We start from the raw sequence: 144,179 nt of genomic DNA on the forward strand, positions 1-144,179 counted from the left end.
AGTCATTTTGAGAAATGTGAAAAGTCAAATACTTATGTTTTATACAACAAGAAATTGATTACTCTCATACTGAAACTAATAGCCCGTTGTGAACAGGCAATTGGTTTTATGTATTATTTCTTATTTTATTCTTATGTGTTTGTGCAGTGTGTGTCCATGCGAGTGTATGTGTAGCATGTGTACATATGTGTTTGTGAGTACAGTATGTGCAGTGTGAGTGTGTGTGTGTGTCAGTGTGTTTACTATGTGTGTCTGTGTCTATGTGCAGCGTGTGTGTGTGTGTGTGTGTGTGTGTGTGTGTGTGTGTGTGTGTGTGTGTGTGTGTATTCCTGCTGCCGTGTTCACGCTAGCATTTTATTTAATGTCAAACTCTAGTGAGTGATTGATAAAACCTGTTGTTTTCAAATAGACAGGGAGCCAGCGTGTCACATCTTGTGGTGGGAGCAAGATAAATCTCCTGACAGAGCAGATAGATGGACAGGTATATCAAACCTGAGGGAAGAGAGAGACAGAGAGAGACAGAGACAGAGAGAGGGAGACAGAGAGAGAGAGAGAGAGAGAGAAAGAGAGAGAGGGGGAGAGAGAGAGAGGACCAGGCACAGTGGGCAGAGAACTGAAAGCAGAGGGGCTGTGACGAACACATTTGATGAGTATTGATCTTCAGAAACATTCAGACACCTGTGGGTGGGGATGACAGTACTGGCTACAGATGTTTTCAAGAGCTGTGAGTGTGGAATGGATGCTGATAGATAGACAGATAGATAGATAGATAGATAGATAGATAGATAAAGAAGAGCCCTATAAACAACTACCTACTATCTTTTAGCAACTACACCTGTCCACTGAAGTAATTCAATTTCACATCTCGTCTTCAGCGTAACGCACTAATCCTCCTGCAACTGTTGCTTAGCGATGACTCAGGCCTGCCGATTTTAAGCTAATCTGCCGCCATGAGCCACCACTCTCCGCGGAGCTGCAGGGGACAGTCTCTATGGTATGCGTCTCTGATTACCTGTGGGAGTACATTTCTCCAGAGAGGAGGAGGAGGAGGAGGAGGAGGAGGAGGAGGAACAGGAGGAGGAGGAGAAATAAAGGCATCCTATATGCTTTCTTCCCTTTCTCTCTTCTTTTTTTTGAAAAACAGAATGTGCTTAAGAAGCAGTGTCTGATGAATGAGTACGCATGACAAATGTGTTTATAAATATAGCACCCTGATAAAGGGCACAGCACAGCACACAACAAGACCTACATTTGCATTGGTGTGGACAAAAAAAATCGGCTGACACAAGCATATCCTCTCTTTGGTCTGGTGTTCTCTATATTCCTCTGTTTCACTTCTCAGGCCACCATGTATAAAACAACACAATCTGCCCGAAAGGGCTAATGGAAAAAACTCTGAGTTGTTGAAATGTAATAATTCCTAAGCTGATTATATATCAACTAACTTTATAAAAAGAAAAAGCAGTCTCACTGGGCTGACCTTCTGTCTCGGCTCAGGGTGGATCGGCTCTTTATAGGAGTGGCAAAGAGAGTTCACTGATCTCTTAAATATACGCTATGTGATCTTTTCTTTGACATGCACTGTAATGTTAGACCAGGCGAGCACTGGGAAAATATGTGAACATAAAGTGACCTTTGCTCTGTACAATTCTCGACTATGTGGCTGTATGCTCCAACAGCGCAGGTCTCCAGCTGTGTCCTATACACTATAGCTATACATACTGCTAAGACCATATGATATGTATACATACTGCTAAGACCATATGATCCGCTCATTCTGTTGGCAGACACGTGACAAAATCTGCTGGAAAAACGCCACAATAATTAGCATGTGTCAAAACACAACTGATAAGTGGGGGAGTGTGGCTTATCACAAACCCCCAGTCTCATTGATTGCAAGTGGTTTAATAATACCCTCTACTAATAATCTTTATTATGGACTCGAAGGAGAGGTCCACTCACATACACATACACACTTAACAAACAAGACAAAACCAAGTAGACAGACAGCCACACAAAATACAGTAATTTGTCACTGTTAGTTTAAAAGAAACGGTGCAAACGATTGTGCCAGTGCTTACGAAGCCTGGATGTGAGCCGATATCCCATCATGGGGCAGGTTAAGGCCTTGATAATACAGTCATCAGATAAGTCCAAACGACACATGAAATTGAACACCAGCTTGCACAACAATGCCAGACAAGTTGGTACATTAGACAACACAAACAGCTGGCTGGCACTGTGCCACCTAGGGACACGCAGCCACAACCTCATGGCGTCATTATAAGCCACCTTTAGCGACCACTGAGTGGGAACACAAAATGGTCTTAATTACATGTGAGTAAAAGAGGAACACACAGAGGCTCACAGGATGTTGTGTGTGTGTGTGTGTGTGTGTGAGGGGGGGGGGGGGGGGGTTACAAAAATATTATGCAACAAGGGTGGGAAAGAAGCACTGTGACCCTTTTCACTGAACATAGAAGTCTTCTGTTACATCCCAGTTCCAAGATCATGGGAGGGTCCATATTTGGAGAGTTATAGGACTGGTATAGTGAAACAGGTTCTCTTCCTAATTTGCATACATGTCTAATTATTCTTTTCTTTTGTGATCAACTGTTTATTGAGTTTCATAAACAAGGGGGGGGGGGGGCAAGACGGTTACATTTACAGCTAGATATTAAAGCATACACAAGGTAAAAGAGTGGAATAGAAAATACAAGATTATATTAAAAAAAATGGGATTTTTACAGAAAGAAAGAGCACTCAACAGCAATATGTATTTCACACATAAAGGCAACTCATTACACAAGGGGCATGAGATCTTGGACCCTGCATATTACTGTAATGCCTCCCATTTTTGCAGAGTGGATAACTGGGCCTTGTTCAACCGGGCAGTATGATATTCTAAATTTGTATACGCGATTTTCTTAAATTTCCCCTTGGGGATCAATAAAGTGTCTATCTATCTATCTATCTATCTATCTATCTATCTATCTATCTATCCAAATAGAGAGAACGGGAGACGGGTGGGGTGAGAGTCAGACAGGCTAAATGGCAAAACGTTTGTGCAATTGCTTGGACCTCATTAGCATGCTTTGCCTCCACACACATTCCTCTGACGTTCTCAGGACGTCATCACGTCACACCAGTGTTCTGGGACCTTTTAACTTTTCCTGAGTGACATAACCTACGCGTCATAATGCAACTAAAGGACAAAGAGATAGTGAGCGAAGAATCTGGAACAAAAGAACGAGGAGGTCGAATGACGGATGGAGACAATGAAAGATGACCTCTGTTTAATTTTAAAGATAATTACTGGCAGGAAGGAGAACATATGCTGGTGAGATATCTGGACCATATGTATGGGGAAACATTAATCTAAACAAGAAAAAAGATACAGTCTTTTAGGCCCCCACCATCAACTTTGAGGCAGCACTGTTTGGAAGGCGTTAGTCAAGGGTTAGGGTTAAGTGCCTTGAAGTCAACGGTGGGGGCAGAAAAAAAAAATCAAGCTTAAAAACCCCACAAGAACAACGATCAACTCAAGAGCTCCTGCAATTTCATGTGAGCCAGAGGAAATTAACTTAATTGCCAAACAACTTCAAATTGGGTGTTGTGCATACTATTCCATGTTTTTAATCTAGAATCTCTGCCATTATAGGGCACATGGGTGTAAGCCTGGGTGTTATTTCTGTGTTGTGATTCATGGAGGGATGTATTCTTTATTTACTGGGGAAACCTGTCCATCCAATTAGGTGTTACGAATTCCCAAGTGCAAAAGCAGACATGGTTGAAGAATACGCAATATACTGTGAGAACATATCCATAAAAAGAGGTACATGAAAACAAACTGAGAGGACAAAACACTGGAGATTTGAAACACGCCTTGTGAAGCCAAACAGATGCAAGTTAATCAGGGGTATGACCAGTTGAGGCTTTGTATTTATAAGAAGGAGAGAGTGAAGCAAAGCCTTAGAAACAGTTACAGAACATTATCCAAATGCAGGGCATTATCTAAATCTGGTTTAAGTGGTCCAGGGCAAGTGGTATTTACTAAAGCAGACGTGGTTTTGCCATGTGATTTTCTCTTGGCTGTTAGGACTTCTTCAGGCATTCGTACAGGAATTTTGTGGGCCAAAAACATGACAATGCCCAATATAAATTAAAATGGTTTACCCTGAAGCCACCGAATATGCACTCAAAAACTGAATCATACACTTTGCAAAAATAATGTAAGTATTGTTCAGGAAGAAGTTTACAGTGTTCTGCCTGTGATGTCTGGGTGGGTTTTCCAGGTCTGAGGGTTTTTATTTATCCTTGCTCGTGGCATTCCTGATTATATGAGAGGATTGTGATGGGAGTTGGATACGGTTACGTTCATCTCTTCACAGCTTGATCTCATTTCTACAGAATGTCTCTGGCTCAAAATGGCCAATAAATCTCAGCACTTCTATCTAATCTCAGGGACTGGTCCACGAAATTTATAAGTAACTGACCTGGACATGCCATGGATTTAACATGAAAATGCTGAAGATTAGGTTGCATAAAGGGCGCAATATCATGCGGATACAGGTTAAACAACTGGTTTGAGGGCATTTCAACTCAATGCACTGTCTACACGGCTGAAAATAAATAAATAAATAAATAAAACATCCAGTGAATCACAAGCGTGATGAAATAATTGAGACAATGCATGCATGTGCATGTCCTGTTTCCTATATTAAATTCTATGAGCAGTAATGCAATTGTATTGGATTTAGGCAAGGTCCAGGCAGATGCACTCAACAGACAGAGCCCATGGGCCCTGCTTCATACTACATTCTATGTTTGCACAGCAGGATTCAATATTATTCTAGGAGATTTCAATCACTTTCATTACACCCACTGGTGAGTGTGTAGGCTATGGCCGATTCTTTCAAGTTCCAACCTGTTGACAAGGGAAACACAAAGGCTTGCACAGAGCTACCCATTTTCTATGCTTTGCATGCTTCCAAAAGAGTTTTCATAGATCTTCCCTGTAATATCCACAACTATTTCCGCTGGCTTAAATTCTGCAATATCTCCTGAGCAATACAGTTGTGTCCTGGCTAACGCAATCAAGGCATGACGCGCCATGAAACGAAAGCTCTTAATTTCCAGGGAATGTTTTCAAATAGTAGGCTATGCCTACTAAATAGATTTGAGCATGAATTCAGAGCCTATTAAGGGCTTGGATGCAAACATGCCAGCAAATTAACGTTCCAAATTAAGACCCAGTTCAAACACAGTGAGAGGTTGTTTGTTGCTTGTGAGTGCTTATGAGTTTGATAGTAGGCTATAGCATGTAACTAATTTTCTGATTAAAGCTTTAGGCTACTGGTTTGCGTTTGGAAAACGAAAACTGTTCTTTCATCTATGAACAGCCCTATTCGTTCATTTCGTATCAGTGATTGTGCCCAGACCAGAGTCTGTGCCCCGCTGAAGTGATGTAGCCTGTTTGAGCACGCGACATCCATCTCTCTGCAATGTTGTGCTGTAAGTGGCAATTTAAGGACATAAGAAGCATATACTCACCGAAACACGAGTTGATGAAGCCATACCAACTACAGCCGTGTTTCCCGAGAAACCACCTTCCTCTGATACTGGACGCAAAGCTGAGGGTAGTCCCGCATAGGCAAACCATCATGTCACTAACACTGATATTCAGGAGAAGCATATTCACTGGAGTCCGCAGTGTCTTGAACTTGCAGAAAAGGATCAACACTACAAAGTTGTTGATGAACCCAAAGGTCATGATAAACCCCAGTATCACTGAAATGACGATGAATCCCGCTCGGGGAAGTGTATGGGTAGTTGCGTTCCAGTGGTCCAGAAATGAGTCCTCGTCACTCACATTAAAGCTGTAATTTAAGTCAGGCAAGTCAGAAAACATTTTGGACAATGTTCTTTAATTTGGCTCTTGATTTGCATCAAACCAAGTCGCTCGTTATCCTTCAAAGAGTCCATTAAAAACCTGTTGATTCTCCGTCGATGTAGTTTGCAATAGACCGACACTTACATGATGTAAACGAACATTATACGTCCTGACATTTCAAAGGATGCGACTTTGGACAGGCTAATTACGAAAAAGCCTTCAATGTGGAACTTCTAGTAGACACTGTTTGAATCCGGTCAAAAGAGTTCGCCTTGATATCCCATCCGCGCACGTTACAGTTGATAAGAAGCGGGGGAAATAGTGTCCATGTATTGAGCAGTCCCGTGACTTCTGTGTAGGTGTCCCGTTATGTTTGACAAGCCTATTAACGGTCTTTTGTATGTTTATATAGATATTCTTGCGGGTTGATATAGTTAGACCTATTGTTGTCCTTTACAGCACTCATCAACCAACACGTTGTTAGTACCGTCATTATCATTTCAACTACAACTACTAGCGTAGGCTACTTAGTTTAGTTTAGTCTAAGACAGCACTTGACAAACCAAACCTTTGGCCAACAAGTTTAGTCAGCCGACGAATTAGAAAATAATTTCTTGGTCAGTTGAAGTAGGCTATAAAAAATGTCAACAACAGTCCATCTGATGCTGCCAAGAAACGTCTTGAAGTTCAAGCGCATCCACCTGTGCATAGCGTAGGCTACCCAAGCACAGAGATGTGCGACTGTTAGAGGCGGGCAGACTATAAAGGCACGTCTGACGTCATGAGGGACCAAATACAGGGGGAGCTGATCGCTGGCTGCGTATTGGAAGACCTCATTTTACTCGTTTTGATCTCTCTCACACACTCTCTCTCTCTCTCTCTCTCTCTCTGTCTCTCTCTGTGACATAATGTTTCTGCAGTAATACTGCACACCAGCGAGGGAGGACAGAACATAAATAATTAGCTGATATGCTCTGAAGTTTGAAAGGCAGACTCTCTGTGTCGGCCTGGGGACACCCAGACCTTCTCAATTGGGAGTGAGTCTGGAAAGAAATGGGTTCATTGGCTAGCAGCGGCATATCAGTGGATTTGAAACATTAAACACCGAATCGTTTCAAAAAAGTGTAGCAATCTTGTAGATGAAGGTTTTAAATGTAGGCTAGTTGTTTACTCAGATCCAGAGAAATACACGAGTAGCGACTGCCCATGTGTTAGGGACATTGGAAACGGGCTTCAGTGTCCTCTTGGCCAAACGGACCTGCAGAGCAAATCCCAGTTTTTTCGAAAGGTCGTAGGCTATCGTATGGGTATTCCCAGGTTATCTGTGTGAGCTAGTGTTACAATAATCTTTCACCCTAGCCCATGGAATATAGGCTGAATATATTGATAGCAAGATGACAAGGGTAGCCATATGATCTCCCTCTAAATTCTGTGTTGAAACATCACTCACTAATGCACTGGCATGTGCCAGAGTGTAAACAATTAATACCAGTCTGAATGGTATTATTTGTGTTTCCCTTGTGTTCATGTCCATGAGTATTTATGATTATGGTATTTAAACAATGCCATTGCCGTCATGTGCAAAATGATTAATTGAGTAATTAGTCATATGAAATTCTGATTATTGTATTTAGCAGACACTTTTGTTCAAAGCGACTTACAGAATAGCATTACAATAGCCAAAACAGTTACAACAAATAAATAAATAAAAGCCAACATTAAGCAAAATAGTAATAATAGTAATAATTTAACTAAAAGATCAAACATCAATAATGAAAATAAACAAATAACATAAATATACATACCAACACTCTAAGAATTGATTAAGTGTAAACTGTACAGATAAGTCTTTAGACACCTCTTGAAAGATCCAAAACTATCACAGGAATGCAGAACACACAACTCATTCCACCAACAAGGAACAACTGAGGGAAAGTCTTGAATTTGACATTTATGGCCGGTTGACACACCAGACGCTCATCGGAGGACCGCAGTGGGTGATTGGGGATGCAGAGATGGATCATGGAATTGAAATAGCAAGGACTCAGAGAACATTGTTGAGTAGCCTAATAAGCAACATGAAAAGATATTCAGGAAACAATATGAAATGCCTTAGCTGTTTATAAACACACAGAGATTCAGTCAAACTGATACAGATAGGGAGGAGAGTAAGATAGTGCAGGCACAGCACAACAACAACAAAGTTATTCCAGGGCCAATCATTCCAATAGTATGGGCAAAGACTTTTTCCTGGGGGCCTAAATTGTATAGCCTACATTTGTAATCTTCCCATAACCACCAGACACCAGAGATGAAAACCCACTCTTTGAGACGATCAAAAAGGACAAAGTGTGAGTTTCACAAGTTCAAAACCTCTGAAAAGCGTGTTAAAGGTGAACTATGCACGTTTTTTTAGCTTTATTTGCCTTGACTGACCAGTTCCAGAGTCATTGGAATGGTTATTTGACTTATTGGGTTGAATGATGGCTGTCTCGCTTTCCCCTAGCGCCTGTGAGCAGAAAAAAACACACTGGCAAGTTTGTGCCACCGGGTCGGTCGGCCAAGCAGAATGTTTAGCAGCCTCGCGATCATGCTCATGAAAAGGCAGACTGACCACTGGAGTAGTGTTGTAAAATAGACAGGGGAAGCTCTGCAGAGAAACATGCAAGCGTAAAGCGAGATAACAGTGAGGCCATTGCCAAACCTGCACAGTTTCTCTTTAAAAAAATGCACAATCTTTCATGCTAATCTACTGTATATCAAAATGCTTAAACATGAAGGGGAGAAATGGTTGAATGAAATGGAATCACCAGAGGACCTTTTGAGCGCAGCTGCAGGAACATAAGCACTCTTGTGTGCGGTGTTATTGTGCCAATTGGCAGACTCCACTGTATAAAAGCATTATTTAATGATGTTAAAGCTGAACAGACACTTTGAACTTTGCAGTGATCCGAGTATCTTTGATTTGACTCCACCCACCTAGCATCTCTGTTCATTTTCATTTCACCAAGATACATGTCTGCCTCCTGGCGAGCCAATCAGTCATGAGAGGGGATGATGCTACAGTCAAAGTCGAACATCAAAAAAGTCTGAAGAATGTGTACATTTTCAAAGTAAATACATTGCAGTAAGTTCTATTTATTTCAACGGTTACATCATCCAACATGGAACCATTGTTTTTCATTTTGATTCGCCGCCCCCGAAAGGAGAGTAGGCCGAACACAATTTTCTGTGAATATCTCGAGAACCATATAGGGCCCAGGATGACCCAAATTGTTTTTGTATGTTGGTCTCCAGGGGGCATGTCAATACATGCCTCATGTGAGGTATAGCACCACTAGTTAAAAATGAAAAGGCAAAAACAAGGTATTGTAATCACTGGTATCTTTGGCTGACAGGTTCACACACACACACACACACACACACACACACACACACACACACACACACACACACACACACACACACACAATATGCATACAATTATTTACACACAAAAGTATGGGATGGAGTACTGCTCTGCAAACCATCTAGTTTGACTGATTGTCTATCAGTCAAACTAGATGTTTATCTGGTTATGTTGCTGATTACAAGCCATTACCAAATACTTTTCTGGTACTTGTTGGTGCTCTGACTGCCCTTATCAAGGGTTTTGTTTAGGTTTGTCAACTTTGACGCATCTGGCGTGACTCTCACGCTTTCAGCATCAATCTCATGCTCTCACGCAAACGTGAGAAATGCGACAGGAGACCAAATTAAGGCATGGATCTTTAGACCAACAGCTAGTCTAATTCTCTAGGTCTAAAACTCGCGGCCCGCGGAACGATATTTTGTGCCCCCAGCCTGAAATCGACGCTTAGTGTTAGTGCGGCCCGCGCATATGCATCTGGACGTCTTATATTTTTGTAACACTCGTGAGCTTCTAGGCCGGTAGATCGAACTACGGTGACAAATATCATATGTAGCCTACGCTCCACCTGCTACACATCCAGTGTTTCGATCCAAATGCCTTTTGGAGATCATGATCGATCATCTATTGACAGATCACTGTGCGTCTGTGAATGGAGGTGCGTCTGTTGCGTGAACGACAGTGTTTACAGCATAACATGCTTATTTCGACCCTCTGCCCAACATAACTGGAGGTGCCAGTGGTAATCGAAACGATTGTGTCTGTAATGGACTTGGTACAGTAGGATACAGACAGCTGAAAAGGGCACTCGCGATTGGCACTGATTTGTATACAAAGGCTTTGTTGCCTATCAGTTTACTGTTGTTGGTTTACATTTGACTGTTTTCCTGTTAATTCCTTATGGGTGAAATGACAAAAAAAGCAAAGAGCATGTGGTGTGTCAAAATCTAAACTTGTGCTATGTTGTATAAGCCTATTTCACAAGTAGCGAAGAATAGGCGTGACTGATGTAAAGCCTAATAAGGCTAATATGATCATACATCTTGCAACAAACATGAAAACGGTGCAACAATTTAGGCTAATCTTAGATAATTACTATGTACTGTATGTCTCTGTGTGGTATATACTGTATACTGTATCATGTAGCCTAGACATTGTTATCGGGGAACATGCAGGGCCTTGTTCTGTTGACCTTGTTGCTACTTGGCATGAAGAACAGGCCAATTATGAGTTCTGTCAAACATTGGTGGTAGGTTTAGAAAAAAAAAAGTCAGCCCATTTTAATTGCAATAATAACAATAACCGTGGTCATTTTGGTCATGATATCACATTTTATCTCACAGTGGCCGGTAAAAAAGTTGAGTGACCGAAGAAAATAGTTCAGACGCTATACAAAATATTGACAGAAGAACTTTTTTTTTTTTTTTTTTAGTTTGTTCTCTTAGCTCAGTGTTGTGTTGTGCCACCGGACATGTCTTAGGAATGCACCTGTTTATTTATGCAGTTTCAGGGTCTATATAAGGATGCAGGCCCCTCCATTAAGTCCACTATCCTGTGCTCATGTGCTGCTATCTTTCTGTAGAGGACAAACTATGGCCTGTGCCATTATTTATGCCACTTGGAGTGGTACTCAGCTGTTTGCAATTCAGAAACCTCACCATGAGAGACTGCACTGTAGCGTTAAGGAGCCAAAGCAATCACTATGTGGCCATTCTGATGGGGTTTGGTTCAATTTCAAATAGGTGTCCTTGCGCTAAACTCAAAAAGGGCTGCTGGATATCATTATTGTGTCTATGGGTTTGAAGGATTGAGTGTGCAAGGGTTGAAAGTGTGGAAGACTCTTTCAGTGCAATGAGGAGTCAAAACATTTGTTGATCACATGAATGCAGCTTAATTCATTAAACCTATACGCAGTGCATTACCTTGGCTGGTCAGTAGATAAGAGCTGATGAAAAAGAAACAAATCAATAATCAATAATTGATAGAATCTCTTGCTGCCTGCTAGAGCCGAGGGGCTCGGAATGTGAACTACTGTATGACCCCCAGTTACATCTAACATGAGGAGGAAAACAAGTTGCTGAAAACATGGTGCATTTGACTGCCCTGCTCTGCACTGATGTGAATTGCAAAGACAATCGTACGCCTGAGCTCACGTAAACACCTCCCAGTAGTGAGCGTACTGCGGTCTGTGGTGGATCCTCATGCTGTGCATGTGTGTGACCTTTGACCTGCCTCTGGTTATCTCGAGTGCATCCTGTGAGAGGGATGCTGTGTGTGTCACTTGACACTAATTGTCCATTCACAAAAGGGATGTCAGGATCAACATCTTTTGCAGCAAACAGAAAAATGATATTTATTCTGTATGAAACGCAATTGAATATAATATGTTGAAGACATCTCAGTGCCATAGCGCTGGTCAATTGCCATACCACTCTCACAGTGCATTTATGAGAGGTATAGTTATTCCCAAAACACATTTTCTTTATTGAGGGTTTGCAGCTTCTGAAGTGCAAAAGAGTAGATTTCTGACATGAAGTCCTGAAAAATGTCTGGAGAGTACACATCACACTGAAGAGGCATCCTTTGCATGGACTAGTATGTGTCCCATGGCCATGCTTAAGACATCATTGGTGTCCTTGTGAGTTTTCTAGTTTCTCCTACATGTCAGGGGCGTGCTGGACCTCGTACAGGCAAGCCTTTCTAGTACATGTAAGATTGATGTTGTATGTGATTTATGTGACAGGTATTCAAAGGTTAAACAAGCCCTGTTATGGTGACTCAGTCCCCTCACCAGGACAGTATGACCTCCATTTGACTCAGCTACTGAGATCAGTACATTTGTACACTACCTTGGAAATGTATGCGTGATTTGGATACAGCAACTACCAGTGAATAATGTCTTTAACCAGGACTTCCATGCCAATGTCACATAAACAAGAGTTCTATGCTGCAGTTTTTAGCCCAATGATTCCAACTCTCTTTTATACAACTGTAGCTATGGCAACCCAAACAACTACGTTCAATAAGTCAATAAGTAGCATAACATTATGGTAGAGTGTTGATGTATAACTTACAAAAAGTAAATACACATCTGAGACGCTATACCAAGCTGCCAAAAAAGGTGTTGCAGACTCGTAGTACACTCGTCGAAATGTTGGTTGTAATACAATTGAGCATCGATTGGAGGAAGGAGTTTTTATTTATAGAAAACCCAGATGAAAATGTAAAATGAAGACATCCCACCTCCATCACATTTCTGGAGTGGGTGGAGAGAAGATGTCATCAGATCAGAGAAAATGTCATCAGACAGAGAGTCTTCTGGCCACCTCTCACACACTACATAACACTGTGATGTTGCTACTGTTGGGCATGTTCTCTGACTGCCCCACATACAAACAAGTTAATGTTCAGAAATGGCATACAGCCACATGTAGCCTACATGCACCCACATATAGACACACATAGAAGTGCATCACACACGCACACACACTACTGTACATGCAGTAACAGGCTGAACAGGCTGGTATAGGAAAGCTGGCTCTGTCGTTGGCATTGAGCAGGAGTCTCTCGCTGCAGAGAAACGGAGCACGAGTAGGATGCTGGTGATGGTGAACAATGACCGCCTCCCACTACACAGCAGCACATTCATAAACAGAGAGCACGTTAAGTGGCAGACTCCTGTCACTGTCATGCTCAACAGACAGGTTGAGGAGGTCTTTTATCCCCAGGGCCATCCAACTCTTCAATAGCACACAAAAGGGGAGGTGAGAAATGCTCTCTCAGCCCCCACCATTATATCACTTTGTCTGCTACACACCTGACTTACAGGCTGTATTAGCTCCCCTACACAATCTAGACCGTGATTACAACATCTGATAACTTATTCCCTGCTATAAATCGTTCCTAAAGTATATATATTTTTTCTTCTGGTATGTCAAGCAATTGTATTATGTTTATTCTCGTCTTTTCTTAGTCATAGTTCATATATAATAACAAGCAAAGCAAATATCAATCCCTACATTGTTCATGTTTGCACTATACCACCATGGCACCATTGCACACTCGCTACCATATCACCTTATAGTCATTGCACCACATGGTCAGTCTATACCAGACCTTTGTAATCACTTCGCAAATATTCAACTCATTAGTAGTAACATTTTTACTTTTCTGTAATTGATCTTTATGTATGTGAGATAGATGTGTGTGTGTGTGTGTGTGTGTGTGTGTTTGTGTGACGTTATGGTTGTATAAGCTACTGTAGTGCCTATAATTTCCCTTGGAATGACTGAAATGTATGTATCTGTCTGTCTGTCTATCTATCTATCTACAGTATCTATCTATCTATCTATCTATCTATCTATCTATCCATCTATCACACACACTGTACAAATGCACACAGTATATAAATATAAAAAGCTGGGAACAGTGTCCTCAAACAAACTCCACTGAGTGGGATGTTGGTGGTTTACTTTATGATTGTGGAAACTCACCCGCTCTCAAGGTCAAATTCAATCTGCTCTACAGTATGTTGTGAGGGCCTGAAACTGCTATCATAACACCTGCAGATTTTGTGTGAAGTGTGAAATGTAAGTGATGTCTCATCATCACAGGTGGGAGTGATGTGTCACCCACACTAATTAGACAAATCATTTCTTCGTATTATCTTTGATCCTTTAGTTTAGAGACCATCATCATAACTAAGAATAATAAAGATTAGAATAGTATCAGCTAGATGGCATCAAAGGGCAACCGACTGGTGGAATAGGTCATATTCTGATGTGGTTCATTTAGTTAGACACAGTATGGTAAAATATGCTCACTGGATGACATTTTACAAGACTTTTTTTCATGTTTTTTTTTTTTATCTTGCAGTGTCTGTAGTTTTCAGCACAGTGAAGACATTAGAGGCATAGTTTCACTCACATCTAAAGTTTTAGATCATTACCTGAATGATTCAGCGGGACAAAAGTTTTTAGGAAAATTAAATAGCCTATAAAAAAGTCTTTAAGTCACCAAGATAACATTTGTACACACAGCACTATGACACTTCACAAGTAAATCACTGTTATCTCTCCTGCTCATTTTGGAGATACCTGAGGAAATTAAAGCAATGTGTCAGACTCTGGTGCAGTGGTGCAACCTTGACACCATCCTTCCACAAAGAGATCCACTATGTGTCCTCTTTCATATTTTTTATCTTGGAGTGGCTTTTTAACTTTGACTTTCACAACATTTACTTTCGCCTCAGTTTGCCTGCACACGTGAGCTTACTGATAATGCAGTCATAATGATTGCTCACACTGCATAAACACATGGCCCAATGTGTTTTTTCATTAGAGTGTGTTCCCAATACTGTAATACTGCTCACCTTAGGAGCTCAGAAAAGACAAGCTGGGGTGGATTAAGGTATGTAGCCTAAGACAGGCAGTGAGCTGTGCTGCAAGATGTATGCTTTCACATTCTTGTCGGCAGAGTTAGTTCAGAGTGCCATGTCCGTTGATCTGTGACAGCTGTTCAATGTCAATGTGTTAGAATAGAATGCCTTGTCATTGTCATTGCACAAATACAAATACACTTGTTCTGTAGCCCCTGAGATGGTATATATAAGCTATATGCGAAATAAAATATAATAAAATAGATAAATAATTATCAGTATGGTTGTATATGACATTTTTGTCTAAATTGAGATACTGGCATTTTCACATTCTGTGACATCTTGGTGAGGTGTTTCTTGGTGGTGAGGTGAGGGGAGGTTTCTTGTAGTTTCTTGTGCATTTTTGTCTTATATCTTAAGAGGTTTGTTCCACTTATCAGTATAACCCTATGGAATTCTAAAACTTTGAAGTTCAATATCTCTCGATAGAACCTCACAATTCCAAGGGGACGATGTGCATCTTACTTAATATCATTGTTGAGTGTTCTTGTATTCTTCGTCTGCACTGTGATAGGGATGACAGTCTCTTTTTTATGCTATGAGAGAAATGAAAGCTTGTGTTGTAAATGTCGTGGGCAGTGAGATTTTAAAAGAGTGAGAAAGCATGCACTTCCTCTGCATAGGAGGCGTGTCATTGACGTATTCATGGTCATTGACGTATTCATGGGTTTCATGCGATTCGGGTTCCAGGAAGTGGCTTCTCATGAAGTATCTTGGCTCCGCCCTTAACTATCTTTGGCATGGCCTTAGAGATGCCTGGCCTTGGTGTTCAGGAAGTGGGGCAGCAGCATAAGGGTTTGGGGACTCTACTTTGCCCTTGAGTACGCTGTACCCTCAAACAGATGCAGACTGCCTCATTAACAAATGGCGAGCCTCCACCAGACCAGTTTACACCAGATGGGTTGTACAACACACCTACCATGATTAATGTGTGCAAACAATGCCTAATGGAGCTGCTTGATCCTTGGAGATTCGTGAACATGTAAACTCCTTTTTCTCCTTCGACATCGTTAACCATTTGTACCTTTGGGTTGGACAGACCTTCACAGTCCTCCAGAATGTCGCTGTCAATACCTTGCACACATTTTCTCACTTATTTGTCAATGGCAAGGCCTCAGCGCAGCACAACCCATTAATTGGCTATATATCACAACTGCCCTGTCTGCCCATGATATGACAGGACCTGACATGTTTGATGTCTGGCATAGGCCCTGATAAATTCTCTCTTTTTCCATTGAGAGCTGCATGGCGATCATTATATGCACTTTTGGGTATACCATATTATATTTCTGACTTTTTTGATATTCTGTTGCAAAATATAAGCAATCTAAAATCTTGGTCTGGATATTTGCTAACCAGGTGAATCCCACTGACTTCATTGCTACAACTGGTTGCCACAACCACATGCCATATCTTTATTCTCCTGCATGTCCATTACTGTAAAGGTGCTGCAGTCAGCAATTGCACAGGAAGTCATTCTTGTTTATATATGGTATGTGTATATTTATGAAATGATTAGCAGACACTATTGTCCAAAACAATGTCCATTATATTTCAACCAAGTACCACACGAATCACACCAGAGTTCATCCTCCCCTTTAGTATTATATTCCCAGAGAAGCTCCTAATTTTGGTTTGAAGGACAAGCTGCCATGTATTTGTTTGTTTCCAGTTTTCAGAGCCTGAGCTGTCAACAGAGACCGGGTTGTTTCTACAGTGTACTCGTGTGTGCTACAGTGAGATTGTACAGAGATGATTGATGAATGTGACAAAAAAAAATGTATGGGCTTCAAACTGCGTAACATTGCTGATTACACCTTTAATCTTTGCATAGGCGTTAAAACTTGTGTTGTTCACACACCTGTGAAGCTGTTATAGAAACCCTGGCGCTTGCTGGGGTTTCAAGCTTTAATTACCGTGGTACGTGGCCCCAGGAAGCTAAAGGTGTTAAAACTGTTTGCTGTCATAATTTACCATCTCATTAAAAACTACCTGAACGGATCCATTATGCACACAACTGGACGACAATAGCAACCATTTGGTGACCAATGACTTTCAAATCTCAAGACCAAAAATATGGACAGAAAATGATGAAATGAGAATCACAGCCTTTTCTTCCTATCCAGACTTCAATCTTAACTGAACCCTGCCCACATCTCTCCAATATCTCATACTGTTTGCTTGCAATTCAATGCATGCACACACACACACAGACACACAGACACACACACACACACACACACACACACACACACACACACACACACACACACACACACACACACACACACACACACACACACACACACACACACACACACACACACACACACACACGTGCGTGCACATACTGTAGATGGAAGGTGCTGAATTTCTTGCAATGTTCCAATGTTTACAGTTGATGATTCAGGTGAATGATTTGTTAAAAGACATTTAATAGTAACAATATTACGACTGACTCCTGATGATGTGTGATGATATGTCATGATATCATCTACAAACACATTGGAAAAAACATTGGAGATGAACAATAAAGTAACTGACGTCAGTGAGCCATTCTCTTACGTTAGACTGGTAAGTGCTCAAACAGAAAGAAATGGCAGTTTTTTCTATCACAGAAATATCCACTGAAACATTATGAAAGCCCACATATCTCCACCCACAGTGAGAAGTCTTTGAGCTGGATGCTTAACTGATTTAGCATGCCAAAGTGATTTATGAGCGAGAGTTTTTTTCATATTTCACATTTCTATAATGCTTCGCCTTTCAGGGACATATAGTCAATCTGTCACCAGGGGTAGGGATTTGACTAAACATGTTTCAAATATTGATTTGCAGACCTCAATCAATGTCCGTTTAGGCAAGTCCCTCCACTCAGCAGCCATATTGCAAAGCATTTTGGGCACTTATTGGGCATCTATATCGGGTAGAACTGTGCGTGTGTGAGACTTCTCGACACCAACCTCCCTCCAACTGCGAGGTCACAACACATGATTGGCACAATGTATTCACAACATACCATATGATTGACACAATGAATTCACATGTCAACTTTAAGCGGCGGAAAGGGGCGGAATATGTGTAGATGACTGGCATGTTTGCGTTACGAACTACTAGCCCCCAATACATCTCTGTGGGAGATTCCTTTAGTGCTGTGTCTCCTCCTTAGGAAGTCTCTGCTAAATCCTTGGTAAGTTGGCGTTACAACATTGCAAAAATCAAGAACTGCGACAGAGGGTGGTTACAAATGTCTGTCACCAGTGAAAAGAGGCTTTACAGAATATCTGGCATGACATTGGGGAAGAAATACGAAGGATTTCAGCAAGCAAGCATCTCAATCATCAGTAAAGGGCTCCTCTGCTTTAAGATAAATCCTTATGAATGTTTTAAATAGACACGGGTATGGAAAACAGGTGCATTGATTATGATAGCCCATTTCATTCACAATAATGTGGCTTGGGTAGGCTCTTATTCAGGGATGAGCCTGAGTTTGCCTCTGCGTGTCACCTCCCTTAGTGCCTGCAACGCCAAACAGTGTGATGTAATCAATATTCTGGCCCAATCAGATGTGATTTTCATGAATGAGGTGACAATTGGGTGAAACACTATACACTCTGCCAGGGGATTTGTAATCATGTGATGGAGACAACTTCCTATATAGCCCCTCACAAACGTGGCCCACTTTCTGTTAAACACCATTTATTTTACACTGCTGGGATTTGGGGTTCGCTGTCTTGTTCATCCCTTAGTTACAGTATATGTCATGTTGGCAGCAAAATGATATGTCACTTTGACAGACAGCACAATGATGTTATTCCCAGCACACAATGTGGCATCAGTTTATTTTTAACAGCAAAGTCAGAGTCGTAAGGACAAAATGTCTGTACACCGCCGGAGAACTTGTCTCTCAAAATAAACATACTAAGGTGAAATGAATCTGTTTCACCCCATCAAACCTCTCCCACAGCTTCTCCACAGTGAAATTCCTTCACTGTTTTTAAACATGTTTTTAGATTGAAATGGTCTAAACTCTGTGCTCAATCTCCACATCATCTGGTCACTTGTGTATAAATACAATTCCTCATTATTTCATTATTTCTACTGTGACAGAACAGAATTTTATTGAATTTTCATAGTTTTTTTTTTCAGGTAAATTCAATGTACCTGTCAGTGGGTTATTGGGGGCCAAGCAGCGAAGCTGCGAGGCAACCCATAGTGATTGTACCTTTTCCTATTATTATTCTTCTCCAGTGGAAGTCTATGGCAGCCCATAGATCCATACAGTAAAAAGTTCTGAAATTTGGCACACTTATTCTACTCACAAATCTAACAATTTTCACCAAATTACAGACTCCAGACCTCAAACCTCTAGCGCCACCAACAGGTCAAAATTCATCAATTTCTCAACAACATTAATGCAAAATATAGCTGCAAGCAGCAATGTGGGGGCCAAGCTTTGGAAATTTGGAAAGACAACCCCTTCCCCTCCCCCCCTCCCCCCGTGACCACCATAGAGGAGTATTTGTGTGCTTGTGTCTGGGTTTGAGAGAGAGAGAGATGAAAGCATTACTGAAAAATGAGCTGACTTCCTGTGATTATAGCGCCCCCTAGTGGTCAAAAGACATGACATGGTAGAGTGGGCGTGTGCAAATGGAACTCCCCCCCACGACCACCATAGAGGAGGGTTTGTGTGCTTGTGTCTGGGTTTGAGAGAGAGAGAGATGAAAGAATTATTGAAAAATGAGCTGACTTCCTGTGATTATAGCGCCCCCCTAGTGGTCAAAAGACATGACATGTGTTGTGCGTCCTCAGGATGGTGTCTTGAGTCTATATACCAAGTTTGGTTTTGATACTTGAAACCGTTGCTGAGATATGAGCCTACTTCCTGTGATTATAGCGCCCCCCTAGTAGTCAAAAGACATGACATGGGAGAGTGGGCGGGTGCAAATGGAACCCCCCCCCCCCCCCCACGACCACCATAGAGGAGGATGTGTTTGTTTGTGTTACATTAATGTTGAAATATGAGCCTACTTTCTTTGAATACAGCACCACATAGTGGTCAAAATTTGCCAAATTTATTGAGACTCCTCTTCATTGGGTCCTTATGGTGCATTCCAGACAGCATTTAAACTAGTGGGATGTGGGATTTATCCAATCTCCAACTACGAAAGATGCACTGGAACGCCTGTCGAAGTGGGAGCTCCTACTAGCGAACTCGTAGGAGCTCAACCTGCCCCGACCTCAACAAAATGAAGTGGGAGGATTATGGCGGCGCCCATGGAGACATGCTCCGTGAGAGGCAACTTCAAGGAATACGCTATAAACTTTAGGGTAGGGTTGTTTTAGACACGGTAATTAACTTGTTCTTTATATTATGACTTAAAATTGTGTCAACAAAGAATACAACGTATTGTGAAAGTAACGTTATAACGTTATACAGTTAGCCTAGCCTAATATGCTAACGTTACGACGGTATGCTAACGTTACGGCGGTCACCCATGTTTTCTAAACCTCCCACTCCAAAATGCTTGGAACGCTTTGAAGTGGGAGGTAGAACCTTTCAGGTAGGGTAGATCCCACCTCCCACTCATTTGGATGAGGTCTGGAATGCAGCATTAGCCCATGTACTAAGTTTGGTCTTGATACGTGAAAGCCTTCCTGAGATATAGGTTCTCTTCTTGTGTGGCGGCTTCCCATGTCATGTCTTTTGACCGCTAGGGGGGCGCTATAATCACAGGAAGTCAGCTAATTTTTCAGTAATGTTTTCATCTCTCTCTCTCTCAAACCCAGACACAAGCACACACACCCTCCTCTATGGTGGTCGTGTGTGGGGGGGGGGGGGGGGGGTTCCATTTGCACACGCCCACTCTCCCATGTCATGTCTTTTGACCGCTAGGGGGGCGCTATAATCACAGGAAGTCAGCTCATTTTTCAGTAATGCTTTCATCTCTCTCTCAAACCCAGACACAAGCACACAAATACTCCTCTATGGTGGTCACGGGGGGGGGGGGGGGGGGGGGGGGGGGAAGGGGTCCAAATTTCCAAAGCTTGGCCCCCACATTGCTGCTTGCAGCTATATTTGTTATTTATCTTTTCTTAATCAAAACAACACAACTGCAATTCTATGACATATGCAATTAAAGGACATGACTTACAGTATCTATGTTGTTTAAAATGGATATACTGTACACTATATAGCATTTTGGAGCCCGAAATCTTCATATTTTCCATCCCAATAGTGTAGGCTACCCGATCTTTATTATCATTATTATTATAATTATTATTATTAATAATAATAATGTGATCAGTATAATTAATATTAATAATAATAATAATTATGATGATGATGATGATTATTATTATTATTATAACATTTATTTGATATGGACATAGCAATTTCATTGGACAAACCAGATGCATTGTTTGAGTGTTTTAACACAGCCTGAGGTGCTAAGATACTTCAGTATTGCCGACTTTTTTCACACTAGCTGATTTGACCCTTTGTCAGTAGCCTCTAAACAGAATAGTTAAAGGTCAAGGAAGGCGATCTTGGACAATTTTTCACCATAGGGACTCCTATACACTTACAGACTTCCTTGACCTGATGTCAAGGGCACAGCTAGTCCCACAAGGCACCCACTCAAAGAACCTGGCAGTAGCTCCACTGCTTTAGAACCCATGCCAATGAGCAAGATTGCAAGCTGGCAACACGTCTGTGCCATGAAAATGTCTGTATACTTTTATGGAAAGACAAGGCCACACTTACATGTCATTATAGGTAGCCATTGCACTAGGAGTTGAATCCACAACTGTGATTTGGTTGTGAGCATGATCACACGCATGTTAAAGGGAAATGGAATCTAAAAGGCAAAGGACATCTAAAAATAGCCTGTGGTTGTCTAGTCTAGAAAATAATGACAATAAGTCACATTTAGGCTTAAATGCCATGCTTCTCTGATTTCCCTATGAGTTAGACCAACATTCCCTATATACAGTATGGTGCCAAAGGCAGGGTCACAAGTCAAGCTCATTTTCTTTTTCTCTGTTTTACTGAATGAATAAGCTCCATATCTCATCCTCTGATTCTATCAAGGCGACCTTGGTGTTTGGAGATGAGGCACATGCATGGTTTCACAATAAAGGGCATTTATCTAGCCAATGACAAGAAGACCTTTGAAAGCCATCACAGAGAGTGTTAGCAACAAGGACATCTAATCTATGTCAATTAGGTAAAATTCTACTCTGTCCCATAGTCTCATTCCTATCTAAGAATTTGATAGGAATTTGAGTAGAATTCTGCCACTGACAAAATATTGGTATGCCCTCGCCTCTGCAATCCGTGCTTGTAATCCAAGGTCCATGAAAAAAGCTTTTTCTGGGAAGACCTTTCAGAGTCTGCCAAATAATAACAAGCCTTTCGGACCCAGTCCAAGAGGAGTGGTCCATCCCATCCAACACATGCCCTGGCACTTTTTTTTTCATGCAAGACTGCTTCTAGATTGCTTCGACCAGCACATAACACAGATAGCCAATAATGAAGACAGGACCAGGCACTTCCCCTGATTATTCTGGCCTCTGCCGTTATTTTCAAATTGTCTTTTGGATAAGACTGGGATTAGTTCTGTATTGACTTTTTCCTAAGTTTTCTTTCTGATATTATAAGACCTGCATAATAAGAACTGCCATAAGTTCAAAATCACCTTCTATTTATATATCGGCGAAGATAATATCTCCCACACTAGAATAGCAAGCCCATCTGAAAAATATCTCTGGGCTGCTCATGTGTGTGGCTGGTGAGTAAATATTATGAACGGAGTTCTCCACTTCTAACACATTTTTAGAAACCGAATGCATTCTCAGCATAAAACAACCCACGAAAGCAGACAGAAGCTGAATCTGTGCACTTGACATACATTGCAGTGTTGAGTGCATATGAAAGTATGCAGCAAATCAGCACTGCCACCCAAAAATGCAAAAAAAACAACTTAGTTCTCCGAAATAAGTGTCTCCCTGAGTCAAGGAGAAAAAGAAATCCTCTCTTTCTCATTCAAAGACCAATTCAATTCAATGGCCAACCACTCTTCCATGTCATCTCCCCATGATTATTATAATTCGATTTACAAAGGAATGAGTCACTCGACCCTCTCTCACTTGCAGCCGTGCCTGGACAGACCTTAAACTCCAAAGACATGTATACCTGAGTTGCATATAAAGCAAAGGAATGAAAAGTCAATATCTTTCATGCTAATCCACAGAATTTACCTGTCAAGTTCTGGAACGGCTTTTAAAGTTTTTTTTTTTTTTGTCTTCCAAAAAAATGTGTTTATAAAAGGTAGCTCATCACGTTTCAGACGTGCTCTGTCCCCATCTTACCTGCTGGGCTTGTGGTTTCCCACACACCTGCATCATTTCACTGGCAGGGTTATGCTGATCTCTGACATTTCTCTCTGACTCCTTCCCTCCATCTTAATGGTATCGTTTTTACATTTACATTTGAATGATTTTACATGTATGTATTTTTAGACGTGAGTACCTGTGTTTGTCATATGATATGGGCACATCACCTTTACAAAAACATGTCAGTCGCAGTGAGTACTTTTTCTTTAAAAGACATGTTATTCAGAAGTCATGACATGGCAAGAAAAGCACAGGTGTATGGGCTAGGCTGGTTTATTACTGAGCTGACAGTGACACAATAACAAAGACACTGTTGACAACTCAGTGACTACTTGGCAACATGCCTCAGTCACTGTTTTGGCATGAGTTTGACAAGCAGACACATGTAAGGGAGGCTTACTGGAGCCACCACTTGCAAACCAAAAGCACACTTGGAGCTTCTCTGGTCTGGAAAAATACGATGCAGATTAAACAGAAATATTTGTAATACTAGTACACTTTCTGGCCTCATTTCATCACTGGATGTAGTATGGGAATACGATTCAGTTATCTTCAAGGCTGGTACAGGCAAATGGTGCATATACCTTATCTAAAATGAAGCAATCATCCAGGGGAAGGTGTAACCCTAAAATATCTCTGTTGCACTAATCAAGTGATCTGGTATCATATCCTCTCCAACAAGGTGCCTTTTGGACATCTGCCCATCCTGATCATTTTCACAGCATTAACATTGATCTTGAAACTCTTCATGAAAGTTACTTTGAAATTGTCTGGCTCCTCCTGCAACATTAAACAAACAAAGCAGATAAGAATGTCTCCTTAGCATACAGTTATACTGTATGTGCTTACATGAGGCCTACCTGTCTGTCATTTGGGAGTTCATGTCACACAGTTGACGAACTGAATGATGGAGGATGGATGAACTGAAAAGTACCATTTTTTCTATCAGAGGACCAATGTACCTGCAAAAGAGTGAAAGATAAGACATGTGAAGGCAGAGGCATTGTGTCGCTAATGTTATTTCCATGTTGAAAAGATTTATTTCTTGAAAGCTCATGTGAAAATCTAATGAACACTCATCTTGGGTTCCCTTGACATGAATGGGATTTCATTTTGTGAGAAATCTCCGTAAGAGGAGAGATTGTTAGCTTTTCTATGTAGCTATGCCACCTTTCAGCCAGACAATTATTTTCAAAGGCATGTGAAACGTCAGAGGCTGAATAAATGCAGATGGATACATTTACACAGGCTTTCCCCCACCTCACAAAATCATTTCCACTCTCCATTAACCACTGTCAACCAAATCACCTGATGGCTGAAAAAAAAAGCCATTAGAAATGGAGGATTACTTTGAAAGAAGACACTTTTGGGAGGCTCTTATGTCCCATAATGACATCACTAACCTTGCTTCAGTAAGCCATGACTACAGCGAAGACACTACTGTAGCTTCATGCAGTGGTCCATGTCTCTTCCTGACACAGGAAGTACTGGTTGCATCTATTCAGATCTGCCTTTGAGCCTTGACCGATGAAAGACAGTGTTGTTTGTAAACTTGTTTGTAAACTGCCTCAGCAAGTACGGTTGAAATCGTCCAGTGTCTTTCTTTGCCTGAGCAGTTGGATCATTGTCATTCAGCTACACAGATTAATTGACTTGTCTTTATTGATCTCTGTTTGTACTGGATGTATTTGAATTGCTTTGGTTCTTTGTGTGCATATGAAGACATAGGCTTTGATTCTCTTTGATCAGGCCTCATCAACTGTTCATTGGTTCCAGACGCTGAGCACCTTGCTGTGATTTGACAAAACAATATTTGGCGAACTTGACAGAAACAAAACACACAATCCAGAGTGGACTCAACAAAATTGCATCAATGGAATTTATGAGTCTGTGACATCTTATTTCTCTCGGTTGTTGTTCCCCCCCCCTTTTTGTCCTTGTCTTTTAATGTTATTGCTACGTTATGTCAACCGTGTGAGGGTTTTCTGACAATTTATTGTTGAAGAAGTACTTCTGCATTCAAGTGAACAAACAAAGAGCACACAGCTCTGAATGCAAATTATCCAATATTCCAGTGCTGCTGTTGGCGCATCCATAACAATAATGCCTTTAAGGCAGAATTGGGTCTCTGATATGCTAATAATGTTTTTGGTACAATGCAGTTATTACATCACAGAGCTAACTCATGTTAATACTGTAAATAAAACCCTTCAATGTCTATTCCCTCCTCTTTTGTCATAGAAATGTCATCGGGTCAAAAAGGGTGGTGTCTTACAATAGGCTGTGTAGCACTGATTGTGTGTATAATTAGAGATTCAACACATTTCAGTGGATTTTCATCACCCTTGCGTACATGTGTGTGTGAGTGTGCATGTGTAGAATATGTGAGGAATCCTTTCCCCCTTACAGAGGGAAATTATCGAAATAACTTGATAATGATACATAATGACAATTGCAAGAAATTGTCATTTCTTGAAATTAAGAAAAAAGAGAGTCAGAATATGACTAGTAATTATACAATTATCAGAGAGACAGTAATGGAAACAAGTCAATATTCTGGAACACTAATATGCCTTGACTCTTTAGCATCTATTAGGGAATGTTCACAATGTCATCTCTGAATTGTAAGAATAGATAATGAAACTTACTGTATTAATTACGAGATATCAGCATTAACTCGGAGCACTGATTACAACATTATTTGCTGGCTGACAAAGAACCAGATTTCCATCCTATTTCACTGACACTGTCAAAATTGCTGTGTTAATTAACAAATCGGAAGTCTGTCTTGTGCCTTCCTAAAAAAACCCTAATAACCTCCTCAATTTACTTCCCTAAAACATCTAGATGATGAATGTGCCTATTATACTATTCTGAAGAAGGCTGGCTATTAGGTTTAAGGCTCAAAGACCAGCAGACACTAATTCACATGTATGTTAAAGTATCCCATTTGTCAGGATATACCTCAAGTCATTAACAATATAGTTGTGATCAAAATAACTCTTAAGAACTCAAGGTCTTAACTTCAGGTGACTTAGCCAATTGTATTGACCTATACCCATCGGCAGGTCCTTTTCTGATAGAGTTCTAAAGCATTTCAGCAGGTTTTAGAAATTATCACAGATGACAGACCTTATCAAAGTTGCTGATTACTTTATTTTTTCTTTTGCATTTGATAGTGGGTGTAGGCCTATCTCAATTCTTGCTTGTTCGTTTTGATCTTATTCTTTGAGCCACAAGTCAGCAGTTTCTGCAGCTTAGACTCAGACATGCTGAGGGAACCGCAGGCAATAGGCTGGCTACAGTGCTGCCGGGGAGGGATTACTGATCCGTCCATGAGTGCAAAGTGATCTTCCCACAACATATTTCTGTCTCCTAGACTCTCCTCACACCTGGTGGATGACCTTGGCTTGTGATATACACAGTTTGGACCTTGGACGAAACAAAACGCACCTGCTTTGAGATATAGTTCAAACTGACCCTATAACATGAACATGAAAAGTATCTGAGGACCTAAAGAAGCAAATGTATCATATCCTCAACTGTATTAAGATTATATTACTGCTAATATGCCTAAACAGGACTATAAGTAATGGTGTGCATAAATGTTCTTGTGTACACAATGGTATTTTATCTCTGAAATTGCCTCATCAGTAGCCTATTTATTCACTAGCTTGACAAATACGTAGTTTGAGTTTGTGTACACTTACAGCTATGCTTTCATTTCCTTCCCACTCTGCCAAGAAGAGTTTAGCTGTAGCAGCAGTTTAGGAAATGGAAACATGGGGCAATTTTCAGCAATCACCTGCCTTGTTCTGTGTGAATTTGAATCTGCATTTATTTAGTAGTAAGAAGATATTGGAAAGTGTTACTACATTACTCTATTGAGCAGGAAGGTATGCTGAGATTTCACTTTAGGAAACAGTGAATTCTTTAGAGCAGGACAATGCTGAATAAAAATTTAAATATAAAATGTGTGTGTGTGTGTGTGTGTGTGTGTGTGTGTGTGTGTGTGTGTGTGTGTGTGTGTGTGTGTGTGTGTGTGTGGCCAGGCTGCTGTTGTGTTTATAATGCATGCCTCTTAACATACAAAGGGAGTATATGATAATAGGGAGTATAATAATCCATATTTTTGATAGCTGTAATATCAACATCATATAGTGATAATTGATAACAACATGCAATTATATAAAAATGTTATCAAAGAATGAATCATTTGAGCAAGTTCTTGTTCATGGAGACAATTCAAATGTTTCTTCATGCCAATTTAGCTATATGCCATTAGTCTCTCTAAAGAAATCATAAACATGTCTTTATAATGAACCTAGCTCAACAGCAAAAGAGATAGTGGTCCTCCTAGAATATTTCAGGATTACCTCTTCAAGGCAAATCCCCACTTTATATTTTCTTTAGCCCCCGAAATCACTCCTTTGTTGTTGTGTTGGCTGAGAGTCAGTGAAGAATGCAGCATCGGGGTCTCTGCACATGCCAAGATGGCATCCATTTTTTATTACTTTGGCGGCATAACTGAAGCTGTCTACAGAGGATCAGAGTTAAGAGGTGCGAGGGCACTCCCTACATTTTTAAAAGATTTCAAGTTCTGAGTTGATTTTTTTTTAGTATTCGAGTATCCATTAGGAGTAATCCCTTTAGGTTCTCTAAAGAGCACTGCCTGCAGAGACCGTGGCTTTCGGAAGAAATTGCCTTCACTGATAATCCCTGGTGTCCCTACCTGTTACAAAGAAATATTTTCTGAAAGATTTTTCACTGGCTGATAAGTTGCTTATTAAAAAACTGAGTCATTCATACTGTCTGACACGGCATCATACCAGATTGTTAGTAACACATGGACGAGTACTATGAGTTGTTCATCTTTCACAGACATGGGCCCTTTGTTTGAGAGTTATACTGTAAATCCTGGTGAAACATGTTTTTCCACTGGGTGGGTTAGGCAGCATACCATACTAATCTCTGACACATTCAGTTTATCGATTGACAATGCAGTTGGTCTGCTTTAACGAAAGCTTTCATTAACTTTCCTATAACGCTGATGAAAGCTTTTCACTAACGAAAGCTTTCACAACAGCAGCCTGGCTCTGCCTTTGATCACACCTTGCTTTACTATTTGGGCAACACTATGCATGCACTCACTTAACACCTTGACATCTGATTCTCAAACTTGGTTCCTCTGTTAGGGGGAAAGTCTTCAGCACTGTGCTCTAGATAAAAAAATACAGAATATCAACATGTGAAGTATACTTTCATGAAGGATCCCTGAGGAACCCCTGTGAGCTGAAAAGGTTCCCCCACAGTGGCAATGGTGAGGGGCAAAATGTTCCTCAAGGCTCTTCTAATTCTTAGAGTGTACATTCTTATTCTTCTACCTCCACAAGCTACTATCTACATTTCTCTCACAGTCTCACATTGACCAAACTATTGACCAAAGAATAAGGAATTTACTTTGATAATTACATTTTATGATTCATGTCAATTTGTTCTGTCTAACCACTAATGCTTAACAAATCAAGGAGGTAATAAAAGCATGATACAATGTATCATGAACAACATTGTTTGTATATTTCTCTAGTCTGGATGGCAAGACATGAGAACTAGGTTAATTTCATAGCCATGCTTGGCTTCAAGAAGAATTATTGATTCTAATAATATGATAGAACTTAGTAAACATAAAATCTGTCTTACGATAAATAAATTATTACCACTGACTTTATCAAAGAGAGTGTCCGTCAAAGTTCAGATCAGAGGCAGACGGGGCAAGTTTCAGTGATATTACATCACATTTTCAAAGGACATGCTAGTCAACAACTGCACATACCAACAAAAACACACCTTATGACCATCTGTTTGTCAAACACCGCATGTTTTAGCTAATTAACAGGCAACATCTCAATCATTTTGAAGCAGTGTTATTAAGACTTCAAAAAGAATCACAAATGTATGCTGGTGCTTTTCTGATTTGGAGAACTTTCTCTTTGGTGGGTAAAAGTATCATGTGTGATATGTACTGTAAGTGGACATGACATGTTGCCATCAGTCATTTTTTCTCCTATGCTATACACAACACATGAATAATTCTCTTCAGTAAACAAACAAATATGCAGTGCAGCCTATCTCACAAAAATGGCCACTAAACAAGAAGATTTTTGACGTTTTCCAGAATAACACCAACACATAATTTTCTGTTGTGAATAACCATGGAGCCTGGCTATCACCAGACCAAGCTCAATCATTTAAGACTGCACATCTGAGTAGTCTGCTCTGTATTTTCCACTGCACTAGAGGCATGGCCAACGGGCATCGTTCAAATGACTGTCAGAAATCAAATGACATCTTACAGAATCTGAAACATTAACGTTCATGTGCTCTGAGGAAACAATATCAAAACTCAACACTGAAGTTACTCCACACTCCTTGATTGCTGTATGTTGACATTAGATATTTGACAATGTATTCTTCCCTTTGTATACTGAATGTCAAATGATTATTCTTCTGATTAAAATCTACATGGAACAGAGATATTACTTGATGGGCAGTCATGAATAATGATTATAAATGAGAAAAAGAAGTGATGAGAAAACTGTCCAAATAGGGGCTTGGTGAATTCCTGAAGCTATGAATTATGAGTTAAGACTACTCAGAGGACACACTGCCCTGGCACTGTCATCCTGAGTTTCACCGGACTTTACCGACAGGCTCATCTCGTTATAGCTTGACTGGCAAATGCAGCATTAAAACCAACAGTGGTGCTGCTCTTTCAATGAATGGCATGGCATCAGAGTGACAATGCCTGTGCCGAACAAGAAGCAAAAAACATGACTTCTACAATGACATAGTTCTGAAGGCATGGTGGACAGAGTGATTACAGTTTTTTCCAATCGTTTACACACAATTTGTGTACAGGGCTCACATTTGAAAACAGGGCTCTTTTTTTCTAAACACTTCACACAATTAACCAAACACCACACCAAATTAGCAGAACACAACAGGTTGTTAGCTAAATGGAATATTTCTGTCAAAACAATAAACAAATAAAAAAACCTTGTATCATATCACTAACACATTCTTTGAATGAGTCTACACTGTCTCCATCTTATACACACCAACACAATAAATTCAAAACACATCTGTAAAAACCCTCTTCCAATATATGGATCTTATTCAGACATATTGTTTGAGAGCATTAGGATAACTTAGATGACAAAAATATTTTGATGAACCCTCATCAAGCAATGCACAAAACTGATGCTGCAGACAATATTTATTTCTTTCTCTGTACAATATGTTCAGTTACAGAGACAAGTCAGTCAACAGAAAATGGCAAAAATATAGTTCTTACTACTGTAAAGTGTAGAAAAATAAAAATCTGTACACAAATAAAAAGTACTGCACACTTACAGTCACTAAAGAAAAACTAAAGCAACAATACAAACAAGTAACAACAATAATACTCTAATCATCTCTCCGTCTAGCTGGATCAGGCCATAAGAGTTCATCCACATCACAGGCTATGGGTGCCTCTCATTTGGGCTTTTATACATCCTCCTTCGCTCCTCGGGCCTCGATCCTCACTGATCGACATAAAGAATGATGGGGTGAAAACAATGGATAGTCTATCCAGTGTTATAGATCAGTGGGAACGCCCCTCGAGGATCGAGCATCGAGGATCGAGGAGGCATGTTGTGAAGCACTTTATGTCTTCGTTAGCAAGACTATAACACACCCGAAAACACTGTTTTCAATTTTGCACGTGTGCTTACACACCTGGTGGATGTGATTATTCAATTTGATCATTAGTGTGGTCATTGGCAAGCCAGGGCTTAATGAGAAGGAAGTAGCCTACCTTACAATCTTTATCTGTGTCTAAGGTGTGAAAATGTGTTTTACGTTTTGACATTCACTGTGTGTAATGTTTTGCAAAAAGTGTTAAGCTGAATTTGTGCTTACTGTTGTACTTCTCTGTGCAGGTGTTTTGCTTCTTAAGTGTTAAGTTTTGTTAACTGTCTGATAATCTTAATTTTAATGTGCAAACGATTGGAAAAAACTGTAAGACTGGCAGGATGCATGGGTCTTTTCGTCCCAACAGTGCAAAGGTTCTAGCATCCATAGCCTATCTGGGTGCCCAGGCAGGCATAATGGCATTGTTGCTCTTACCCAGGCACCTCCAAAATGGCCACCTTCATATTTCATAATGGTTATTTTCACCTAGTAAAATTAGCACTATGGCTGGTACCAAATAGCCTTTGCCTTTTTACTGCTCTAAGAACTACAGTACATGATTGTATTTTAAAGATTTCACAACAAAAAATAAAAGCCATTAAATGCTTTATCATAAATCATCATACACATCTACAGCTAGTTTTAAAAAATATGACCAAAACAAGGCTATTTTATACATCCTCTGCCTATATCCAGCATGCACAAAATGTGAATGTGCCGTGCATCATAAACAGATGCATGTAATATAAAGGGCTCCAAGTGTGATCCCAAGTGTTAATGAGAGTTCACAGTGTAGTGAGTGCATTCAATTGAATCACATCTACCCTGATTAATTTGGGGCTACATGCAGATGAACTTGGCATGCTCTTATCTTGGCTGTGGCTTTGCCGTTGTGAGCTTCATTACACTTGACCTTTGTTGTGTCTTTATTTGTGTCATTGGTAGGCCCTGCCATGCTGATCAACTTTAATGTCAATGGGCTACTTGCCCGAAATGCTCTCAATGTGGCCGCTTTATTTCCCCTGGAGCGTTAACTGTGTTGTATGGCGGCCTCTGCTATATTCTGCTCCTAACATTTTCACTAGAGTATATTCTTTATCATAACATGCTGATTTACTAGATGTAACACCCAACCAGGTCCGTGTCAGGCAGGCCGCAGGTTCAAACACACCTGGCTCCACTGCAACAACAAACATGCCGTACGTGCAAGGAGGAGCCTATCCTTGAAAAGCTCAGCTTCAAGTGTAACGCTCATCAACAAATAGGAAAATGTAACAAATAAAAACTCATAACATCAAATCACAAAATACAACGTCAAATGACTAAAACACAACAGCAAATCAAAAATCACAATGGCAAATAACAAAACACAATGGCTAACTTGACAAAAATCTCATCATTTCAACTAATAGGCCTATTACAGGTTCAAATGGACTCAAATGCATGGATGCAGATTTACTACAGTATCTGTGCCAGTCACAGATTTACTGTTAACTCTCAAAGGCACTAATAACTCACATGCCCACCAAGCTCCCTGAATGCAAAGACTCAACCCCCCTGTTTTTTTTTTAATCTTTCCTCACTTTATCTCCTGCCTTATTTTATAATAGATACTGCCAAACCTGCTACTGGCAGACAGAGCAAATGATGAGCCTCAACTCATGATAGTATTCAATCTCCTCACCCTCTCATTAGCAGCCCATATGTCTAATTACTGAAGGGTCTAATCTTAAACATATACCGTAGAGACTTGTAAAAAGGTTAGACCACTGTTTTTTTTTTTAATCTCACCATATTAGTCTGGTGGTGTTACTTGACCCTTGTATGCTTTTTTACCCTTGTGACTTGTGACTATAGCCTACCTGAGAGATGAAAGGGACTCAACTGCCCATCATACACAAATGAGGTGTTCAGTAATTCTTACAAATTACTTAAATAACTGCGCACACCTGTTAGGATCAGACGTTGGGTAAAACACACAAGCTCTGCAAAAATATGTGAAGTGGACAATTAATTGTTGTAATAAACAGGAAATACCAAACAGCTTAATTTAAAATACATTAATTTGTGAACTACTGGCAGTCACTTTTTTTCCAACTCAAACACAAAATTCAGTTGACTCTTCAGAGGGTATGAAATTATTCGCTCACGCAGTGGGCTACACACTACTAATTGATACTGAATAATGTACGCAATGCATGCATGTTCAGAAGGCTTTCTGAAGTTTTGATCCATGGCCTGATGAAACAGGCATATTATTCTCTTTTTTGGATTTGCAACAATTACATGACAGTCTTGCAGAATGCATGTGCCAAAATCAATGAGAGAGAGAGAGAGAGAGAGAGAGAGAGAGTCTGTAATATAGCACTGACGTATTGAAGGTAGGCTTTTTTTTGGAAGGCAGATGAGAGTAATCATTAGCTTTAGCCTGGTGCAAGCAGATGAAGTAACCTGTGCTTTTCCAATTGGATACAGAGCCATATTTCACTGATGTTTCCAACTGACAGTGACTACGTTCAAAAAAAGAGAGACAGAAACTGACTGTGTACAAAGGACACCACTCTGCTAGAGAATTCAGACTTACTTTAGCAAGGGCAATGATGTTGTCCAGTGGAAATTCACAGCATTACCACATAGTACAAGCTCTGTTCTGCTTCCCCAACGAGGAATGAATGACTGTCTGTTCTGATGGTTAACATATCTGGTATCGATTAACGTAGACTTAACACATTGGCTTCAGGATAACAGAGTTTTATCGACCTCCCTTTCGTTTTATGAGGGTTTAAGCAACTCTTAAAACACCTAATTCGTTTATTTGAGTTTGATTCACTTTCTGCGTAGGTTATGGATCTGATTTGTCTAGATGAGTTGGAACTCTGTTTCTGCAATCGCGGCAGGCTTCTCAGTCGATACAAGAGATACTCGCTTTTGTTTTCTAATGAGGGGAATGGAACTGGGCTGAGTCTTTGCTTGTATTTTATTTTGTCCTATAGATGAATGTGACATTAGCCTAGGGTGAATTTCGCATAATGACTTATATTGACGGCCGGTAGCTAAAGAAAGACTGAGCATAATGTTGCCCATGAACAGGAATGATTGTACCTGATCATTTCTCAGCTAACGTAAGCTGCTCACGTTAGTTAGCTAGCTAGCTAGGTAACGTTGCCTTTAGAAAGATGACACGCATGACCTGTCCACCGCTGCAGTCTATTAATGCATTAATTTGTTTATAATGCGCAAAGAGGATGTTTTAGCCAACAGGATAAACGAGAAGTGTTGTTTAGAAGAAAACGGGGAGCTGACGTTGAAAACGTATATTTTAGCCCTGTTGCTAGCGTTAACTAGCTGAGTTTTGGAGTCCACCGGCACTATTGCAACCTCGGCAAGTTTGCCTCTTCTAAGTTTCTCAGCTGACGTACACTGCCACTTTCTTGATGTCTATCTGCAGCTCCGTTTGTAACTTAATGTAATGTGTTTGCGTCAAAACGATTTATACCAATCTTACATTAGCTAATACTGAACTGCCACATATTGTATGTGCTTTGATAGGGCACCTTTAACTCAGACACTTTCTTTTGATGTGCTGTAGGGATTTTTTTCTATGTCCACACACCAGCTGATGTCAAAACTCTAAAGTGCCAAAATCACTTCTGAAAGTTGCACATTGATTTGTAATGATGTGGCTATAACGGAGCACATGTGCTTCCGGGTTCGATGTTGCTGTTCTGTGGATGATGATGCGGATGACCTGGCTGATATCAGGAATCAATCGACGAATGATGAAGCTCCTTGTCGCCCTTGCCTTGATTGCCTACATTGCCTGTGAGTACAAACATAGCCTCTGATGCAAAAGCTGAAATGTCAAAAATACCCTGTGTATCATGTTGTGGTTGACTAGCCAACATTTTCTTGATGCCCATCTTTAAATAGAACACCTCTTGAACACTCCCACCTCTATGTCCCCATGTAACGTTTCCAAGCAATCTACTCTAATGTTGTGGCACAGGACAAGGCAAGTTGCACATCACTAAATCAAATTAAATAAGCAACTTTGTCTAGACTTATTGGCGTGGAAACAACGTGTGGAAATTGTTAAGGTTTAGCTTAATCTCAATGGTTTTAATGCTACCTTTCATTTGTGATGCCCAGAAAATGAGTGTTTGGTCCTTGGTGTAGGTCCTTAGTGTGGCTGGATTTCATGGAAATGTGTGTTTTCCACAGTGTCATCAGATTAGTCTGAAGTAGGCCTACCTTTAATTCAGGGTTGATGTTTTGATTCATAGACCTGTTGCCAGCAGTAAAGAGGACAGTCTCTTAAAGCATGCCCAGTGATCTCAATGAAGCTACTTAACAACCAGGCTATAGCCTATCTTTAAAGTAGTTTAATAAACGTCATTGTAGGACCAGTCCTACAATCTTCAGACTAATTTCAATAGTAATAGGCCTGATACCCACTGTAGGAGGAGGGTGGGGGGCCTCTGAGATAACTCTGAGATAACTCTATAGGATGAATGAAGATAGGATGTATTGAAAATATAATGACCGAAAGCCATGTTCTGTTATTTTTGTGGTTAAGCTGACAGAGGTTGGCTATTCTAAAGAGAGAGAGGGGGAGAAAACAGGCTAGTGGTCTCCAGTGCAAACGGCAAAGGGTCAGCAGAGATGACTCTGTGGGTCCCTGAGGCTTGGCTGACACAAGTCAACAGGACACAGATGGAGCAAGACGATGTGTTTCAATGTGATAGGTTGCATAGCCTACTGTATAAGCAACCATTGCAGGTCATGCGGGACTGGGTTGGTATAAGCCCTGGTGACTTTTGCATGAGTCTTTTGCGGTGCTCCTGATATGTTATATGCCATGCTCACATGCAAAAACTGAGTGTGTGGAAAATCACTATGTAGGACACACACAAACTCCAGCTAGCCTAGATGATATTTGTTTTTGCATTCAGCTTTGGCTTTGAAATAGAGGAACATTTTTTTTTCTGAAGATAAACCCATTTATGAGAATGAAACATAAACTCAGACATAGACTTTTGGCCATTTTGTTTTTCATCCAAAGGCACTGAAACCAACATGATGAATCCTATTTCTGCCATTAGAGAAGTCAAACATAGGCCACTGGATACCGACGTCATTCTTAATGTACTGTATCATTGCAATAGTTTTAAGCACAATACATTGTATCGGAATATTAATCTAGGATTTTTCATCACATCTACTGCCTGTGAAGTCCATTATAATCAATCACAATGTATCACAGAATTGAATCACAATACCTGCTGTAGTTTAGCGAATTAATATTCACATGTGATACAGCCAATGAATTATCTACTTCATAGGTGTGCAAATAACATACGGTTAATGACCCCCTTATAGAACACAGAACAATAGCGAATTCAACCAAGTAGTGGAATGATAAGGAGATAGTAACGTATCGTCACCTCTGTGGCAAGTCTCTCCCTTATCTCACACCTGTTAGAGTTGTGTGGTTTCTGGGTGGTGTTAACTGGCTGTCTTTCTAGGGACTTAAGAGTGGTAAGTCATGGCTAACAACCATGTGTAGATTAGAAGAGCAGAGTTTGTATCGGATGAGGTTTGATTGACTGTCATCACAATGTCTCCTCCATCTGATTAGATTGTTGCCATTTTCCGTTTATCCTTATGACAGTGTTATGTTTATAGTTTATTTCAGGCGCTTTTATCCAAAGCGACATACAAAGACATTAATAAACATTACATCAACATTAAAATCAACAGTTTAAAGTAAAGTCATATAGCCCAAATAGAAAAAAGTACCAATATTATAAGAGTCGACTGAATACAGTTTAAAAGAAAAATAACGATGAGCCTAAACATATTCAAACTGCAGTTCTGTAGTTGAATTTATTAGTTGTGCAAGGTTAACAGATGAGCATTTAGAAATCTTTTGATCACAAAACTATCATTTGAATGAGGAGCATAACTGTACGTACACCGCCGGCGACTTGAGCTTCCAAGATCGCTCTGGATGCCCTGGCAAGGACGCCCTGGCAAGGATGCTTTGGCCGCTCTGACATAGTAGCATTCTATGTTCGTTGCTGGTTGTTTGGTCACTGAACCGCGTCATATCTCATTACCATAATGTTGAGCCACTTTCAACTTTCAACTGCACAGGAAGTTGCGTAAAGTCTCTTATTTGAAAAATTGTATAAACTGTAAGATTTATTTATAAAGATTATTTTAGTCAACATCCTTTTGCTGAGGTTTTTTTTGTCTAGCATAATAACCCTATTCTCATTTATTGTAAAAATGATTAGGCTAACTCAAGCATATTAGAGTATGATATTAAGACACAAGCTCATTATTTGGCCTACTTTAACAGACACATTATAATCCAGATATAATGGTAGTATGACAATATAGGCTATTTCAGCTCATTTCAGCTCATTTCGGCATATTGAATTAGCTTGTTTGTGTAATGTCCAGTAAACATTAACATTGGATTTGGATCATAGTTAACTAATTAACCAATAACCCCAAAATAGGCCCAATTAAATGATAATGGGCTAAAAAAGTGGAAAAGTTAATTACCAGTTAACATATTTCAGTAATCAAATTTGTAGGCCTATCTTTCATATTATGAGGACCATTTCAGAATAGCCAAGCCTATGTGTTGTAGTGGTCCAATACAGGGAAATCTAATTTCAGGCAAGATTGTACACAGCTGTTTTTCTTTTTTCAACCAATAGAAAAGCTAAGTTTGAGGTATAGTGTAAGTAATATAATATGTTATTAAGTTGAAGTTAATTTAAATTTCCGCTGTTCAAAGTTGCTTGTCTTGATGTGGCCAATTGTAACAGACACAACTGTTAGTGTAAGCTATGTCCCGTAGGCCCTCTTTTTCATTACAGCATCGCAGATTTTCAGAACAACTCGACTGTAGTCATTTAAGGGACAAGCTTTTTTTTTAGAACAAATCATTTGTTCAGCTGCCTAGCAATTGACAACATCTTAAGAGAGTCTGATATAGCCTAGCACTCAGATGGCATAATCATGCATATACCAAACTTCAGTCACTTTAATGCAATTTATTTATTTATTTATTTATTTTAAAGTAAAGTTACTTTATTTGGTCATCGGATTCCATCACAAGAACATATGCAACAAGTCAGAGGTTTCTTTGTTTAACTTGGGCACGTTGAAAGTCAGATTTGTGACTGTCTCCCCCTCTTGTGTGTAATTAGCACCGTTCTTAGCAGTCCAAACACTTACATCTGGTGGCATGGCCTGTGTTAGTTTCACCCATCTGTTATGTGATGTCATTTAAATATACCCAGCCAATGTGAATTGAAATCACAGATATTCACCTGCCAGTCTGTTTTGTGGCACATTCTTTTCCGGTGTTGCCTGGAAACCAGCCCAAAGTTACCCCGCACATAAAATGTGAGGTGGGGTGGGTGGTGTCTGTGGGATTCAGTCTGTATTCCCTCCACTGAGAAGTCTGTATGCTGGGTTAAGATGTGTTCGGGAAAATCAAATAATTTTGGGATGTTTTTATACCATGATGGACAGTAGTGCAGGCATCCATGTCACCTGAGCACAATTGAGTTGATTTTGTTTACATCAAAATTGCTGCTTCTAGAGAAGTGATAAATTTAGATTCCACTGGAGGCCTATACAAGGTTCATGACAGAGCAGTAACTTAAAACAATGAAATTGTGATTAATGCATTTGACCTCATGTTTTGTGGGTAGGGTAAATTCGGGTTGGATTCTGGGCTTGGTTCAGACAGACACGCCCCGTAATCAAATCCAAATGGTGTGTTCTCAGACTCTGCTGGTCAGCTGGTCTGTAGAAATGAAATTAAAACTGTGAGCAACAAAGAAAAGCCCACAAGGCGACAGAGTGGTGATGTTCACAATGACCGCAAGGTTGAAATGAAGAGCAATATGACTTTACTGAAACAGCTTGTGGGTGTACATGTGATTAGTCTTAGGTTTAGGATATGTTTGGGTCATAGTGATGGTGATTGATTTATGATAGGATTTGATAGGTAGGTCTATGAGTTTTTGTTCTTCCACTGAATTGTAGCCTATCCTTCACAACTGCACATGTGTCTTGTTTTGTATTATTTGGCCAAGGCTGTCTGAATGCAGACTTGCATGCCCTCTGTAGCTTCTCTCATTGGGGTAGATTGCAATGTGAAGAATTTAGACGCAAATAGTTTTACTGTAAGGGAATATTGTAATCCTCAGAAAGTGACAGAATCTCTGTGGTGGTATTCTATGAAACACAATATTATTATGCAGTATACTATTAGCTATTTTCATTGTAATTTTAAATTAAGCTGAATGTTTTTTTATAAGTGGATACATATGTGGCTACTTACTGTATGTACTAGATGTTATTTTATCATTTACTGTTCTTATTCATTGTTTTATTATGTTCTTAAGTTAAGTTGATTTGGATAAAAGTATCTGTTAAACACTATAAACATTCATAACATCATGAGCTCTCTTCATGGTTAAGTTTCATTAGCTATGGGCAGACTGGTGTTGAGGAGGAACAGGGAGAGTTGGGCATAAATGTAAATGGCAGACATCCATAGAGGACAGACAGGATTAAAACTGAGATATTCAGTGCAGCTCGGTGACAGTCAATCATGCTAATAGCTAGAGAGAGAGAGAGAGGCACAGAGATAGACATCCTCTCCAAAGGTTTCTGCACAACCCAATTAGACTGCAGTGTCTTGTTTGGAAAGGATTTGAAGCTTGTTATCAATGCTTTGCAAAAGATCAAAGATTGAGGTGGTGTTGATCAATAAATTGCCAAGGCTGGTGCTTTTTTTTAAAAAAGAAATATATATAAGAACACCTGACTCATGTTGATCATCCAAATGTACTCAATACAATTCTCTCCATAGAGGTAAGAAAGGTCCTCAGGAAGGTCTTGTTTGCATCGCATTTTATGTGGCTTATGCACTGGTGTAGCACAATTCTCTAATTATGCAATTTATCTATTGAATTATTTAAAAGTTACCAGCAATTACATGCGAATATCAGCTTATTCTCTCTCAGGATGCTATGGCCTTTGGCCAGCAGTGTCCAGCCCCCTGTGTCTTTCCCTAGATAATCCTCTCTGATGTGGCCCGCAGCAGTACCAAGTAGCAATATCTACTAATTACAGTGAGTGTTGGGTTTAATTACCAAATGGACCATCACAGGCAGCCAAAGCCGATTGCAGCTTATGTCCAGCCATCGATGCCATGGCCCCCATAGGGACTGTGGCATCAAACTCTCCCTGAACTCTCCCCTCGGATTAACTAATCAGACAACACATTTACCTAAGTAAGTTGTCATGATGTTATGTGCTAAGGCTACCAGTGAATGGAGTCATGGGTGTTGGCTCATGCTCTTACCAACCAAGGTATTAAGTTTGTGTTGATCCACTGATGTATGTGACATCCTTTATCTGAGTGACCTACTAGAACCTATGCAGTCCGGTTTCAAAAGTGGTCATTCTATTGAAACTGCTCTTCTGTCTGGGACTGAAGTATTGAGAGTCCTCAGCTCCGTCATCAGTATTAATTCTACTAGATTTATCTGTAGCCTTTGATACTGTTAACCATGACGTATTCCTTTCTACACTCTCTGAACTGGGAAGTTTTGGGAAAACTCTTGGCTGGTTTGAATCTTACCTTAAAGGACGTTCCCTCAGCGTGTCTTGACAGGGACGGGTATCAAAGTTGCATGACCTCATCACAGGTGTGCCTCAGGGAATAGTATTAGGGCCCCTGCTTTTCTACACCTCTTCCTTAAGTGAGACCATTCGCTCCCATGGTTTTCACTATCACTGCTATGTGGATCACAACTTTTACCTATCTTTCCCATCTGAGGACTCGACTCCTTTAGCTTAATCTCAGGTTAACTTCCAGCTTGACTCTTATTCTCTGACCCCAACTAGATTGGCACATAACTTGGCCCTCATAATTGATGACTGACTTAACTTCTCTGAGCATGTAGCATCAATTGTAATTTTATGTCTGTTTATCCTTTACAACTTTAGGAAGACCAGACATCTGACACAAGATGGGTCTTCCAAGAAGGATCTAAAGGCATATCTGTTCAAAATGCACATAGTTAAGCGTTTCTTATGCGTTACGATTTCTATATTATATTAATGGTTTATTTTTTCGTAGGCTTATGATTGAATTTATATTGTTTTTTTTATTATGGCTATTCTCCTTGATGTAGTCTTACCAACTTTTTAAATTGTTTAGTGTAAAATGTAAATATTGTATTGTTGGGTGGTAAATCACTTTTAAAAGCTTCAATACTTTCAATCTGGAGTATAGATGCACAAGGCTACTTGACCTATTTGATGTCAGTTGCTAGAGTTTTAGCCTTTGGAGAGCTGAGAACATACAGTACACACACACACACACACACACACACACACACACACACACACACACACACACACACAGGCCCACAACCACTCACACATTCCATGTACAAAGCTGTGCAAGGGTGATAAGAAGATGAAGAATTGGGGCGACATTGAGGAGTGGCACTGCTAGATCCAGCAAACAAAAGATTTTATGTGCGCAAAAGGGGTGGCAGTTAGATAAAGGGTCGTCCCAATTCTGTTGGTGGTCCCTATAGCCCCCTCAGGCTTTCAGAATGAGAACATGTTGAGCGGACGACCTTGGTGGTAGACTCCCAAGCCACTCCAGAGCAAAAGGAATGTTTATTGTGTAAGAGGGTCAAAGACAAGACGTATATTTTTCTTTTTTTTTCTTTTGGGTCCCCCATCTATACATTTGACAAAAAACTCTCTCTGGTCTAGCGTGTCAGGCGTGATATGTTCCAAGATCACCTGTCCGTGTTTTGGACATTCAAAATTGCTTCCTTAATAATTTGCAGACCTGCCAACCTATACGCATTTTGCAAAGCAACCAAGCACATTTTCAGATAAAAGTACTACTGTTATTTCAGTTTGCATAATATTTTCCATGTGTCGCTGATGGTCAAAGTTTTCACAAGTAAAAGGCGCTCACAGAGAGCAGACCTTTCCAAGGCCAAATGAACAATGAAGCCATGAAGCCATGAACAACAAGTCTGAGTGTGGACCTAGGCTAAATATTTTGACCTATCGTTGATGAGTGTTTTGTTCTTCTTTGGAACATTTTGGTCATTGTTCTTGTTTATTAGCACGAAAATGAGCGAAAACAAATAATAGGCTTCCAGGCGGAGATCACGGACCTATCACATTAGTTGGGATAATGTAATCATTTCAGCCTCACAGATGACAGGAAGACACCACCATCAGAAAGACACTGAGTGCATGTGCAATTGAAATTCTTTAAAAACAATCAGTAATTTCCATTAGTCAGTAGGTAATAATAATTGAACATTGAATGTGTCAAAAAAAAGGAAATGAAAAAAGAAAACAAAACATGTAGGCTATTGTTAGTTTAAAGAGACCCTATGCAAATGTTTCATAGTCATAAAATCGATTAGAAATCGTTGTTTTGCTTGACTGACCAGTTTTATCGAAACAGTAATATTTCCTCCCGCCCCCAGTGTCCCTGTCCATTATTGCAGCCTTGCAGTTTGTGCAGGAGGCGATCGCTCCTTGTTTACATCTGGAGGTCTGAGACGCATTTAGAAGGAACAAGAAGAACCACGCTGGCAATTTATATATTTATATACAGCCTATACATGTATGAATATACACGCTAAAGCTGCAGGGGAAGCTCTGGAGAGAAATATTCAAGCATAAAACGAGCGAAACCAAAACCGGCAGATGAAATTGCCAATCCTGCATAGTTTCTCTTTAAGGACTGCTCACTGACAGCAGATGTCAAAAAGTCTCAATCTACTGTAGCCTATATTCAGGTGAATTAAATATGTTGGGATAAGAGCTGATAATAATAGATTGAAAAGAGGTAATAATATACCAGACATGATATGTCTGGAGACCACATTGAAGAAAATGGACAACATATTCACATCAGTCTCTATCAACACAAGTGTTTTTCATAGGTCAGGATTATTGGGCTCTAAAGCAGATCGTCAACATCATAGAACTATTGTAGAAAACTCAGTTTGTACACATTGGATCAAATTTAGATCGATATCTGACATTACAGGTGGGTCGCTTTCCAAAATGTACCTTGTGTGTTTTTGGTTGCATGCATAAGGGGCGATGTGAGGATTTTTGTTTTTTCTCAGCTCGAGTAGCTACAGCAGTCATGCATTTTCAGTTGTCTTTCAGAACAATAATACAAGGCCTGATTTTGAAATCAAATGAAATGGTCACACTCATTAGAAGATCTGTATAAGTGGCTTGCAAGTCACTTATGGTTTGTGACTATTTGTGTTGCTTTTTTGCAGACAGCATCAGTATGTTTGCTTGATCTGACCCAGAAAAAGAGCCAAAAAGATAAAGTTGTTTCCCCCAGAGATTCTCTACTACATGGAAAGTGCCTTAAGAATGCATCTCCTGGCACAGGAATCCATTTACAGATGGAAAGGAGTGCCTCTCAGGTGCAGGGATAGTCGGCTTGTTCTGCAACACGTCTCAACACCACCTGTGGAGCAGAGAGACAGATTGGGAACAAGCTGATTTGCATAACCACAATACACACACACACACACACACACACACACACACACACACACACACACACACACACACACACACACACACACACACACACGGACAGAGAGAGAAAGAAAGAGAGACTGCTTTCATTTACACCAACGAGAGTTTCAGGAAACACTCAGTGTTGACCTCTTTCTGCCTCTTGTCCTCAGGGAATGCCTACCTTACATTCCACCTGCTCATTTGCTTCCTCCCCAGCTCCCTATCTGTCGTGCTTTTTTATAGTCAGTGTGCAATTATAAGATGAGAAGTCAGCAAGTATGTGTGTGTAGGGTGGATTTGGTCGTTTTCACCTTCATCTCTAACCTTGACATTTTTAGGCTAACACTGACTTCCCTATAGTTACGTGCCTGACAACAAAGAAACACAAAGAAAGAAAAAAGGAAACACAGATTGGACTTGTTTCCTCATACGAAGCCCTGATATCAAAATAAAACTTCCATTATCCCATGGGACACACCCTTTTCTATTTCAACCGATAATTGAAACCAGTATGTGGACTGCTTCAGTAAATAGGCTGCCCATGTGTGAAATCACCCTATTATTAAGTCTAATAGTCAAATTGTTCTCATTGTCTTGTACTGGATGTAGGCCTAAGTTACAATGACTCACCTGGGCCACTCGGCCAGACACACACCTCTTTGCTTTACCTGTTTTTGGCAATTGGACTAATGGTTTGACAGATATTCAGGATATCGGTTAGCTTGTAGTGTGTGTTGACAGCTGTCCTTGGGAACTAGACTAGCAGCTAGAGAGCTCTTTAGCCAGGACCATGTGATTTAAGAATAGGAAGTTTGTACATTGCACATGCAAAATAAGCAAAAGAATAACATTTAGAAATGCATCTTTCCTTGTCCAGTTTTGTAAATACCTGTGTACAATGAGAATTGTGCCTAACTTTCATTTTATTTGTTTACATTTTTATTTAGTCATCAATGTTTTAACTCTGGGTATGAAATTAAGTTATAATAAAACAGACTAATAAAAAAGGAAAAGGAACAAGTTTACTACTGGGCATTACTCCAGTTGGGTATATATCCCAATAAAAAAGGAATATCAGCAAAGACAAGAAAATAATCTATATTTTTTTCTGGAGTGCAAATTGGATTTGTGTTTACTCTTGGCACAACCTGCAGAAAATATGTGTGTGTTTGTGTTGTTTTCACTGGAGCATTGTGTGTAGCTGCGATGGTGATCACAATAGAAACCTTGCCCAAGCCCTGCAGAAATAAAAGCAATGTGGTGATATTCCCTGCAGCTATTGTTTGGTTTTGTGAAGGCTTGTGATCAGTGAGTCAACAGTCAAAAGTTTGTTTTTTTTGTGTGTTGTTGTTGCGTAAATTACCCACAGGCATTCGGCCACTGCGATCTTGAATGACGATGCTCAAGTCTCCAGGATAACTTTCGAGGGCCACCTTTAGATGATCACTCTAATGACCGTAGAATCTCTGGCCTTAGACTTGATTTGAAGTGGACTCCTTCATATTTCAGGACAGAGTTGAACATGGAGGCCTAATTCTCTTTTCCAGCACAGATTATTTGATGTTGTTTACATTATTCTCCTTCAGTTTTTCTGGTGCTTATGAATAAAAACATGTCTCCTCTCTCCTTACATACATGAGAACACCCATGAAATTAGTCAGTAAGACCGGACTTTGTATGTGCATATTTACGATGGGACTCTTTTTTTCTGGAACATTGTGAACTAGCTGAGAAGTACAAGGCCAAAGGAATGTTATTCATACCTCCACCACCACTGCGTACCACACGTCACACTTCCCATCAGAAAGACACTGAGTGCATGTGCAATTGAAATTCTTTAAAAACAATCAGTAATTTCCATTAGTCAGTAGGTCATAATTGAACATTGAATGTATCAAAAAAAAAAAAAAAAAAAAAAACATGTAGGCTATTGTTAGTTTAAGGACTGCATACTGACAACAGCAGATGTCAAAAAGTCTCAATCTACTGTAGCCTACAGTATATTCAGGTGAATTAAATATGTTGGGATAAGAGCTAATAATAATAGATTGAAAAGAGGTAATGATATACCACATTGAAGAAAATGGACATATTTACATCAGTCCCTATCAACACAAGTGTTTTTCATAGGTCAGGATTATTGGGCTCTAAAGCAGATCGTCAACATCATAGAACTAACATAGAACATAGAAGGCCAAAGGAATGTTATTCATCCCTCCACCACCTCGCACCACACGCCACACTTCCCAAGGGGTGTGTGTATCGGACATCACACATGTAGCCGACAGTGCAAGGACAGGCCCAATTTTGTCAGATTTAAAAGATAACACCGCTTGAATCCCACTCTCTGCAAAATGCCGTAGGCCCTAGTATGTCACATGAGTGACATTGATCTGTACTTGTTGACCCAAAGTCTTTGCGTCCGTATCCCCAAGTGGAGGTGTAAGCATGAGTCAGACGTTTCCGGTCCTCTCTTAAAAAGTCACAGCCCCATCGGCTTGTTCCCAAAACAAGTTTATGGAGCTGCAAGTTTTCATCAGTAAAAGGATGACCCTCTGCTCTATAGGGACTAGAGTGCAGGAAGACATCAGAAACTCAATATATGTATACAGGGCAGGCTATATGTTGACATTCTCTCATCTCTCTTTCAGCTGTCTGGGGAACCTACACAAATATGAGGTAGGTTCTTATTTATTTATTCATTCTAATGTTTTTTTTTTTCCAGTTGCATCATTGGCATGTTTAAGACCTTGACGCAGATAGAAGTCTCCATAGGGGTAGTTGTGTTTGAATTGGAACATATCAATTATTCAGACCGTAACACAAGTGCAAGTGATTTCCATTTGTTTTTTGACTCATGCAGGGTGCCTGTGTGTGTTCTTTTAGTGCGTCATATTCGTTATAGACCTGTCAAAACTTTTTTTTTCCCATTGTTTTTTTACCAGGGCTATTTTAATACAGTAGATGCATGCCAGCTTTGCCTTGCTTTGTTCAGAATTTGAGTTAGTTTATTTTGCCAAATATTACCGGTATATGTTGTGTATGTTGAATAGAGAATTAGCTGGCATGTTGCTTTTTTTTCTGCTTATACTTTGGAACGTGTGTGTGTGTGTGTGTGTGTGTGTGTGTGTGTGTGTGTGTGTGTGTGTGTGTGTGTGTGTGTGTGTGTGTGTGTGTGTGTGTGTGTGTGTGTGTGTTGTGTGTGGACATGTGGACATGTTTGGTGCTTGTCAGTTGGAAGACCAGAACTAGTGCGTGAGCTGGCACCAGGGAGAGGAAGCGTGCCGTGACGGCCGCCGCTCCTCTGTCGACATGGCAACATGTGGCGCTTGTTGACTCGTCGCGGAAGCCGTTTTCTGCCACACTGTTTGCTCTCGGAGAGTGTGTGTGTGCTCTGGCTAAAGCCGTCATCTGTCTCTCTCCATCCATCCTCGTCTTCCTCCTCCTCTTATCCTCTTTATCCCCTCATACTCATCCTCTTCTTTTTACCTTTTTGCTGCTCACAGGTCCATACAGGAGCAAGGAGAGATACGGATAGAGCAGAAGATTGATGAGGTTGGTGGACCATGAGTATTGCACCTCTCTCTCTCCCTCTCCCTCCCCCCACCCTCTCTGGTTGTCACTGGTTGTTCAACCGCTCTTTTCTTATCAACTTAGTTGGTTATTTTTTCCACGCTCCATCTTTCCTCGCTTCTTTATCTCCTTCCCAAACTGTCGCTTCTCTCTCATCCCCTCCCACTCAGGCTCTCTACTAACCTATCCACTCGCTTGCTCACTTGTTCACTCGTTCGCGGTGAGCACACCGCTTTGCTTTCCTAGTCCAGGACCACACAAATCTAATTACACGTTTTGTTTTTTTATGAAGTAGACAAGCTCCTCGCTAATTAAGGCTCACAGTCAGGGGACCATGGTTCCATACTGTTGTGTATCATGCTGCATTACTTGGTTGTGTTTTACTCGTGGGTAATTGTTTCACTTTTTTGTTTTTTTTTAAGCTCTCTTTTCATGTCAAAGCTATTAAAAGACTTAGCAGGGTGCCTGTAGCTTAAAGCGCCAAACGCTTTAAGGAACGCTAAGCAAAACATGTTTTGTGTTCTTTCTTTTTGCGTTTTTACACGAAGTTAAAGTGTCTAGGCAAGGATTCACAGCTGGATTTTTAATTAAGGGATGTCATGCAGTCAAGTTAATGCATACGATGCTTTCCTCAGCTATCTTAACCATTTGAAACACATCTTTAATGTCCTTTTGCCCAGATGTGTGGTTAGTTTTTTCCTTATTGCTATCTGAATAGCAGTCACAAGCACGGAAACACACATGGATACACACACACACACACACAGACACACACACACGCAAACACACACACACACACACACGCACACACACACACACACACACACACACACACACACACACACACACACACACACACACACACACACACACATGCACACAAACACACATAAACATTTGGATAAAAAGCCTCATCATTGATGATCAGTATCAGCTCATTACCCAAGCCCAAACACCTGCTTATCAGTGGCCCTGAAACCTCATTAGCCTCAGCCTTTTCCCACTATCTCCCATCTCCATGACCTTATGGTTCAAAGTATGGTGCAACATTCTGAGGCTCATTTGCTGGTGTCTGAGGAAGGTTGGGGGGGGGAATGTGGTGACATTTTGCCTTCCTCTCCTACCACAAACATTTGATAATTCATTAAGGGGTGGCAGCAGAAACACCAAATGTTGTCAAGGTACTGCTGCATCAGAGAGAGCAGTGTATTTTTCCCCCCTTTTCTTGCTTGTTTTTGGAGTGTGTCCGTTGAGGATATTGCTTTTTGTTGAGTCTATTCGTGCGACCAGATTCGGTGACTGTAATGTTGGTTTGTGTGCGCCGCTGGAAAATATCCATTATAAAACTGAAAGAGCGTTCACCCTCAGTGCAGCCTGAATTGTTCTCGGCGCTCAGGCAAAGCTGCTGCTTTTAGTGGGATTTGTTTCATCCTGTTCCCTTTACTGTGCTTCTGGATTGTGTCATTTTCTCCTAAGCTCTCGTTTAGGAGGTTCAAAAACAGGTGAACGTCGAAGTATATGTTGTGATATGAACTGGTTTATTGAGAGGAAACCCCACATACTGTACCTCCAGGGTTTCATATGGGCCTCTCTCATCATCTTTTAGCAATATATCCTCATTGACATTGATTTTCTAAAACCTGCTCATGCTTTTCTCACTTCCATTTTTGTTCCTTCCTTTTCTGTCATCCTTTCCTTGTTTTATCCTCTAGATGATAATAATAATAAAAAAGTTATAATGCCATCAGCCATGGGGTATTAATATGTTAATGTCTCTTGTCTCCGGTAGGCCGTTGCACCCTTAAGGGAGAAGATCCATGATCTGGAGTTGACGTGAGTTGTGCTTGACTCTTCCTCTTATCAATCCTCTCTATCTGTTTGGCTCTGTTTTTCTCTTGCCTCGGTCTCATTTTGAGTGGATTTTGACAACAACACCACAAAAAACCCTGGGAATCCTAGAGGTCTCACAAAGCACAGTTTGAATTTGCTCAGCTCAGTCACTCTGGCAATCGGTAATGATGCTCGTTGCCCATGCCGTTGGAGCTGAGCTGCACCAATCACATCGGTGTATCTGATATAGGCGGGGCCAGAGACAAGCTAAACAAACGACGACAGCTCCGCTACATCGAAGTCCAGAATCAGTCAAGTAAACATTGGTTGTGTACTGACTGACAATTGCACGTAGTGATATTTTCAGAATGATGATTGCTTGGTGCCACCCTTCGAGTTGGGCCATTCCCATTACTCCTAGCCAGACCCTAAACCTTCCTAGATTTGGGATCTCCAGGCTCCAAAAGCAGGGCCAGAGCAAGGGTTTATTGGCCACTTTGAAGCATAATCCCATCACACAGGCGCAAGCAAAATAGCAGGAGTTTGGTTGTCCGCTATCGGAGAACTGAGGACAGATCTTTCAGAAGTTGCACTACGCTCCATTTTCGTATACTGTATATGGGCTACAAGGGGAAGCATAGGAAAGCACTTGGCATTAACCAAGATTTCCATTTCAAAAGTCCCTATTTTTTTTTTGTAGTGTTGCTTTTCCAACTGATCCAACTGATTCCCTCTCCAAGGCCTCAATGGAAAATTCATCACTTTCTTACCTAGTTATCATAAGCCCCATCTATCTCAAAATAGTTGTAGGTGGAGTAGCTTCCAACAGAGGCACTGCTAGACATCAACTGACTCTTGCAGTAGCTTGCAATGAAACACTGGTCCTCAATAGAGGAAGCTGGAGTAGGATATGCGATAGGAGTAGGAGTGTGATATTAGATGACATAGCCATTCTTATGAGGGCAGAAATGGACAGGAAGAAAACCGGTCTTCCATCATCATATCACCCTATCTTCAGTTAAGGCCAGCAGCCACTGTTGCTGTCTTAACACACATTGTGATATCAGAGTTTAGGGCCATATAAATGTTTTAGATTTCAGTTACATTCAGGTGCAAAGTAAACACATTAGCTAATGTAAGTGTAATATATGTGTTAATCATTGTTAGTCTTACATGATAATGTTGTCCTTAGTGTTTTGATGGTCATTTTGTTCATACAGTAGATGTTTCAGAACATTAGGTGTATTCCATAGCGCACCATTGAATTGTTTTCATTCTGAGAGTAAAAGCTCTTTTTCTCTATGCTTTAACTACTAGGCTCTAAGCTTTTTCTGTGTGAGTGTTGGTGCCTCGCCTGGTCTCTGTCTTTTCTTGTGTGTTGTTCTGTGCCTCTTCAAGTCTAAGTTGTTGACTGAAATGACAGGTTGGCGTCCGTCGTGCTACCCTGCGAGACCTTTCAAATAGCTGGTGAAATTGAAAAGGATGACTCCTTTTGATTGGTGTAAATCTACTGGGGCCGGAATAAGACAGGTGGCTAAGGCAAAAGCAGAAAAATAAAGGTGTGCATCACACCTGAGCTTCCTCCTACAGTCTTTGGCACAGCCCTGTCATGTCCTCATTTCTCTCTTGCTTTGTTATTTTTAGTGGCCATAGCTCAGGTATGCTTTTAGGAAGTTCACCTGTCCATTCTCACGGCCTTTAGAGAAAATGCTGCCATTGCAGCATTCAGTTTAGTCGAGGTGCCTGTCCACTATTGAGCATTTGTTGTAAAAAAAAGAAACTCCTCAATCATTGGGACACACGTGTGTGTACTGTACTGTACATGATATATGTGTGTGCTCTTGTTCTCAAGTGTTAAGTTCTTCCGATTCATTTATTTCCAAAGTCCTTGCACATCTCTGCTTGAGCCTCCAATAATGCTTGTGTAATCTCCTCTCTAATTACTCAGCCCAATCAATTATTGATCCGCACGTCTGATTGTTATTTAACTAAGAATTACCCGAGTAGATTTGAGCCGTGTCTGGAGACACGGGCTTTGCTGGTTGTCTTTTCATGTTGATTTGTTTATGGCTTAGTCTTAGCCTGTTCAGTTCTGGGTAGAACACAGCTCCTCTCCTCTGCAGCCAAGATAAGCTAAAATCACTTGAACAGATGGACTAGTGGCTAGTGACGAGCCTACTGCATTGACTACCTCACACTCAACTCCTGACCAGAGGCGGACATCCCGGTTCCAGAAAGTGAAAGTCATATATTCTTTCAACCTGTGCATTTAACACAGGTGATATCACTAATGTTCTGATCTAACTGGCTGCTAATTAGGATGAACTGGTTTACTAAATGGTTGGATCAAATACTTGGCAGGACTTTTACGTTCTGAACCCGGGATGTCTGCCTCTGCTCTTGACTTGAACCATCCAACTAGCATAGTTTAGGTTGTAGTCAGGCTTTCACACGAGCCCCCTGTGTTCATGCCCCCAGACAGTGTGTAGCACTGGAGCTGCATGGCAGCTCTAACTGTTGACTGCAGCATTTTTTTTGTGTGTGTGTACCAACAGTGTTTGGTGACCTTGAGAAACTGAGAAATGTATGTAAAAAAATCGCTTGAATTCTCCTTGAAGGTCTCAGATCAGTTGATGATGTTTTTTCACTACTTTTAGATTGGATTAGATTAGATTCAACTTTATTGTTTGTGTTAGTGTTTAACCATGGCAGATGGTGAAGGCAATCATAAGACAAACTAAGCCATGCATAAATAACTAAGAGTTAATCTTGCACGATCTGCCATGGCTAATTATAATCGTTATCATAGACATAACACTCGTAATGGCTGTGTTTGCCCGTATCAATGAAGGCGTTCATCTGTTGTGGTTTTGCAACAAACAAACAAACAAGCCAAGGGAGGGTGGCGTGAGCTTTCTGTCGGAAGGTGTTGATGCACTCTCCTGGACTGGCCTTTCCAGTGAGACTGAATTCTTCAGAAGTGTAGGAGTTGAGCAGAGCCAACAGGTTATCGATTGCTCATGATGTTCTGTTCCCCCTCTCCTCCCAGCGTGTCGCAGAAGTACCCCCCGGTCAAGTTCCTGTCTGAGAAGGACCGCAAGAGGATTCTGGTGAGTGGTGAAAACACTGCTCTTGAATGTAATATCACCGCTACCTTCCCCCAAGTACACATACACACGCACACACACACGCACACACGCAGACACTCTCTCTCTCTCACACACACACACACACACACACACACACACACACACACACACACACAAACACACACACAAACACACACACACACACACACACACACACACACATGCACAGTATACAGTACACACATACACAAACACAGGCAGGCACTAATCATTATACCTTTTGTATTATCTCTGATCTTTGTCCTCCAAGTACACCGTGTGCGAAGAAATTACAGTATGAGTCATACCATGTTTTATTCCATCTGCCTCTTTGTCATGATTGCTCTCCAGGAAATAACCATACAAAGAAATATTTCAGTGGCTTTATTTTTTTTTTCTTCAGCCAGGCAATCTTTTCTCTTGATTGTTTCCCCAAGATTGTTCGGTCTGAATCAGGGCACCGGTAATGACTGTGTTACCTGTGGCCCTGCTCCGAGACGGGAAAACAATGAAGACAAATTACTATGCGTCTGCCACTGAGACTTGACGCCTATGCTCTAGGCATATCGCCAAAAGAGACATATAGGTGCAGAGACACATAGACAGGCTATGAAAAGGCAGCCCATCCAAGTGATTGTGCCACTTTGTTACTGGGTTGGTTGAGAGGAGGGGGGGGGGGGGGTTGTCACAAGGGACAGCTTTCTCCTCTGCCATTTCACGCTCCGCCGTCCGTGAAGATGAGCAAGCAATCGGGCAAAGATGAGCAAGCAGTCGCCTGCTGCGGAGGTGCTGGCAGCATACCTGCCATTGTAATAATCTTAAATACAGCTATTTGTTACAGACGGTATATGCTAGTCATCTCACGTCACTAGCTGATTTAAAATAAAATGACTTAGCGTCTACAGTAGGTCTTCTGAAATGACTGTGAATGTGGGTTTGATTTGAGAACCATACGCTACTCAGCCTGAATGCCCAGAGCTTTGTGCTAGACTCCCTCCTGTCTGACTTCCCTCTTCTGTCCACCCCATCTCTTCCAGATCACAGGAGGGGCGGGCTTTGTGGGATCCCATCTGACCGACAAGCTGATGATGGACGGCCACGAGGTTACCGTGGTAGATAACTTCTTCACTGGCCGCAAACGCAACGTGGAACACTGGATCGGCCACGAGAACTTTGAGCTGATCAACCACGATGTAGTCGAGCCACTCTACATTGAGGGTAAGGCGATCTCCACGGCTCAATGTCAATCTCTGGCAATTTGGTGCATGTTTTATGGCAATAAATGGGGAAGCATGCAGTGATCAGCTGTACTATTCTGACTGACAGCAGGTGGAACTGAATATAAGCTGCACATTAACAGCCCTGTAAACCATGAAATGACAGTACAGACTAGCGACAGTAAGACTTTCCAGTAGTGTTCACCCAGAGCTTAATTACCCCACTGACAATTGTGTGTGCACTGTTTCCCAGTTTAACAGGCATTTCTGTCTATCACCAGGCTATAATTGCATTCCAGAAAGTTGAAAGTGACAAACCATGCTATATCCATCACGAAAATTGTGACCATGAGGTGCCATACTTATGAATTCATGGTTAATTAATGGTTCCATAACATTAAGTGTTACCAGAAATGTCTGTAAGAAAAGGCTGCCCATGGCACCATCACCAGCAATATTGCAAAAGCATACCAGTTAGAATGTCAACCTTTGGACTGCCACCTGGGCTGGCTAAGATAATTTCCTTTTAGGTAACGTTAGCACTAGTTCTACAGACACCAAAATGCCACAATGCTTCAAATGGATTTTACTTTTAAAACTATTTGGGGACTATTTGTGTCGCTTTTGCTTGATCGTTTAGACTCCACCTTATTGCCCATTTGTCATCAAATTATCTAGTTATACAAACATCCTTACTGCGCATAACATTGCGTGTAACATCATGTGAACTGCAAACTAGGGTACTACAACCTTAATGTTATAGAACGCACTGGTACATCTGGGGGGTGTTCCAAGTATGTGGTTTATTGACAAACCTGGGTAGGTTAACTCAAAGTGAGTGGTAAGCATCCTAAAAGAAGAGCTGTATGGTTTCATTCTCCTAACAAAACTATGTCATAGGTCTCTTGTTGTAGGAGGTTTACCACTTACTCAGAGTTCACTCACCCAGATTTGTCACTCAACCACATACTTGGAATACCCTCCCTGGTGTAGTTGAATAACAGTATATTATTGTAGTCATTTTTAAAAAAACTTGCATTCATGTTTTTCGATAGACTTTTGTGTGCATTTGTAAACTTCTGGAATTCTCCATGTAAATGTTGAAATTGCGACCATGGCTGCAATGACAAACTATGACCACAACGCAGACTGGTGATTTCACAGTCATACAAAGTACAAAGTAGAATTTTAGAGAGTATCGAAACCTCTTTTCTTAGATCATTCCTCAGAGGCTTGGAGAGCAAGAAGAACATAGCCATTTAAGAGTGCCAATCCATCCATAATACATGAAAGTTAATTACAGGCTTTAGTGGTCTTGATTTCGTGAAAGAAGGACATTATGATCTGTATTAGCAATTTGTCATTAGATGTTGACATGGTAATGTAGTCACTTATCAAATTTGACCATTTGCGAAACATGGCAAATGACTTTCTGAGAAAAGTGAGCTGTCATCATATGCCAGACGTCCTTCTCGGCCGTCGATGGTCAGCTGTGCTTGAAACACAGTAATTAAGAGGCGCACTGATCATAATCATTTAAAATCTCAAATGACAATCATTGGACCTCTTTTAATAAGGGCCAATTATTTGAAGACATATTCTCAGAAATGTCTTGGGTTGTCTGCATGTCATTGCAAGACGCATTGCATAGATGGGTGTTTCTCTATGGTGAGGCAGAGCTCAGCTCAATCATCAGTTGGCCTTGAAATGACAGAAAATGAGTGGTCTGTGGAGAGCTACATTTGCAAAACTCTGTCTTCTCGCCATTTATTCACCTCTCGGGCTTTTAGAAAAAAAAATGCTCCTCCTCATACCTCTTCATCTCACCCAAAACTAGACAGCTGTCTCTCTCTCTCTCTCTCTCTCTCTCACACACTCTCTCTCTCTCTCACACACACACACACACACACACTCTCACTCTTTCTCTCTCTCTCTCTCTTTCTCTCGCTCTCTCATCTCCAAAGTGATTGCAACCAGTTCCTGTGAACATTTACACCTTCAGCAGATGACAAGCGGCTGGTATTTTGACAGCGTTTTCGTCAGCTCTGTCCTGTGGGACTGGCGAGGCAGTAAAGGGAAGGGAAGAAAGGGAAACACGTTGGAGAGTGTAGCTTTGGGAATCGCTTTTTGGCCCGGCAAATGCATGTGTACACTGTGTATACCGGTACTTAATGGAAGAGCCTATAAATAGACCAGAGTCTAGAAGGAAAGGTTGCGCCTTGCCTGAAATTTTTGATTTCAGCTCCTTGTTAGATAAACAGCCTTATATTTTCCCTAGGTCTTTATTCTACATGAAAGGGCTGTTTTATTAGGCTGAACCTCACAAGTGGAATGCATCAGTGCTTGGATTTCACTTCAGAGGTAGCGGGGTCGGTTTAGCTTACAGTCACTGTATTTTCTTAGAACATGAAAGGCCAGTGTCCCCTTTGTTTTATACAGCTTTCCCATCTTAGTACTTCTTGGTCTCCTCCCAGCTTTATGCTTTTGATGATATTTTTGGTCGGAGAAGGAGTGTATTTTTGGAATGTAGGTTTTGCAGTTGAATTCTTGCGATAAGCAGTTTAAATTCAAACAGAATAAACATTTACCTAGCAACACATTTATATGCACGGTATTTTATATTTTTCCATCTGCAAATTTAAATGCAAGCAATTTAAACCAAATTTTCTAGAGCGGAGCTCCACTCTAGAACCTTTGGTTTAAGCATGGAAAATTCATGGTTGATGCTTGATTCATGACCATAAACAAATGATTGATTCCCAAGTAGCAGTAGTTGACACACTTGGCATTGTCAATTGGAGGATAAGGTGTATAGCAGATGTATATAATGGCATTCTGGGCTCAAACGACATTATGAAGAAAGAATACTGGGGGACTCAAGAGAAGCATCCTTCAGACATGGCAGATGGGAGTGCATCCCCGATGCCTGTCTTCCCCCCTATGCACTTGGTGTTGATGTTTTGTCAGGGACCCCCGCCCCTCCTTAACAACTAGAACAGTGCCAGAAGTGTGTGTGTGTGTGTGTGTGTGTGTGTGTGTGTGTGTGTGTGTGTGTGTGTGTGTGTGTGTGTGTGTGTGTGTGTGTGTGTGTGTGTGTGTGTGTGTGTGTGTGTGTGTGTGTGTGTGTGTGTGTGTGTGTGTGTGTGCGCGCGCGCGCTATGTAAACAGACAGGGCCATTGATTTTATCCAGCACGGAAGTGCCAATTACTCATACCAGCCTTTTGTGTGTTACAGTATGTGCATGAATAGCTGCACAAATATCTGAATATATGAATGAGTAAATGGATATATGAATGTACAAATAACTATAAATGAACAGAATAGGAAAAGCTGTCCTTTCATCTCTTGTGTCAACCCTCCAACAGTGTGGCGTAAAATGGTCAAACAGAAGGTGATCTCTGCATGGATGACTACAGTACAGTACGTGAAGCTCGAGGTTTAAAGTGCCTGGCTGACTGACTGATTAAACTGGCTGACTTCAAGTAGGGCTGGAAGGAGACGTTCCAGTGTGTTGCCACACTGTGCATTAGTGATGGGGATATATCTTTTGGAGGAAGAAGTGCACAGGTGCTCCGCACAGACGATTTTGGAAGGCGTACAAAACATTTCCATTTCCTTCTAGTGTGAACTCCAAAAAGATTAGGCACGATGAGGTAGATTAGATAAAAATTGGGCTGTAGAAGAGTTCATAACCTCTGTCAAAGTCAGGTTTGCTCACAGGTTTGTGGAGTAGGGAGTGGGAGAGCTGTAACTCATGTGAGCCTGGAGCCAAGAGGTTCAGCCAAAAGTCCTCACCAGGTGCTGGGGAGAGAGGGCTTGTGGGAGAGGCAGGAGGAGAGGATGTAAGGGGTGTGTGCGTGTGTGTGTGGTTGGGGGGCGGGGGGTGATGTAAGAAGCTGGAAAAGGTGTCAGCGACAGGTGTTAGATGCTTGGTGCTAGATCATTCCGTTGCCCTGACTGTCTCTCTCAGCGGGAATCCGGAAAGTTGGACTGCAGAAGTGTCACCTGTTTTTAAAATGAATATTTTACCTGCCTGTGGTGAACTGGGACGTGTGGTGTGTGTGTGTGTGTGTGTGTCCCGAAAACCTGTAGAGCTACTCCAAAGATTGTTTTCTTTTTTTAGTTTTGAATGTACAGTTCTTTCGAAATGTCTTTGTTTTCATGTAGTTGTGTATTTGTTGATAGGACACTGCTCTCTGGTAATTATTATTAATCATTGCACAAAGGGGAAAAAAAACTGAAGTAAACTCTGCAGCCTTTAGACAAATAGCATTTGTCTTGCTTTGAAACCAAAGACCTTTAAGCGTTTCCCTAGTGTCAGCTACTGCATCTTTCAAAATCTGTCCATTCATCGAGCTATTGATTTTGTTGAATTAAGTGGCAGTAGCCTTTGTTTGCACCATCAGTAGATTGCTAAGGAAATTGGGCGCCATGTTTATCTGGCTTAGATTTTGGCGACAGGCAGCCTCATGGGAGAGTACCCCCCCCCCCCCCCCCCCCCCAAGCCCCTACTGAGCGGGGAATCTCCTTTTTTCCCTGGCAAAACAAGAGCGGCCTTGGGCCTTACCGAATTGCTATCCGATCTGTTGTGTAGTTTGTGCAGGCTCACAATATCTAATTAGAAGACGTCACAATCAGTGTTTCTCCAGTGCGATCCCAGTGGATTTTGGGCATGTTGGAATTTTTTGTCCCTCAAGTGTGTAGCAGTTGAAACAGAAAGTGTGAGCAATCACGTCTGATTGAAACGGTGAGCTACCATTTCGTATGCGACTGGGAACAAAACTGTGTTTTTGCCAATCAATATGCAGGCAGAGGTTTGCTCTAGTTTTCAGTACTCGGTCTCAACCATGTCTGCAGGTCCTCCGCCAATCCAGTAATCACTAGACAAACTGGGAATGACCAGTTCTCCACGTTTTCTATGCTCATATTCATGAAAGTGTGTTTTTCTTTATTTCTTTATTATTATTTTTTTACCCCCATTATTTATGTATCCCTACATGCTTCCTCTTCCTTGTGTTTGTTGGCTGTGTTTTTGTTACCAATGCAGCAATCGTTTTTCTAATCTGGCTCGCACTTTCTTGTAATAGCACATCAGCTTTCACTCATATTCATATCTCTGATTTCCCCCTTATAATGAGCCAAAATTACTTTAATCAACACTTGATGCTCCTTGATGCTCCTGTGATGCTTCTATGTTTTCACCCAAGTCAATCAGTCAAGTCTCGCTCAAGTTTGGGTTCACGCCTCGATTTACAAAGCTATTTTGTGCTACTTTAATTGTAATGTTCTTTTAATGCTTTAATGTTTATCTCTCTCTCCCCCATTCCACTTTTTATCACAGTGGACCAGATCTATCACTTGGCTTCTCCTGCCTCTCCCCCGAATTACATGTATAACCCCATCAAAACATTGAAGACCAACACCATCGGGACCTTGAATATGTTGGGTGAGTACACATATTGTAGGTTTTTGAAATAATTGAATTGACAGGAGAATCGTAAAAGTTGAGACAAATCCAAATGAATGAAGTCTTAGATATGTTTTCATTAGCATAATTAGCAGACACTCCATGATCCATGATTTGATGGTTAGATTAATGTGTTACATCGGACACTAGGACAATTGTGCCTGCATGATGTCTGACTTTAAATGGGTGCAAGATGTTTTGACTACACCAGCTTTTTACATGTTTGCATAAGTACATATCACCATCTGAAACGGCTAACTGCAGCTGGTGATGTGTTTGTTTAATTATTTGTATGGTAGTAGCAGGCTTCACTCAGTCTCTTAGGTTTGTTTTTGAGAGTGCTAGACCAAACGTATATGTTTACGAAGAAAAGGAAAAAAGGTTGCACTTTGCATTTAAAGGTGTTTTTATTGCCCAGACGCGTTTCGGCTTAGCGCCTTCCTCAGTGTGCTCTGAAGAACAAGAACAATACTGAACAGAACTTTGTAAAGGCTTTCTACTGAATAAATGCCTTGTCTCAATTTTGTTGTGATGTTTTAGCATACTCTGTATACTTTTTTTTGCCTGTGCTTGATCACTATTTCCTCATTATGGACATTACAGACAGAAAAGGGAAAAGTCCACTTTGAAAAGTCCAGTACATCAACATATCTTCTTATTTCACAGCCAACAAGTAAAAATGGTTTCCTGCAGTTATTCAAACAATGTGTCATGACAGTACTATAGTGAATATGTCTATATAGCCCATGACATGTTGGCCTCTACAATTATTTATGTCGAGGTAATGAGTAGGACCATCAAGGTCTCAATTTGTCACAGTAGAGGCTGTGCCCTGTCCTGAAAATATGAACACTTGATGAAGACACAATGTTCCCTCAGCATCACTCTGCTATTAAGTGCTAGAGCGCAGTTGTATATAGATGGTGTGCCTTTTAAAGCTGTATAATTGTATCCTTGTGTACACTTCGGGTGTAATTTATGAGTATGGTGAAATAGCACGTTAAGTCATTTCTTAAGTGCCTCTTCTAACAATGACGGTGATCATAGGTAGGAGTGCAGTAGAAGTAAACAAATTGAACATCAAAGGAAACTCTCTTTGTCTCTCTTTGGGACGAGATTAAACATTGATCCTTATCTCATTGTTTTAGCCAATTTCATGACCTGCCCTGATACTCCTCTCACTCTAGCTATCATTTTTATTCTCTGATGGCATCATCTCATGATCTCAGATGGACACGCACAGACAGTTTCAGAAACTGATTGGATTTCACTTAATTACTTACAAAGCTCTGAGTGGCGTAGAACCTTCACATGTCTCATCAACCACCTTAAATCTTCTAATGCTAATCTTTTGATTGTGCCCAAAGTTCTCCACAAATAAAGTGGAGAAGCTGCTCTATCCATTATGCAGCTAAGTTATGGAACACCCTGCCTCTCTGTACATCAAACAATCAAAAACAAAATAAAACTAGAAAAGCACTCAGGGAGTGCAGCTTCCTCCGCCTGCATCGTGTGTCTATTTGTTAGCAAGATAATTCAAAAACGAATGGATGAATTCCGAGGGAATTTTCAGCGAATGTCAGGCATGACCCAAGGAAGAAACGATTACATTTTGGGAGTGATTCGTAATTCCGTCACGATTCCGGAGCCGTTTATGTGTTTCGCTTAGTGGTGTAATGCCATGTTATGGCGACGTGGTGGCAATCTGAATAGTTTAGCTTCAAATGTGTGACAACCTAGGAAGAACGGAGGCGGAGATCTGCCTGTCGGAGTGCTTTTCTAGTTTTTAAGTGCTGTTTTCTGTGTATGAAAGGTGCCATACAAATTAAGCATACTATTATTATCATTGCTGCACAGTGCTGTAGTGTCAAGATGTCAGATGTGATGCAATGATTAGGCCCATCATTTTGGTGTCAAACTATTAGGCGTCATTTATAGTGAGAGATGTCAAATTGTGATGCTTCATTTGTCCATTTTTGACCAACATGGATGGTGTATTGACTCAATTAAATCATGGGTTACATCTCAGTCATTGTTGTACAGTTCTGTCTGTCTCTCTCTCTTTCTCTCTCTCTTTCTCTTTCTCTGTCTGTGTATTTGTGTTTTCTCTTTGTCTCTCTCACTTTCTGTATGTTTCCCTCCCTTCTTCCATGTTTCGCTGCAAGAATATATTTCTTCCTCATCAGTATGCTGTGCTCCGCTCTTGTCTCCTGGTAGAATAAGACGGTTGATTATTCCTGTCCCCCTTTGCTTCACAGGGCTGGCCAAACGCGTCGGGGCACGTCTGCTCCTGGCCTCCACGTCCGAGGTGTACGGAGGTGAGTTTTAACTCCGCAGGGTGCCTCTCTCTAGACCTCTTCTCCCGTCCTCACCTGGTCCCAGTGCAAATGCACAGCTCTTCAGCCTTGGGTGTTTTTCTTTTCTTTGAACGCTTTTGAATTTTTTAACAGCTCTCTTTAGATACGTTGATTGCAGGGCTGCTTTGGACCCACTAGCTATTGGTCTTGACCGAGTCCAGTAGGCTCACATTTTAGAATTTTAGTCTAGTAGCATGGTCTTTGGATTGTAATGTAAAAGATGTGATGGTGTGATTGTGTTTTTCCTCATTCTCGAGGATCTTTGGATTCTGTCTAGTCTTGGTCTTGAACTTCTTTTGCCTCTATTTGGACTTGTCTGGCATTGTCCTGGTTCTTGGACTTGTCTTGGACTTGACGCTGACAGGTTGTGCTGGTCTATCAATAAAAAGTATTTTTAATCATCTTAAAACCTGAACCCATTTGATGTTTATTATAGTGGAGAGAAATGTGTATACTTGTTTGAACATGATTGGGAGTCCGCAGCTCAGGCTTTTTTTTTTTTAAATCAGAATTGACCAGGGCTCAAATCATCACATCAAATTAAGACAGCAGACCTCTGCTCATGTTGTTTGGAGGGTACAGCATTTGCATCGAAACCTTAAGTGGCAAGTGCAAGGTTCAGATTTGAAAATGTGTTTCTGATTGCCTCTCATCCTGTCCATTTTCACAAATATTGTTTGATGCTTGGGTTTTTTTTTTTTTTTTCTTTAATACACCTTCAAAAATGCTTTATCTAGAAAGGCATTTAGGCATCTCGAAATCTAGTTTTCCTAGCTGAGGAAATACTTCAGATATCAACATCAAACCAACAGCCCACCAACATAATTTCCACCAACATACTGTACCACGTAACGTGATAATAATGTGAAATTTAACCACTAAAGCTTTCAGTCTAACAATTATGTCCACTCCCTTTTTCAATATGCAAACATGCTATAAAAAGTACATTATGTACAAGGATGTAGCTTAACTAGTCTCACTTAAGTGATGTGAGGTCCAGGAACAGTTATTAACACTATGCATATTCTGTACAAATGTTTAACCTCATACTACACTTCTTTTAGATGTCACACACATTTAATATTGGCAGTATACAAATATGGCCAGTTGCAGTGAAACATTTCTATCCTTCAATGGATGTAAATTGAAAATTGATATTAATAATGATATTTCACGAAGGTTTAATTCGTAGGCCTCTTCAAACAAAGGGCTCATCCTGATTGTGAAACTGGCCACCCTGACCTCTGTTACGTTTGCCCTTATATTTGTTGGTGTGAGATGCCCCCTTGGAAAAACATTGTCAATCCACACTGATACCGTCAGCTCGTGTTCTCAGTTTCTATGCCTGCCCACCCAGGAGTCTGTCGCCTTATGCAAAAGCATGCGGCTTATGTAAGTCACTGCATCCTACCCATAACCTATACCTAACCCCACACCTACAGTACGTGACAGAAAATCTTAAAGCTCAGAGTCAGACCAACATATGTGTTGTGAAATAAGTGGGCAAGCTGCAGGGCCAGGCCAGAATGCAATGAGGTGACAGACAGTGAGCAGTCGTGGTGTTTATTTAGTCATAGGTGAGCGCCACCATCTGAACTCTACCCGGGGTGGGCAGTCATGGAACTGCATTCATTATGGCCAACTCTGCTGTGGATCTCAATGAAAACAGAACATGAGCCTCTTGGGAAGTGGAGTGGGATGCTACATATCTTATAAGACCTGTGCCTCTCTATCCCTCTTTCTCTCTTGTTCTCTGTCTCTCTCTCTCTCTCTTTCTCTCTCTCTCTCTCTCTCTCTCTCTCCCTCTCCTCAGACCCAGAAGTCCACCCTCAAAATGAGGAATACTGGGGACACGTAAACCCCATTGGTCCGCGAGCGTGTTATGATGAGGGCAAGCGTGTCGCTGAGACCATGTGCTATGCCTACATGAAGCAGGTAAGTACTCTAAGTCCCTCTACGGGTATCAAGTAGCTAAACTAGTGGGTTAATCTCTGAAAAGTAGACAAGTATTTACATTTGAATTCAGGCTTTTTCCCCCACATTCATGATGTTTAAGAATCGACTCTTGGTGTCCCACCAATTGCCTCAAACTCTGAAACCTTTGTCACCCCATAAACACCCTTGCACAGTTATGAAGGGTAAAGGAAAGCTTATGCAAGTTACTTACCTCACCTTTAAAAACTACAGTCTCTTAGCCAGCCAACTACATTGCTTTGGTTAGCAGAGGAAGCCCTGCTTTGGGGGGGCGCTAATGGTTTTCGTGATTCTGTCCTGTCACCATCTTTGACGAGGCATTTTCAGACAGAAATGCAGACGAAATTGTTAGCGCATGCTGTCTAACTAGCTGTCAACCAAATGTCAATCACTTGTGGCTGCCTTGCATTTACTGTGCACGTCCTGTCAGTGCTTTGTGATCCCAAATGGATGAAGCGTCAGACGATGCACACCTTTTTGCCATTTGCACAATGCTGTGTCTGGGGGGCTGCAATCTGGGGAGTAGGTTGGGGATTACTTGAGTTCCTAGCTATTTGTGCAGCTTATGCTAACTTTAGCTATAGCCACTACTATTTACTTAGGACTACGTGAATCAACAGCACACACACACACACACACACACACACAGAGACACGCACACACACACACACACACACACACACACACACACACACACACACACACACACACAGAGAAACACACAGACATACACACAGACATACACACATACACACACAGACACAGACAGACAGACACACGCACACAGAAACAGAGACACACACACATGGACCTGCACAGACAATAACATATTTCAATTTTGTTTCACAATTTAAGATTTATATCTTCCAAGTGTAATATTTGTTAGTGTGCAGGATAAGTAGTAATATTTTATATTAAATAGATCTTGATGTCGTAGCTCTAAAACTTTATATCAAGGCCTGCGAATAAGAAAATGTGAAGATGTGAAATGCTAGACAGACCAGAGTCATTTTAAATTCTCAGCACTCCGGTGCTCTCTTGGTCTACCTATGAATTGGATCCATTTTCACATTCTTTGGTTCTGTTCCTTGATCGTGCGCACCGCGGCCTCTCCCAGTTTGCCTGTCTTTTTCCCATGTCTTGCGTCACAACGCTACCTCTCCCATGACTGATTGACAGCAGCCTTTTGCTGTGTCTGATTTGATCAGTATGTCTGTCATGCCACCGATGTCACTTCTGCTGCAACCGTGGCCTTATCTCGGTCTGTGCCACGCCCTCTCAATACAGACGCGTCAGCTGTCAGCCTCCATCCGTGTACCCGGACTCACACCTTATTCTTTCTGGCATTAACTGTCCATCACTGATACTGTTGGATTGAAATATCCTCAATTATGTCTGGCATTTCCTTTTTTTTTTAATTGAAATACAATGAATGACATTTGAAAAAAGAACCGGAAAAAATATGGCAGCAATTTGACTGGAAAGAAAAATATGTGTGTGTGTGTGTGTGGGGGGGGGGGGGGGGGGGGGGGGTTCTGTTGTGTCATATCCAGGGGCGCAGGAGATATTCAAAGTAAGGGGGACCAAATTGTGAGCAAAAATCCAGATAATGAAATCCAGCTTCCAGATATCAAACCACCACTTCTGACCCACTGTCGACCATCATAATGGTTTCGACTCACCAGAATATTAAGACAATAACATTGATTGAACATTGAAAGCTACATTGGATGTTGATGTTTTCTGAAGCCATGAATGAAGAAAAGTTTATACAGGTCATCATATGCCTATAATCCAAACACACAAATAGTTAGGCCTACTTAAACTGTCTGATATGAAGTTGTCAATCACCTCTAAATTATGTTTTTAACGATGTAATGTTAGAAAATGTGAGGAAACACTTGTAATGACTTGATAAGTTGCCAGAAGAAATCAAGACAATTGCGTGAAGTCAATTAGACCACAATGATTTGAAACTTACTTTGCCTTTGCTATCAATTATTAGTGTTAATGACATTTCAACAATATCTAAATACATTGTATCAATTAAAATCACTTCAGGCGATTTCAAAACTATCTCTTTGATTTAAAAATAATTTCCCCATTACAAACAGGCTCTATAGCCTTGACATATGCATGCAACATGCTATCTGACCAATGTGCCTGTCTTAGCTGTGACAGGCACAAATAAGATAGTTACAGTAAATTCTCAGCTTGTTTAGAATCCCTCATAATGCTGTTAGATATGACACACTGTATCCGATACAATGATACCTCTCCTGTCTACGAGGGATTTATGCACCAAAGTAACTCAAGTAAATTAATTGTGTCTTGTAAATGATGTCTGAAATAAACGTTATTTATAAAAAATATATATATAACTTGAAAGTGGTGCAAGAGTTACTCTTGTAATCTTGTATTAGTGAAAGCGAGTTGATAAGCAGTACAGTAGGTCAGTGGAATTGGTCATTAAACATACTGTAATAGCTCATGTCGGTATGAGCAGTAGACAATCTACAGACATAGCTTGGTCTAGTTTATGATGGTTGTTAGTCGACAAACTGATCAAACATGTCAGATATCCAACTGTTACTAGCAGAAGGAACGTGAGATTGTGCAGAATGGTTGGCTGTGGTCGTGCTGTTAATGAGAAGTTTTATTGAAGGCTTTTTTTTCCTTATCAAAAGTGAGGGGGCCCCAGCTGTGGCGTAACTGGCTGGTTCGACTCCCGCCCCGTGGAGACTCTTACAGTTTTTTTTCAATCGCTAACAAGCGTTTGTCCATTCAGTTGACACATTTTCAAAACTCTAAGCACAGTTAGCACAGCATTGGTCTTTTGTGGCCATACCATTCACACATTTCAACTTATCTTTCAGCAACTCACAATCTCCTGATGCCCCAATCATAATTCAGCGAGCTTTCCAGTGAGTTATTATCATCCACTGGATCTCCACAAGGATGCCTCCTGTCCTCTCGGTTGTGACTGTTGTAGCCATCATGACAATAGGCATATTATCAAGTTTGCAGATGACTCAGTTGTTAGCCTTCTCAGTGACCCATGAAAAGGACTAGAGGTCTAGGGTTTGTTGATTTAGGCTGAAGCTGCTGTTGCATGGTTTGTGTTGTTCTTCGTGTGATGTCTTTCTGCTGCATACGAATTGCCCTTTTTGGTACAAAGAATAAACTGAACTTAACCGAGCTGAAAAAAAAAGCCCCAGATGTGGCAGCAAATACCAATTATGTCAAACTAGCCTGTCTCAATTGCCATTCATATCTCATTTTTCTCACTCTGTTTCCCGTTTGTTTCTGTTTTTTTTTCCCTATCTGACCTTACCAGTCAGTACCCCAGGCAAGAGCCATGTTGAGATAGATGGACACGTATATTATTATTATTTATATTAACATTAATAATAATGCAAACAACCTAAGGTCTCTGGACAGATCCAACAGATTAAAGAAAGTATACATAGAAGTAGAATTCATGACACATTTAGTTACAAAATAGGCGTATTATCAACCAAATGATGTGTTTGACACATGTCAAACTCTCATGTCACACTTCCTTTATTTCTGCTCTCATCTGGCCTGTCTCATCTTTCTCTGTCTTCATCTTCTAGTCAGACGTGTCCATTTTTTTTGTTCCATTTATCACACCAAGTTCTCATTCCACACACAATTGCCCACTGTGTCTAATATGTACACATATACATGTTATTTAAGTGATCGCCTTGTATTGCTTGGCAGGGTAGATGGTTGATAACCACTGACACCAGTCGCCTCCTCACCTTCTCTATTACTTTGTCAAGTGCATATATCCTCATCCAGCAGCACCTCCCTGATGTCTGTTCACCACAGATACACAGACACGCCTTCACATAAACCTTCTAGTGCTGCCATATTCGCAAGGGTGAATATGGCAGCACTAGAATCTAGTGCTGCCATATTCGCAAGGGGTCCATTAACGAGTTGTTGCCATAGTGATTCATCACCTGGACACCTGCATTGCAGTGGATACTCTCTCCTGCTGGGTAGACTTCCTACCGACCTCCCCGGTGCTTGGGTAAATCCACTCAGCACTTACCCAGCCTGTCTCTTTAATGACACACACTCTTTTTTCCTGAGTGCAGCAGATATTCAGAGATGCGCCACTCATACTTGAACTAATTACTGAAACGAGACTCAAATATTTGCCACTCCCAGGATGGCATTCCAAATGTCTCGGTAACCAGTATCTTCTAAATATTTTATTTTTTTCTTGCATGGTTATAAAATCCAAGAATGTTTTATGCATGGCCAGTTATACACCACTTCACTCAGCATGATGTCTGCCGGTCGTGCTACCACTCACCCCCCACCCCCCTCTGCACTCCTGCCCAGCACCATATTCCCTTACATAATAGTGCGTAAGGTGTCTTCATTTTGTGACACTTTTCTGATAGGAATTAGCCATTTCCAAGAACTAATATTAATGTTATATTAATATTCCAGGAACTAATATTATTAGCTTTTATTCGCTTATCTCATTTTACACCTGTTTTGGACTAATGAGGTTGATTCATTTCTCACTGAGAGGACATTTTCAACAGTTCTGTTCTTATACGAACATGATTTGTTTCATAGATTAATAATTAGCCGCACATTTTTTCTTCTTCTCATATCTGCATTCTGTAGGTAGTTTTCTCTCCTGCCGAAGTTCACTTTGCAAAAAACAATTACACACAGCACCCACTAGCACAAATTCAAGATGTTTATAGATGTTTACTCCAGCGATCATCCTAAAACTGTCACCACCAACCAGGTGTCATGTCGACACCAAACAGTCATATATAAGGATGTTTGCTTATGTCAGTTACGTAAGGGATAATCAACTCCGCGCCGTGCGTTTCTAGGAAAATAATGCACGTTCGAAGTGGTAATAAGGACCCGACGCCGCAGGCGGAGGGGACTTTACACTTCGATAAGTGCATTATTTTCCTAGAAACGCACGGCGCAGAGTTGATTATCCCGCTTATACCACTGCTACTATCATTTTCGTTTATATTGCCGCTGTCTTAGATACAACGTTGCTATTTTTACCGTTACATTCACATTGGCGAATTAATATTCAAGTGTAATAAGCCCAAAAGAAGGGAACTACTTCATAGCCGTGCGGTATATCGAAAAATAATGCACGTTCCAAATAGCGCATCACAATTGGAAATTTGACCAAGCAGTGGTATAAGTAAGGGATAACGGCCGACGAGGTGACCGGTTCGATGGAAATAATGGCTAGGTGGAGGTCTAGAACTCCGGCGACGTGCCAAGCACGGAGACGGAGTTACCTCCGCCGTGCCATTATTTCCATCGAACCGGTCGACCTCGAAGGCCGTTATCCCGCTTATCTCCCGTTTGTATACATAACCTGTATATTTAGAACATAGTTTTATTCCACCGTTTCGTCCGTTAACATCGCTAAAACTGTCTTGACTGTGGGACTACTTTCCGCCACATATCAACTTTCTACTTGCAGGACAAAACTGCCGTTACTAGTTCTAAAATGGATGGTTGCTATGGCCAAAGGCCAGTCGTTAGTTCTAAATGGCTGGTTGCTACGGCCAAAAGCCAGTCGTTAGTTCTATCTCTCCCGTTGTCAAGCGGCCATATCCCAGGATTCTGATTAACTTTAACTTTGAAAGATCGCTACTTTTATAGCCTACATGGCATCCAACTAGCTACAATCCACCTCCGTCATATGCTACAATGTTACTATGGTTCTGCACGTCTGTATTTCAGCTTGGATGCTACGTGACAGTTAATTTAAACTTCGCAACGAGTTTGGCGAATTAATATTCAAGTGTGTTACGGGAACTACTTCAAAGGTAGCAGGTTATACGAAGTTAATGGCCACCCCATCAGCCAATCAGAGAAGAGAATTCCATTGTTGAGGGAGATAATGTGTCCTAAAGTGTCCTTCTGCATATATCTTCATCTTATGTGTGTGATGTTGGTTAATTCATCTGTTGAGGACTTTAAGACTGGGATTTGTACAACAGCAGATTATAGAAATGGGGAAATGTTTATCCTCTGCTGCATTATTAGGTGCGCCCACTGGCTTCTTTGTCCCCATTGTTCTCTTAATTGCCTTGTTTTGATGTTTGCTCACCTGGTCTCCAGCCGAGCACAGCTCTGCCCCCCTTCTTGTCTTTGCTCGTGTTAAAGAGGAGAGGCATTGCCTGCCTGCTTTCAGTGGGAGCCGTCTTCATTTTCCAACCATAATTTGTATTCACACATTGGCCGGCTCAGATTGATGTTGCTGTTGCGGCTGCTGTTGCTGTTGCTGTTGCTGTTGTTGTTGTTGTTGGCGGCTCACAAACCACAAATCAAAGAGCGCCATTCATACAGTGAAAGAATGTTTTTGATCGTATCATGAATAGACAGCCAGTGCCCAGATTAATCTAAGGCCACATATTTGTTAAAACAAATGAATAAATAAAAATAAAGCAATGCTGTTTGTGTAGCTTTATATCCGTGTCCTCATTTTGCATCATACATTAGCTGTGATTCACACACACCCCACATCTCATGGATGGCCTGCTCTGTTCTGTTCTGTTCTGTTCTGCAGGAGGGTGTGGAGGTGCGAGTGGCCCGCATCTTCAACACGTTTGGGCCGCGCATGCACATGAACGATGGCCGCGTGGTCAGCAACTTCATCCTGCAGGCTCTACAGGCTGAGGGCCTCACGGTGAGCTTCATCGCCCTCCTTTGTTGCTTAGGTTTCTTCGCTTATATTTCTTTCTCTCTTTGTCAATCTCTATTTCTCTCTCTCTCTCACTCTCTCTCTCGTTCTCTCTCTCTCTCTCTCTCTCTCTCTCTCTCTGTCTATCTCGCTTTCTCTCTCTCATTCTCTCTCTCTCTCTCTCTCTCTCTTGCCTCTCTTCCCTTCTTCCGGTCTTCATCTCCCTTTGTCTTCACTTAATCCCCATTGTCTCTGTGATGCGTGATTGATCCAGTGTGGACTTGACAGAAACTCTCACAATTGCTCATACGTTTTCTCCATTCTGATGGGATTGGACATTGTTAGGCATCAAAGCAATTCTGTGGTTTACAGTAGTCAACATCACAGGTTTAGTCTGGTGGGTAAAAATTGAATTTTATTCAGCCTTTCATGTTTGTTTCTTTCTGTCTCTATCTATCTATCTCTCCCTATCTCTCTCTGACCATTCAGGTGTATGGTTCTGGATCTCAGACAAGAGCGTTTCAGTATGTGAGGTAAGAGCTACAGTACCTTACATGAAAATTGTGTGTGTGTGTGTGTGTGTGTGTGTGTGTGTGTGTGTGTGTGTGTGTGCTGCGTGCACGCCTCCTCCTCCTCAGAGGTAGGATTGATCTAATTATCATGCCAGCTGTCTGTAGTCATAGCAATAGTGCTGCCCAGAGTAATTCTGTAGAACAGCAAAACTAATTTGTATATAGTGCAGATGGTACTACTGGTATTATGATGTCTGTTTTGTGTGGGGTTTTTTGTCTTCCTACTGTATGACTGGCACCAAACTCCTCCAGTACATATTGAAATCAGAAAGGCATGTAGCCATTTTTTGATTAAAGGCTGTTCATATTTATCATAAGTGCCTCAATTTTTCTGCTTTTCATAGTTATCCAAGGCCTTTTTGAAGTGCACCCTGAGTTGATGGCTATAACAAACATTTTTTGACCCAGAGAAGCATTCTTTCTTCTTTTGTTTCTACATATTGAGGTCATTTTGATGATTTCTTGATGTTATGGAAGGCCTTCCCTAAGAGAAAGCAACTCGTGGTGTCTGTTGTGAATGAATCAATGATGGCAGCTGGAATTTTTAATTCAAACTTTAGAATACTGAGCATGATTTGACCTGACATGGTGCTATCAGATTTGAGGTAGCATATTATTCATTGTGTCCAGTACATATTTTAACATATTTGTTTCTCCTCTGTTTTTGCCATCAATGCAAATATTATGGTAAATGTGTTCATGCATTTATGTTAAATGTACCGGCTCAAAAAACAGCATGGTTGTGTTAGTCTGGGGGCAGTTCTGACAGACATCTAATTAGTTAGGAGGGACCCATAGGTAAAGTTTTGGGGTGGTTGTCAAGTTGCAAGCAATTTCAGGCAGTTTTCAGGTTTTCTTCCATCCAGACTGGCGGGCGGTATGGGAAAGTGTGGTTGACTTAAAGCTCAGCCGAGGTTGCATATTATTCTGGTTTGATCCAGGTCTCAGTGAGAGCCAAGAGGTACAGAGATAGGTGGGTAGTAATATGAAATCTACATTGTGTGCTACATTATCACTCATTTTCAAGCTCATGATTGTACAGAAGTTGGATTATATTGCAAATGTGCAAAAAGGTTTAGAAGAATATAAAAGCTAAAAAAAAATAAAATAAAAAAAAATGATTTGACCATTTTTTATTAAAAAAAAAGTGATACAATGGAGAAATGTTGTTTTTTTTTTAGCTGACAACCTGGCTAGAACAAATGTAAAGGGGTTAAATATTAACACTGGATATGTTGTCAGCTTGTAGTCAGAGGTTTCCGACAAAGTTGCAATATCAGTCGGAATGTTCTCCGTTGTGAGATTATGTTCTCGATGTTCTCCGTTGTGAGATTTTTTGCATGATGCAGTTGTGTATCGATATAGTGGTCACATGTTTTGGATGGGATTATCAGTGCATTCTTGTAATTGAATTCAAGGAATTTCAAAGATGGAAATAGTGTTTTTGATTGAAAGGACTTCCATGTTTGTGTGCATTGACTGATAATGTCTGCTTTCCTGGGAAGGATTTTATTGGATTTATATAATCATCTGAAGATGGCATGTTGTTGCATTGCGGTGGAGAAGGCGGGGGTGGGGTAGGGGGGAGTTTCTGTGTGAGACGTGTAGAGATTAGGATGCGGTGATGTGTTTGTGCCTGTATGGTGGTACAGTATGTGTGTGTGTGTGTGTTTGTGTGTTTGTGAGGGAGGTGTGTTTACAGGTGCGAAGCTGTGTGTGTGTGCGTGTCTGCGCGCATGTGTGTGTTTGTGTATGTTGGTATTCTGTTTAGGTTGAGAGATCAAAACACCAAAAACTTTTATTATATTTTTGAAAGGACCAGGTTCAGTCAAACTCTTTTATCCATGATTATTATCAGTTAGCTGCACACCACAAATTGTGCCAATCGAGGACCATATTTGAAGCTCTCGCGCCTCCCCAAGCAGGTAACATTTTCTCACTTTGCTTGCTTGCATAGGTCTTCAGCAGGACTTGAACATTACATTACATGAAACTGTTGCTGCAGCAAGTTCTTATCAGACCAGATCCTATCAATACAAGGGACTGGCCACACATAACCATAAGCCGGAAAATTTGTTGCTTTGCATCAGATACGGCAGTATTTAACTGTAGAACATACTCGATGCAACAGAATCAGGTTTGTGTAATAGCTTTCTTAGCCTGGGGTGGCAATACATAAAGTGAGTGTGGGATATGTGAGAAATAATGTGTAAAAATGGAATCTACATACCAATTTAAATCCTGTTGTCTCTGACGTTAAGTTATCCTTCGGCTACTGGCCCAGTTCCACTTTAAAGACAGACTAGTGGTCTGACCATTTGCATTTTCTTTTCATATCCAAAATTTCAGTGAATATTCTGAAAATGCAGTCCCCACTCCATCACTTGAGGCTATAATTTGCATATAAACGTGTCTGTAAGGGTTACGGTCATAGCGTACAATAGATTTCTGGGGCTATGTTCAACTTGGTTGACTATGTTAGTGTCCATGGTTGCTAATAGTAGATAATGAAAATCCAACCCCTAATAATGCAGAAGTACTATATAGCACAGCACGGTTGGGGGAGATCTTGTTATTATCATATCCTTATGAAAGTGTTTAGCAAGGTTTTATTTTGAGCTTTCAGCATAGCCGACATAAAAAAATCACGTTTGTTGTCTCCATATGCCCCTTTCAATTTCCTTTCAGTCTTGCTTGGTGTGATTTGCTTCCATTCATGGTCAAACTGGGCTTCTATGACTGGTTTCGCAGACACACAATCTGCAGATGTATTGATCTGCTTAAAAACTCTTGATTGCAGTCCCCATCCCCATCCACAATCAGTGTCTGATTTAGAGGGCTGCAATTGGTGAGACACTACCACAGTTTGAACCATCTCTGCACCTGTCAAGCCTTGATAGTAGCCAGATTACATTAGACCTGGAATATATGATCAGAGAGGGTTAAAGCGGAGTAATGAAGGATCTTTGATATGATGGTATCATATGATACATATGAAAGCAATGTTGTTCTATTACTTACTTGATAGCAAAAGTAGTGACTCAACTCAAGTCATGGGTATTTTTATGATATGGTGCAACCCGTTTGTTGGCTGAAAGAATCTTTCTTTACAAATCTGTGCAAAGACTGTTCTGCCTGAATATTCTGTCTTAGCGACCAGCTGTTCCTGGTAGACTGAAATTTAATTGAATTACGTTACGTTCTACTGGAAACTGCTGGGGTACAGTTACAGTACACAACTGCAGTTTGAATGCTATCTTTTCCCAAACCAGGAAATAAATAGCTATTTTCGTCACATTGCCAAGTGACATTGGTGAATAGAAGCTATTGTTTATGACATAAACGGACCCTGGTCCGTGTATTGTATGGTGGTGGAGGGGGGGGGGGGGGAGTTGATCTCGCTCTGTTACAGTCCAGTTAGACAGACCCAGTGTGAAGGCAACCTTTGTCACTTTATATTTTGAGTTTTGTAAAGCTAACCTTTGTGATCTAACTGCTTGTACTCGCAAATAGGTGTTTTTATATCCTGTTCCTGTTTGTGCTGTACGTGTAACCTTGTTCAACTAAGGTCTGTTTCACACTTGAGAGTTGGGAAAGTACTGTGTTTGTGACAGTTACAAAATGTCTTGATTTTCATTGTGGCAGCCATGTTTACCGGTTAGAGCATTCACACTGCTTGTGTAAGATGAGCATCTCAGGCGTGACTCGAGCTGTTCATGAAAATGAATGAAAATGTTAGACTTTCCACAGGCGTCATACGCACAGCCTAGAAACGGCATCCTTTTCTGAATGGGTTTTTGTAACAAATCTAATGAGAGTGAATCGGAAGCCTATAGAGAAATACAGAACAGAACTAAGACATAACGTAGCCACCCCATACAGTTGAACAAAGGACATGTCTGCCTCATTTCCCTCACAATAGGAAAATCCACAAAAGAGGAGAACACTTCATTTAGCATTCTTAGTCAACCTGACAGGAATGTGTTGATTTGACATGAGTAAACATAGTGTCATGTGTTGTACACCTCTCTGCATTGCCAGGCAACGTTTCTATACTGTAGTGTATATTGCTTAACAGAAGATAGGTCTGTTAAGGTCACCACTGTATGACCTCAATGGAATGATATTATTCTGCCTCGTCACAGAGCTCTGTGTGTGTGCCCATTTTGGGTTTTTTTTGTTGTTGTTTTTTTTGGAAATAATGTAAACACACAATGACAGCATCTTGCTTGTAAGTTTCTGGCACTTTCTTTATCATCGGTTAGCAGAAAATGTGCTTTAGCGGTCTCTTTTTTTTTGTTGTTTGCATTGTTGTTGGCCTCCCCGAGGTTTGGTAGCAGATAGCTCCCCTAATCTCTCTTAGCCAGGGTCACCAGTCATTACCCACATCCCCTTTGGCCTCGGAGATGCACCGAACACATTTCGCAATAAAAAAAGAATACATAGAAGCAGGACAGAAAGAAATGTAAGAAACAAAACATTCGTCCCTCTTAGTGCTGCTCTAATCTGTCTACTGTGGGTCCTGTCCAGCCTCCTGCTGCTGGTCTGCTCTATCCAAACTCACTGCTCCACTGCTGTGAGAGCCCTCTCTGTCTTTCTATGCACGCAGGAGCGTTTTTAATGCGATGCAGGCTTGATCGAGCCTTCAGGCAGGCATTGTTTTTTTGTTTTTCTCGCTTTATTTTATTCATTTAGGAGGTTGTGTTTTTTAAGGGAGTCACTGCAGTGGTTAGGTTTATGAAGGCTACCCCTCAAGATGTGGATGCTGCGGCGGAGACGGGATTAAAGCAGCCCTGCGAGGAGGATCCAAGGCAGCTTAGTCGTGTCCCACTGAGTAGCGAAGTTCACGCTGGGAGGGATGGATTACAAGGTGTTAGTGTTTAGATAATGGAATGGCCGCTCTAACAGCAGCCGGTCACATCACGGAGTGCCCCGACTGTCTTCCTGAAGTGCCCCCGAGTTGTGTCACCTTCGGTCCAAGCAGGAGGTTATGCGAGTGTCACTGATGGTACCTGAAGCTGCTCTCTGTCTGAGTTAGCCAGTTTAGTCTTCCTTATTTTGTTGGTGAAAAAAAGTATAATGGTGCCACTTTGCATTATCTTAAACTTTAAGTTAGGATTAGGATTGACGTAAAACACGCTTACATCAGTATGCGCTGCAAACACTTTGCTCTTCGTAAGAGCGAGCTTGCAGGCTACTATTTGCCTGTAAATATCTGAAGACCTCTGTAGTCAATCATTTTAATCATGGAGGTCCCTTTAATTACATCAGTATGCCCTGTAAACACTGCTCTTTGTGAGAGTGGTCTTGTAGGCTGCTATTTGCCTGTGGTTTACTCCCCACATTACTGGAATCTACTGGTAAACTACCATAACAAATACCTACCAGGCAAATATCTGAAGACCTCTATGGTCAACCATTGTAATCATGGAGGTCTCTTTAATTACTGGCCCCTGTCCCAACACTGTAGTGATCATTACCTCAATCTCCTCTTTTGTGCTTCATAATGTAGTCATCATATTTTCACAGGTCACCGTGAATTGCAATTTGCAGTTTGACCTTGCTCTAGCGGAGGAAGTCCCTTGTTATTTCATACACGGCTTAGGAAAAACTCTGTGCCATCTGAGATTGTGAGTAAGGATAGAATGCATGCAGTAACCTCAGTGGTTACTGCATTCTATCAGCCTCACCTCAGAAGTGTCATTGATGTACCTCTTTGCGTTTACCCCAAGCAAAGTGCAGCACTTTAGCTTACCGTAAAAGCTGTACTTGCTCCCTAGACTTCGGAGGCCAGGTGACTGATTGACAAGTCTGCTTTTGATGTGCTTTTGTAAATGTATGTGGAAAAAGATATGCTTTCCCAGCCACTACATCATGCAAAATACATAAAGGGTACTGTACGTAATGCTCACATGCTGTTGTATCAAGTTCTGAAAGGCCCCATTATATGAGGTTAGACTTGAGCTTTTCTACTCCTTCATGTTGAATGCTGTAGCTGTTCCCATACCTTAAAAAAAATTGAAATATCACTACAGTTACATGGCTGCATCTCAGATGTCCACATTTAGAGACTGAAATGTGATGTACTTTTGAAAGTATGGCACATCTGTGCACTGAAGATTTCTTCACTAATAGCCATCCATTTGGTGCCATCCCGCCTTTCATGTCTCACGCCTCAGAGATGCTGTGAAAGGATAAATGTCCACGAGCTGTCACGTAGTGTTCGTCCAACACGGCAGCTTTGCTTCCAAAGCATTTCATATCCCATGCTTCAACACCCCAGGTCTAAATCTCCCTTATTATTTTCGCCAAATGAAGAATGTGGCGCCCCTATTAGTTTGTGGATACGGCCGAGATGGTCACACACCAATATCTGGATAGACTGACATCTCTTTTTAAGCAGGATATGGTTTTTGGTAGTCAAGACTGCACAGTATTTATTGACGCTGAGTGCTGTTAACTTTATTGACGGGCTTCTGTGCCCTTCATGTTTGAGTAATCAGATGTACGTCAGATGATCCCCAGGCCTCTGAGGACTCTGTAGAGAGGTTACTTCAAGATATCCGATTCTCAACAGAAGTCAATCAAAAATAATTGAAGTGGGCCTAGGAGATAAAAATAGCCTTATGCTGTTGTCTTCCGAGACCAAGAGCATCTCTAGTCCCTGTCATTATCAATTTATCATGACTGAAAATGTTATATGCTGTATGCACCCCAACTGGATCATTGGAGTTGTTTATTTTAAAGAAAAAGAAAAAAATAGAAAAACATCAGTATGACCATGGGTTTTAACTGTGCATCTGCACCCAACCCTGTCCACAAGGTCGAAAGTTTTTCGAGGAGCATTGCACCACATTCCCAGTATGCAACAGTGGGCAATGTTTTGATGAAAGACAATACAGAGCCCTAAGAAGAAGTGGCCCTGGATGCGTTCTCTCTATTCGATGAAAGGCGGAGACCCATGGCTATCAGAGCTGAGGCTTTCCATTAATCATCAGAGGACCAACCAAACAGCAGGGGACATCAAGCCAGGCTATAGGAGGATTGTATAATAAGGAGCTTGGCAATACATACTGTGTGCGTGTGTTTGTTATGAGTGTGTGCATGTGTGTGTGTTTTCATCTATAACCCACGCACAGCAACAAAGATAAAGGAGAAGGTTGTGGCGATGGGATTGCTGGGGAATCTCCTGAGGGGATCAGGGACCCTTCCTCTTCCTCTTCCTCTTCCTCTGTCTCTGTGGAGGTCTTGGTGCTCCGTCTCTGAGAGCGTGTGGGTTGGGTGGAAGCCCCCCTGCTGAGGTGGAGGCTGGTGGTGCGGGTAAACTGCCCCACCCGAACTCTCCACCACCCTCACACCCCCAGGCCTCACAGCTGCTAACACGGGCACTCCAGCCAAACTAGCCTGGAGAGACCCGTTCGTTATTCACTGGTGAAGATCAAAGGACCTTGATGAGTTCTGGAATTGTTTTGACAGATTTTGCCATGACCACCTACATCGAGTGTGCATAAGTTATTGTAATCTCCTTGGATCGCAAGTTGTTTTCTGCTGGTATGTCTGGCAAAACTAAGAAATCAAGACTTCACTATGTGAGTAATCACATGTTGGTATATGGAAATGTGGATCCACATCTTAGATATTTTTCAGATGAGCGTTTTTGTATCGAACCAACCAGAAAATGAAGAGTAGCTATATTTGGCTGGAATTGAATTTGTGTATCTTGGACAGGATGTCTTCTTGTGCCAACAGTAATACGAATTAGCGACAGTCATATCAGTGTTTGGATTTGTTGGCAAAATCAATCCGAATTTACTTGTAAACGGCCAGAGATTGCTTCTTTTGAATAGGTAGAATTCCGGGTGATATTGTTGAGAAGTTTTAAAAGCCACACATAAAGACATGTTTGTCACTTTGATCTTTTTAGTAATTAAGCACACTCCTCTTCTAATGCCACCTGTCGGCATCCCTCCTCTGGCATTTGAGAATCATTCATACTTTACCGGTAATGGCAAGCAAACAAGACAGATCGCAATGAAACCAGATGGAGGAAAAGCTTGAGAGAGAGATGGGGGACTAGGGAGATTATTTGCAGTAAAGACACCTTCAGGTGAAAATCAAGTTTTTTAACCTTTTTTTAACCTTTCAGCATGTCCATATGTTTATTTTGTTTAATCTCACAGGAAATGTCTTGAGCAAAATTGGAAGTCAGTATCAAAGAACTTCAGAGAAACTTGTGAAACTCTGATTTAAAGAAACTTAAATCAAACGTGTGCTCAATGGTTGTGCTTGCTATAGAATGTTGTCGTATTTTTTACAATAATTTTTCAAAACAATTTAGCAATATATTTTGATGTCATCATATCGCACCCCATGAATCAGAGCAATGCTATTGGTGCCATTAAAGCTAGCAGTGATTTAAGCCACAGGGTGTCAGTGGAGCATCTAGTCTAGTCAAAGACTAGAATGACTAGTGACTAGAATTTTTCCCATTTACTAACTGTGTTTATCAACCTTGACCGGTCACCTATAAGGTGGGGGAATATAAGCCTTTCCTGAAGACATATGTCTTTTAGGGAAAGATGAAGTGCTCTGAATTGTGAGCAAGCATAACACTTCAGGTCATACAGAGACGTAGGACAGATCTCTGAGGGGCCAATGTGTTGAAGCAGCAAGCTGTAGATATATCAGTGTGAGGGGTGAAAGTGAAGCTGTGTGTGTGTGTGTGTGTGTGTGTGTGTGTGTGTGTGTGTGTGTGTGTGTGTGTGTGTGTGTGTGTGTGTGTGTGTGTGTGTGTGTGTGTGTGTGTGTGTGTGTGTGTGTGTGTGTGTGTGTGTGTGTGTGTGTGTGTGTGTGTGTGTGTGTGTGTGTGTGTTGCACATAGTGCTGTATTGATTGGTTGATGTTGATGTTGTGTTCTGTTGCCTCTACGGGCTCCATTTTGGTGAATTACTTGATTTGACTCACAGCAAACTACAGGTTGTCAATGGATCAATCGCCATGTCGACTCTCTGTCTCTAACCTCCCTCATCTAACTGTCTCTGTCCCTCCTCAGTGACCTGGTCAATGGGCTGGTGTCCCTAATGAATGGCAACATCAGTAGTCCTGTCAACCTGGTAAGTCTTGAGCACTGCTATTTGTCTTTTTTAAACGTTGACAGGTTGGCCTCTTAAGATGTGTGCCAAGCTTCTAGGAAAATAACCCTTGCTCGCTGTTGAGTTTGATTCCCTCATCAGTCATGACTCTTGATGTGTGTTTTTTTTTATGTTTACTACTTTTAGGTTTGCGCTCATGAATCTCTCTTTTTTTATACATTTTCTAGGTTTTAGATATTTCAGTCTCTTTTCTATTGTAAATTGTCATTGATTTAGAATGGAAAGCACCATGGTGCAACTCGTTTTTAAGTATAGTATGCAGTGAATCATTCTGACCTGACATGTCAGACTACTGATCTTGCACTCTAAATTCCAGAGTTAACTTACTTTTTAGTAGACTTGGGCAGATGTATACATATGTGATATTGTTTCTGTGGTTCAGTGGCCCTGAGCCCTTAAAAAGGAATCAAAATCAAGGGGGAGATGTTATCGGTGTTTGAGCCATTTTGTATTGATTTTGTTTTCTCTTTTCGTCTCAGGGAAACCCTGAAGAGCACACCATACTGGAGTTTGCACAGCTTATAAAGAGTCTAGTTGGTAAGTTAGAGTTTGCACAGCTTATGAAGAGTCTAGTCCAGGGGTCTCCAACAGGTAGCTCACAAGCTACCAGTAGCTCCTCTCCTGTTTCTAAGTAGCTCTCCAAAAGGCCTGAGGAACATGTTCTAAGGAAGATCTGATAACCCAGTCACTTTGGAAACATTAAAATTCCTATGAAATCAAATTCACAGTCTACAAAGAGAGAAGGTAAATGAGTTGAAAGGAGCCTTTAAAAAGCATACAAATCTTGTTCAGCGGTTTTGGGTGGAGATCAGCTCTGTGAATACATAGAGTTTGCACTGATTATAAAGAGTCTAGTTGGTAAGTTGGAGTTGAACCTTGAATATTACTGGGCTTGAATATCTCTCAACCACATCTCATAAAAGCCGTCCACACCAAGAACAATAACTACAGTATAACGATAACAGCAAAAAAAAACGATTGCTCTAGCTAAGAATGACAATGTCAACACAGAAACTATGAAGATAACGTCATGAAGAATGATATCATGGGGGATCACTTTCAGTGATTTTGAGAATGATAAATAGCTAAGAGCCAATCAGAATCTATCACATTTTAAACATCACATATTCAGCAACACAAGGAGAGAAACTTTCCATGTCGTTGTTTGGTGTGGACACTTTAATGATCAAAGTTACAGTTATCTTTTATAGATGTCGTTCCTAGTGTGAACAGACCTTTGTCGTTTGTTTTAACTCCCGGCGGTCCTCCAACGGTATTAGCATCTAACTGTTCCCTCTCTCTGACACTGCCCAGGGAGCCGCAGTCAGATCCAGTTTCTCCCAGAGGCCCAGGACGACCCGCAGAGGAGACGACCCGACATCCGCAAGGCCAAGATGCTGCTGGGATGGGAGCCAGTGGTACATGCTTTATCTTTTCACTCTTCCATCGGGGGGGAGCAAACGGTGATCTGACGATGATAGATATTGTTAGGGAGCATCCTGCTGTAGTGTGGACACTGGGGTTAAAGAACAGGGTTCAGGGGTGCCAGGCAGAGATAAATATAGCGTGGCCAGTTTAGATATTACAGCCTAAAGGTTTGAAAGCTGGAACGTTTTGTTCAGGCACCAGACAGGTTCATACTCCTGCCAAAATAAACTGATTATCCCTACAGCTATGGGCTGCTACCACATTGTAATGGGAGAAAAAAAACATTAAGAGACCTTGAAGCTTCATAAGAAATAAAATGATGTTGTCATTTATTGTTACTATTATAATAGTTTAATAAGATTTACAGATATTCATACAGTAGCATCAATCCACAGTTAAGTAAACATCAGCCGCCAGACAATGCCTACAAGCAGATCTCAGAAATAGAATGAAATGCTCAAAGCTCACAAACACTCCACAGGTCACTTTCAGTAATCAAGTTCACGATGAAGCAAGTCCACATTTTTATCTGTAGTTCATTCATAAATCAACAGTGGACAACAGGTAGGCCCAATAAATGGAAAAAGCGAAATAAAGAAGGCTGAGATCAAAGGAGTTGTTTGTGGTAGAATTGGAGCCGTGAAGATTCAATAATGATTCGGAGTTGAGGTTAACAAAGTTACCCGTTAGAGATGCAGTCTAGGGACATTAAAGAGAAAGGAATGTGAAAACCAGGGACATGGCAATAATCCAGCAAGAGATAGATGGAGAGAATTGCTTTGAGTTGCTCTACTGCGCACACTGTTACAATCGCTACGTTTCTGGACGCCATCCACGGGTCCTCTTTTAACTCAGGATCCTCACATTTTGCACTCCTTGCTCTCTAGTGATTCCACTCATGGTCTCAACCATACATACAGGACATGGGAAATCCAGAGGGACGTTGTTTGACTATGTTGTTTAACTGAGCTTGTTTGATACTCACGTTTGAAATTCCCATTGCTCTTCCATGTCTCCTTACTGAGCAAGACGAGTCACATTTCCGTGTGACGTGTGTCTTGCTCACTCAGTCCTTTCTCTTTCCTAACCAGATGCTGTCAGCTCGTTTAGTAGGAGTGATCTCTATCTGAATTATGAAATGAATATTAAACCGATGCAAAAATGTACAGCATACTGTACATGTATGATTAAATGTCAACCTTTTATTTAAGAATGCGTTCTGCTACAGTACACTGTATGGTGGTGTGCCTATGTGATTTGTTAGTGTGAGCATGTTTATGGTGGAGGTGGATGAGCATGTTTCTTGTGTCTCTTTCTTTCTCTTTCTTTCTTTCTTTCTTTCTTTCTTTCTTCCTTTCTCTCTTTCTCTCTTTCTTTCTTTCTTTCTTTCTTTCTTTCTTTCTTTCTTTCGTGTCCAATTCTTGAGGACATATTCTGTATCCCCTGTCTGTCTGGTGTTTGACTTTGTATGTCTGGTTCCCACCAGGTACCTTTGGAAGAGGGTCTGAACAAGACGATTCAGTACTTTGCCAGAGAGCTGGAGCACCAGGCCAACAACCAGTACATCCCCAAGCCCAAGGCTGCCCGCATGAAGAAAGGCAGACCCAGACACAACTGAACACATCTGCACAGTGGAGCAAACCTCTCTCTCTCTCTCTCTCTCTCTCTCTCTCTCTCTCTCTCTCTCTCTCTCTCTCTCTCTCTCTCTCTCTCTCTCTCTCTCTCTCTCTCTCCTTCCCTTTCTTTCTCTCTCTCTCCCTCCCTCAGGGACGCTCTGGGAGACATTTTAAAGCAAAGGAGGGACAGTCAAGTAAATATGAAAAATGTGTTTCGGTTTCTGTCAAGTCTTTTTCAAGTCTCAAGTCATTTTCTGCTTTAAAGAGAATTGGCCATCATGCTGATGCTGGTACGCCAACAGATAAGACAGGCCTCGGAGAGGCTGCAGACAGAAGACAAGTACGAAAAAAAAAAGAATGACAGAGCCAACAGACTTTGCCTTGCACTACTGTCCGTGTGCGTTGTGCGCTTTATTTAATGATGAACTGAGAACTTCATGAGCCATTTTTATCTCGATGAAATGTCACTGTGCAGTACGTTTTTCTTTGATTTGTTTGTTTTTTTCCTCGTCATGAATCATGCTTCTTCATTGCCATAAAAAAAGCTGTGGGTGTCTCTTCTTTTGTCCTTTTGTGGGCAGACATCAGTTGTACATGTAGAGTGTTTATACCATTATGCAGACAAGTGTTGAATGTGCTCTGGTCATCTTACTTGACCCTTGACCCTTGACCTTCGAGGCTTCTGCCTGCCGGAGTGAAGGGCCTGAGCAGAGGAAAGGAAAAGCAGTGTGTGTGTGGGGGGGGGGCTTTTCTGTGCTCAGCCTTGTGTCGTGAGTTTTGAAGCCATTTGTTGTGTCAATTTTACCTTTGTAAGATGATCACCTGTGTACATGCAGGCACACACAAGACTCACTCTTACAGATAAACACACACACACACACACACACACACACACACGAACGCTCACCCTTACAGACAAACACTCTTAAAACATATACAAACCCACACATGCAGTCACAATTTACAGAATTTTAAACCCCGGATTTGATTTCAAGAGGGGGAAAAAGGCTATTTTAATAAAATATTTACAGTGTTTGTGACATTTGTTGTGTTGTCGCCTCATTCTTTCTCTACCTAGACACAGGTTGTAAATGACCTACACATAGCAGAAGAATAACATCTATAAAATGGCTTGTAATCTCCTCACATCCCTCACCCAAGTGTCCGCTCTCACATACTCATAAACGCACACACACAAGATGCACAACTCAACTCCGATGAAATTCTCAAAGCGCTTTATTATATTCATACCACTTTGAGGCTGTAACAAATGCTGTACTTGCGATGCCTAAATGAACAGAAGATTGTAAAACTGTGGAGGTGTTCCACAGACAAGAATAACAATGTTTACCTGGAGGAGGGAAAAGACAGAGTACAAAGGATGAAGGCAAAGTAATACACTGGTGTTTGCCTGCCTCCTCCACCTGGCATTGGGACGGAAGTTAATCTTCCCATGTCAGGAGAGCAAAGGGTGAGTCACAGTGAAGATGGGGTCACTGTGTGTGTGTGTGTGTGTGTGTGTGTGTGTGTGTGTGTGTGTGTGTGTGTTCCAGGTCAGACAGGTCAGTAGTAGTCGTAATTGACGTTGGCCCCGTGTCTGTAGCCAGTGGCGTGGCGTGGACCCAGCGCGGCGTTCTCGTCGTAGTGGTGCTGCCGACCCTGGTCATTGGCCTGTGCCTGGTCCTTCCAGTAGGCCAGATCAGCCTCCAGCCTCTGTGGAGGAGAGAGGAGGGCAGGGGGGAGAACACATCAAGAAGTGTCAGTGGATTACAGATGCCTGCTTTGAGCTAGTTGGAGCTCGTCAAGCATCAGTGCCTCTGAGCTGGAGCATAATATTTGATGGGAAAGTAAATATGCTCCTAAAAGCAAAAAACATGAGCTGCTTGCATGTGAGCTGAAGTGTAATATTTGATGGGAAAATAATTGTGCCCTTAAAGGCCAAAAACATTCACATTAAAGGGAGTGGTAGAAAAGTGAATGTTTTGAGCTTGGAAACTAGCAGAACCACATTTCCCACCACGTCAACCAATTGCTGTGACTGCCATGTCCCGTGGACACGTAAGATATTAAACTGGTATTGTCCACTGCGAGATTGATCCAATCTCTTCCCGCTGTGCCTCGTGGATGGCTCCGCTTCTCCGCTGCCCCTATATCCTGCCTCCTGGAAAACTTGGAACTATCCTGGGAACGATGGATCCCGACCATTATTGAGAAACGTGACTGGATATAGCTGTATATGTCGGTGTGCTGAAGGTTAAAGCTGCATCGGGTTTTTGTTGTTAAAAAAAAAAAAAAATGCTTTCAGACCTAAAATGATATCTTTCTGAAGGAGACATTTTATGATTTTCCTCTGCATTGATTGTCTCTTAAATGTTTGATGCGATTGTTGCACTTTCCCTGAATGGAGATGCACTGAGTATTGCCCAATGTAAATGGGGGGTTTTTTTGTTAGTTTTTACCATATTATTCTTCAAATACACTATGATTTAAATGTCATTAAATTGATTCAATTGATAAACAGCTTGTTACAGATTGTTTTGACACCAAGGAAAACTACATGTTACTGCTTTGATATGGCCAGATTAAGGGTCCATCTGAATGCTAAATGAAGCCTGCAGAAGACACCATGGGATGATCTGAAGAGACATTCCCACACATCATAGAATAACAAAAGAGTTGATGAATGATTGAGCCACAACATATGTCTGACCAGCAACCAAAAGATGTTCAGTTCATGTCATTATTTCCCAGGCTTCATCCATCATAGCAAACAGCCGTATGTAATGTTGTTGGTGAAATATTTATGTCTGGCCTCCAGAAATAATTCATAGCATACATCTTCTACCAGAAGCCTATTCTCATTCCCATTGCATTTCCAACAGGTCAAGGGACAACTATTTCCCCAGCGGAATGGACACTAGAGTCTATGATGTTTGCCAGGACACAAGGAGCCATGCATGTTTCAGTGATAATGAATTTGGTTGTCCACACACACACACACAGACACGTGTGTATGCATGTGATGTGTATATACAGTATGTATCTCATGTGTGTGTGTGTGTGTGTGTGTGTGTGTGTGTGTGTGTCTGTGTCTGTGTCTGTGTCTGTGTCTGTGTGTGTGTGTGTGTGTGTGTGTGTGTGTGTGTGTGTGTGTGTGTGTGTGTGTGTGTGTGTGTGTGTGTGTGTGTGTGTGTGTGTGTGTGTGTCTGTGTGTGTCTGTATCTGTGTGTGTGTGTGTGTGTGTGTGTGTGTGTGTGTGTGTGTCTGTGTCTGTGTGTGTGTGTTTCCACTACTTTATTAATCTATACTATGATATTAATCTATACTAATCTCCATATTTTGCTTAAAACCTACATCTAAACAGGGCGCTTGTACCATAACCATATACATGCTATAAGAAATAATATAATTTATTTAAAAAAAAATCATGACAGTGTGTTGTTTTGTCAGGGCCTATTTTGTAAAAACTCCAATATATTATGCCAATTGCCACTGATTTCACAGTTTGGTGAACACTTTACATTGCATCACTGTGGCCCTCGATCTATTCATATTTCATTACGCTCAGGAGACTGGTGTGTAATTTGGACTCGGAGGTAGTGAACGACAAGGGAATGACTCTTCAAATAATAATATCTGCCAATTCTCACGCATAGCAATAAGATGAGAGGGTGGGCAAGGGATGCAATTTCAGAGGCAAAGCACTCAAGTGACATTTTCTGAGAAATATCACAGGTTGGTAGACTGTTGTAGAGCACTTATTGCCTAAATAGTTGCAAGGTGCTGCCAGCAGTATACTGTATACAGATTATATGTTCCAGCTAAAATGTTGTTAAAATGTCATTTGTGTTTATGCCTTAATGAGCAGCATTTAGAAAACATGTCATACTGTATGATCAGAACACATAAGAAGGGTCTGCTCTTCTCAAACAGGCTTTAGTGACAGCAATCCACAGCGCTGTCATTTCATTCATCTGCGTTAGATTAGATTAGATAGAAGATAGATTTGGCGACACATCATCGAGACAGGCAGTCATGCTGTTAAAGCAACTTGAACTGACCACGAAACAGAATAGACCTCTGAAGTTTGCCTACAAAAAGGACCCAAAGCTGCCATCTTTGCCCACATTAGGAGATCCGGGTGTTAATTGAAGCTAACTGCCTATGGCAAGTTGCATTGTAAGTTACTGTAGCAAAGACCAACGTGTGCATTCTTCACCTATAGATCACAGTATCCACTAGAAGGCAGTGTACAAAACTGTGTAGCGCGAAACATCTGCATTTCCAACGTCTTCATACCCGCGAGAGTTTAACAGATGTGATAATTCAAAATCCCCATGTTATCTTTCCATAGAAGAAAATATCAAGATACCGGATCTCCTTATTTGGGCAAAGATGGTAGCTCTTTTGTAGGCGAACTTCAGAGGTCTATTGAATAGTGGAGTGGAGTGGAGTGGAGTATATGTGTGTGTGTGTGTGTGTGTGTGTGTGTGTGTGTGTGTGTGTGGAGGGGGGGAGGGGGAGGCGTACCGCTTCGTCGTAGCCCATCAGCATGAACTGCTGGATCCATTGCTGCACGTCGGGACGGCTCCGGTCCCACAGGTTCCTCTTGGGCCTCTTGAGGGAGACCAGGAACTGCATGGCCTTGGAGGAGGACATCTTCACACTGGAGGACGGAGCCTCACCACCCACCACTGGAGGGGGGAGGGGGGGGAGAGAGGGGGGGGCAGAGAGGGGGTGAGAGAGAGAGAGAAGGGGGGAGAGAGAAAGAGAGAAGGATGGAGGGAGGGAGAGGGAGAGAGAGAGAATGTTCTGCTTTCATGAGACACCATGGCTCTTTAATTAAAAGCATAGCAAACAAATATGCATGGAAACCTCATAAAATCCTGGCTAACAAGCTTGAGCAGCGTGTTAGGTACTTACTTAATAATGCATGCACATTAGAGCACAGCTGAACTGAACTACAGTGCTGACTCCAATGTTCCCTCTTCCCCCTCTACCCACTAACTAAAGAATGTTCTAGAAATCTATAAAAGCATTACAGAGATGATATACTGTACTGCATGTCTCCCATGAAACCATTCTACTCTACTCTTACACAGCAGCGCGTCTGTGGGAAATGATATCGAATGGTTCTGGTAAAATAGCTTCTATTCCCCTTCACTTTGTGGCTGACCACTGCACTGCCCATTTGCTTTACAGACTGGACTGAAAGGGCCGTGTGTGCGCTCTCCCACTGAGATGAATGGTGTGGGTCTGTGGCCATCCATTTCTCTCTCTCTGTCTCTCTCTCCCCCCACATGTGAATAATAGCAGCGTGATTATATCATGGCCAGCCTGTAATGATCCAATTCACACCCTCACACATGTCTCACACATGCCGTGGCCTCGATATAATGATCTCTTCGTAATGACCTCGCTCACTCGATAATACATGTACATGTTCTGGCCACGCATATTATCTCCAGAAAGCCTTGCTTTCATTTCCCCCTCAATACAAGATGTCACCCCGGCCTTCCTCTGTGGCATACATCAGCCATGTATATATGTAAACAGCAAAGTGTCCTTAGAGTGTTTAGAGATTATGATGACGGCGGTTGGATGGTTACTGCAAACAGAAATGTGTATGAATGGCACATACATAACAGTGATGCATTCGGAGAAGGTCTGAATAGCTCTCTCATGAATAGCTCGAGTGAGTCTCTTCATCGCTGCGAGTCAAATGTGTTGTTGTGCTGCACTGACACTGATTGCCCACGGGGACAGAATTGAATTACCTTCTCTCTTCTTCAGGATTTTTTTCAGGCCTCCTTCACCTGAGGTACCTGTGGAAAGCAAAGATTGAGACGGTGGGTTACTTGGTTCGGCCGCATGTTTATCAATTGGAATGAGGAACAGCCCGAGACAGTGATATGCGTTACTCAATGCAGATCACGTGTTGTTCGTTCCTAATCTCCACTCCCACAGTGGGCCTTGCAGCTGCTGCGCTGCTTCCCCACCCACTAACCCTTGTGTGTTCTGGGGAGGATTTGCTGATCACATGCAGAAAATGTATCCAGCTGCACACACACACACACACACACACACACACACACTCACACTCACACACACACACACACACACACACCTAAACACATAAACATGCAAACACACACACACACACACACACCTTTACACCTACACACATTCACACACACACACACACACACACACACACACACACACACACACACACACACACACACACACACATTGATTCAGTAATGCAGCAGAGCCTAGGTAGAGCCTGTGATGGCGTGCAGGTGACGACTGAGGCAGGCCAAGCGACAGAGAGCTGTGGGACAGAGCCAGCCTCCAGCTTATCTGAGCCACATGTTTGTTTGAGGGAAGCCACGGAGCACAGTGGGGTGTGTATCCGCACAGGGATTGCATCAGAGACTAGCCTTAGCAGCGCGCGCACACACACACACGCACGCACGCACGCACGCACGCACGCACGCACGCACGCACGCACGCACGCACACACACACACACACACACACACACACACACACACACACACACACACACACACACAGAAACAAGCACGCACACACAGACACACAGAAACACGAGGAAGAGGAGAATCGAACAATGGCCACCGCAGCTATAGTGCAGCATGCAGTCCTTAGCATCTAGCAATAATTTCACTTCCAAAACTGCAACAGCATCCTCAGTAGCTGAACAATTACTGTACAGCAAGTCCAACCACAAGGAAAAGGTTACCACACAGTGTAAGCATACCTCTGTACCAACTCATTAAGTGTGCTGCAAGTGTCAAATACTGCACTCATCAATGAAAGCTATGGTAATCTTCTTGTGTTCTGCTTGTATTCTTGCATTTCTGACACTCAAGAGAATGATTTAAATAGCGGATTCTTATTTTCATTGCGCTTAACAAAATATCCCAACTTTTCAACATTCAAGTCATAACTTATTTGGTCTCATTTTTAACAAGAATGTGCACGGCATTGTAGGAAAAAATGGCACTGGAAAAAAGTTCCCCTATCAGCCCCCCCTCCCGTACTTGTTCTGATAGTTTTATAGCCACTGCAAGCTTTCGCGCATGAGTTCCACTTTTTCCCTTTCAATTATCTGCATATGAGCGATAGAGTGAACAAGGGACACGAGAGGAAGAAAGAGAAAGAGAGAGCTCAAAGAGGAGGTTACCTGTGAACACCAGTGTGGCCATCAAAGCCGTGATTGCTAACAGTCGCAGACAAAAGCGGAGAGACGCCATGATTATCCTCTCTTCCCTACTTTCCCTTCTCTCACTCACTCACTCTCTCTCTCTCTGCACTCCTTTGCCTCCGACGCAGACAATAAGTACAGCTCGGGAGAAAGGGCTGAAGGGTAGAGGGGGAAATGAGGAGGAGGAGGAGGAGGGGGAAGGAATGGGGGGATGGAAAGAGCCCTGGAGGAGGAGAGAACTCAAACACTCCCTGTGGAAACTTGTCTGGATGCTGTTGCCGCTGCTGGAAGAATAGTAAACCTGGAACCAGCCAGCAGCAAGCGAATGAGGCAAAGACTCTTTTTTTTTCCCCCTGTTCTTCTTCGTCTTCCTTTCTTCCCCTTCACACTCTCCCCTGGTCCCCCAGCTCGCCTCCTGAGCCAGCGTTCATCTGCGATTCCAATAGTTTTCCACGTCTGAGCGCAAACGACTTGCCAAAAACGACACTGATTTTCCATGGATTTTTTTTTTGTCCTGAGGGATGAGTCCTGTTTGAGGTAGTTTATTTTTTGAGTGTGACTAAAAATTGACAAACCACAGACATGCCTTCCATGCCTTCCATGACAGGCCTCATTGAGCTGCTTATGCGTCCAAAATTGTGAAGCTAGCTATGTGATCTTACATTTTGTGTACACACAATGTGCTTTCCTTGGCTTTAACCCACCATTATTTCTAAGCACGATCCATCAACTGAACAAGGAGATCCAGGTTGTTTGAATGGCCTTCACATTTGTGCAGTGATTAGACCCGGCATTGATTTTGACCTGGTAGAGCATTACATAGAATGTCTTCAGGAACTGATTCAGGAACTGAAGAAGAACAAAGAGCTTAGATGCTGTTTGGTCTCTTCCTTTCACTAACAACAACTGATTGACATGCTTTCGCAGAAACCCAGGAGTGTTACTTTGCTGTGAGCTTTGTCTGGGAGCATTCTGGGTGAAGAAAAGCTTTAGTCGCCAAGTATAAAGGACCACAGGTTAAAAGAGAAAGCATTTTCCATGCCAGAAGCATAACCTCATACTGTTGTGTCTTCACTCTTTTTTTCCATAAAAGAAAAATTGGTCAAAACTGAATCTGTACAGTGAAAGCAGATACCGTTATTCTTTCATTGCCCTATTTGTGTCACGGAAAGTGGGATAAAAGCAGCATCAGCATCACTTTGTTGAGAGTACAACAACAACATTTTTTAAAGCCTTCATTTACTCACAGCTATGCAGATAACAAGTGCTATCTTTTCCAGATTCTACTGATTTTTGAATGCCCATACACTTTTATCTGAAATTACGATGAGAATCTCAATAAAAAAATAATAACAAAAAAAAACAAGCAAAAACAGGTGTGGGGGTGGGGGTAGGGAGACAGTTAGTTCAGTAAGAAAGTTACTGAAGAGAGCTTTCTCCCAAGAGTACACCCACCATCTACCCCCACCCCCTCATAAAAACAGGAGAAAACTGTGCACATGACCAGTAAGCCAATAGCCTGAGTGTTATTCTCATCAGGATCAGGCAGCAGTAGCAGCAGCAGCAGCAGCAGCACAGCTAGCTGTAGGGTAATGGATCGGCCTTGATTCTGTAAGGGCCTCATCTTAGCCTCTGGCAATTCAGTAAATTAGCTAATTTCATCCCTCTTCTTTTAGCTATTATCATGTTAATTATAATGTTCATTCTCAGAACTGTGTGCCCTCAGGTTTTTTTTTTTTTCTTTTTTTTTGCAGAGCATAGGTGAATAAGGTGAATATAATATGAGAATTGTTACAATGACATAAACACATGGCCATCTCCACAAAGAGATAGATGACAATAATAGAATGACTCCTACCAGGCCTCCAGTACGTTATGTATAGCCATTAGCATCAGTAAAGCAGGGGCGTAAATAACTGAGAGAATCCCATTTCAGTAATGGTTAGATTATTTCACTTCCTCTCCTCATTTCCTTTCCTAGAGTTTTAGCTCCTCCTGATCCTGCTCAGGAAATTAGATGGAAGAAGCCTATAGACAATTATCACCTTCTGTATGAAATCAATCAACCCCTATTAGTGTGGTGCAATGTTTCATATGGAAACACGTGATTATCACCGTCTTGAAACATACTGTATGACAATTCTTTGTCTATTTTTTTATGTAGCTTAGTATTTTCATTTTAATGATTCCAATTATTTAATTGACACTGTAAAATTAGCAAGTGGTCAATATTACAAAAGGCTTTAGCTTCAGTTTTTTAATGTAAATCCGTGGCTTAATAAAAGTAAAAATGGAGAAACATAACAGGTGGACATTTCCCATTTAACCTGTTGCAAATGTGATTGTAATCCACTATATCCTTGATTGATCCTTGAAGCTACATTTAGACAAGAATAAAGAGATATGAGTCAGTTGGTGGACATGCAAAAATAAATCCTGCCATCCTGACCAGCTTTTACTCGACGATCCGCTTTATTCATTTATTTTTCGTAAACAACTCTCGGAATAAGTCTGAATATCTGACCACAGGGGCCATGACATCTCAAACACATTGGCAATGTGTATTTGTGCTATTCTTATCACGGTTGCTGTGGACCACATTTCCTAATTCTCTGTGCGTAGTTTCTTCTACAGAAAAATCAGAGAGGACATGTATGTTTACCTGGTTTTCATATCTGCTGAAATGAAAGGCAGTATTCATCAGTGTGAACTATTCATCAGTGCAGTCAGAAAATCAGTACCACCATGGAGGACATTCTTTTCACAAACCCTGCACAGGATGCGATTCCAAATATATGGGGGTTTTTACATTTTTTTATAAGAAAATATGATTGATATTTCCCCTATACCTCACCTGTGAGGTAAACCATTACCAGCCATCAACCATCTCTGTGCCTGTCCCTCATCACACCTGAAGTCACATCCCTCTGACTGCCCTACCATCGCCATTGCCTTCGCCATCCCTATGCCTGCCCTACCATCGCCTGCTGTGGTTCCCTGCCCGAATCTTTGGCCCACGCATCCCAGCGACCCATCACTTTCCGAAATAACTAATGGATTACTAATGGACAATTTATTCCCTACACTGGACTATTTGAACTTTCATTGTCATTGTAACTTTCAAACTACAAATGGTTGTATTGTAACTGACCCAAGGCAGATGGGTTGGGCCCTTGAGTCGTGGATCTGTCTGAGGTTTCTTCCTATACAATATGTATCTCCAATTCTAGGGAGTTTTTCCTTGCCCCTGTTACTCATGGGCTCTCTTTGAATGTCTAACACTCTGTAAAGCGCCATGAGACATGTGTAATGTATTGCCGCTCTATAAGCGACATTAAATTGAAATTGAAATTGACATGCCAGGATGTTTATATATATACTGTATATATTATATTATATATTATAGAAGACCAAATACATTCCATAAACCACTTCAAACGTTTCTTATATACTTTAATCACAAAATAGCTTGTTTTGATAGCTTGGCCTTGGCCTCGAAAAGAAGAATGACATTTCCACAGAGTAAAGTAAAACACAACCACTCACAACGTCATCACTTCAGTCAAAACAAAGGGATGCCAATTATGCAATTGTCCAGTTATGTGGGAAAACAATTGTATTTCAAGATGTAACCTACATCAAAACGTTAGTCTTTTGGTACACCGTTCAATAGTAAAAAAATATATATATATTTTTGATTATTTGCACCTGGGTGTAAACACCCAGGTAGCAAGCTGACGTTGGGCCAACGTTGGGATTAGTTGGCTAGGTTGGGTTGACCTATGCAACGTTGGGCCAACGTTGGCAGAGTTGGCCATTTTTTGCTGAGCTATGCAACGTAGGCTCAACGTTGGGCCAACGTTGGCAGAGTTGGCCATTTTTGCTGACCAATGCAACGTATGCCCAACGTTGGGCCAACGTTGGCAGAGTTGGCAATTTTTTACTGACCTATGCAACATATGCCCAACGTTGGGCCAATGTTGATCATATTGGCCATTTTTGGCTGACCCATTCAAATCACTGGGCCAGTGTTGATCATGTTGCCATTGCCATTTGAGACAGCATTGAGGATTGACCTATATACAACATATGTTGTAGTGTTGATGTAGTTGACTGAGTTTAAAAAAATATTGATTAACAGAAGAGTTCAGATGCAAAAGCCTCTAAATCCACTTTTGTCAAAAATGAGATAATGATGGAGAGTGAATGCTCCTCACATATAGTGTAAGTTAATTCAATAATTTAGCTTTAAAACTCACTAAATACCATTCTCTTGGTCTGAAATATTGATTTGTAGGCGAAACCCTATAGGAGCCTGATACAAAATGCTCATTTAAAAGAAAAGTGGTCAGACGGATTTAGAGGCTTTTGCATCTGAACCCTTATTGATACAATTTACTTTTCATTTTAGAGGCGAAAATTGAGAGTAGTTAGATGTCACTGCAGAGAACCAATGACCAGATCAGGCAGGCATACTCTGATTTGGCTGAAATAGTAAGGGAGGATGAGGTTGCCTTAAAGGGATAGTTCGGGTTTTAAGACACAAAGTTATATGGGTTCCCTGTCAGCAACGTTGTGCATCAGCACTGACTTACCCCCCGACAGCGTCCTGTGAGCCGAGATCCAGCCGGTTTTTGATCGTTTTTGATGCTGAAGTCCGGCAATTTTCTGGGGTCACGAAAGTAAAGTGTTTTTCTTCTCAAAACCATATGCGTTCAAAAGAGTGATATATTTGCACCACAAAAACGTTGTCCAGGAAAAATTCAAACCTCGTTATCACTTACTTATTTTTCGCGATTCCTATCACTGCGCGCTACTGACAGCTGGACAACGTTTTACTGGTGCAAATATATCACTCTGTTGAACGCATTATGGTTTTGAGAAGAAAAACACTTTACTTTCGTGACCCCAGAAACTTGCCGGACTACTTTCTTCAGCATCAAAAACGATCAAAAACCGGCTGGATCTCGGCTCACAGGACGCTGTCGGGGGGTAAGTCAGTGCTGATGCACAACGTTGCTGACAGGGAACCCATATAACTTCGTGTCTTAAAACCCGAACTATCCCTTTAATCAACATCAGTGTATCTCACCCTCATGGCGCATGGCACAAGGGAGGCTTCACATCCACTGCGGCATCGACATCCACTGAGCTTGTACTTTGAGGCGCTATCTTGGTGGTTTGATAGCCTACTGCAGGGGTGGCCAACCAGTCTAGCATGAAGAGCCAAAAAAAATCCACAAAAGTCAAAAGAGCCGCACAACAAAAAAGGCGTCCATAGCCTACTACAACAGCACAACATTAGGCCTACAGTTATAGCTCCTTTGTTTTTCATTTAAAGTAAGACACTTGGCAGATGCTCAATGATCATTGATAAATGATCATTGGAAAATGAAAAAAGATCAGACACACATCAAATCCCCCCTCACTGAATGACTTATAGGCATGAGCAATGCTCCAACACCTGATAATGCAATGTCAAGTGTTCAGTTAACTTTTAAAAAGAAAATAAACAAAAAGAAAACGAGTGACTGACGTCTATAGCCATTACCAGCCTAGGCTACTTGCAAAAGTATGTAGGAAATGTTCAGGTTTGAAGCTTTATGAATCCGTGGCATACCAAGTACCAAACTAATGTGTAGGCTAGAACAGCCACGGCGCCAGGATTTTCATTTTGGGTGGGCCTGACCAAATATGGCTGGGCCAGGTAATGAGAAAACCTGTCGTGCGTTTTTACGCACAGAGGCATCTTACTGGCAGGAGTTTGGACGGCCTATCAAACACATACGCCCCTTTATAATAGCGTAATCGTTCAGCGCGAATGATGCCAGACAAACCTGATATCAAGTAATCTGTGAACTATATGTCGCAGCTAAATGTTATGCGTTTGAATAACCTGGCGATGATTTGCACGCCTATACAGTGCCTATAGAAAGTTATCATACCCTTTTGAAATAGTTACTTTTTTTGTCTTACAGCCTGAAATCAAAACCCATTTTAAAAAAAATCTTTTCCAGTTTTATTTACAAATGTAGCTGTACAACATCAAAATAATGAAAAAAAAGTCAACAGTTCTGAAAATTAATAAAAAATTTAAAACTAGAATAACAGGGTTGGAAAAGTCACCATACCCCTGACTTAATACTTTGTCAAGCTTCCTTTTGCTTTCATTACAGCCATCAATCTGTTTGGATATGTCTCTATTATAGCTTTGCACACCTAGATAGGGGAATATTTGCCCAATTTTCCGTGCAGAATTGTTAAAATTTAGTCAAATTCTGTAGGGAATGGCGATGGACTGCTCTCTTCAAGTCAATCCACATATTTTCTATAGGATTTAAGTCAGGGCTCTGACTTTGCCACTCAAGGATATTCACCATCCTATCCTTAAGCCACTGCTTTGTTCTTTTGGCAGTATGTTTAGGATTTTTGTCGTGTTGGAAGGCGAATGACCTCCCCATCCTCAGCTGTTTAGGAGAGGGACGCAGGTTTTCCTCAAGAATTTTGGTGTACTTGGCAGCATCCATTTTCCCTTCTATCCTGACCAATTGCCCAGTCCCCGCTGAAGAGAAACATCCCCAAAACATAATGTTGCCCCCACCATGCTTCAAAGTAGGTATGGTGTGTTTTGGGTGTGTTTGGGTGTGTATACTGTGTTTGGTTAGCGCCTGGAGCTCAGTCCAAAAACTTCAATCTTAGTCTCCAAAAAGTTCGATCTTAGTCTCATCTGACCATATAAGCTTTTTCCACATGGTAGCAGAATATTCCAGATGTGTTTTTGCACTGAACTCCAAGCGCAATGTTTGGCGAAAACCAACACAGTACACCACCCAAAACACACCATACCTAGTGTGAAGCATGGTGGGGGCAACATTATGTTGTGGGGATGTTTCTTTTCAGCGGGAACTGGGCAATTGGTCAGGATAGAAGGGAAAATGGATGCTGCCAAGTACACCCACATTCTTAAGGAAAACATGCGTCCCTCTCCTAGACAGCTGAGGATGGGGAGGTCATTCGCCTTCCAACACGACAATAATCCTAAACATACTGCCAAAAGAACAAAGCAGTGGCTTAAGGATAGGATGGTGAATATCCTTGAGTGGCAAAGTCAGAGCCCTGACTTAAATCCTATAGAAAATATGTGGATTGACTTGAAGATAGCAGTCCATCGCCATTCCCTACAGAATTTGACTAAATTTTAACATTTCTGTACGAAAAATTGGGCAAATATTCCCCTATCTAGGTGTGCAAAGCTATAATAGAGACATATCCAAACAGATTGATGGCTGTAATGAAAGCAAAAGGGAGCTTTACAAAGTATTAAGTCAGGGGTATGATGACTTTTCCAACCCTGTTATTCTAGTTTTTCATTTTTTATTAATTTTCAGAACTGTTTACTTTTTTTTCATTATTTTGATGTTGTACAGCTAAATTTGTTAATAAAACTGGAAAAGATTTTTTTTTAAATGGGTTTTGATTTCAGGCTGTAAGACAAAAAAAGTAACTATTTCAAAAGGGTATGATGACTTTCTATAGGCACTGTATAAGCAAAGGCTACTTTACACATTCTGCCAATATAAGCAAAGGCTACTTTAGACATTCTGTCAGAAATTACCTGCCTATTTCTTCCTTGCGTCCCGTCTCTTTCGTTCTTCGTTATTAACCCTATGAGCCCGACGGACGCAAAGTGCGTCAAAAAACACACCCATTCTTCTTTGTTACATTGCTCCGCGATTATTAGTCACAGCGAGATGAAACCTATACTGCACGAACGAGCAGAACCGGGGCTTTCCAACGAGACTAAACACGATTAAGTATGGAAATGAAATAAAAGTCTATATTGCTCTGCGTTCACCCGCGCATCCAGAACTCTCGCTTGAATTACTCGCGGACCACGCATCGCACAGACATGACACGCATATCAAATGAAAGAGGAGAAGCAGAGCTTTCCATTGATACCAAATACATCGATCATTTTGTATTATAAAAACAGACGAAGTGACAAACAAATAATAATATATAGCTTCGGCTACCATTACTCTCAATTTGATTTACTCGTGAAACCAGAAATGTATGGCACGCATGTCAGATGAAGGAGGAGAGCTAGAGCTATCCACAGATACCAATACAACATTCTAGACCAGCAAACAGACGAAGTGACAGCAAAATAATAACTTCATTTAGCCACTTACCCCATGTTTTTGTGTGGCATAATAGCCTATGTTCCTAATCCAACGTTATCATGTGTTTCTCTATGGCAAGTCACGTTCACGTTCAGCAAAGGCTATAGAAATTCTGTCAGAATTACCTGCCTATTTCTTCCTTGCGTCCCGTCTCTTTCGTTCTTCGTTATTAATGTTGGTTCATGCAGCATGAGCTCCATCTGAACAGTCTAGCATTTTTAATCTATTTCTGTAGTTCACAACTAAAGCCATAATGTTTTGTTTTTTAGATGGCTACTTTACATAAAAATAGGAGAGGCTTATCTAATTTCAATTCTTTTTTCTGTGTCCCAGTGTCATAAGAATTTGCGCAAAATAGCTATAAGCCCAACATTCCTCGACAAGAAAGACAGAAGATTAATGAACATGGAGCCTATGCTTTTTATTGTTTCAAATCATGTCAAAGGCTATTTCGTGAATACTGTGTCATTAGCTACTGACAAGAACATTGCCATGACATTTCCAACAGGGTAGGCCTACTGATTTTCTTTTCGCTTAAAATGCAGACTGAACTCGACTCGGTTTACGGTCATGCTAAAAAAATATATAAGCCTATTAAACGAGGCTGAATGCATCAGCAAACCGCACTACAAAACTATTTCTCATTACAGTGACTCGTTGCTGATTCGTGTAAAGTATTAGACTGTTGTGCCATTCTATCTTAAAACGTAGGATACTGTTTAAACTAACTTTCCATTACTGAGCTACCAACGGCTACACTCAATGCTTGAGGGAAAGACTCATATTGACGCTTGCCTGTGATGATATTACAAGTCCTAAAATGATTCATCCAAGCTGCACAAACAAACTTTATTGTAAATTAATTCATTTTTTGAAATTCTCCCATTAATATAAACCACAATTTTGATTATTTGCTGTTTTACATTGACTTGAAAAATAGATAGGCTAGATTTTTTTTTTTTTTAAGTGAAAAAATTAGGGTGGGCCTGAGGAAAAGTGGACGGGCCTAGGACCGTCAGGCCCACCCATAACGCCGTGCCTGGGCTAGAAACATATCACCTCCGCAAATGAGGTTATGTTTTCATCGGGGTTTGTTAAGCAAGATGTTAAGCGGACGCGCGAGATGTTAAGCAGGATGCGCGAGGCGGAGTTTTGCGATCTCAGAGTGCTTTTGTTTTGATTACTTTGACATATTAACCAGAGGGGTTATGCTACAAAACGATAAATGGTCCTTTTCAATGGCACGTGTTCCTTCTACTTACGATTAGCTTCAGGGTATTCCTGATTGCAACAGTAGCATTAAACCTGGCTGAAGAATAAACACGTCTGCTTCGTTTTGGCCAATTCCTATCCATATCATGACGGTACAATTATTGTTAACTATTAATAATTACTTTTGGCAATAGGCTACTATCAAATTCTGAAATTATTTTTTATTTACCGGAAATAAAGGCTACGTTTAGGAAAACGTTTAGGTCCGAGGAGAAGTGAGAACATCAGTTGAGCAGCCGTGAGCCGCACGAGAGGAGGCAAAGAGCCGCATATGTGGCTCGCGAGCCGCATATGTGGCTCGCGAGCCGCGGGTTGGCCACCGCTGGCCTACTGTAATGGTGCTTTCTACGACACTGAAAAAAGTAATTGCTAACCCTTCTGGAAGGGTCAATTCGATTACTAAATAGATTATTATAAACACAAGAAAACAGTGCCATCATCGGTTTCAGCCTTTCGAAATAAAATACCTGCTGGTTCAACTTCGCAAATCAGACCACCCTTCAACTTCAGCTAACACCAGACACATAGCGGTAACGTTATACAAAGTCGAATATGAAGCACTTACCAAGCCAAGAAATCCCGATCTTTACTGTTTCCTACGTAACTTGTTGACTCTCCTAGCTTACGCTTAGCTAACTTGTTGGTGAGGAAAGTAATTTAACTTATCAGTAACCAAGTAACCTTTACTGTAAGGTTAGGTATGAGTGAGAATTAGTCTCAAAATCATATTGTGCTATATCATCAAGCCACACACTGATTGATTTCACATCTTGGTGAAAACCAGATGACATACATATGATATAGTAGGCTATATTACAGTGTTACAGTAGGCCTAAGCGTCCATTTACTTTCAATGTGTAGGCCTAGGCCCTACACAGGGAAAGGGTCTTGATACAAGTTTAGCATGTTACCGGACCGGCTGCTGGCAGAAGTTTGTTTCATGACTTGTTAGACTAAAACAATGATTATCAATGTTTCTGAAATGTATTAGTTGTATGAAAGACGAAGTAAGCTAAAACAGACAGGCACACAAACACATTTCAACAAACATTCAACATTACATACAGTAAGCTTATCGCTAACCCAGCTGTTGAAAACATTAATATCCATGAGCTTTAGACACCGGCGTGACATTCTACGCCTTCTGGTGAGATCAGGCTTCACGGCTTGGCGTAAAATGATACGCCACTTTTAAAAGCTATTTGGCGTGCCATTTTACGCATTTAAGGCACATCAAGATTTGGGCAGGCGTAAACCGTCCCAGCATTTTTGCCGGGCGTGAATAGACACGCCGTTTCCCTACACATTGAAAGTGAATGGACGAGAGCGTGGCATTATATGCCAAACGCACGAAATGTGTCAAATAACACGCCAAATGACTTAAGAAACCGGTGTGACATTCTACGCATTTTGGTGAGATCAGGCTGCAAGACCACCTGCACATGATGCATCGGGGCATGGACCTAGAAGAGCGAGCTCATTCGTTTTTTTCGATCACGGTGAGTGCGTAGAATTTATGCCGTTATCTTCCAACCGTAGGCTACACAACTTCAGCCACTTAAGTTAGCCCAGCCAGTCCGAGGTAATAGCTCATTAAATATATATTTTTTAATATTAAATGTATATATATAATTAAATTGTTATCTAGTAAGGCATTGTTATATGGTTTCACGTTACCACTCTGATGCAATTAAAGCCCACAATGCATACTATGACTGTGAAAAATGCACACATAACGTTGTTGTCGTAGCAGTGGTATAAGCGGGATAATTATTGAATTGATAATGATCTTCCAATTTACATTAGATTTTATTCACCTAGTTTGTCTTGGGGTTATGAGAAAGTTGATAGGGTAGTACTAAATGTAGATCAAATGAAACCCCTGATGAATGGGACACACATATAACTCAACTGAATGGGTGGCTAAGTAGGCTATGGTAAGTTATTGAGGAAGGTCCACAATTATCTATTGCTCAAAATGAACATGTTCCTTGTGAATTAAGCAGTTCTTTTCAAATGTTCAGATAGTAGGTTGTTTGTTTTTATATTTAGATTCCTATGAAAAGGCTCAAAGGAGGCTTGTGAAGTTCTGCAAAGGCAAAGGTTTGGAGTCGACACGGGGACAGTGTGCTGAAAAGAGTAGGCTATGTTTCCTTTGTTCTCCTAGCGTAGGCTACTGTGTTAGGCTTATTTGCAACTGGCGTTCACTGCACTTTTAACAATTTGATTACGCTTGATTTGTCTCAACAGACTATCGTCGAAATATGTAATTTGGGCCTACATCAGCCCCTCCATCTGCAGTCTCAGGAAGACCTCCAGTGCAGGCCTCAACAAGGAGGCTCCACACAGGTAAACAGCACAGATGAAAACATACAGTGGTCAAGACTTTGAAACATCGTGTACTGATTCTGTTTCCTACTTTCCTACTACATGCAGAGACAATGGAAAGACCCAAAAACTGATTCTGCAGTAATGGAGCAAAATGCCAGACCTTGCCAGCCATACCACCATTTCCATTATCAACACCTGCAGTGACTGTCCCAGATCCTAGACGATGATGGTACGTAGAACTATTCCAAATCTTTTACAATTGTTTACTTGTATTGGAGCTTTTAGTAATGAACTTGTTTTGTCTATAACAGGAATTAGAAACTCTTCAACTACTTCTACCAATTAGCCATAATATCTAATGTGCTTTGATTTACAACCACAATTCAAATAGTAATCATAAAAAGAACTTGGGACATTATGTAAAATGCTAAATAAAAACAGAATGTAATCATTTTCAGATCTTGTTAACCAACGTTGGCCCAACCATATCTATATAATACCCTGCCAACCTTCTGCCAACCTAAAATCAACTTGGCCAACGCTGGGCCAACGTTGACACAACCATATCTTCATAATACCCTGCCAACCTTCTGCCAATCAAAAACCAACCTATCCACCGTTGGGCCAAGGTTGGCCCACCGGACAAAACGTTGGCCCAACGTCAGCGCCCAACGTTGGGCCAACGTTGGCCCAACGTCAGCTTGCTACCTAGGTAGTGGAATGGAGTCATTTTCTTATTTGCACCCAAACCTGAAATGCGTGCTATCCAACACAGCGGGACCATCTTGGCAGGAGATGGCCTACCTAAGACCTAAATCTAACAAGTTAGGATTATTAAAACAATATTTGAGATGGGAGAGTGGTGCTAAAATTCCATAAACTTTATTCAGTGAACGGGTAAAGCCGTCCGTTTGTAAGCAAAATCAAGAAATACGATCTTTTAGTTTGTTTACCGTTACCTAGCAACCCCAACAAGTGAGTGAATAGTAGTATCCCACTTCAACACAACGGAGCGTAGTACAGCAGATAAGTGAGAGGGTTACTATGCCTGGGGTGTAAGGTTTGAACCTCAGTTAGAGTGTTGTGTTTTTTGCATGGCAAAGTACTGTACGAACGACGACTTCTTTTTTCTTAGATGACGTTACCTCGCGGCAAATAAGAGTTTGTGTTTTTTGAACCTGTCAAAGATTGACTGGTTTTATTTCAGTTATGAGTACAATATAGAAGTAGGCTTCAGTAGTTGTGAGTAGAAAGGTTTCTTGGTGTTTTGAGCCCCTAATGCTGCCTGGAAGGCGCTGGGGTTAGGCATGGGTTAAGGTTAGGGTTAAGGTTAGGAGTAGGAGTAGGAGTAAGTGCTTTTAAGTCAACAGTGGCAGCGCTGCCTGGAAGACAACTCAGAAAACAACTCTTTGAAGTAGCTTGCCTTTGATGAAGCTACCACATGACCACTCATTAGCCTGTATAATCACTTCCAAGTAACCCAGACATGGTAAAACAGCTAAAAACTGTTAAAAAAATAAATTAGGCCTAGCCTACTGTAGAGCTGGTAAATACACAGGCCTATTGACAGGGTACATGGATGTTAGATCGGGTGTAAATAGTATTGTTGATTATTACACCATTTACGCCCTGGTGCAAATAGTAATGTTGATTATTTTCACCCGGGTGTAAATAGTAATGTTCATTATTTCCACCCGGGTGCAAATAGTCTCTGCCAAAAAAAAAACAATAATAAGATTGCCCCGGTGAGTCTGTGCTTTTACTGCATGACTGGTCCACTCCCTTGAAGCAGCAGATTGTTATCTGAAGCACAGTGGAATTTGGCGTACCTTTTTTATTTTGTATCTGTTTCTTTCTTTCTCACTTATATTTCAAAGGGGCTCATGGCGGTGAGAATGTAAGACTGCACAAACAACTGAAATCCTCCTCCAATTATATCCATTTCTCCGTGGCTCTCTCAATCTCCGGGTGAAACATATGTTTTATCACTCGGGAGCCAGCGGCAGGGAGTGGGTTGTGATTGATTGTGCTTTCAGGCAGAGGGAGTTGAATGCTGAAGATGTCTAGGCTGAGCTATGCTCTGCTGTTACCTGTCCTTGTTCAAGCATAGGGAGTACGCCTACTGTAGCAGAGTTGACAGATTCTGCTCTAGCTCAAGACAGTTCACACAAAACCGAAAAAACTGAATTCTTAGCAACCTCGTGTTACATTAAACAGAGTAGCAGTGATTGTGGGGGGAAAGGTGAAAGGATATAGGCATCTGGACACAGTCTGAAAAGCAGCAGATGTGTACAGCAGTCACTGAAAAGACTTAACACTTTATGGGTGTGTAACTGGCAGAGTAATTGCCGTAGCAAGTTTGTCCTCCTGCACCCACCGTAGCTCCTTTCCCCTCAGTCACACCCTCCAGTTAGGAAGTGGATATGGTGCGATCCAGTTGTCCAAAGGGCTCTTCTTTCAAGTAGTACAGTCATTTCCTGTGTATTAGCCATATTGTGTATAAGCCGCAGGATCAATACCATATTACTGTAACTGCTCCTGTGTTTTAACCTCATCACTAAAGAATTTAGCAAAATCAATGTATAAGTCACGGCTAAATACCTCGGAAATTACAGTAAGATGAAGAAGTCTGACAAGAAGCGATCTAGCGCAGATGAAAGGACCCCTAGCTAAGTCATTTCACAACTCATGGGTTGTCACAGGCTGCAGTCAGCATGTACAAACAGAACGCACGTCTATCTAAAATTATATCTTGGTGTTACACGTGACAATGGCAAGGTGTGAAAGTCCCCCATCCTTGCTCACCTAGTAGCCTATCTACAGAAAAGTAATCACACTTGGGAATAAACAAAGGTCTCTGGAAAGTCTCTATTCTAACCATTCAATTATAAACCTAAGGATACACTACATACAAACTAAAGAAACAAGAGACACACATGGATCCAAAATCACAGGTGAAAATAAGAAATACATAGGCCTATGTGCATTTGCAGGAAGGATACTGATGCACAACTCTTTCACTAGTCAACCTCTTAGAAGCTCTTTACAGGAGAAGTCCCTTATGGCCTGGACACACCAAACCGATGGCTGTCGGACTGATCAGTCGGCTGCCGTCTCCGCGGGTCAGTCAAAAAAAGTGCCTCTGAACACAACGAAGCGATGCCGACACCGAGCGTACGTATTACGTTCTGCTTGTGTGCGAGGTGTGATACGTTACCCATAACCAAAGATCATAGAGTGCTACAGGCTTCAGTTACCAAGAAGGATTTGCCAATGGAATGAAATGGCACTATATTTAAAATACAGTTGCGCGAGCAGTCACACGACCAGTATGGTGAGACAAAATAAAACGTGGTGCATTTCTAAGCGGGTAAGAGGGATAACTATATTGTGTGGCGGAATAACACTTGGGAGCACTTAGACTCGGCGCAGTAATATCCTCACTCCAAATTGAAACTGAAAGTGCAAGAGTGAGGATATTACTGCGCTGAGTCGAAGTGAAACGTGAGAGGTACAGATGGTACGGGTTGAGAATGCTCCTTTCTTTCCCGCACATCGGGACTCCCGAAGCATCGGGACTTTAATTAAAACTGCAACCGCAAGGGGGCAACATAAGACCGCCTTATTAAAATGAAGGTTCGGCTCATACCGGAAAACACGGAAAAACCCGAAGACACCGCGCTGGTGACAAGCGGAGAAAAGAGACATCACGCTCGGCATGTCAGATTGCAGTTTCAGAGTTTTCGAATGTTTTACAGCGTACCTCACAGCTGGCTCTCTCACTCGACGTAGCCTATAACTCAGTCAGTCCAGCAGAGATGCCAGAGCAACGTTTTGGTCAATGGAGAGGGAGAGAAATGCTCCGCATATCCGTCTCATTTAATCCGTCTCATTTAATCATTAAAATGAAGGTGATGACTGGCGAAATTATAATCAAACGACGTTTCAATAAACCATTGTTGAAATTAATGAAAATGGTTTTAGAAGCCTTCAATTCAACCTGAAAGACTCGATATACCTTAGATTAATTCATTAATTCATTACGGTTACAAGACCGCATTTCCGTGAATAGGCTATTATTGTCAAGGCGAAGACGAAAGAGATGGACAAGATGGACATTTAGACTACATTTATGCTAGGAATACTTAGAAATGTGTAGGCCTATAGGCTATTTTAAAACGGAGGCATGTTCATTTTAACCGGCGACGCTGGGTAGCTTACCCAGCACTTTATCACAGATTTTGTCCCCACCACTTTTGACAACTGAAAATAAAATGTATTTTACAGACATATCTTTAATATGCCTACATGCCTATCATGTCACTTTACTTATAACCGTAGGCTACATGCATGGAGAAGATCACGCATTTTGTAACATTGTAACAATGGTCAGATATGCGATAGGGCAGTGAGGGTGATTCATTGTAACCATCGACTAGTAGGCCTAGCTCCGCAAAAGAAGTTTCTAGCAACTTAGAATATATGGATCTCGTTATGCATGTTCATGTTGATTCAGAGATAGACATAGACTACCGTGGGCTACTGTGCGTCAATATAACAGCATTTTATCATGTGGTGAATTAGCCTAATGACTAACGTCAGTTTAACATGTCAGAACTTTTGATCGGCGTTTCAAGTGCATGCCGCGAGTAAATGAACATGACTGACTGAATCCTTTATATTTCTTGGCTAAGTGCGAAGAGATTGACACTTGAACTGTGGCGTAACTGGTTGAAGCATCTTAATCTTACGTCAGCGACCGGGGTTCAAAACTTACTCTACGCACCTCCGGAACCCATTAAGACAAGGGGCATTATTTTATTAAAAAGTTTTGCGATTTTTTTATGATTGCGATGTCTGCTGAAAAGAAAAGTTAATATGTGAATTCGTGGTTCAGCGCACGCACACACACACACACACACACACACACACACACACACACACACACACACACACACACACACACACACACACACACACACACACACACACACACATTTTTACATTTACATAATAGGGCTCGGGCACACGCCTTGCATTCTAGGAATGTCGCCGCCATTTGGTAGCGCACTGAACGTAATATCCATTCATTCAGATGCACAAGACAAGAAGCAGAAATATAGTAGCGATTTATTCTTTTCCTCTTGCGATCGTGGGTTGCACTGTTACACCCCACTACACAGCAACATACTACCAAGAAGGCAAAAACTAAGTAACAGGAACACACTAAAAGGCGGGAGTAAATCCATAGTAATCCATAGTAAACTAAGGAGTGAAGCTGCCAATGTGGCTGTGCCCGCGAAGTTTTGATGTCATGATCCCGAGCCCTGTCGGGTGTCTGTCGAGAGAGAGGGGGGAGGGAGGCAATCGTCCTCAATGCCTAGGCTATAATGTCTAGTGAACTGGTTAGACAAGTGTGGGGGAGGGGGAATGATCGCACAAGACAATTGCTCTTCATGAAATGGGTAGTCTCACAGACGTTTGTCGATGTTTAAACGTAGCCTACTACATCACTTGCGAAATCGGACGTGGCACATAGAATTATTAGGCTACTGGATTTAATATAGCATAGACTTTGTTCATCCTATATTAGCCTATATTAAAATGTAATGTGCTGCGGGGAAGCATTGGGGAAGTCAGTTTAAGTTGTCCTGTAACAATTTGCCTCTTATTATAATCAAGAGTAGGCTATGCAGCCACGCACATAATAGTCTAGGTTACGGGCGGATGCGAGCAACCCCATGCAAAAGAAGGCCTTAAGTTAACGGACTGAAGGCCTGTTTACATGTGAAACATGCATTAAATCTAAGAAACGAAAAACACAAATATCATGTATTGTGTCGTAAACAGTTAATGACTTCGTGGCCACTATGCGCAACTGCATCGCGCAGTGAGCTGAAGGATAGGAGGACCGACACTTATTAACACAAAGCTTTGTAAAGCACTAACAACCACCCCTCAAAGTTCATTGTCCATAAGTCCAAACAATAAGTATAAAAATCCGACAATCCAAAACGATAACGAGATCTCCCAGAAACGAAAAACAAGTTTGTTGAGTAGCCTAGTCCTTCCAACAATCTCAGCTTTTGCGTTTGTTAGATAAAAGGCATTCTGCCCTGCTGTATTCCAATGAGAAAAAATCATCCACAAGGTAGGCTAAGGGTCACGGTAATGCAGCATGCAGGAATCTATATACGCACAAAACGAATGAATGGGTTAAATCGGCCAAAACGAATGAATGGGTTGGGAGAGTCGTCTGGCTGTGTCAGCAGACTGCAGTCGGTCTCGAGGGGTTAAATAGCGCACGTACTTGAATTTTAATCTGAAGAAGACCACACGAAAATAAAATCAAATCAAAAAAGAAGGATTTCAAGTGTGCGAACCTTTTTCCATTTTTGTATGATTTAGCCTACTCTTGTTCTGCACCTTGACCGGGGATGTGCACAAACTTTTTTACTACACTTGAATTTTAAACCAACTCTTCTCTAGCCTATATCCTATAGCCATACTTTAATAATCAGATGTTATGCTCATTTTTGTAGGCTACACCTCACCGGCAAGCACGCACGCAAATGCTGCTTTTGCACATCTACAATATTGGCCAGGCTATATAGAATAGGCTTTTAGGACTGTATTTTGCCTTCGTGCAACTTTAGTTGTGCTCAATCTAAATTATTGTCAGTAAGGATAGGTCATATTACCAAATGGCGAACCTCGAAAATTATTTAGGATATAGAGCCGTGTCCATTACGCATGCAGTTATTTTTTAGGCTATTGTTTTATTTGAGTGTTTTTGTCTACCATGGCAAACATAGTTGAAACGTTCGCTCTAAACTTATGTATTTCCAATCGGCTTTCACAAAACCGATGAGGTCCAGATCTCAGTGGCCTCATAGCTGCTTACAGCCATGCATAGTAAGCCTAATGATAGCCTAATAGTTATGACATTAATAGCCTATTAATGACCTCATGTCGCAATGGCACGTTGTTTGAAAAAAAAAAAAGTTAAATAGGCCTTGGCCTACCGCCGAGTGGGGATATGTCGGAATGAACAGCGGATACCAGCTGGGTTGTAAAACATTACTGTATTCGTTGATCTTATCGATGCAGTCCTTGCGGCCACTTCTCCCCATCGAAGGAAACTTTCTGTTAAGTGTTGACAACACAAAGGCCTTCACGTTGTGTGGCAGTGCTTGCTTGCCCTTCGATCCATCCCAGTTGGTGGTTTTGCACCTGTCCCTGAGTTATAGTCTATATATGAGTAAGCGCTTATGCTCTAACCGCATAATAAAAGAAGCACCTGCATTCCACAGCAGTGCTTATGGCAAGGCTATTAACACCTGTCACTGAGCTATGGACAAGCAGTTATGCTCGAAAATTATCATAATAACAGACACACCTAATTGTATGGCTCTATGTTTAAACACATCAAATTAGCAAGCATTTCCTCCCGATAGCAGCAACGTTTGCTTTCTTTTTCTGTCGGTCCGCGGTTGCTTGGTCAATTGCGCAGCAAATTATCACACTGTAAAACCGAACACTACAAGTAAAATAGTTTTTTTGATTTGAAAACACTCAAAAATGAAAAATAGCTCATTGTACTTTAATCGTCTGTGTTACTTGAACAAATATTTACTTTTAAGTTGACAGCACTCGTCCGCTTTAAGTAATTTGAAAAAATAGAATGCGTGGGAACAGATTTGTAGGCGGATCTTCTGCCATGGATCTTGTGCACGTCAAGCGAAGCGACGCATAACGGTCGACCACCAGAGAAGACACGAAAAGAATGGGGCACAGGAGAAGATACAACGGGACAACGAGAAGAGAAAACCGCAATTAAACGTAAGTGGAGAAATTAAGTGGTGCATTTTGACCCTAACGTACGACCTTTACCATATTGCTAAAGCCAAAAGTTTGAAAATATTTGACTGCTACGTAAATGTATCCAGTTACTAGCTAGCAGCTAAGAATGTTGCTTCTGAATGCCAGCACTTGATTGATCAGCTAACTTAACGCTAGCAATCTCCAATGTGACTAAAAACATGGAATAATTTACCCCGTTAGTACTGTTTAACACAATGACTTTGAAGTGCAAGCTATGTGGTGCGTTGCTTAATAACAGGGCACAGGTTCTGACCAGCAACATTAGCGCTTAGCATGCTAGCGTTTAGCATGCTAGCGACGTTACGTCCGTCCGTTAGTCCACTTCCATGCCGTTATGATGACCTGTGTGTGCACATTTCATTCAGTAAATGCGTTTACTGTAAGATTAAGGTGATCAGATTTTTGGGACATAATCCTTGGACATTTTCAGTTTAGAACCGTAAAGACCTAAAATGCTTTGCTAGAAATTATTCAAATTATTAGTGCTGTTATCTAGACTATAGAATTTTAACCATGCACACTCAGCTGGAATAGTTATGATGACACAACATCAATGAGTTCACAACCTCAAAAGCATATTTGAGCTCAGAAATGGGCCAAAATACTGTATGCTACATTTCAGCACTCCATGAAATCCTACAGTAGCCTAGTGGTTACCTGTGTGTAGATAATCTAAAATAAGATAGTTGTCTTGGTCATCTTAGTAATGGCTATCTAGGTCTATACATGCTATATCTTCCTATTTTAGGACAGTGGGGGCTACCCATATCTAAAGAAAGTATGATGTTATAATAGATGTATAGTATAATGTGTAATACGATTAAAGAATACTTTGGTTTCAGAAGCTGTACTAACTATCAAAGAAAGGTAATCCCTACTGCATTTCGAATTGTTATTATTACTGGCTTGACTATATGACTGTTTGTTTTCACATGCAGGGATCCTCGGATGTAAATATCCAACGTGCTGTGGCACTCTGTGGCCTTCCTTTCTACCTCCATGAAGATGATGGCACTTTTATAAAGACATGGGATGTAAGTAAGCATGTTGTCTATTATTGACATGACTGTTAAAGGTAATGGCTATCTAGGTCTATACATGCTATATCTTCCTATTTCAGGACAGTCCGGCTACCCATATCTAAAGAAAGTATGATGTTATAATAGATGCATTGTATAATGTTTATTAAGATTAAAGAATGCTTTGGTTTCAGAAGCTGTAACTATCAAAGAAAGGTAATCCCTACTGCATTTTGAATTGTTATTACTGGCTTGATGACTTCTTTTCACATGCAGGGATCCTCGGATGTAAATATCCAACATACTGTGGCACTCCGTGGCCTTCCTTTCTACCTCCATGAAGATGATGGCACTTTTATAAAGACATGGGATGTAAGTAAGTTGTCTATTATTGACATGACTGTTAAAGGGGTAGTTTTTGGACATAGGACCTCATTTCCAAATTAGCCAATGTGAATCAGAACAATGAGAAAATTGGGTACAGCATAGAGCAAATACTGGTCCAGCAGCTTAAACTAAACTGAATTGAAGCTAAAGCCAAAATGTCCTGGTAGGTTATCAATAGCTGCCGAGCCACTATTTAGTCTCTGTTGCATCAAATTTTGTCATTTTTATTCTTATGGACAGAAGTGATCTCGAAGAACAGGGCTATGGGTCGAGCAACACTGGAGTTACATTTCAAGCTTTTGTTTTTTTCACCAGGAAACTCCAGAGACGTTACTTAGTATTATTTCAAGTAATTATTTCAATAATGCAACTGCCCTGGAAAAGTTTGAGGAGAAAATGTTAAACTTAATAGTGCAATAGACATAGTAGCCCTTAACTTGTAATCCCTATTAGATATTAAATTAACACACAGTTGTTCTTTGTTAATTTTTTCAGGTCTCTCAATTGGAGTTCAAGATGAGGAAACCCAGCCCGATTTGTCGCCGATTGGATCTTGCTCTGCAGGCTGGAATCCTGCACATTTATCTCTTCTGCTTCCGTTCCACTTTTGCTGGAACCAATCGCATCCTGGCTTATCCATCAGACGCACCAGGATCGTGGTCTGATTGGTTGAAGGACTATCCAAGCGTACAGAGACATTTGACCTATGCAAATTCATCACGCCTCTTGTCCAGTAGAAATACAGCGCAGACTCCCCAGACAAATGTTCAATCTCTTTGTTTTTGTAATGTATTCATTAATTGTTCCCTGAACATATTCAATGATTTGTTGATGGTTGACGTTATTGTCCAATGTTTTTTTATTATTTTTATTTTAATACTATCATCTCCTACCATCGTCTATCTCATTTCTCAAATTAGAGGTGGATAAACTGTGTTTATTTGAATTTAGCCTCACTACAGCCTTGATCTGAACTCCAATCTGTACTTGTTTTCATGGTTTACATTAAAAGATTAAGTAGAATTTCAGTGGCCTATGTTCTTCCAAGTCCTAAAGTTGAAACTAATCAAAATGAGCAAGTTTGTTCAACTTTCTGATAATTTAAACTTTTAAGTTAAGTTTAATTAAAAGAATTGGTTGATGCTAAATTAAATATTTTATGTTGAGCTTAATTTTATTAATTACTGCAAACTCAACGAGTTGATGTTTCTTCAACTTAAAAAAGACTTGTTGAACACTCTCAAAATTCGCTAGTGGAGACTAATTAAAAAAGTTAAGTTTCTTTGACTTAGCAAAACCAAGTTACCATTACTTAAATTTTTTTGTGTAATCTGTTTCACCAAATTTTTTGAGTTCAACTAACTTGTCGGGTTTTACAGTGCAGATCACCGGACCTAATTTCACTCCATGTCTCGCGGACCAGCAGCAGTCTCCACGTTTCGCGGCCCATAGTTTGAGAAACGCTGCATTAAAGTGTCATTTGGTTGTAGGCTATATGTTTAGCGATTTCTTTGTGTGTTTTTCATTGTATTGTGTGTGCATTGAGTAGTTCCTTAAAATACGGAACAAAGGGCGTCTGTTCAATACGGAAGAAGACTAACTATTAGGCTACCTAGGCTATATATTTCTTATAACGAAACGCGAAGAAAAAATACGAGGACTGACCGTCTCGTTTCTCCGCGTTTCCCCCAATACCATGGCGACAAAGAGAAATAAATATGATTTGACATTTAAGCTGATTGCTGACAAATTTGCCACACAATTCGGGAGAAGCAGCGGACAGGAGCGCCACCACAACCAAGCACTTCTAGCCCAAATTAACATGGCAACATTGCCTATGACTTAAGTGTCTAAGTAGGCTAGTCCTACTAATATTACATTTGATTGGTAACATGTTTGTAGCGCGCCAGTTTACCCATCCCCTACATCAGAACAGCTTAGAATCAATCAAAGAATCAGCTGTGTCGGCGTTAGGCTGTAGGCGATTTTCTATAACCACTTTCATTCATTTCAACAATGGTTCATTGAAACGTCGTTTGAATAATTTCGCCAGTCATCACCTTCATTGTAATGATTAAATGAGATTAAGGAGTCGACTATTGACGGATATGCGGTCTTCATCATTTTGAAATGCGGGATGAAACTTTCTGCCACCTGGTGGTTGTTTGGGTACATTGCCTACATTGCCAAAAAATCGGCTTGACGGCCTGCGGGATCTCTTCGGGAGTCCCGCGGGAGAAGGTGCATTCTCAACCCGTACCCACTGTATGTGTATCAACTCGTCTTGGATAAGGGAATAACGTAGTTTATTATGAAAAACTGTGAAATGTTCCTTTAAGGGAGCCACTTTTAGCCCCAGGTAGCCTACAGCAATCAGTGACCAGCAGCACCTGTGCCATAGCTCCACCCTGCAGGACACAGAGCGACAGACAGGCAGGCAGACAGAACAGACGAACTGACAGGCAGACAGAAATTGTCAGTGTGGCCATAACAACATGGCTGTAACAGCATGACCATAATGCATGTTTTCTTTTTGCTCTGATGAATTCTTCATTGTATTTTCTTGGCAGACTTGCTGTGACTTTGACAATTTAGACAATCCCTTCAATCAGTGATCAATCAAAACAATAACTTCTCTCACACAAACATTAAAACAACAAAAAGTCTGGGCAAAAACGTATGAATAATTTACATTTTGATGTGGATGTCAGTAGTGGAAATTGCCTTTCCCCCTGAGGAGAAGCTTGTCAGAGACCACTGCAGGGTTGTATTTGTGTGTTTTCTTTCTGTATGTCAAAACATACAACTTCTGCCAGAATGGATCAGACTGTGTTTCATCTCCTCCACAGAGCCTGGTAAACCATTGCCCTCCTCCACAAGCTTCATTCGGGCCACCTGTCTCATGTGGTGTTTCAGCTGTCCATATCGACTGGACAAAACAACGAGTTTGAGGTGAGGTAGTCTATATCTCATCGATATGCACCCCTTTCCTTTCACACTCGCAAAAACTCTTCATCACGTTCAGTTGCAACATGGTCTGGTTGCTATTGTGAAGTGCTAAAACTCGAACCAGCATGCGAAGACATGAAAGAGCGGAACCAAGCGAGGTTTGCTTGGGACTCAGTCCAAGCGATGTTGCTCTGGCAAAGAACAGTAAATCCATAGGATTTTCAGGGCAGAAATCCTCACGCATTTCAAGATGGCATGAAATGGAAATTAAATTAGCAGTGTAGCAACCAGGCTATAGTTGGGGGGGGCGGGGGGGGGGGGGGGGGGGGGTAATCTCCCTACATCTCCCATACTTTCAAAGCCTTTCCAGGAATAATGTAAACGTTTCGGGTTTATTCTTACAAGAGGACTTATTTTCTCCTTGACTCCTGTGTCATGTGGTCTCGCGCGGGGTAAAGCCTCAGCTGGAGAGGATGCAAGGCGAGGAATGCGGTGACTTTGTACGGGGGAATAACAGGAAGAGGGCTGTGAGGTTACGGGGAGGGCAGCCGGTCTAAGAGCCCTCGTCTCTCGGCTAGGCACTCTCACCGTGACCCGGGGCAACGGCTCAGATGGAGGAGGGAAGGTGGCGTCTCCCACCTGTCACTCCAGCTTTCTTTCAGCCGCACCAGAAAAACTCTCTCCAGCTTCCTCTCCCTCTCTTTCTCTCTCTCTCTCTCTTTTACCCACTCTTTTTCTCTCCTCTCACTCTCTTTTTTGTCCCTCTCTCTCTCTTTCACACACAGACACACACACACACACACACACACACACAGACACACACACACACACAGAGACACAGACACACAGACACACACACACAAACGCACCGTTTTCCATAGTTTCTGTTCCATAGAGATCTCTCTCCCTCTCATCCTGTTGTCCTCTGTCGGATTCCACTCACCTGGCTGGCTGAGTGGCAGCCTGAGGGTCTTGACTGTAAAATCGGGTCACTATTTTAAGCCATCTGTCTGAAATCCTCCGCCTTCAACTCCACAGGCAACAGACAAGGGCAATTATTGGCTCATTAGACAGAATCTGTATTCCAGGCAATGGTGCGTAAATACTCTATGGACTTCCCAAAAGAACATGCTTAATTCCAAACACAGTTGTTTAGACATGCTCACACATGTTTCTCTCACTCTCTCTCCTTCTTTCTCTCTCGCTCTCTCGCTTTCTCTCTCTCTCTCTCATACACACACACACATGCTGTACACACACACTCACACTTTCTCTCTCCCTCTCTCTCTGACACACACACACACACACACACACACACTCACACACGCATACACTCACACACACTTCAGTGCATGTCGAAACGAATCCTCAGAATCCCGAGAAGCAACCAGAAAAGGCACCTTCTTTGTGATGCTTACCGATTTTACTGATAAAAAACATATTTATCAAAACAACGGAATACCTTGACACTGAAAACATTTCTACTGGAATGCAGCAAATCATACCCGACATCAAACACACTCATGCACTCAGACTTATGAGGGACATTAATGGACCCTAACTTAAATGCAGGCAAAATGCAGTCTTATCAACAAGTAAAGTTGTCATGCATGAATTATCGCTATCATGTGGGCAAACGGAAGCATTGAGCTGAATCATCAGTGCTTGCGGTTAATTAAGGTCTTTCCATGGTGTTAAATTTGCTAATTAATCAAGTAATTCAATTCACGTTTAGCAGACTTAAGACTTTTGCCGTTTTCTCGTCATTCAAGTTAGGGCCCTATACTGTATGCGTGTTTATCCGCTGGTTCTGAAGCTCCGTGCCTGATGGCTTCAGTCGTCCTCTGGTTGGCCAGGCTCCGGGGCGGAGTCGTATCCCAGGTAGCTGGCGATGGGGAAGTGGGCCCAGTAGGTGCGGGCCAGATCCTGCAGCGCGTCGTAGCCGGCCTGGGCCCGCAGCTCCTCCACCCAGCCGTAGAAGTCCGACGCCCACAGGTTCCAGTTGGGCATGCTGCGCTTGCCACGCGCCAGCTGAGCTCCTGAGGACAAGCCACAGCAACAGCAGGAGAGCAGAGGTGTGACCAGGGTGGCAATGTGGAAGAGGAAACATTCAGAGGCTCTTTTCTATGGAACAATAGAAAGTTATTTTTTTTAAATGATTTTTTCACGTTATTGCCTTTGACAGCAGTCATTATATACTTTACAGGGGTAATTATATAGTTTTAACAGACCTCCGAACGTTGAAAAGGTCCATTTCTGCAGCACTCTGAAGAGTCGCGTAATAAAGAGTCGGGATAATGTGTACTGTAGAACGGCGGTCATTATCGGAGAAAATAACTTCCGACAGGATGAACCGGACCCCGACGCGACAGCGGAACTTTCTGCGGCACCCTGAAGAGCTGTGTAATGACCCTTGTTATTTCACGGCTCTGCAGAGTGCTGCGGAAATGGGCCTTCCCAATGTTCAGAGGTCTGTTAAAACCATAGAAATACCCTTGAAAAAGTATAATGCCCGCTGTCAATGGCAACAGGTTTTGTGCTTTTGATTCACGTCTTTCATATCACTCAGCAAGTAGTCCAATCACTTCTTGCAATGAAACTTCATTCAAAAGTGAAAGCAGACAAGTTCAGCATCTGAACCTAGTCTTGGGTGACCAGACATCCCCGGTTTCAGGGGACAGTCCTAGTTTTTGGTTGCCTGTCCCCGGGAAAATACAGAAAAACTACTGTATGTATTTCATTCAGATTGATAGTCAAACTGAAAATGTTTCCATTTTTACCACATTTTTGGGATTATGTCCCCGGTTTTGGTCTTGGACATCTGGTCACCTTAACCCTAGTCTATTATCGCTTTTTTGAACGTGCTGTATGCAGCACTGTCACATCTGGTCTAGGAACTTCAACTGATAGTGGACGCTCATTGTTGCAGAAGACGCGACGGGAATGGAATGCTTTAGTTACCCACCTTGTCTAGCTTCCCTGTGAGAGTTGATAGATATGCGACTCATATTGCCTTTTGATGAGCCTGACCCTTTCGACAGGATTCATTATCTCCTGGGCAACAGAATGTGTCGTCCTTCACATTTTTATGACATTCCTTTAATTCTATCTATGTGTATTTTGATTTCATATACTATACAAATTCAATATAAAGGGGTTAAAATGTGAATGACAGTCATCTCAGGAGAAAACTGAAGAGCACATCTTTAGATTTGGCATTTCATTCTATACACTGAGTAGATGAACAGACAGAAATAATGGCAGAATCTATAGGCAAATCACACACAATGAACATACAGAATTACACAACGGCCATATTATGACCTTCTTATCACTAATGTTGCTATAGTAACATCAGCTTATACATAGAACTTGATTCACGTCATTTGATCAGCGCTGAAAATAAAACCATGTGCGCCATTTCTACCACAAGCCATTTAGGATACAAGCGTAAACAAAGCTGAGACGCACGTCAGAGACACTGAGTTTAGCGATTTAGCTGTTACACTGTCGAGTGCCATTAGTTTGACCATGCCCTTGATGTATCTGAAGGCCATCCCATTACTCCATATACCACACCATATACAGTAGCAAAAGGCCTGTGGCCATAAAGGCAGAGGGAGGAATTTCCATTTGCCATTGACCCGCTTTTAAATCCTCCAAACACCTCCAGCCCCCCACACTAGCAACCCCCCCCCCCCCCCCCCCATAACCACCATCATCCCCATCTCATCCTTAGGCACCACAGGGTAAAACCTTCCCCCATCATCCAGACTGGGCAGCCACATCTATGGGACAAAAAGCAGCAGCGGATGCACTTCAAAGTGCTGGCGTGGATCACACGCAGCGGGCCACGCTCACCTTTCTGCTCCTCTGAAGCAGTCATTTCCTCCACTCCTGTGGAGAGAGAGGGGGGGGGGGACAGGAGGGAAGAAAGGGGTTGGGTTAAAATGAGATGGACAGAGACGCAGGGAGGGACAGTCAAACAGGGAGGAGAGAGAGAGAAAGAGAGAAAGGAGGAGGAGGATAAAAGGACAGAGAAGAAAACGGTCGGGTTAAAACGAGATGGACAGAGACACAGGGAGGGACACTCAAGCAGGGAGCAGAGAGAGAGGAGGATGAAGGGTAAAAAGACAGAAAGAGAAGAATAAAAAGAGTGAGAGAGGGAAATGGAGGGCGAGAGGAGAGTAGAGAAGGGACACACACACTCTTATGAATAGCTCAAATCGCAGACACACATTTTTAAGAATCAATACACCTGTTTAAAAGCTATTAGAAACACACATAAATCGTAAATACAGTACCTGATAAAAAGACAGGTCCAATCAGTAACATGCAGGAAATCAGGAGGTTACAGAGACGAGACATGCTGTTACTGTACAGTGTCTGCAGAAACAAAAAGGGACAGTACGAGACACTAGCCGTGGTTGCATAACACTTCAAACACACAGAAGTATGTAAGAGCTACATGTGCAGCTGCTCACTTCAAAAGATCACAATACGAGAATCTGGTGATGTGCAGCCTTTTGCATCAGCGGGACATAGCTGAATGGTACACAGTGAGACAACAGCTATGCGTCACATACACAGAAACATGCAAGGACACGCAAGCCATTTTGAGAGAAGAGAATGTGAAAGAATCCGGGAATGTAAATGGCCTCTTGTAACTGTAAGCAAAAGACAGAGATGTGCTGGAAATTCCTTTCTTCTTGATTCACAGATGCCAGGAAAACATGGCAAAAAAATGTGACAGAGTTGAAAACAGAGTGTGGGTCCTAATGTCAATGGTGAGCAAAGTGCACAGTATTTATTCTATCTAAAGCTCATTTATTCACAAAATAACACCATGGGAAAATGCTGATTTTTCAGCTCAATACTTCCACTGCACTGCAAAAAAGTGATATCTTACCAACTGTTAACAAGAACATTTTGCCTTAATTTAAGATGAGACAATTTATCAAAAATCGTAAATCTCATCTTAAATTAAGGCAAAAGGTTCTTGCTCCATTGGTAGGTAAATTTGCTTTTTTACATCTGAAGTTAGAGGATTTTTACTAATTCTAAGTCAAATAATCTTACAAGAAAGCTCAAAGTCACTATCTTTATACTAAAAACAATACAAACTAGATTTCGTATCTTGATATGAGATTATAACACTTGGCAAGATATCACTTTTTGCAGTGTAGCCACAAGAGAGATATATAATTAAATTGCTTGTTTAGACTTTGCACAATTAGACCTTTTAAATGAGTGCCCCTTGTTTGCACAGATAGAGAACTTGTTAAAGACTTGTTAAAGAGGACCAGTCTTACCTGTGAGTGCGACAGCAATGGCCAGCAAAGGACACTGACAAGTTGGACTGACTGGCCTCCTCTTTCTCAGTAACACCTTCCTACGCAACACAAACACACACACACACACCACACACACACACACACACACACACACACACACACACACACACACACACACACACACACACACAAGCTGTCTGGGAGAAGTTCACAAGTCGACGTTTGTTTGCATTTCATGGGGTTCTATAAAATCTGGCATCTTTCCAGGTCCAATTCCGCTATATATTACATCTCGCCTCTCTCCAGAAACCAGTCAAGTGACTATAAAGAAACAAAACAAAACAAAATAAAATAAAATAACAACATGCACTGAAAACAGGCTGAGGAGTGAAGAGCAGACAAGCGCCTTCCGGCCAAAAAACTTGAAAGCATGTGCAGAGCAAGGGGAAAAAAGTGACACTCAACAACTAAGTTGCCTCAAGGCCAGAGGCTTCTCTTTTGGCGTCAGACGGGACTGAATACAGTGACTGTTGAGTCCACTGGACATGGAGGACACCCGCATGGGGGGAAGTGGTGTGTGTGTGTGTGTGTGTGTGTGTGTGTGTGTGTGTGTGTGTGTGTGTGTGTGTGTGTGTGTGTGTGTGTGTGTGTGTGTGTGTGTGTGTGTGTGTGTGTGTGTGTGTGTGTGTGTGTGTGTGTGTGTGTGTGTGTGTGTGTGTGTGTGTGTGTGTGTGTGTGTGTGTGTGGTGGTGGTGGGACGGGGGGGGGGGCAGGCAGCTGGGCTGGCAGATGAGAGCGGTGAGGGCAGGACATCCAACGCCACTTTGGCATCCTCCCTCCAAGAGCAGTCATTTAGCCACTCGTTCATTCATCTCAGCAGGGAGTCAGCGCACACGTCTCTCTCTCTCTCTTTTTGGCTGCAGGACAGGGAGACAAACACAGACAGACAGAGACACAAAAAAGGCCAGACAGGCATCACAAGCTGGCCTAGCCAAGCTTGCAGGCGAAGGCAGGCACTAGAAAAAAGAAAAAAAAAATATATATATCATCAAAATGCAAAATGCAATAATCAGACTGTGCCACAGGACAGAAAACAAAGACACACACACACACACACACACACACACACACACACACACACAAAATAAGCTGTCTCTACTGCACTGAGATACAGACTGGCATGTAGCCGCACAAAACGGACCGCCCCAGCATTCCCACCACTGCAGAAGTAGTAAACTGGTAGAGTTACCACAGAGAGACCTCAGAGCCCATGGCTGGAAGTTCAGTGTCTTCCATACAGAGCCTGGTTCAACAGTCAATTTCACAACTTTAGTCAATACCAGCCATTATAGCTGATATTATCGACGTTGCTCAAGCATTCAGATAAAACAAATAATTTAGATCAGAATGAAACATTAATTACCCTGCAATCCTAGATATCTGTCAGCTTGTGTTTGAATCTTGAGCAGATAAATAATGAGTGCGTTCATTTATTTGTTTATTTGTTTATTTTCTGCTGTTGTTTGTTTGCATCAATCACAGGTTTTTTTTTATCGTGATTGGAAGAGAGACAGAGAGAAAGAGAAAAAGAAAGACGAGATGAGGAGAAACATCGATTACTGACAAGGAGTGAAGCAAAGTGGAGAGAGAGAGCGAGAGAGAGAGACAGAATGAAGGAATGAACACATAAGTGATGGGGAGAGACATGACATGGGAGTAATTATGGTGGATGAGTTAGGAAAGAAGAGTCAAGACGAGAATGGAGGACAAAACGACGGTGTGTGTGTGTGTGTGTTTGGTCATCTCCTTTGCCTGTGGAGGTCAATCTGAGAGCTGAGAGACGTGTACATGTAGCTTAGCACGTGAACAGATCAATATCATGCTCCAGTCCTCCTTCACTCTGTTCAGTGGTCATACACAACAATCAATGACACACACACACACACACACAACCAAACACACACACACACACACACACACACCATCATCAGCAGTGGTCACTCAAAACAACTATGACTGTCCTCTTTGTAGGGCCATCTACTTGTGGGTCTTCAGATGGCTGTAGAGGCTGATCCGTGATCCACATATTTTGGTGCAGTTCTATTCCATGTTGTGAAGCTCCTTCCTGCACAGCTTTTTTCCAGTGGTGCCTGTCTAATGCAATGTGCTCCCAGTTACTTGATGTGATGTTGAATTGCTTCATACTGTTTTTTTGATATTTTTCCTTGGACCGTTTCTTTTGTCTGACCTCGTTTGGTGTTTTTCTTCTTCCCAGCTCATCCTCAGAAGGTTTGTTTTGGTGATATTGTTCCAGGGCTCTCAGGCGCCTGCTGCAAGTGGTCCATGATTCTGCTCCATAGAGCAAGGTGGGGAGGACCACAGCTCTATAGACTAGGAGTTTTGGTTGTGCTTTTAGGTCTCTGTCTTCAAAGACTCTTCTCCTGAGTCTGGCCATTGTGGACCTCTGAGTCAGCTCTGGAGGAGAGAAGGCTTCCAAGGTAAAGGAAGTGATCGACATTTTCGAGAGTGGTGTTGTGCACTGGGTCTTCTTGACGTTTAAAGTTAGAGCCGGGGCTTTGTATGCCTTGGCATAGGCATTCAGAATGCCCTGGAGGTTTTCTGAGGAATGGGTTGTGATAACATACCATCTGCATGCATACTGAGGTTCCATGATGGTGGCGTGTTTAATTTTGCCCTTGGCTTTGTACCTGTGCAGGTTGAAGGGCCTGCCATCTGTTCATGTACAGGATTGGGACCCCCAGAGGTGGCGCTTGGCCAACGAGGTGGAGGATGACGGAGATGACGATTGGCAAACAGGGTGGGTGCGATAATGCATCCCTGTTGGACCCTGCTGTTTCCACAGTGAATGAACCCAGGCTTGAACCCAGAGCTGCTGTTACTGAGCACTGTGGCTGCTGCTCATGTCATCATGGTTATGGTTATGGTTATGGTTATGGTTATTTAGCAGACGCCTTTGTCCAAAGCGACATACAAATAAATAACAATACAAATTAAATAACAGTGAACAATTACAAAAAGGGAGAATAGCAATATTATCAATAAACAATCAATTAAGCACTAACCTAATGAGAAATAAAACAATGAAATGAGAATTGCAATCAAATAAGTCACTCAGTTAATTATAACAATAACTATAGTATGGTATGGCTAAATTTAAGGACAATAGCAGAATAAATGTCAAATTCTAACAATGGACAAATTATAATAAAACAATACTATTATACAAACCATAACACATAACAAACGCTCAAAAGACTAAGTGCATATTAAACAAATATGCCTTAAGACCCCTCTTGAAAGATCCAAAACTGTTGCTGGAACGGAGAGCACTGGGCAACTCATTCCACCAACACGGAACCACTGAAGAATAGGATCTACAGTTTGACCTAGCATGAATGGTTTGTCGACATAACAGACGCTCCTCAGAAGATCGCAATGGGCGGTTGGGAATGTACATCTTGATCAAAGAACTGAAGTAGCTAGTATCATGAAGTGGCCTGCAGTATTCTGATGTATTTGTCATGGCAGCCATAGCTTGATAGAGTGCTCCACAGAGCCTGGCGGTCTACTGTGTGAAAGGTCTTTGTCAGGTCTATGAAGGTCATGTACAAGTACAAAGGCTGCCCTTGTTCACGGCATTGGCATGCTGTGAAAATCACGTCTGTGATTCAGGGAGTATTTCCTCCGACAAGTAGGCGGTTTGCAAGGACACGGGCCAGGTCTTTGCCCGTTGTTGACAGGAGTGAGATGCCCCTGTAGTTTCTACATTCAGTCTTGTCCCCTTGAAAAAACCAAGAGTCTTCTTGAATATGGTCCCTATATGAGCTCTGAAAGGAGTTCTTTCTCCCCAGATCTTAAGGAGTAGGTTGTGAATATATTATAGAGCCCCTGATGGCGTTGTGGACTTCTGTTATGGAGGATGGCTCCTCCATATCTTCTCTGATGGGACTCGGAGGGATGTGGCTGGTGATGCCTGATTCAGTTGTTACTGTATGTCACGGTTGATGAGTTGCTGGAAGTTCTCTCTCCATCAGGCTTGGATGGATTCATTGTCCTTCAGTAGCGTCTTACCATCCTTTGAGCGCAAGGGTTTTGGACACGACAGCTTGGGCTTTACAGCTTTACAGGCACTCAAGAGGCCTCTGGTCCAGCGATCCCTAGTTCTTACAATGACGAACTAAACAAGATGCCATTGTTTTGGATTGCGGGTGTTTCCAAGATGTCTTAAAGTTGTTAGTGATGGTGAGGTCATACTGCACACATTGGTTGAGGAGTAGATCTCCATTGAAGTTGATGTTCCCAATGCCTTCCTTGCCTATGGTGTCCTACCAGAGATGTTGATCCCGGTCAACCCTGGCATTGAACTCCCCCAAGAGAATAATCCTATCCTCTTTGGGGGTTCTTGACAGGGTTTCGTCCAAGCAGGGTATCTTTTACGTCCTCTTCAGAGTCTAAAGTAGGAGCATAGGCACTCATGATTGTTGCCATCTGGTTGTTGGCAAGCACCAGACGGATGGTCATGAGTCGCTCTTTGAGCCCCACAGGAGGTTGAGAGAGGTGGCAGATGAGCTAGTTACTGATGGCAAATCCAACCCCATGGAGCCTAGGCTCATCAGCAGGCTTTCCTTTCCAAGAGAAAGTGTAGCCACTCTTCTCCTCCGTCAGATGTCCTAAGTCTGGCAGTCGCTTTTCGGAGAGAGCAGCTACTATGTCAATCCGGCATCTTCGCCGTTCTCTGGCAGTGATGGCGGTTCTCCTATCCGGTCTGTACTGGTTGCACTATCCATTAATGTGCGCACATTCCATGCTCCAAAAGTCATGTGTCACACACACGCACACACGCATGCACACGCACACACACACACACACACACACACACACACATACACACACACACACACACACACACACATATGCACACACACACACACACACACACACACACACACATAATAATAATAGTGCTATTATTATTGCTCCAAAATTCATGTGTCACACACACGCACACACACACATGCACGCAATAATAGTGCCATTATTATTATCATGTGAGTGAATAATTCCAAGATTCACCGCACTTAACATGTTATTTTTGGGATAATAAGACACAACCTTGAACAGTCAAAAATATTGTTTCTATTGAAAGGAAATAAATTGTGGGTGGAACTGTGTATTGTGTGAGGAGGTGCTTTTTATGAATAAGGCCAACATTTTCCTCATAGTGCCTGCCGTTATTTATTTAGATCATTATATAAATGTACTTGTACTGCATTTCTGAACATAACATGAACATATATAAACGATTCCTTGAAACAGCAAGACCTCCTCCTGGTTTCCTCTGCATTATGGATATTCTGAGATCTACTGTGTGATTGACACATATTCACTCCAGTCTAAATAAATCTTTCTAATTAAGCAGTGCCATATTGACAGCAAACAATGTCTCCTTGCATTCAAATGAAAAAATGTGGCCTCTATGGTATATGGTAACATAGAATGACAGGCCATTTTCACACACACACACACACACACACACACACACACATACACACACACACACACACACACACACACACACACACACACACACACACACACACACACACACACACACACACACAATATACATGGACACATGGGACAATGTGGGATATGACAATATGGCTCTCTCTAATGAAATACATCAAATTATAGCGATGATGGTACATCATAATTGGAAAGTATTTTCTAGTTCCATTTGGCAGTAATTATTGTTTTCTCACTCTATCACTTTACTGAGCAAACCATGGCAGATTTAGCTCATAAGCCATTTTGTCCTTGGCAATGGTATTAAATCCCATGGCGTTCTCCAAGCATCTGTCCTTGGTTCCATTTGACATCTCAACACATTACCAAATCACATAAAATGTCTGTAAGTGACTCAATAAAACAATGTTCTGGCAGCAATGTAATACCCTTCAATTAAACTCATCTGACAGAGGACAGGTGATCCTGGGAGTCTGAAATCTTTTGGTAAACAACAGAACTTAATTCCCTCTACTGCCAGTGACTTTAATATGATTTTCATGTGACATAATCTTCACATTCACTGTGACTGTCTTTCAAATTTGGACATCAAAAACGTTTTTTTCAGTCTCCATCTACCACCTGCAAAATTGCCAAACAACTGACCATTCTAGTCCCTACCTAAAGCAGAGAGGTCATTTCATATTTTGCAATGCTCCAGACATTTCTCAGGCCTGCCTGAAATTACCCCATGGAGGTCTCTCAAGCACGAAATACCCACACTCACGAAATTACACCGGCTAAACCATTTGTGCAAATGCATTGATTTTCAAAGCCTTTTCGCTTAATTCTATTACACTGCCAGCTACTGCCGAATAAATACTGTTGCCACTTCATCAAACAACTTAATCAACCCCTTACCCTTCAACAATCACTCAGACATCCAAAACCATGTGTGTGAGAGAGAAAGAGACAGTGAGGAAAAAGGGAGAGAGAGAGTCTTCTCTAAGAAATGTCACAACTGCAGCAATCTGTCAGTAACTGAAGAGGAGTCTGAGTTACATGATGCTAGGCTATTGTCACATGCCATCTATATTTTGTTGGCATAGCAGGAAAAAAAGCTCATGACCTCCCACAGTAGGCCTATTTGCAAGTGAAGTCACAGGTGTACAGTCAAAAGGGCAAGGTTGGATACCGGTATGTGTATGATATAATGTGTGAATGTGTATGTGTATTGTGTACTGTATGTGTGTATCTCTCTTTCTCTCTCTCTCTCTCTCTCTCTCTCTCTCTCTCTCTCTCTCTCTCTTTCTCTGTGTGTGTATGCATCAGCCTTGGACCACCGATCATTACGCATGCATGCCCACCTCCAGTTACCACTAAAAAAAGCACCACCAGACCCACAGAATCGATTTGCCACACTTCACTGCATTCGCATCATGCAACAAGACAGAAGGGCCAGAGCCACACACAGAGGGTCCAGAACTGTGAGCAATCTCAGGATTAGACAGGTGTGCTCGAAAACTAATTAAGCCACAAGGTAGGGAGACCAGGTAAGATTCCGTCTGTCAACCTGTGTGCTCCTTATGCGACATGCTAAGTTCAGAAATATAAATATGTCACTGGGGGTCTGTGTTTTTTACTGCTTTGGTTTTTAAAGCATTAATTATGTTTGAATGAGCTGTTTCATATGTTGTTAGGATCCTATTTTAGTTAGACCCTTTCTTCTGTTTGGGTATTCGGGGTCCAAGAAACTATCGAATTGATTATATGAATTTACTGAGAACCACCTATCAGCCATTACTCTCTGAAGCAGATCACAAGTGAACATCTTTTTCATGGCTAATGTATTAAAGAAAGACTTACAATACTGACAATTTGTTGATGAAACAATGCTTGCTTTCTTTGTCTGTAAATGTTTAATAGGAGGGAGAACATCACTTCACTGCCTTGGAGGAGATGGTGAGTGGTGCGGTTGAGCGAGAACATTCAGTACTGAGAAGGTCGACCTCGAGAAGCAGACCCTAGACTCATGCAAATCTTTTGAAAGATACAGACAATTTGTGGTGTGCTAAGGGAGCCACCTACTGGTGATATCAATGATGAACAGTTTTTTTCTTCTTTCCGTTTTCAAGCTAACCAACCCTTAAAACCCTATTACAGACTGCATTTAGTTGACAGTACCCAGACATAGAATGTGTTTTCAGAGAAAATTTTATGAATTGGGCTAATTAAGCTGAAGAGAAAAGATTATCTAATCGATTAGTGTCTGAGACTGTTTTTCCAGTCTTATTTTATATGGAATATAAAATAGTTTTGTGTTCAGGAATTAAATTTTCCACATCAATCTCAAACATTTTAATACACATATTTGCCAATTTGGAAGCATCCATGACCTGAGGTATTCACTGGCTACACAACATTTTCCTTTGTTTAGAAAAAACATCATAAAAAAGAGAAGTGCTTTGCCGAAATTTCTGATGAGGAGCAGAAAAATCTCTGGCCTTATTTTTTTTTCGATGAATAAAACAAATATATATATAGGCTGTGGGAACAGAAACATCTTGAATCTATACTGCATTGTTTCACCTCCGTAACATTGTATGCCTCTGCCTCTCTCTGTCCACCACGGCAGCTGAAACACTCTTCCATGCCCTCATCACCTCCAGACTGGACTACTGCAACAGCCTTCTTTACGGACTACCAAACAAAAACACCAACAAATTCCAATACGTCCAGAACTCAGCTGCCCCCCTTCTCACCCCCAGCCATCGTCGTGACCACACCACCCCTGACCTCCACAACCTCCACGGGCTCCCAATCACACACAGGATCAACTTCAAGATACTGTACTTCTCCTCACATTCAAAGCACTTAATAACTTTGCCTCTCCATATCTCTCTGACCTCCTCATCCGACACACTCCCATCCCCTTAGGTCCATCATTGCAAACTCTCAAAACCATCAGGACTAAGGTCCGGACTTGGGGTGACAGGGCTTTTTCAGGGTTCTGCACCATCCCTCTGGAACGCCCTACCCGAACACATCAAACAGTCAAGCACCCTACCATCTTTCAGAAAGACCCTGAAAAAATTCACCTCTTCGAACAGACTTTCTCAGTTTCCCCCCTACTTTTCATTGCCCACCTCTCTATCTTTGCCTCTGTTTTGTATATGTTATACAATATAACCTTGTCTATGGGCCTTGTCTGTTTGTTATACCTACTGTATGTATTAAAACAGTAAAGCATCTTTGAGTGTCTAGAAAAGCGCTATGACAAATAAATCTATACTATCATTATTACCATTATGGGGACGTCTAATAAACCTTGCCCTGACGTTATCGTCACGTCTCCAGTATGTCCTTTGAACGCCCCTCAATATTGCGGTGATGAGTAGAAGACGTTCCCTCAAAGTCTCTTCAATATCCTGGGGACGTCCTTTGGATAACGATAACATCTGTAGGACGTAACGTGAACCCTACACATTGGCAAGTAGGGGATGTTCGAAGGGATGTTATTTTGCTTGCTAGGATGATGCCCAAATGTACTTAGCCTCAACAGCCACATGAAAGTATAACAAAATCAGCTTTCACCACCTCAAAAACACTGGCAAACTTAGAGGTCTAATGTCAAAGCATGATAAAAAAAAAACCTCTTTCATCATGCATTTATTTCCAGCCGCGTTGATTATTGCAATGGGTTTTTCGCAGGTCTTCCTAAAAAGACTAACCCCCAGACAAACCTGTTAACAAATCTGTATCTGCATGTGGTTGGTTGGAAAGGAGCCCATTGACCATTTCAAAAACACCCTTTTTTTGCAATTGAGTATACAAAACTGCATGTATAACCTTTGTTTACAAGATAGATATGTTTGCTGCTCTTCAGGAACAATTTGGTAAGATTTTAAAGGACAAATTTAATTTCTGGTTGCATAGGTGGAAGCATTACAATGGCAAGTTCAGAAGCAGCTAACAGCTAAAACAGCCTGGCAGTGCTGCACTTTGGGGGCATCTCTCTGTGAAAATCTATGTGAAAAATTGCATTTTCCTTGAAGACCAAACTGATTATCTCAGATTCTTCCTGCTAACTGATCAGATGCACTACCCAGTTGACAGAACACTCAGTTGGTGAGTACTATTGCTCCTTAGTATGGGTCCTGTCCCTAGTTGGACAAAGGGGGATTCTATGAAGTAGACCTCCTTCTCCAAAGAACAGACAGAATGGGCATTGTCTCAATTCAGGCATCATTGCTCTATTGAGCTTCGCTGGAGCTCCATTCTGGCTTTTTAAAGCTCTAACTCGGGACTATTCAGCCATTTTGGGCCCTAGGGAAATGTATGTGTGCACACACAATTGGAGCTACAATCTCCATTTCTAAAGTGCTTCTGCTCACTGGGTATTTCACCAAGGTTCGCTGAGTTATACATTTTAATTCTATTATTACATTGTATGTAAAAAATAAACTTTTACCCTTTCATGCTTTAATTTACGATTATTCATTGCTTTTGTTTCTGTAAAGCATATTGAATGTATACCAGTATGAAATGCACTACAGAAATAAACTTACCTTGCCATTCAACTTACATTCTTAAAAAAAAGGTGCTAGAACCAAATATGGTTCTATTGCATGCTTCTTATGACACCCCTAAAAGGCTCTCTAAACCATTTTGAAGAGTTCATCAAAGGAACCCCTAAGGGTTCTTTAAAGCCTGTATGGTTCTATATAGCACCCCAAGAACCTTTTTAAAAGAGTGTATATGACAGGACAAAAAAAAGAAAAAAAAGTAATTTTTGTTATTCTGCAAAACTTTTATTGAACAAAAGTATTTCAATTCTCACCACACTGTCTGCAGCACAGTACCATTATGTTGATCTAAGCGATTCATAAAACGCACCTGATCTCTCTCTCTCTCTCTCTCGCTTTATCTCTCTCTCCCTCTTTCTCTCTTCATATATATTTATATATAGAATATGTATATTTATGTACATACAGTGGAAAGAGGAATTAAATAACATTGTTCAATAACATTCAGACATTATATTCCATATAAAAAAGCAGATAAACTCATCAATCAACACTCTTACTGGTAAACAGTTGGTTTGTAGCCAAGATCAATCAAACTGAGAAAAAAAATCATTACTGTTTTCTTATTACTTCTGAATTAACGCACATCATAATCAGTGTTACATGAGTGTTACCCTGGAAGATTGCGCATGAGTGAAAAGTGTGTGTGTGTGTGTGTGTGTGTGTGTGTGTGTGTGTGTGTGTGTGTGTGTGTGTGTGTGTGTGCGTGCGTGTGTGTGTGTGTGTGTGTGTGTGTGTCTGTGTGTCTGTGTGTTTCTGTCTGTGTGTTTGTGTGTGTGTGTGTGTGTGTGTGTGTGTGTGTGTGTGTCTGTGTGTTTCTGTCTGTGTGTTTGTGTGTGTGTGTGTGTGTGTGTGTGTGTGTGTGTGTGTGTGTGCGTGTGTGTGTGTGTGTGTGTGTGTGTGTGTGTGTGTGTGTGTGTGTGTGTGTCTGTGTGTTTCTGTCTGTGTGTTTGTGTGTGTGTGTGTGTGTGTGTGTGTGTGTGTGTGTGTGTGTGTGTCTGTGTGTTTCTGTCTGTGTGTTTGTGTGTGTGTGTGTGTGTGTGTGTGTGTGTGTGTGTGTGTGTGTGTGTGTGTGTAAGATAATGATTTTAGCAGTACTAGAGGTGGCTGGCACATACGGTTGTAGGTTGACAGACATTCATACTTTGCTGAGCTACAGAAGTCCCTCGTATCGCTCTTTCTCCCAAGTAATTCACGGTATCCTGAAATAATGTTTTCCCAACATTTATTTGTCACTGTCAGAGAGCATCAGTTGGCTTGGCATCCTGTGACTTAACTTATTTGTATGCTCATGGCAATGACAATGACTTATCCAGATTTTTGATAACCCGATTTTCGACCAAGGATTCCATTAACGGAAAGTTCATTTGCTCCCTTGTGTTTTCTTGCATCAAGTGATTCCAACTTCAGCAGAGCCAGCCAATCCAACATAATTTTCAGCACTTTCTTTCTCTCTCTCTCTCTCTTTTTCTCTTTATCTTTCTTTCTCTCTCTGTCAATGGCACAGACAGAGGGCAATTCAGCAGGTGTTCAGAAGTCCAGAATACAAATAAAATAAAATAAAATAAAATAAAATAAAAAAAACATCACAGAGGTTAACGCGCACCTCAGACCAAGCACGACGGGAGAGAAGACGAGGTGGCCCCAGCCAAGGCATAGAGAGTGCTGCTGACGACGGTCACTTCGTGAAAAGGTAGGGTGTCACAGGTTCATGAGTAATGCTAAAAAGTTTAGAAAAAAAAAAAAAACTATTTGACAACAAGACAGACAGGCATCATCGACAGTTTAAATAAGAAAGGGAGACAGGGGGCAGAAGCCGGCCTCAAACAGTTTCTGAAACGGACAGCAGGGGTCAGCAGGCTCGATGTGGAAGGAGGTTGCCTCTGCACTCCTGCAGGCCTGGGACTCCCCCCACCCCCACACCCCCACCCCCATGGGGTCCCCATAGTCTGGGCCCTTGGGGCTGACAAGCTCAACAGGAAGGAGAAGAGGAGCAGGAGCAGGAGGAGGAGGAGGAGGAGGAGAGGAAGAGGTGGCTGTGGGTGGATAGAGCATCTGGGACAGGCTGTGTGTGTGTGTGTGTGTGTGTGTGTGTGTGTGTGTGTGTGGTTAGGAAGTGGGCACGGGGGTTAGGGGGGGAGGTGTTGGACGGCTTGATTGCTCAGGCCAGGGCCTTGACCAGGTAGAGCTTGTCTCCGTGCTCGCTGGTGAAGATGGGCGCTCTCTTGTAGTGCTCCAGCAGCTCGTCCATGCTGGGGAAGCGGCGCTGCCCGATGCCGTAGGCGCCGTCCAGCAGCTGCACCTTGAAGTGCTTGTTCTTCCCTTCCGCCTTCAGCGACACCGAGAAGTCACTCGGCTGAGAGGGAAGAGGGGACAACAGGATTTGCGTTAAGACACTACATTCTCCAATCAATCAATCAATCAATCAATCACTTTCAGCAATGACTCCACAATGGCTTTCTTTCTTCTCTCTACCTTGGTACTCCACTACAAGATAAAAATTGCACAAAATTGGTTTGACCCCCGAGAGGTCAAACCTTGTGGAGAGCAAATCCGACTCAACATGCCGATCCGAACAGGATCGACCCTCAAACAATAAGATTGACACTCGGTCCCTCGGTCAAGGAGGATGACCCTTGGCAAGGAGGTGGACACAATTGGGAATGGAGTAACGGAGCAGAACGCTGAGAGGATAATGTGCTTTCTTCGGCTGTCGAGTTTTACAATTTCATTATGAGAAAACACCTGATTCCACCTAACATGCACCTAACAGCAACGTAGGACTAGTGGCATGAGCTGAACATGATCAGCTTTGAGAATGTAATGCTGATAACAAATGGAGCAACCTCTTGAGCCGTGTTGCTGGGCAACCATTTACAAGGTTTCACGTGTTCTGCTTGGATGATCATGAGAATTTGCCTAATGATGATAGAACTTCTCCGGAGAAAAGAATGTTGCTCAGGAACACTACCTAGCAACACCTAGCAACAATGCTCAACAAATGATCTTGCATGTCATCATCTTAAGTGTACCACAAGGGGGCGCACTTGCCAAGCTTTTCAAACCCATTGAGTTGTTGGATGGTTAAAATGTGGGTGAACACTGACCCACTGTAAGCAGTATTCATCATAAAAAATGATTGGAATATTTATTATAGTTGAACTCTCAGTGTAAACAGTTCGAGACAGAACCTTGTTTATTCTTTCAACAGTGACACATCCTCATGCCCTCAGCTGACTCCTTCCAGTCCCACCCTGACTCTATTTTCAGACCACCATATGCAAAGTGAAATCCCTCATTTCCATGAAAAGATTATTAACCCGACTATACTTGTCTAATAGAACACAGCGAAGACATTCTTTACAGCCAGAAGGGCTGTTCAAGAGCTCATTTGTTTTCCGGTGGAGCCAGGTGTGTTTGAACCTGCCACTATTGTTAATGTAATTAGTGTCTACACGGACCAGCTTGGGTGTTGCACCTAGTGAATCAACGCGCTACGATTAGTGCTGTGCGATATGGACAAAAAGTTATATCCCAATATAGACAATTCTATACCACGATAACGATATATATCCCGATATAGAATTTCTACTTAAAATTATATATTTACATCCACACATTAATGCAAATTTTTCTCATAATTTCTAAAAAAAAAAAAAAAAAAAGGTTGTGTACAGTAGGTGTAATTAAGTGCCTGTCACTTTAAGAAATACGTGAAAGAAAATAATGACTTTAAACCCAATAGTAAGCCTAAATAGCCTAGATTGGTTAGCAACACACATTTGAGAGATGCAAGTGAGCAAATCAACTTGATATTATCCTATACTTGTGTGTTACAATAGCATCACTTAAACTAGCAGCATGTCTCGCTGTTAATAGCACTGCTGCGCATACCAGTGTGTGTGAGGGGGGGAAAGACGCACAGCCACAGGCTAGGGGAGACCTGCCTTGCGCGCACTGCTTCTTCAGAAGAACACAGTCATTCTTAAACGTATTGTAAAGTAGGCTAACATTAGGTGTTGTGACATTTTTAATTTCAGGGTATTGCAATACTTTTGTTGTATCGGTGCACCGTGCAACACTAGTTTATGCCGACGTCAAAAAAGTTTAATTTGTTTACTATTAGCTGCCTGCAGCGTTCATTTGCCTGGCCACCCATCCCGAGTCAGTAGGCTAAATTAAGTTTACGTTGCCCGCTGCCAGAAGCGGCAACGTACCTGCAGTTAAATTGTCTGAGCAGTCACAGCCACATAAGTTAAAATTACGATGTAAACGGTAGAGGACTGTATCGTACGATAGACATTTTTCTGTCGTACAACGATATATACCGTAGTATCGCACAGCACTAGCTACGATGTGAGATGATTTTGCGAGTGTGAAAATTGGGGAAAGCATATCTTCAGTGTTGGAGTGAACACATAAAGAGCAATATACTGTAAGAGAAGATGCAGATGAAGATTATGTTACAGCACACCAAACGCTCCAGCGGACACAAATGAGCTCCTAAACAGCCTTCCGTGCATGTAGCCCATTACATGGAAGCGGCAAAAAGGAATTTGTTTACGCTCCGTCTCCTGCAACTCACCGAGGACTCGCTGTCGCGCACCAGGAAGTCGCCCTCCTCGCCCCTCTCGTTGAGCACGCACTCGGCCTGGTGCCGCGTCACCGCGCCGTAGTACCAGTCCTTGCCGGCGAACTTGCCCGTGCGCGAGGGCCGCAGGAGGGCACCGCCACCGCCGCCGCCGCCGCCCGTGTACGGCGAGCCGGGCCGCGATCCTCCTCCGCCGCCGCCGCCGCTACCGCTGCCCCCCCGCATGCCGCCCGTGAGCGTGTGGTAGCCCCTGCCGGGCACCACCGAGGCCCCGGCGGCCGAGGCGGCGTCGTGCCCGTCGCTGAGGACGGCCACGTAGTTCTTGGGCACCAGGCCCACCAGGCCGCGGGCGTTGCGGCAGCGCCACCACTCGGGGTCGTTGTCGGGCTTCTCCAGCACGTCCATGGTCTCGCCCTTCTCGAAGTTGAGCTCCTCCTCCGTCATGGAGCTGAACGGGTAGAGCGTCTGGACCACGTGGAGCACGCCGGCCGACCGACCGCCGCCGCCGCCGCCCGGTCGCCCGCCGGCCGTGGCCCAGCCGTTGGACACGATGACGCCCGAGGACGAGACGGAGGGCGCCCGCTGGAGGCCGTACCCCACGTCGAGGCCGCCGCCGCCGGCGGTCATCTCCTCCTGGACGTAGTTGGAGGGGAACCAGCCCACGTGTCCGGCGTGGCTGCCGCGCCACCAGCCGTCGCTGCACTTCTCCATGACGACCACGCGCGCGCCCTTCACCAGGGTCAGCTCGTCGTCGCGCTCCGCCGCGTACGAGAACTTGACCACGGCCGGGATGCTCAGGTCGTAGATGCGCTCGGCGCCCGACGTCAGCGTGCCCATGCCCCCGCCGCCCCCGCCGCCGCCGCTGCCGCTGCCGTTGGACGGGTACTCGCCGTCTGTGCTGGGAGTCGGCGAGGCGCTGGTCTTCCGCCGGGTCTTAAAGCCTGAGAGAGAGAGAGGAGGAGAGAGAGAGAGGAGAGAGAGAGAGAGAGAGAAAGAGGGAGAGAGAGAGAGAGGGAGAGAGAGGGAGACAGATAGATAGATGGAGAAAGAGAGAGAGAGGAGAGAGATAGATAGATGGAGAAAGAGAGAGAGAGGAGAGAGATAGATAGATGGAGAAAGAGAGAGAGAGGAGAGAGATAGATAGAGAGAGAGAGAGAAAGGAGAGAGAGAGAGAGAGGGAGAGAGAGGGAGACAGATAGATAGATGGAGAAAGAGAGAGAGAGAGAGGAAAGAGATAGATAGAGAGAGAGAGAAAGGAGAGAGATAGATAGAGAGACAATTTCAATGAACAAGTTTGTGAGTAAGTTAATGAAACAGAACTAAAATCCTCCCTAAGAGTAAAACAATTCGAGAAATAAATCACGTCGCTGAATGTTTGATGAAAAGATTGGCCAACTGGCGGAGATTTAGTGATGAAGAAGAAACCTTCAATCTTCAGTCGATTACCAATCTGACAAGTAACATTAATCCCACCCGGGAATGACCACACCCAGCCCACCGCGACAAACTCTGGAGCAGACAAAGAGTCTGGGGGTGTAGTCATAGGGTACATGAGGAACTGTCTGGTTGAAATACTGCTGCGTTCAATGGCATGTTCGCTTTATGGAGCCACACACACACACACACACACACACACAATACACACAGAGCGTGAGAAAGAGAGAGAGAACGATTCTCTTCATTATAATAATTAGCATTCCATTAATTAAATGCCTTTTTATTTATAGTCATCCCTAAACATCTGCATAATACAGCATTAGGGTGGGATATGAGACACACACGCATGCATTCTTTCTCTGACACACACAAAACACACACACACACACACACACACACACCACACACAAGACACACACACAACACACACAACACACACAACACACACACACACACACACACCACACACACACACACACACACACACACACACACACACACACACACACACACACACACACACACACACACACACACACACGCAGTGCATTAAGTGCATTTCAGATGGCGAGCTGGAAGTTGATTAGCATGCAGGAGGGAGGATGGGGGAGCAAACGGCTGGCTGCTCCAGTGGGAGCGCAGATCTAATTGAGACGGCAGGCCCTGGTGGAGGCCCAGCAGGGAGATCAACATTACAGCCCAGGTCTCTCATAGGCCAGGGAGAGAGGGAGGGAGGAAGGGAGGGGGAGAGAGAGGGAGGGAGGGAGGGGGAGGGAGAGGGAGGGGGGAGAGGGAGGAGAGAGAGAGAAAGGTGGAGAGGTAGAGATAGAAATAGTGTAGAGATAGAAAGGAAAAGTAAGCGAGACGGGGGGATGGGGGGATGAAGCTATGGGTATAAGAGGAGAGAAGAAGAGAAGAGGATAGAGAGAGAGAGAGGAGAGGACAGAAGAAGAGAAGAAAGAGAGAGAGGAGAAAGATGAGAAGAGAAGGGAGAGCAAGAGCCAAAAGGGCGGAGTGTTGCATATACGAGACTGGAAGCTGAATGTGATGATGATGATGATGATGATGATGATGATGATGGCAGTCCTGAAAAGATGGACGTTTGACAGAATGAGAGGTAGAGAGGGACACAATTGGGCAGCGGAGATCTGCAGTTCCAATTAATATAGAACTGCTGAGCACATCAGACACACACACACACCCCACCACCACCCACCCACACACACACAGCTACCCACCCACACACACCACATGCATGCTGTAAATGAGGTATTGTCTACGCCAGCATTTCCGAGAGGTAACAAAATGCATCTATGCCAAAGCGTATTGATGCGTCCCGACTCCCGTTTGAGAGTCTGTAAATGGGCCAGGTTGTGCTGCCGGCTGCTAAAGTGGGTCTCTGTCCCGGCATCAGACGTCTCCGCAGACGGAGTGAACAAAGGCGGCCTCCACCTTTGTCGGAACATAAAAGACCCTCCTCGTTTTCTCTGTGTCTATTTCCACCGCTAGCAGCCCGCCAGCCCCGGTACCTTTAACCACACACACACACACACACACATGCGCGCGGGCGCGCATGCACACACACACAGACACACACACACACATCTTCATCGTGGATGTGACTTGTGAGAGAGAGAGAAAAGAGGAAAGGGTTTGTTCTTGTGCGCTTAGGCTGTGCTGGAACTGATCCGTGGAAACCTCCAAACCCAGCTCACCACCCCGCCGCCCCTCACCACCGTCCCCCGGACGACTGTTCTGAGGTCAGTCGAGCGCAATGATGCTCCAAATCGGACCCATAATGGCAAGGGTCGGGGAGTTCAGGTACAGAGGGGAGGGAAGGAGAACAGAGGAAAGAGGGCGTGATACGAGTATTAAGGCTTTGAAATAATAGTGAGCGCAGACTTGGGAGATGGAGGGATGGAGAGAGAGAGAGAAAGGGAGGGAGGGAGAGAGAGAGGGATGATAGCCCTTAAAAATGTGAATAGGATGAGAACGACCTCTCTCTTTCACTCTCTCACACACACACACACACACACACACACGCACATCTATACCCACACACACTAAAATGCACTCTCTGAAATCACTACGAGGGCACTCTGCAGCGCAGGGCTAGGAGCATCTGAAGAGCTCTCAGCAGATGACTCGCAGTGAAAACACGGCGCAGATCTGCTGTCTTCTGGACCAATTAAACACTATTAACGAGGACACGAAAGAGCCTGCCAACCGCATCATGGCTAGCATGAGAGAGCTCCTCTTCAGCACTCACACACACACACACACACACACACACACACATATTAAATATTCACCCTGCGTTTGCTCCGTCCTGCAAACAGACAGGTGTTAAAAACGCAAACACGCAGGAGAGGGGGGGTGGGGGTGGTGATGGTGAACGGTACTTCAGCAAAGTCACTGGAGAAAGTTTATTTGGGGGGAAAAAACTTTGGTTTTAAGTGAGCATGCTGTAGACGGAAAAAGAGGCAGCGGCGCTGCTGTTTGGGTGTGGGTGGGGTTGGCTGGTTGGTTGGTTTCTTTTTGCGCCTTTGAAGACTGATACATTAGCTTTTTACAGGGAGAAAGAGAGAAAAACAGAGAGGGAGGGAGGGAGAGAATGAGAAAGAAAGAGAGAGGGAGGGAGGGAGAGAAAGAGAGGGAGAGAGAGAGAGAAGGAAGGAGAGAGAGAGAGATAGGGCCTCTTTGCTAAGGGAGGTGGTTGGAGCCCACATCAGAGGCAGCGGGAGGCCGGGAAACGAGGATGACAACAGCAAACAGAACACACACCACTGGGAGAGTTCCGGAAATAGCACTCGCAACAACAGGGCATATGTGAGAGGAAGCTTTAAGTCAAGGCACAGAGACAGCCTAAATTGTATATGTATGTATGCGGCTCTGTGAGTGAAAGTAACGGTGTGTGTGCGTCTTTGTGTGTGTGTGTGTGTGTGTGTGTGTGTGTGTACTCTCTTTGACGTGACACAAAGTGAAACCCGAGCTCTTAAGTCTGCTTTAAGTGTCCCAGTGAGAGATGGAACTGTCAGAGCGCAAAAGGAAAAGGTCTGTACTGCCGCGTCTCAAGTGACCACAGAGATGCCTCCGCACGGCACAGTGAAGGGAGATAATAGATGCACACACACACAGACACACACAGACACACACACACACACACACACACACACACACACACACACACACACACACACACACACACACACACACACACACACACACACACACACACACACACACACACACACAGTGAGTGAGAGTGAGAGAGAGAAACAGAGGGGAAAAAGGAGAGATAGCCTTGCCCTTGCTCACAAAGTGTGCACACACACACACTCCACACAAAAAGGAACGCATACAGTACACACAGTCATGCCTACGTCCACAAGTACACAAAAGAACACAAGAGAGAATAATGCATTCCCACACCTACTCACACACAAACACACACACAACATTCTCTCACACAAACGCACACAACATACTCTCACACAAACACACACACACACAGAGCTCTCTCTCCCTCTCTCCCTCTCTCTCTCTCTATCTCTCTCCTCCTCTCTCCCCAGCTCCCTCTTATTTGCACTTCAAGGCCCTGGTCTGCTGGGTCCAGAAGGCCGCGTTGGCAGCGGAACAGTCCGGCCCTCTTAGCATTCTTCCCCCCTCTGCGTCCACACATCCACCCCACCAGCCTGCGGCGCGGCAGACACCCATATGGCCGTCCCCGACGGAGACCGTCCCGAGGCCCACCCCCGCGAGCCCCCCGCGAGCCCCCGCATCCGTCCGATCCCGCCGTCTCAACTCGGCACCCTGACCCGGCCGGCGCATCCATCTGGACGTCCCGGAGAGAACGGTGCCTCCGGAATAATCCGCTCCGTTAACTTAGACGGAGGACGTTAACGGGCCACTGTCTGTCCGTCAAAGCAGCAGTTATCAAACGCGGTGGATCAAAGAGCGAAACTTTCGTGAAGGATGCCGTCCGTGAAGTGAACTTAGGGCTACTGTTTGTGACGTTCCGACAGCGTTCTCAACGTTCAGTATAACAACCCCGACGCTTGGAGCAGTGGATCGTGGTGAGAAACAACTCGACTTGTGATGTAACCAATCAGAACATACTGAGCCTGTCAGTCACAATGTCTAAGACAAAACAACAAGGTGACCTTCCAAAAGCAAAATGAGTTTGCAGAGGCACTCTGAGATTTTAGAAAATATAAAAAGCCTTTAATGGTACAAATCTACAGACTCCTGAGCGTCCTAAGCCCTTTTGTGTCTTCTCAATTGCTCTTCTTTTGGCCACTGAGTTCAGCAATACCCTGTCCCTACCACTATCGTTACCGTTACATTCATATACGTTTTGCGGATGTAAACAAGTCCATGAATCAATTAAAGACTAAATAACTTCTCATATCGCAGTGACCTACTGTATCCTAAATGCAAACACAACTGCACCCTAATAGAATCCACATTAGCTAACAGGAAGTCATCAAACTGTCACCACAGAGAGTGGCCCTTTCTCTAGCCTTAATCCTTAATCAGATGGCCGTTAGGGAAAGTTGAGTTAAGGGAACTGAGAGCGGCCAATCTGACAAGCAGACACAATGGCCAGGGCATTAGGGAGACAGGAGAGGGCCAGAAGGTTAAACAAGGGGAGCCAGGCATTAGTGCGGAGCCTCAGGCCAAAGCACAGGCAGGAGGAGCGTGGGAGCTAAAAGCTACGTGCTAACTCAGCGTGGGAGGAGGACCCACGGTGGGCCTACAGGGAGAGTATTATTAGATCCAAAGCTGCAGGCTCACCCAAAACAGTGCACCAATTGGGATCAGGCACGGCTACCAAAAATGCTGCAAGGACACTTGTGTGTGTGTAGTGTAGTGTGTGTGTGTAGTGTGTGTGTGTGTGTGTCGCGCATTCGTAATGACCAGAGGTTGGTGTGTGTGTGTGTGTGTGTGTGCATATACTGTATATGCGTGTGTATGTGCTATGTATATTTCAGAAGCCAATCTCAGAGGCTAAATAACTTTTCTGGCGTTGTGCATAAAGACATGAAACATTCATGAGGGGGCTTTTAAAGTAAACACAAACAGTACATGACAGCTGTAGAAACCACAACAGAAATGTGCTTGATTCAATTTACTCGTCGGCATCCAAAATATAAAACATCACGCAGTCCTCTGTGTCGTCACGAAAGCCGTATCATCTCCGTAAATCCTTGCCGTGGCTCGCCACCGAACGTCAGATCTGCCCTCATCTGTTCACTAATGCCATGGCAGAGAACCTTAAGATCTTACATCGACATACAGACACGCAAACACAAAGCAATCTGTCATCAGCTTGATCAAGGCAGTCTAATGCCTCTGACATTTAACCGAGTCAAAGTCAAACACACAAATGACATATGCATTCATAAATCATTTTGTGTGTGGATCTTCACAAAGGAACTATTGTATTAGTATAATATTTTGTGGCATTAGTGTAATACATGGTACATTGTGTGTCTGTATGTGTGTGTGTGTGTGTGTGTGTGTGTGTGTATGTGTGTTTTAAAAACATAGCTGCAGTGAGAATGCAGAGGTGTTGCTGCGGTGATCTTCAAAAGAGATTATCGAGTGACAACCGGCGGGAAGCGAGGGGGGAGGGGTTAGTAACCCTGACAACCACCAGTGGAGGACCTGCGCGTTGGAATGCACAGACCGATCTCTCCTTCAAATCTCATTGATCCCAGGAGTTACCCACAATGCCCTGCACGTGGAGGCATTGGCTTTTTTGTAGTGTGAGTAATATTATTCCTGACCACAGATTCATTGTGGGGCAAAAAAAAATGTCTGAAGCATTCCTATGGGAAAACAATGCTTTGGTCCCCCAGCGACTACAAGCCAGGATTCCAGGAGCCTTTCTCTTCCACACACAGATCTACACACACACACACACACACACACACACACACACACACAGACACACACACACACACACACACACACACACACACACACACACACACACACACACACACACACACACACACACACACACACACACACACACACACAAACACACACACACACACACACACACACACACACAAAAACACACACACACACACACACACCTGTCCTGCACATTCTCCAGGGGAAGTGATCCACATTACAGAAATACGCCGGGTGACGTGCGACAGCAGGAGCAGCAGCAGCAGCAGCAGCAGCGGTGGCCCTACTCTTCCTCTATTTCTGTGCAGCGGCGACTGAGGCCCTGGTGTGCCGCTCTGACCCACATCGTCTCCTCCAGCCTCTCCCCGAGGACAGCGCCGCTCTGGAGCCCCGCCTTGCAATTACTCCGCCGGAAAAAAGACAGGCCGTCCTCCTCCCGCTTCCTCCTAGCGGCCGCGCCACCCATTTCTGGGGACCCGGGAGGGGCACCACCACCCACCCCCCACCCCCATCCTTCGTCTCGACCCCACCCTGGTGTGCCTTTCCTGTTGAACGCCTCGCGGGGGTGGCGTGTGCGTTCAGATGACGCCACCGTCCCTCTAAAACAGCAGGTTGGGTCTGAGCTCCGTCAGTACTATACTGTAGGAGCCTGTGGGAGGGATGGATCAGTCACCTCGAGCAGCAGCTCAAACAAACAAAACAATGGACAACGGTGGTGAAGGGAAGTTGCTAAGAGATATCTTTAACTTCCTGTTCAAACAAGCCTACTCATACAGCACCCCAATAAATGCACACACACGCATGAGCGCACACACACACACACACACACACACACACACACACACACACACGAGTCAAAAAACACTTGAGCTTTGCTGTCAGGCAGGCAGGGCTGCGCTGGCTGTTTGTGGAGCAGAGTTTATTCCATTTAACCCCGTCAGGAGAAATTAACCCTTCTATTGTGTTAGGGTCAAAATTGACCCGTTTTCAAGTTTAACTGTGTAAAAAGTACACTTCTCTTTTTTGTCCTGGAATGAGGCTTCATCTAATCCTCAGACACACCCATTTAAATGCAGCAAAATTAATTTTCACAATTTTAGTAAATTCTAAAGGTCTCAAAAAAAAAAAGTTACATCTGTGGTGTTACGGGTCCAAAATGACCCGGCAGAGAATACTGGCTGTTGTATGCATCACTTCAAAGCTATTGGTTGCTCTGAGGATCAATTATGGCTCACATCACCAACACACACACACACACACACACACACACACACACACACACACACGCACACACGCACACATGCACACAAACACACACACACATGCACACGCACGCACTCACACGCATGCACAGACACACACACGCCTACACGCACGCACACACGCACACACACACGCACACACACACGCACACACACACACGCACACTAGGGATGCAACGGTACAGTTTTGCCACGGTTCGGTTTGTATCACGGTTTTTGGGCCACGGTAACGGTTCGGTTTCAATATATCAATATTATCTTGGCTCTAGCATACAGGAGGCTATATTTGCCTTTTCTATTTCAAATCAACAATGTGCTTCTACTTACACTTGCAGAGAAAATATTAAATGCATAGCCTGACACAGATGAAGCAGAATCACAAAAATGTATTAAAAGAAAAGAACACCATCATTGCCTTCTGTCATAAACAGGCAATGTTATCCATAGTGCAGTGCAGCATAAAGTAATGTGTAGTTATTTAATAAATATTATTTTAATATTTATTTAATAAACTCACTGTTCTTCACACATTTAAAGAAAATACTTAACTGTTATACACCCTCAAAAAAGTAGTGAACAATTCTGAAAATCTTCTCAAAATAATTGGTGAGGTAGTATTATGTGTAGTTTCAAATGGATATTTGATTTGGGAGTGCCTGCCCTGTCCTCTTTTATGAACGTAAAAAATGTAAACATAGACAAAAGTGCAGTGCAGCATTAAAAATATTAGAACAATGAAATGAACATTATTGCAACCTGTTGTCGGGGGGGGGGGGGGGGGGGGGGGGGCAATATTCCGAGAAGAAAGTGGCAAATTTGCCACTTCACAAAGTGTCTGTTTCCCCTGTGTCTCCTGTCGTGTGTGTGTGTGTGTGTGTGTGCGTGTGTGTGCGAGAGAGTTTGTGTGATTGACGAGTGGACGAGCGATTGGCTGATTTAGCAGTGAGTTTATTGTTTTTCGAGTGGACACCTCCCGCTGCCCGTAGCCTAGCATGTACAACGTCAGGAAAATAAATGACCCGAGTTTGGAATGACATGTCAGCCTCCCCATCTCCTATAACCTCCCATCCCTACAATATTTTCCAGTAAACTATCAAAAAGAGAATATAGTCCGGGAGCCAAATGCCATAATTTAGGTGAACCTGGCTTTGTCGGTTAAAGTTTTTTTTTTTGCAGAATCTAGTAGACTAGGGGTACCTCTTTAAGATTTAAGAGGGTGCCCGGTGATATCCCTTGGGCAATTTCATATATTAAGCCTTTCTTGTCCAATGTGGATGTTCAGCTGTGTCGGCGTCACGCTTTCTTAGGCTACTCTAGCGAGCAATCAACGCAGGGCAGAAACCACCGGTTACACTGTTACACACAGACTTTATAATGTGGCAAATTTTCGACCTTCTAAAGTGGCAAATTTGCGTCTTTACAAAGTATATATACGTGGCCCTAATACGCCGTCGTATTCGTTATGTCTTTGGGAATTATAGGAATATTGTTGTCGAAAGGCTGCAGCAATGGATGGTTGGGTTTTCGGTGGCAAACTAACTCTCCGTGCTGCTCCACTTAAGGTTACAGCCGGGTGATGAAGGCGCAAGTGGGCCGACATGTTGGATGTGTTACCTTTATTAGGTGATCGTTGTGAAGCAGTGCTTGCAATGCACACTGTGCTTTGTTTACTGACGGTCTTTTTGCCTTGTTCGTGGGCTACTTCAAATGTCGCCATGATCAGCCGCCGGTAAAGTTTGTTTCTTGGTTTCTTCTCACATGACTCCTTCA

General features: G+C 42.2%; 5 protein-coding genes and 1 long non-coding RNA gene across 6 annotated transcripts in view; 2 read left to right on the forward strand and 4 right to left on the reverse strand.

Moving 5' to 3' along the window:
* The window catches only part of tmtops2b (teleost multiple tissue opsin 2b), a 28,483-nt gene extending 22,572 nt beyond the window's left edge, over nucleotides 1-5,911 (reverse strand). The window contains exon 1 of the mRNA XM_062534399.1: nucleotides 5,554-5,911. Coding sequence (XP_062390383.1) covers nucleotides 5,554-5,911 — 358 coding nt within the window. The remainder of the gene's footprint in view (nucleotides 1-5,553) is intronic.
* A 27,869-nt stretch (nucleotides 5,912-33,780) lies between these two features.
* Nucleotides 33,781-83,589, forward strand: uxs1 (UDP-glucuronate decarboxylase 1). The gene is made up of 15 exons (XM_062534400.1): nucleotides 33,781-34,692; nucleotides 46,155-46,182; nucleotides 47,010-47,058; nucleotides 48,866-48,909; nucleotides 51,956-52,016; nucleotides 53,072-53,252; nucleotides 58,594-58,698; nucleotides 60,978-61,037; nucleotides 62,890-63,011; nucleotides 69,652-69,771; nucleotides 70,255-70,298; nucleotides 79,390-79,450; nucleotides 79,969-80,026; nucleotides 80,804-80,907; nucleotides 82,404-83,589. Exons 1-15 carry the CDS (start codon nucleotides 34,602-34,604, stop codon nucleotides 82,533-82,535), a joined length of 1,260 nt encoding a protein of 419 aa, XP_062390384.1. The 5' UTR covers nucleotides 33,781-34,601; the 3' UTR covers nucleotides 82,536-83,589.
* A 162-nt stretch (nucleotides 83,590-83,751) lies between these two features.
* On the reverse strand, nucleotides 83,752-89,903 carry ecrg4a (ECRG4 augurin precursor a). Its single transcript, XM_062534402.1, has 4 exons — nucleotides 89,743-89,903; nucleotides 88,311-88,358; nucleotides 87,064-87,227; nucleotides 83,752-84,246 (listed from the first exon to the last, which is right to left on the reverse strand). The coding sequence occupies exons 1-4, from the start codon at nucleotides 89,810-89,812 to the stop codon at nucleotides 84,097-84,099; spliced, it is 432 nt and encodes a 143-aa protein (XP_062390386.1). The 5' UTR covers nucleotides 89,813-89,903; the 3' UTR covers nucleotides 83,752-84,096.
* Nucleotides 89,904-109,087: 19,184 nt separating this feature from the next.
* Nucleotides 109,088-110,826, forward strand: LOC134077801 (uncharacterized). Its single transcript, XR_009938758.1, has 3 exons — nucleotides 109,088-109,391; nucleotides 110,372-110,467; nucleotides 110,729-110,826. It is a non-coding gene; the product is annotated as an uncharacterized LOC134077801 (long non-coding RNA).
* A 4,773-nt stretch (nucleotides 110,827-115,599) lies between these two features.
* Nucleotides 115,600-118,252, reverse strand: LOC134077802 (otospiralin-like). Its single transcript, XM_062533442.1, has 3 exons — nucleotides 118,093-118,252; nucleotides 117,650-117,685; nucleotides 115,600-115,827 (listed from the first exon to the last, which is right to left on the reverse strand). Exons 1-3 carry the CDS (start codon nucleotides 118,154-118,156, stop codon nucleotides 115,622-115,624), a joined length of 306 nt encoding a protein of 101 aa, XP_062389426.1. The 5' UTR covers nucleotides 118,157-118,252; the 3' UTR covers nucleotides 115,600-115,621.
* A 12,863-nt stretch (nucleotides 118,253-131,115) lies between these two features.
* Nucleotides 131,116-144,179, reverse strand: part of nck2a (NCK adaptor protein 2a) — a 50,424-nt gene continuing 37,360 nt past the window's right edge. The window contains exons 3-4 of the mRNA XM_062534403.1: nucleotides 133,780-134,726; nucleotides 131,116-131,550 (exon numbers count right to left, since the gene is read on the reverse strand). Of these exons, the coding sequence (XP_062390387.1) occupies nucleotides 131,356-131,550; nucleotides 133,780-134,726 (1,142 nt within the window). The 3' untranslated portion in view covers nucleotides 131,116-131,355. The remainder of the gene's footprint in view (nucleotides 131,551-133,779; nucleotides 134,727-144,179) is intronic.

The sequence above is a fragment of the Sardina pilchardus genome, chromosome 4, assembly GCF_963854185.1.
Source record: "Sardina pilchardus chromosome 4, fSarPil1.1, whole genome shotgun sequence".
NCBI classification, from domain to species: domain Eukaryota; kingdom Metazoa; phylum Chordata; class Actinopteri; order Clupeiformes; family Clupeidae; genus Sardina; species Sardina pilchardus.

Coding starts and splice junctions, on each gene's coding strand:
- uxs1 (XM_062534400.1), top strand. CDS start 34,602: ATGATGATGCGGATGACCTGGCTGATATCAGGAATCAATCGACGAATG. Junction 58,699..60,977: donor CGGGACCTTGAATATGTTGG/GTGAGTACACAT, acceptor TTTGCTTCACAG/GGCTGGCCAAACGCGTCGGG. Junction 70,299..79,389: donor AGAGCGTTTCAGTATGTGAG/GTAAGAGCTACA, acceptor GTCCCTCCTCAG/TGACCTGGTCAATGGGCTGG.
- ecrg4a (XM_062534402.1), bottom strand. CDS start 89,812: ATGGCGTCTCTCCGCTTTTGTCTGCGACTGTTAGCAATCACGGCTTTG. Junction 87,228..88,310: donor AATCCTGAAGAAGAGAGAAG/GTAATTCAATTC, acceptor TCCCCCCTCCAG/TGGTGGGTGGTGAGGCTCCG. Junction 84,247..87,063: donor TGATGGGCTACGACGAAGCG/GTACGCCTCCCC, acceptor TCTCCTCCACAG/AGGCTGGAGGCTGATCTGGC.
- LOC134077802 (XM_062533442.1), bottom strand. CDS start 118,156: ATGTCTCGTCTCTGTAACCTCCTGATTTCCTGCATGTTACTGATTGGA. Junction 117,686..118,092: donor TGGACCTGTCTTTTTATCAG/GTACTGTATTTA, acceptor CTCTCTCCACAG/GAGTGGAGGAAATGACTGCT. Junction 115,828..117,649: donor TGCTTCAGAGGAGCAGAAAG/GTGAGCGTGGCC, acceptor GCTTGTCCTCAG/GAGCTCAGCTGGCGCGTGGC.